At 44.7% G+C, this 135,275-nt stretch overlaps 1 protein-coding gene across 1 annotated transcript; it reads right to left on the reverse strand.

Annotated features, from left to right (window-relative positions):
• Positions 1–8,719: 8,719 nt before the first annotated feature.
• On the reverse strand, positions 8,720–94,429 carry LOC136587568 (cadherin-like protein 26). Its single transcript, XM_066586236.1, has 19 exons — positions 94,399–94,429; positions 71,889–71,969; positions 63,793–63,900; positions 49,375–49,524; positions 47,500–47,644; positions 41,068–41,234; positions 40,242–40,373; positions 39,666–39,851; positions 39,029–39,339; positions 33,716–33,858; positions 32,082–32,312; positions 28,734–28,955; positions 27,774–27,886; positions 24,333–24,380; positions 20,745–20,801; positions 20,576–20,647; positions 20,392–20,451; positions 17,169–17,240; positions 8,720–9,314 (listed from the first exon to the last, which is right to left on the reverse strand). Exons 1-19 carry the CDS (start codon positions 94,426–94,428, stop codon positions 9,093–9,095), a joined length of 2,550 nt encoding a protein of 849 aa, XP_066442333.1. The 5' UTR covers position 94,429; the 3' UTR covers positions 8,720–9,092.
• Positions 94,430–135,275: the final 40,846 nt, after the last annotated feature.

Here is a 135,275-nt window from a genome sequence, read left to right on the forward strand (position 1 = left end):
ACAGTGGCCTCTGCAGGAGCAATGTGGCATTACACTTCCCTATATTTCACATCATTAACCGCCCGTGTGATACATGGACCGTCACACAGTGCGGAATTATCCCACAAGATACAGCTAGGGCCTCGTTCCCACGAGCGTGGTTTTAGCGCAGTATAGGTGGATGCCTATAGTCCTGCTCACTCCTCCCATGCTTTCAGGGAAGCCTTGTAACCCCGCCCCTCTCTCTCTCCCTGCTGTAGGAAAATCCCATGGGGAGAGAGGTGGAGGGAGTCCCCTACTACCCCCCCACTGCTGTGGCTGGAGGAATACCCTGCTGCTTAAAAATATAAGCCCTTCCCTGAAAAGCATTCTGAAATGTGTAAAAATAAAAAAAAAATGTATACTCACCTTTTCCCTGCAGCCGGAGTTCAGCTGCGTCTGGCCGGCAGTTCTCCTGAACTGCTCTGTGTACTATTCAGCAGGCGCGGATTTAAAATCCCCGCCTGTTGAATGGGCTGCCTCTGATTGGTCACAGCCTGACCAATCAGAGGCAGGTTTCACTCACCCATTCATGAATTCATGAACATCGAACATCGTTCTCCTCTGCCACAGCTGTGGCAGAGGATAGCAGGCAGTGCAGGGTGGTTTCACTGAAAATGCTGCTAGGTGCAGCTTTTTCAGCGAATCGTCGGCCCGGTCACGCGATTTGCGGATGCGCATCCGTTATGCGATCCGTAAATCGCGGGAAAAAACGCCCGTGTGACCAAGGCCTAAGACTTTCTTTACAATTCCGCAGCATTTAACATAGATTTCTAAAATTGCCTTCCAATGAGGTGGAACATTTCCGCAACGGATCTGCGTTATTGAAAAACCCTACGGATTCTAAATATACAGCATGTCTATTTATTGTACTGACTTCATTGCTTGAAATAGCCCTGACACCAGGAAGAGAGTGCGGGGGACTCAGATGCCGCAGGACAGGTGAGTGTAAGACCCCCCTTGAAAATAAAACACTGTGCCTCTTTTGTGGCAAACGTTAATATAAGACAGTGTCTTATTTTGGGGGAAATACGGTATTTATAAATATATCAGGGGTCAGTACAGAGATCTCTTCCATCATCTATTTATACCCCGGACTGTAACAAGGGGGCGCTCTAATAACTATGTATAATATATCAGGGGTTAATACGGAGATCTCTCCCATCATCTATTTATACCCTGGACTGTAACAAGGGGGCGCTCTAATAACTATGTATATTATATCATGGGTCAGTACAGAGATCTCTCCCATCATCTATTTATACCTGGACTGTAACAAGGGGGCGCTCTAATAACAATGTATATTATATCATGGGTCAGTACAGAGATCTCTCCCATCATCTATTTCTACCCAGGACTGTAACAAGGGGACGCCCTCTACATCTAGAGGAAAGAAGGTTTTTGCACCGACATTGATGGGTGTTCTTTACTGTAAGAGCAGTGAAACTGTGGAACTCTCTGCCTGAGGATGTGGTGATGTGAAATTTGCTTAAAGAGTGTAAGAGGAGCCTGGACGTCTATCTTGGGTGTAATAATATTACATGTTATATCACTGATTACTTCAGGAGGGCCGGTGATCTAATTTTTAACCTTAAATGGGGAAAATTGGCTTCTACCTCATTGGGGAGTTTTACCTTCCTCTGGTTTTACAATGGAGGGTAATAGACTGGTCACCCTAACATACTATGTCACTATCAGTGAAATACTTGATAAGATATGGTTGCTGCCAGAGATTCAGGATGGGGAGGGCACAAAGAAGATGCCCCATTACTACAAGAGCCAATATTACTATTGAGACCACTACTGGGGGTCGCTATTACTATTGGGGCCACTACTGGGGGCATTATTACTATTGTGGTCACTATTGGGGTCACCATTACCACTGGGGACTTTGTTATTATTGAAGCCCTTAGGGGACATGATGACTATTGGAGCCACTACTGGTGGCATTATTACTATTTGGGTTACTATTACTAGTGGGGATGTTGCTACTATTGGGGCCACTACGGGGGGCACTATTACTATTAAGGCCACTATGAGAACCACTGTTACTATGGGGGCCACTACTGGGGTCACTATTGCTATTGGGGCCCAATTACCACTGGGGACTTTGTTATTATTGAAGCCCTTAGGGGACACGATTACTATTGGAGCCACTACTGGTGGCACTATTATTATTTGGGTTACTATTACTACTGGGGATGTTGCTACTATTGGGGCCACTACTGGGGTCACTTTTGCTATTGGGGCCAAATTACCACTGGAGGCACTTTTACTATTGGGACTACTACAGGTGGGCACTATTATTATTGAGGCCACTATTACAATTGGGGCTACTACTGGGGACACTATTATCATTGGGACCTATTACTACTGGGGGTACTATTACTATTGGAGCTACTACTGGGGACACTATTATCATTGGGACCTATTACTACTGGGGGTACTATTACTATTGGAGCTACTACTGGGGACACTACGTGGGACACTATTACTGTTGGGGTCCTATCACTACTGGGAGCAGTATTATTTTTGGGGCTAATACCGGGGACACTATTACTTTTAGGGCCATCATTGGGGTTACCATTACTGCTGGGAGCATTGTTACTATTGGGGGGCACTATTACTATTGGGAGTGCTGTTACTATTGCGGGCAGTGCTGAGGGCACTGTTACTACTGGGGCACTATTACTAGTTGCAGCCACTAGAATAGCAGAGATAAAGACATACCTTGTTATAAGCCACGCCCCTAACCACACCTTCTTTTACCTTGGTGGCAACCCTATGTTCGATTAACGCTGTACATTAGCGTACATTTGCATGTCCTGTTTCTCCTCTGTGATGCAAGACATGTGATGAGTTCTTTCATGTGGACCATCCGTCTGCATGAAAAAACATCAATGCGCTTGTCCTCATGGGCCACAATTGGGCCATGTGCGATCTGCAGATTAAAGCGGACAGCAAATGGCCCAAATACACTAGTGAGAAGGGTGGGGGGTTAGAAAGTTGTTCTGCGCCCTGCGGTAATATTCTGCTCGTGTGAAAGCACTCTTACGTCTCCAGTAGACGTTACTTTGCTCTCGACTGACCCAACATAATCAGCTCTGCTACACAATCCAGAATAGCTGCTTACACAGCTCATTGCCTCCATCTGCTGGCCATTCATGGGATTACCGCGTTCTCAGAAATCGCTTTTCTCTTTGCCCCTATACTTCAGCTCTCTGGTCATGTTCACCTCTCTGCTATCCAGTTGCTATAACTCGCTGTGACTGTTTAAGCCTGAAAATGAAAATCTCCCCGTGCTGAAACCTGTTTACAATGTAATTACTGTCAGATCAGAGCTGCTGCGGCGAGCGCATCCCCACGACGGTCACCGCGACTCTAGCAAGTCCCTCTCAGAAGTCTTAAGTAGAATCTCAAGCCAAGCCGGTGACATTACTGCCTCTTTGTGGTGCGGCGGGAGGCTGCTGGCGGCCCCTTATCTCCCATCCTAGGTGCGTCAACATTTAGACGTATCCCAGCCTAATCAGCCGACACTTTGATTACGACATTCCTAAGGATACGGATCAGAAAAGTGGCAGGAGCCGCGGGCCGGTCGCTGGGAGATTGGCTTCACCTGCTTCCAGATCCTCTGACACGCCGGCTTTATCTCTCAAACACGAACATTTATGGAACATTCAGATAATATTAGCGCTTTGTTCCGGGATGGAAAAGACGGATAACAGAAAGCGACAGCGAGTCAAAGGCTCCTCGTCTGCTTCCAGGTCTGGAGCGGTCGGAGATGAGCTCCAAAAAGAACAGTGTTTTCTCAGCCACCTAACCCAGAAGCCTTCCAGCTCGCGAGGCGGTCGGACGGCGACCCATTACCAATAGCGCTGTATTCACAATGGCCATTTTCCAAGTTCTGTCCGAGATGGATGGAAGTCGAGCGGGAGAAGAACCCATTCATTTGAGTAGGTTCATGCACACAAGCGATTTTGCTCTCAGACCGATAGTCCAGTTTGAAAGTTTGCTGCTGGTCCTATTTCTTGTTCAAGAGTTGCGCATTATTTTCTATGGGAGTGTAAAAAAAAAAAACGTATCGCATGCCGTGCGATTTGCATGCGAGAGCGACGCTTTTTAGTGCCTATTGCTATGGGGATGACATGAAAAAAAATCAGGAGGTGCAGCGCAGTGAAACCGCGCAGGAAAAACGGATGGAAAAGAGCGGCAAATGCATAAATACAGGAAAATCAAACAGAAAAAAAGTCAGTTTTTCGATGATCAAAATTGCACTTGTTCATGCGAATTCAGGCTGAGGCCTTGTCACACGAGCGTATGCGCATATGCACCGCGTCTCTGCACTTCGGGGGTTACGCTTTAAACGCACAACTGCATTTTTCGCAGTCCTTTTTGAGTGCGCAAAACATGTATTACATGCAAAAAAATATTTTTAAAAGTCCCAATAGAACCCATTGAAATTTTCCTCACATTGAGCGTGTTTACGCTCACATTTCCGCCGGGCGAAATTATATGTGACATCCTCTATTTTTCTGTGCATTTACACACCCAAGGCTCCATAGGAGTCTAAGCGGGTGCACAAAGGCACACCCCATCTGCACAAAATTGCGCGCATAACGCTCAATTTCACGGTAATAATTGCTAACCCCGGGCACTAATTAGGCCCCTTGGCACCGATAAGAACGGGCACAGCGGCGCAAAAATGTACAGTAAAATGCGTGGGTGTGTGATCACGCTCCATTCAGAGCATAAGCACGTCATCATCTTGCGAGTGTATCTCCGCATACGCTCGTGTGCAGGAGCCCTTGTATTGAAATGGCTAATTAGTCTAATTAGTTAAGTATGTTCTATTTCCCTGTGCAAATGCGCAAGAGAATAGAGCAGGCTGCATACTTTTTGCGCAACGCAATTGTGCGTGCTAAGTACACTTATTTGCATGAACCCATTGAAATCACTATTCACTGTGTATCGTGTAAATACGCCCCTGTGTCACGGGACGAGGGCTCATTTACACGGCCAGGTGCGTGTTTCCATCATGTGAATCCACTGCATATTTCTCTGGCCGAAAATCGCACCAGCCCGTGTATTTTAGGCCTTCCTGCGATTTTACGCAGATCAGCCCTTTTTTTTACTCAAGTTTCCGGTATATTCACCGGGTATTGGCGCTGTTCATTTAATTCTATGTCCTATATCCTCGTGTAATACGTGCCAATATAGGACATGCTGCGACCGAAAGTCAATGGGTGCATTTACACGGGCGATTTTTCTCATGTAGCATCTCTGCGAGACGTAAAAATCGCAGCATCTCCTATTTAAGCGCACGAGAATAAAACATGCAGATGCACGGTCTCCGGCACGCGGACGGGGTGTCGGTCTGCTGTGCTATGCGAGCCATGCCCAAGAATATCAGGCGTGACTCACTGTGGCTTCTGTGAATACACCCTGACACCTACGACATCAATATGAATGCCCGGTTGTCAGAACCCCGCCTCATTGTCAATTAGGCTGTGGCTACACGGCACCATGTGACACATAGGGAGTGTCCCTATGCAGACTTCCCCTATGCGGTCAGTGTTCACAGTGTCACAATGTATAGCTTACCCCAAATGGTCACACCCAGGTGTCAATTAATTCCAACATTTCCAGGAGAAATAAGAGAAGAACGGCACAATGTAAGAATAGTTTTATTTCACGGTGATGACTCGAAGCGCTGTGTCAGGAGGGCTGACAGATCCTCGTTACATGAAGTGAACTCTTACATGTGTCCAAGAAATTATCATAAACTTTAAAATTATACTTAAAAAAAAGCGATCCTTGTGACCGGCGATGGCGGGAGGTGACATTATATGTGACTGTCTTCAATGTTCTACTTCGGAGAGGAGCTAATATTTCAAAAATGACCTTTTTATGATAAAGTCGCATTTCATTAACGACTAATTTAGCAACAATTTGACAAAATATCACAAAGTGTCTTTCAAAAATGACTTCATGCTTAACCTATAAATCCGCCCACTGACGTTAAAAGAAAAGTGCAGCAGAGACAAAAAGTTTCTTTGAGCCGTTGGTGGAGCTCGGCTGCCATCTTTTCATGCCTGGTGGCCACAATCCCGAGCCAGGAAGCGTGTGTTTCTGCATTTGTCGCAGCCATGGCTTCCGTGGACCCTCACATTTGATTTACTTGTTGGAAGTGCTGACTTTTTCTTGCATCGGTAGAGGAGTCGCTGCCTTCACTTTTGTTCTATTCATCCATCTTTCCCAGGTGCTTCAGTGAGAGCTTATGACCGGGTATCCAGCTTTTCCATGGATTTGGAGGCCTTTGGTCCAAAGAGAGGTGTCATTTAGAGTTAGGATCCCATCCGATAAGGTTTGCCTGGTCATGGCGGATGGGCTCACATGTTTTGATCAAAATATGCACTAAGACCCTTGCACTTACTGTTGGTATAAACAATAGTTGCACAATTTGATTCAGATATTAGATGCGAACGAGTGCTGAAACATGTGTTACTGTCCTCGTCGCAGACTCGCAGCCATGGCTTCCGCGCACTTTCACATTTCCTTTATTTGTTGGAAGTGCTGATTTTGTTTATTTGTTACAGAACCAGAAATGTTCTTCACTTATGAACCAGCGCCGTGTTATGCAGAAGGTGTGGAACCGTTTTTAGCACTGAGCAAAAATAAAATCAGGACCCTAAATGTGAAAATATTCTATTAACAGTACAGTCACATTCAATCAATTCAGAAGGCGGTACGATGGGACTTGCGATGATGATTATTAGCACTTCCAGGGGTGCTGATTGTGTTTTAGATCAGCTGCACAAGTGCCAAGGTATATGGGCCAACACACACAAAAAATGAGTCAGCTACATGTATAATTATAAAATAATACCGCTATACTAGGACCAAATATTACCGCCACACCGTGATTAACTATTAGCTCCAGACTGAGCGTAATTCATTGTACAAAGGCCAATATTACCAATGATACTATACCAACTCAAATAATACTTCCACACCAGGACCACTACCGTTACCACTACAAAGTGACTTGTTAGTATTACCTTACTAATAGGCGAGTTTTACGCGAATGTATTAGGAGTGCATGTATGCTCCCATAATACCAGCAAGTGCCCTGGCCTGGGTCTACTTACCTGAACTCAGAGCATCCTTGATCCCTAAGATGCTGTGAGTTCGGGCCAGAGGACCTACGGTTGGGCCAGAAGACTCGTACGATTACAGGCACATAAATGCGCACGTGATATTCTTGGATGAAACTGGCCCTGGTTCAGATGTGGTGGACTTATTGCAGCAGGGGCCCTATCGGAGATGGTGGCCCTGGGCAATTGCCCAGTTTGCTCCCACTAAGACGGTGAGGACTCACTGAGTCACTGGCTGATTTGAGTTAGGGCTACTCCCGAGCTCCAAGAGGTCCCCAGTCTTTACCCTTTCACTCCTTTTAGAGGGATTTGGTCTTAAGTGTGTCTACCTCTTAGACATTGCCTCAAGAGTAATCTTAGTACAGTAACAGCTGAACCAGGTAGGTGAAAACGTACTGCAGCTTGGTACTGAGGGATAAGGCAAGGAGGTCATACAACAAGCCAAGGTTGAGACAGGCAGAGTTTGTGCTAAGAAAGCTTTGGCCTTCTTCTCCGCTAACAGATGAAGACTGGACCTGTTCCTGCTACATTGCAGGGGCAGGAGCTTTACTCCCTCGCCGTATTTTTACCATAAGCTGGGATTAAAGCCCAGGACTAAGCACCGTAAATTTACAGCGCTTGGTCCTTATTGGGTTAAGTAACTCTTAAAGAGCTAGGATAGGCTGGGGACAGGAAAGCTGGGTGCACATGCTGGCTCTTTAAAGAGCAGGTTGAACACGCATGCCCTTCAGGTCCAGGCAGTGGCAAGAGGAATGATGCTACTCTGCACACACAGCAAATAGGAAGGCTGAGAACGCTGGCAACGAGCGGCAGAGGGGGTCAGAGAAGGCAACACTGGTCGTTATTATACACCTCTTCCACAGAACATAACTCATCTGGATCTCAAGAGCATGGAGATCTCAAGGTGTCACCCTCCGGTGGCTTTCTCTATTACTTAGGGTGGCCTGAATTTCTTGGGAGCCAAACAAAGTGCTACACATTTGTAATAAGAACTTTAATTGGCGTCAATGGAGAAACCCAAGAAGAACGTTAACCTCCATATGTCTGGGCTAATTAGTTACCTGGACTTTGGGATTTGTCCTGCATTGGATAAATGGATTGCAGTCATTTCCTTCTGCCCAGAAAGTGCTAGTTTCACACAATGCTAGAATTGCAGGTATTTTTTGTCACACTGCCTCTCTTGAATATAAAGTGATCAAAAACTTGCATTCATCTCATAATGACACCAATAAAAATTCAGCCTGCTGCACAAAAAACAACCCCTCACATAGTCCATGTATGGAAAAATAAAAAAAGTTATTGGGGTCAGAATGTGGCGACAAAAAACAACTTTTTTAACAATTTTTTTTGCAAGGTAGTGAAGCCTATAAAGTTGTATAAATTTGGTATCGCTATAATCACACTGACCCACAGAAAAACATTAACAAGTCACTTTTACTGCACCATGAACACTGTACAATCTAAACCCAAAGAATTATGCCCAAATGCGTTTTTTCTCTATTTCACCCAATTTAAAACTTTTTAAAAGTTTTTCAATTTGTGCATGTTTAATAGTAGATCTGTCCCAATGAGTCCAAAGTAAACCAATCACCATTTACTGTTCCCAGAGAAAAGAAGTCCTATGAAAAATTTCAAAGATCTCCAATGAGACGATAAAAAAAACAAAAAAACAATATGTCAGTACATCCAGGCATCCCAGCTTGACCCAATGGAGAAGATAGTCTTTAGAGGTTGACCAATATCTCCTTTGCATAAGCAGAATAAGTTATGAAGACTCCATCCAGTGCATGCAACCAGCACATCAAGAAGATAAGGCCAGCCTCTCAGAAGGGGTGTGTGGCCCTGGCTGTTTCTTTTTAGATCATCTTCCATTAACCACAATATGTTATTGTTCTTGGTTTCTCGCAGTTCACGAGCTATCTAAGTTGGTTTTTCAACAGTTGTGGAAACTGTCATCCTGTGGTCTTCACAAATGTGCTCTAGAACGTTGAACTTGGACCCAAAGGTCTGAAGACTTGACAAGTTGACGCTACTGCCCAAGATACTGATGGCTTCCAGAGAAGAAGTGTGAGAAAGTTCTCCTTCTTCGGCATACACTCGAGGCTTGTACAAGTCTTCTGCAGTCCTCTGGGCATTTAGGTTCTGTAGACAAAAGCATTGCTTAGAGTAAATCCCATGAATGTGGTGTACAAATGTGTTACGTCAGATGCCATAAACAACAACTACAACATCTCAGAAGGGTAGTTATAGGGGGTGTATAGGTTGTAGTTGTACCCAAGTTCTAGTGTTTGGGTTGGCCCAAAGGCCTCTGCAACAAAAGAAGACATCAGTATTATAAATGACACATGATAGCCAGTTGGACAATTCTCTATAGAACTGGAAGTCTTGGATGTCATAGTAACATAGTATGTTAGGCTGAATGAAGACAATGTCCATCTAGTTCAGCCTGTTTCAACCTCCTTGTTGATCCAGAGGAAGGCAAAAAACCTCAATGAGGCAGAATCCAATTAGCCTTTTCGGGGAAAAAAAAATTCCTTCCCGACTCCATTATGGCAGTCAGACTAATCCCTGGATCAACCCCTAATAGTTCCTACCTGACTGTAAGACCTGGAACAACAACCCGTTGGTCACCTACTGTCTATATCCTGTAATATCATAGCGCTCTAGAAAGATATCTGGTACCCTCTTAAACTCCTCTATGGATTTTACCACCACCACGTCCTCAGGCAGAGAGTTCCACAGTCTCACTGCTCTTACAGTAAAGAACCCCCTTCTGTGTTGGTGATGAAACCTGCTTTTACCAACACCAAGGTTTCATCATCAACATATCATGAGCTTTAGGTCTAGGTTCAAGTCTCCATCCACATTCCACTTGGACTGTACTAGCCTTAATTTTTTTAATGTGTTCATGCGATATCTGAGCGTCAGCGATACTTTTTCCTGGAAAATAATCTCGCATCACATCGCTGCCGCTTGTGATTCTCTCGAGCGATAGAGGACAATAGGAGTTTCTAATGTTAAAAACGCATTGCATTGCACAAACATCGCAAGTTTGTGCATTACAATGTGATAAATCAGAGGCTCCATAGGGAAACATAAGCGAGGGGGGAAAAAAACGCAAATCGCAGAAAGATAGGACATGCTGCAATTTCCAAATCTCACAATAGCGCACGATAGAAAACATCGTAGATGTGAATGAAGCCATTGAAAAGCACGGGTTTCATAATTCTGCATTTTCTCACACTCACATCATTCAAAAATCGTTCGGTTTCTCGCTAGTGTGAAGGCAGCCTTAGGGCGCCCACCCACTGGCGATTTTTTTTTTCTTTGCGTTTTGCGTTTTTTCTCAAGAGTAATTAGAATTGAATGTACTCCTGTCCACTGGCGTTTTTTTTTGCGTTGCGTTGCGTTTTTTAACATAGGAACTGTCAGTTGCATATGTGTCCTTATTTTTCTCCTAATGCACCCATGAAAGTCAATGGAAATTAATGGAAAAGCCGCGAAAACGCGGGAAAAACGCCGCGAAAATGCTGCGTTTTTCACGCACGAAAATCGCAAACGCCAGTGGGTGGGCGCCCTTAGGTGTATGATTAACCAGTTATACCATACAGGTGTTAGTGATCATCAGTGTCATAAGTAGTATAAAACACAAGCATTGAGAAACAGCCGTGCAGGAGGCTTAAAACTAGGTGAGGAACAGTCAAAGTCTGCTATGAAGATGAGGCTGTGGAAGACAGTTTCATGTCACAGGTCATAACCATGACAAGACTGAGCACACAATATCCGCAAAATAGTTTTCATGGAAGAATTACAGCCAAAAAGCCATAGCTTTGACATGGAAATAAGGCCAAGCCACTCAACAATGCACAAGAACATAGGAACTTGGGTGTGGAAAAATGGCAGCAGGCGCTCTGCACTGACTAGTCAAAATGTGAAATATTTGGCTGTAACAGAAGGCAGTTTGTTCAGCGAAGGGCTGGAGAGCGCTACAATAATGAGTGTCTGCAGGCAGCAGTGAAGCATGGTGGAGAGCGGTACAGTAATGAGTGTCTGCAGGCAGCAGTGAAGCATGATGGACAGCGGTATAATAATGAGTGTCTGCAGGCAGCAGTGAAGCATGGGGAGAGCGGTACAATAATGAGTGTCTGCAGGCAGCACTGAAGCATGGTAGAGAATGGTACAATAATGAGTGCCTGCAGGCAGCAGTGAAGCATGGTGGAGAGCAGTACAGTAATGGGTGTCTGCAGGCAGCAGTGATGCATGGTGGAGAGCGGTACAATAATGTGTCTGCAGGCAGCAGTGAAGAATGGTGGAGAGCAGTACAATAATGAGTGTCTGTAGGCAGCAGTGAAGCATGGTGGAGAGCAGTACAATAATGAGTGTCTGCAGGCAGCAGTGAAGCATGGTGGAGAGTGGTACAATAATGAGTGTCTGCATGCAGCAGTGAAGCAGGGTGGAGAGTGGAACAATAATGAGTGTCTGCAGGCAGCAGTGAAGCATGGTGGAGAGCGGTACAATAATGAGTGCCTGCAGGCAGCACTGAAGCATGGTGGAGAGCGGTACAATAATGAGTGTCTGCAGGCAGCACTGAAGCATGGTGGAGAGTACAATAATGAGTGTCTGCAGGCAGCACTGAAGCATTGTGGAGGTTCTTTGCAAGTTTGGGGCAGCAGTTTAGCAAATAAAGTTGGGGGTTTGTTTTGGATTATTGGTGACCTCAATGCCGAGAAATACAGGCAGATACTTATCCATCATGGAAGCATCTGATTGGCTCCAAATTATTTCTGTAGCAGGACGACAATCTCAAACATCCACCCAATGTCATTAACTATCAGCATAAAGAAGAACAAGGAGTTCTGGAAGTGAGGATATGGTCCCCACAGAGCCCTGATCTCACATTATCCAGTCTGTCTGAGAATACAGAAGGATTGGAGTGCGCCAGCATCCACAGAAGATCTGTTCTTAGTTCTCCAAGATGTCTGGAGCAACCTCCCTGCCGAGCACGTTCAAAAACTGTGTGCAAGTGTACCTAGAAGAATAGATGCTATTTTGAAGCTAAAGGGTGCTCATGACGAATACTGATGGGATTTTCATTTTTCTTTTGGTATCTCACTTCGCATTTTGTTAATTAACATAAATAAACTATTAATACTTCTATTTCTGAAAACATTCTCACTTTGCAGCCCTTTTTCTGCCTGCCTAAAACTTTTGCACAGTACTGTACATATATACATATATACATCTATACTGATTGCATTTCATTATGTAATACCTTGCCGTTCCCGGGGCATCGATGGCTCCCATTCTGTCTTGATTGTTTTTTTTCCATCTTTTTATCTATAGCAATTTTTGATATTTGCTAGATAATTATAGATTTAACCTCGTATACCGCGGCCCGGAGACATCACACTTAAGAAAAGCATTTCCCAGTATAAAGACAGTAATTTGTTAGTGCAGAATCATTATTTTTTCTGTTTGCTGATTTGTGTTTTTAGAGATCTGAGAGCGATCATTAAATGCCCAGAATAGAATACAGCCGCTCTCATCCGGCTTATAGTTTTAACTCTCATATCTCTGTGCGGCAGAATAAAGAATCCATTCATTATTAGGTGTTAGAGATGACGGGGAATGAAATAAGAGGATCATTTCATGGTTTGAATGGTCTATGTCACCCGGCGTGACATTTAAAGGTAAATCCAACCTAATATCATACTGGCTTGTCAAATGATAATGTTAGACGAAGGTCTGGGAGATGGAACAATTGCTCATTCATCCAGTTCATAGGACAAGGGACGTAGGAGAGGGCTCGAGACGCTTCGGGGCCACTCACAGATTTCCATAACCTGGGATCTCCAAAACCATTCTGTGCCAGAGGATTTGAATGCATGAGCTAAGAGGCCCTTAATCATGTATTACAAAGGAAGACAAAATAACCGTGTGAAGAAATAGGATAAAGATGTGCACTAATTCTATCTAAACAAGGGCATCTATAGCAATTGTAGGGCAGCTCAAGAGGGCACTCTTGGACACCCTGTCACTTAGAGACAGTGGGACATGTGATTTTGTACTTATTTCTGTAGAAGCAATAAAGGGACTCTAATGGGGTCTAGAGTGACCCCAAGTAAGAGAATGAGGCATGCTACAAGTCAGAAGCTTTACTGGCTGCACTAGTTGGTAAGGCAAGTCAACAAACAGCTGCTGCTTCTGAAGCTGGAATTCTCATGCTTGGGACCATATGTTGGTTACACAACCCCGTGTTAGTAAGGGGACCTGATTCTATAGCACCGACTTCCAATAATAAGTGAAACAAAACAATATATATATATTCTCCAAAGTGTGTAAAGAGAGTTTGCACTCCTTGGAATCTCCAAAAACCCTCAAAATAGCACTGTTTTTGCAATCGCTGCGCCACAGAACTTAAATGCATCAGAGAGGCGGACACATTAATATATAATAAGGTAAGCTATTAAGAGGTGGAAGTAAAACACATTGAAATCTGAATAAAAACAATGTTACATGCTACCTTGTACTTAATTCTGTCTATATGTAGAAGCAGCAAAGGGACTGTAATGGGGGCTACAGTGACCCCATCTAAGGAAATGAGTGCAGATTACAAGTCAGGAGCCTTGTCTGGCTAAATTAATTAACCAGGTGAATCACTAAGCAGTTGCTATTTCTTAAGGCCCTATTACATGCAAAGATAATCTTTCAAGCGACTGAAAGATTGAAAGATTTAGTGATTCATTTACCTAAAGTGTTAATGGTCATTAACATGTTATCAACTTCATTTGCATGTAAAAGGACCTCCAGGAGCTGTTTGCAGAGCCCAGAATGTGTTTAAAAACACACCCAGCTGTGCTGCATTGTTCTCCTTGCTGCTGTTGGCAGATTACATTGTTCTCTCCTGGATAGTGTAAGCATGTCATGGAGAACAGCATGCGGTCTATTGAGAGATAAATGTGTTTGCTTTATCTCTCAAGAGCTGAACGATGGATTTTAAGTTAACCTTAAAATCATCGTTCAAACGAAAAGCGCAAGATGCCCCTGTTTACATGTAACGATTATCATTAATTTTAGGCTGTTTTAATGATTTTTAAGTGATTCCTGCAAGCCGCCCCTGCTGTCTGTGTCCACATTGCTGTCACTGTAGACATAGAACATAGGGATATTATACCTTCATTAACGCGCTCTCCAGTGTCCTAGAAGACTTTCTTTGCAAAGATGACGCACGATAACTGCCATTTGCCTGCAGAACAATAAGACAAAACTGTTACTAAGCACTGCACATGATGTAACCAATTACTACTCTGCTGTATCTCTTCAAGGGGATCTGCTATCTTGGACCTAATTCTTACCAACAGGGAGGGAATGGTTGAGGAAGTGCAGATGACTGGGACCTCAGGAGGCAATGATCATGATATTTTTGAATTTTGGATAAAAAGGGGAAGAAGACCTGAGAAGACTCAGACCTCAAGGTTGGATTTCAGAAAGGCAGATTTTAATGGACTCAGAAAGAGGGGAGGAAGAATCCAATGGCTGGATGTTCTTAAGGACAGAAATGTCCAAGAAGGATGGGGACCCTGGGAATTAACCCTTTCCAATCCAATTTGTATCCTGGTTTTCCCAGGGGGCTTACTCTTTTTCTGCTATTATACAACGGCGCTATCTGCTGGCTAAAGCCAGTACTGCATGAGGTGATGCGTTGGATAGACTCCGACAGCAGAGAGGCTGGCAATATATAGTAAGAGAACACCGACGGACGTCTTCCAACATCAGAGCTGTACAGCCTTAAATCATAATGTCTTCAGAGGTCAGACAGTGGATTGCAAAGGGTTAAAGAGAAAGCCACCTGAGGGTGACACATTGAGATCTCCATGTTCTTGAGATCCAGATGCGTAATGTTCAGTGGAAGAGGTGTATAATCATGACAAGTATTGCCTCCTCTGATGCCCTCTGACGCTCATTGCCAGCGTCCTCAGTCTTTCTATTTGCTGTGCTTCCACAGGGGCATCATTCCTCTTGCCACTGCCTGAACCTGAACGGCATAAGTGTTCAACCTGCTCTTTCAAGAGCCAGCATGTCCACCCAGCTTTCCTGTTCCCAGCCTATCCTAGCTCTTTCTGGATTATTTACCCATAGAAGGACCAAGCACTGTAAATCTACGGCACTCGGTCCTGAGTAAAATATGGTGTGGGATAAAAGTTCCTGCTACATTGTTAGTCACAGCCGAGGACCTGGAGCAGAAGGCAGAATCATTTTTTAACTGCTTCTGCCTTCTCTTTTGCAAACTGCATAGCACTCAATGAATGCTAAGTAGTGAATAGGGAAAGCAGAATTGTCACTTCCGCTATTCGACCTGGCGAACACATGACCGCTGGGTGCCCACTGCCAAAGCGGAGCTGCATGGTCCTAGCAGAGTTAGATCAGCTCTGTTAGTGACTGCTGTCACTACAAGGGAATGTTTTCTCCTGTAACTCTTACAGATCAAACTACTAACGATGACCTGTCAATATGTGCATGAGTGAGTGTGTTTGTGAGTGACTTACATGCTCTACCCCTGATCACATGATGGTGATATCATCAAAGGTCCTTCATCCCCTGGTGAGGGAGTTACATGCTCCGCCCCTGATCACATGATGGTGACATTATCACAGGCCCTGTCGCACATGGCTGCTGTCTGGCTAGGTGTTCGTTAGTATTGCATAGCAACTGAGGCCACAAGGGGTTTGTAGTCCACCCGTAATATGCACGAGGATACAGGAGCTTTGATGACATCCCCATCATGTGATCAGGGGCGGCGCATGGCAGTGACATCATCACAGGTCCTTCATCTCCACTGCTGTGCTGCTTCTAATCCCTGTTTTAGGGGATGAACAATGTATGTAACACTACTGTATGTTTGACGTGTATGTAGCAGTGCTGTGTGTACGACGTGTATGTAGCAGTGCTGTGTGTGTGATGTCCATGTAGTAGTGCTGTGTGTGACGTGAATGTAGTAATGCTGTGTGTGACGTGAATGTAGCAGAGCTGTGTGTGTGACATGTATGTAGCAATATTGTGTGTGTGACGTGTATGTAGCAGTGCAGTGTGTGAGACGTGAATGTAGTAGTGCTGTGTGTGCGACATGAATGTAGCAGAGCTGTGTGTGTGACGTGCATGTAGCAGAGCTGTGTGGCGCATTGCATCACCAGAAACACTGGTACTAATAATTACTAGCATATATATTTATAAAAAGAAAACAACCCACTGCCGACACAAGCCTACACCATCACCATATGGACTCTGTAATCCGATATATATACAAATTATATATCAAAACGTCCAAAACAAACTGAGGAACCCATCCATGCACTTTATTTTAGCATAAGCATACTAATTTTAAAAATAAACAAAAATTCATTTTAAAAAATGTTTATTTTGAGCACCTTTTCCCACTGGACAGTGCCTGAGCAATAGGGTCCTAATTAGAGATGAGCGAGTATACTCGCTACGGCACATTACTCGAGCGAGTAGTGCCTTAGCCGAGTATCTCCCCGCTCGTCTCTAAAGATTCGGGAGCTGGCTGGGGGCGGGGGAGAGCAGGGAGGAACGGAGGGGAGATCCCTCTCCCCCCCCCCCCCCCCGGCTCCCCGCCGCAACTCACCTGTCACCGGCCCCTGAATCTTTAGAGACGAGCGGGGAGATACTCGGCTAAGGCACTACTCGCTCGAGTAATGTGCCTTAGCGAGTATACTCGCTCATCTCTAGTCCTAATGTTCCATTGAAATTGGTTATTAATGATACTCGTTTCTTGGTTTGACCCTTTACCTGGATACCTAGCTTTCCCGATTTTGGCCTGTGCCTGTTACTGACTATGTCTTGCCTGCTTTTATTTCCTGCCTGTTGACTACATTACACAACCTCTGCCTGCCTCAACCTTGGCCTGTTGTTTGACACCCCCTGCTGTGTGTGTCCACATTGCTGTCACTGTAGACCTAGAACATAGGGATATTATACCTTCATTAACGCGGTCTCCAGTGTCCTAGAAGACTTTCTTCGCAAAGATAACGCACGATAACTGGCATTTGCCTGCAGAACAATAAGACAAAACTGTTACTAAGCACTGCACATGATGTAACCAATTACTACTCTACTGTATCTCCTGGTATACACTCATGCACCCTTATCTTCATACATGAGGCACAAACCTATACTGTAGAAAAGTCCCTAACACAAATACATGTAGGGACAAATGACACCCAAAAAAGGACCTTGCAACTATCTGCAGAGACTTTGAAGACCTAGTCAGGAAAGTGAAGGAACTAGGAGCACATGTGGTCTTTTCATCGATCCTCTCACTGGATGGCCATGGAATAAAGAGATTGAACAGGATTCTAGAGGTGAACAACTGGCTACGTCAAGGGTGCCGTCAGAAAAGATTTCGATTTCTAGGTCATGGAGTGAATTACCTATATGATTGAATCCTTCCTAGAGACAGGTTGCACCTTACAAAGACAGGTTTATAGTTGGTAGGCGCCTTGCTACACTCATCAGGAGAGCTTTAAACTAGAACAATACGCTAAGGGAAGTGAAAGGCCAGGCAAAAATATACAGCTAATGAGTGTATTTGAGAACCTTGTTATTAGAAGTGAAAAAAAAGAACAAAGACAAAAAATTCATACGGGAAGGAGAGGAGTAAGAGACACCGATCACAAACTAACATGTTTCTACACAAATGCACAGAGCATGGGAAACAAACAAGGAGAATTGGAGCTCCTAACACAAGAAGAGGAATATGATGTCATAGGCATCACGGAAACTTGGTGGAATGATACACATGATTGGAATACAAGGCTTGAAGGATACAACTTATTTATAAGAAACAGACCTAAAGGAGGAGGAGGTATTGTGTTGTATGTTAGGAAAACATTAATCTCTACAGAGATTCAAGCTTCAGAGCATGGGAGTTTTGTAGAAACTGTTTGGGTAAGAATACAAGGAGAGAACAGCAGAAAGGACACCATTGTAGGCATTTACTATAGGCCACCTGGACAAGCGAAGGATATTGATGAACTCTTTCTCCATCAGATGGCCAAGCTCTCAAAAAGGCATGACATGGTGATTATGGGAGATTTTAACTATCCAGACATTTGTTGGGAATCTCTCTCAGGTAAAAGTAATGGATCCAACAAATTCTTATCTGCTCTTGCTGACAGCTTTACCTTTCAAAAGGTAGAAGAGAAAACAAGGGGATCTACTATCTTGGACCTAATTCTTACCAACAGGGAGGGAATGGTTGAGGAAGTAATGGTGGCTGGGACCTTAGGAGGCAGTGATCCTGCTATCCTTGAATTTTGGATAAAAAGAGGAGGAAGACCTGAGAAAACTCAGACCTCAAGGTTGGATTCCAGAAATGCAGATTTCAATGAACTCAGAAAGGAAGAATCCAATGGCCGGATGTTCTTAAGGACAGAAATGCCCACGAAGGTTGGGAAATATTGTGAAATGAGATCATCAAAGCACAATCATTAACAATCCCTAAAAGAAGGAAGAATGGGAAGCATTTAAAGAGACCAGGATAGATAAACACAGAACTTAAACATTTTTCTGTTCCTTTTTAGCATGCATGATCAAATGGAAAGAGGGGGGAATATATAAAGAAGTAGAATATAATGCGGTCTGCAGAAACTGAAGGACAAGTGTCATAAAAGCTAAAGCTAATAATGAATTGAGGCTTGCAAGAGAGGCCAATAACAATAAAAAAAGATTTGGCAGGTATGCCAAAAGTAAACGAAAAATCAAAGATGCCATAGGATGTTTACAGAATAAAAATGGTGAATTGGTTAAAAATGATATTGAGAAGGCCGAACCTTTTCTATTTCATATCAGTCTTCTCTCAGAAAGTAAATGTAACATTGGGGAAATACAGGAATGCAGGCTATCTATAAGCAGAGAGATGGTGAGGGAACACATAGCTAACTTACAGGAATTCAAGTCTCCAGGTCTAGAGTCCTAGGCCCAGTGTTGTTTAACATTTTTATAAATGATCTAGATGAGGGAATTGAAGAGAAACTGATCATATTTACAGACGACACAAAGCTATGAGGGATAGCTAACACTAGAGAAAACAGAGAATGGATACTAAAAAATGTAGACAAGCTTGAACAGTGGTTGACAACTAACAATGGTATTTAACAGAGAGAAATGCAAAGTCCTTCATCTGGGCAAGAAAAATTTTAAAAAGCACATACAGAATGGGAGGAATTGGGCTAAGCAGCAGTACATTTAAAAACACTTGAGTATACTAATAGATCATAGACTGAACATGAGTCAATAATGTGATGCAGCAGCAAAAAGGCAAATACAATTCTGGGATGTATGAAGAGAAGCATAGAGTCTAGATCACGTGAGGTCATTATCCCCCTCTACTCTTCCTTAGTCAGTCCTCACATGGAATACTGTGTACAGTTCTGGGCACCCCAATTTAAAAAAAAACGCAATGACAAAATGGAGGAAGTTCAGGGAAGAGCTGCCAGGATGGTGAGCGGTCTGCAAGCCATGTCCCATGAGGAACGGTTAAAGGATCTGGGAATGTTTAGCTTGCAAAAAAGGAGGCTGAGAGGAGACTTAATAGCGGTCTACAAATATCTGAAGGGCTGTCACAGTGCAGAGGGATCAGCCCTATTCTCATCTGCACAAGGAAAGACTAGAAACTGTAGGATGAAACTGAAAGGGAGGAGACACAGATTAGATGTTAGACAGAGAGAGAGATCAATGAGTGGAACAGGTTACCACAGGAGGTGATGCGGTCTCCTTCAATGGAAATCTTCAAACAAAGGCTGAACAGACATCTATCTGGAATGATTTAGTGAATCCTGCACTGAGCAGGGGGTTGGACCTGATGACCCTGGAGGTCCCTTCCCACTCTACCATTCTATGATTCTAGGATCTTATCTGTTTAACAAAGGACTTGGATTTTTAAGTGTAGCCTTGTAGTAGCTGTTTCTTCTCAGCATATTCTAGATCTCCCTTTAATGCAGATTTTTGTTGTGGTTGAATCCAAACCAATGACCACAATGCCCTAAAGGGCTAACTATTGCCCCATCAATAACGGTACATTGACCGTGCAAATATTGCTTGGCTATGAGTACCTCTGCATAAGCTGAACTCGTACAGTTCATAATTGGCCATGCATTGCATGGTCCAGCCAATGAAACACATTGAGTTTCGAGAAACTTACATGAATTCTCAAGGAGTTGGCTCTTTCAAAGTTCATTTGTCTTCTCCTGCTATGATAGCTCTGAAAAATATTAGACACATTTAGAGGCAGCAACTCCCAACAACTTTCATGAGTGTATAGAAGGCCAACCCCATTCCAGTGATAGCTGTCCTCCGAAAAGACCAGTATGATGTCTTTAGCTTACCGAATGTCGATACCTGTTTGCTCGATCCAAAGTTCCTGCCCGACTTCCTTCTTGGTTTTCCATTGAATGGACCTTTGGTAATCGAAAATTATGAGAGTTTTTGTAGTTTTTTGTAACAACAATTAAAAATAATCTACTGATAACTGGCCCAAACCCTTAGGACACCTACCAGGAAACTGTTGGAGCATTCCACTCCTGTTTTATTATGTAAGACTGTTGCCGGTGCCTAGAAGGAATGAAAAAATTGTTTACTAGTGTGGGAGACAGATATTTGGTAATTAGTAATTGCCAAGCATCTAAGTGCAGCCAACAGCACAGCTATGATAGGGCATCAAAAAATACTCTTTTACATTGGCAGCCTCTACTAGAAGAAAGCCTAGCTACGCCATTGATGTATTGATTCTGCAGTCAACCACATTTTGCTTCTAGTGCCGAGACGCTATGCCTCCACATTGCATGTATGCACCACCGCCTGGACTCTTAAAGGATGTGTGTGCGCTAAGTGTCCCTGACCATAGCCAGTCATCTTCTATTAAAAGTTTTATTATGGTCTTCCTCCTCCACTTGGGCCAAAGGTTCATTTCATGAGTGTGCATTTGTTTCTGCTGTTCAAAATTACAACTCAGTTTGGTGACCTCATTCTCTTAACTGCTGCCTGTCCTTACCTCTGCCCAATTTTCCCCTAGTACTGATTTCCGTTTGACTCAACCCTTCCTCCATCTGACTATGATTACTTCTAAATGAGTTAGAAATGAGATTTGGGAACCCCGCTTGGTCCGTGTATCAGCCACTGCCAATAGAGTCTACTTCAGGGCTGGCAACCTGAAGATAAGGAAGAATAATTCACAATCCTTTAGACTTGGTTTAGTCCTAAACCAAATCCTTTAGTGACCTGCCAGGTTCACATATCCAGACAGCCCTTCGTACAACTGCAAATCCAACATAACTAAAAAAATTAGTGGCGTGAGAGCAGAATCGGAATGGGGCTCTCTCCTGTAGGCTGGTTCATGCAATGCCACAATGATGGTAACAAATGGGCCTGACACTTCTACATGCCCATCTCTTATAGGAGTGATCTACGAACATCTTCCTTCTCATGCTTGGTAAGATGGAGGGAAAGGAAACCCTACACAGGGTCTCACCACTCATAGGGACAAAGAACAGATTTAATCTCAAGGTCAAATACAGTTTTTAATTAACAGATCATAGCAGATAGTCTATTCTAATAAAGTGGCACCCTCCACGGCTGCATGGGGATGAAGTGGTGCCACATATTGATAAGCAGTCTCCTAAACTTCCTTGATACTTACAAATGGTTTTCTGTTCTGTTAAATTGCTCCCTGGATGACCATAACAGCAAGGACATTAAGCGGTGCTACCTACTGGTTACGGGACACGTTGCTATGAAGCTGCCTGAATAAGGCAACTGGGTAAGCTTCCTCAATACATGCACATAGTTCTGTTCTATTCAAGCGACACCCCCGGACCTTGGGTCTCCATAGTAGTGTCACAGCACTGCCTGACTCCGGAACATATACGCGGATCTAGGGTGACATCATGGCGTCGCCGCTGGACCACATTATGTGCCTGCCAGTATATGTGCAGTAGCATTTGATGTTAGAAGTTGAGGGAGGAACATCTTCCTTCTGTTTTAGTGCTGATAGGCTGGCTGAGCTGCCTATTACTCAGCCTATTAGTGTCCATCTTAGAGCATTTATTGTGTCTTCTCTTAATAGAGAACGCAGGTAATACATTTGTATTCATGTCTAACTGAGTGGTTAGGGGTGTTTGCTTTGCACTTCTGAGTTTTTTGTTTGCACCTTCGTTTTAAGAACTTCAGACTTTTTTCTGCATTTTCTTGCTCTCGTATTGTGACTTCATCTTGTTCATTTGTCTTTTTCGTTCAGCTCTATCTTCACATTTTCTCTTTACTGTATTTTATAGCTAGAAACATATATGGAATCCAGTGAGGTTCAAAAAATGGGGTTGCCCTTTTCAGGGCGGTTGCCACTTAATTGGTAGGTTCAGTTGAAGTAGATTAGGGGAAAGATTTTAATTTTCACCTTTTTTTCTATCACCACTAGTCGTATTGTGGTAGTAAAAGTGACTCTATTAGTGTCCTAAGTAATAATAGTAACCCCCATAGTAGCCCCAGTAGTAACAGTGCCCCTGTTATTGGCTAAAGTAGTAATAATGACCATGTTAGTAGCTTAAGTAGTAATAGTGACCCAATAGTGACACACATAGCAATAGTGACCACCATAGTGGCCCAAGTAGTAACAGTGCCCACCATAGTGGCCCCAGTAGTAACAGTGCCCACCATAGTGGCCCCAGTAGTGAGTGGTCCCTTTAGTAATACCGTAGTAGTCTTATTAGTAACCCCCTGTAGTGGACCACCAGCCACCTAACAAGCCTATAACTCACTTGTGGTCCTGGTCCATTGGCAGCAGCGCAGCTGCTGTAATTAGTATGACCTACCCACCAGTGTCTGTGTGCAGGAGAGCAAATAAGAGAGGTCAGGGTTGCACTGATTTCAGCAGTGGCTCTGCTGCTGACAGACCAGGACTACAAGTCAGTCAAATGAGATTGCAGGACAGCGTCCCAAATCCGGGACCATCCCACAGAATCTGGTACAGTTGGGAGACATAAATACATATAAATGATCGGCGGGTCTATTCGAGTGTTAAATCTGGATTTCCAAAGCCACATGGAGATTGAGCAGCTTGCAAAGCAGCCACCTGAACTTTTTCAAATGCTGCCTGTCAAGCTAATTTCTTGGTGAACATTTTTAGAAGTTAGTTTTTTTTGTTTTGTTTTTTTTTTCACACCTTCACAATGACAGAGTAAACAGATCAATTTTCTACTTTATACTCAACATTACTATAAACTACTCTCCCCCCTCCCCCAACAGGCTTATAAACCCTCAAGAAGTCTCTGGGGTATCCGATTACAGTGGCGCTCGCCGCTCTGTTGAAAATAAAAATAAGACTGTTTTTTCATTCTAATTAGTCGGCTTTTACCGGTGTCTATTTCTACCTTTTACCTCTAAATATGTAAATTTATTCCTGAAGCCTTTGCGGCAGACCTCAGAATAATTCACAAGTTTGCTGATTTGAGAGTTTTAGTGAAAATTGAGAAATTGCTTACATCCTGAAGTGAAGCACTGCACAGCATCACCTCGCCTCCTTAAAGGAGATGTCCCGAGGCAGCAAGTGGGGTTATACACTTCTGTATGGCCATAATAATGCACTTTGTAATATACATTGTGCATTAATTATGAGCCATACAGAAGTTATAAAAAGTTTTATACTTACCTGCTCCGTTGCTAGCGTCCTCGTCTCCATGGTGCCGACTAATTTTCGGCCTCCGATGGCCAAATTAGCCGCGCTTGCGCAGTCCGGGTCTTCTGTAGTCTTCTATGGAGCCGCTCGTGCCAGAGAGCGGCTCCGTGTAGCTCCGCCCCGTCACGTGCCGATTCCAGCCAATCAGGAGGCTGGAATCGGCAGTGGACCGCACAGAAGAGCTGCGGTCCACGAAGGCAGAGGATCCCGGCGGCCATCTTCAGCAGGTGAGTATGAAGACGCCGGACCGCCGGGATTCAGGTAAGCGCTGTGCGGGTGGGTTTTTTAACCCCTGCATCGGGGTTGTCTCGCGCCGAACGGGGGGGGGGTTTAAAAAAAAAAAAACCCGTTTCGGCGCGGGACATCTCCTTTAATCCCCCAACTTCAATATACAAAAAGTTTATACTTCTACTTACCGAGCACCTTCCGGGACTGAATCTGTGGAACGCTGAGTCAATCTTCTCCTATTCAAGAGATAAAACATGTTCACAATATCTGCGCTCAGAAAATAACTTAAAGGGGTTTTCTTGCACTAAACTATCCTCAGGATATGTCATCAATAGCTGATTGGCTGGGGTCTGCCACTCAGGATCCCAACTGATGAGCTGATTGAAGTGACAACAGCCTTTGGGTGAGAGCTGTGCTCACTACAGTCCATACGAGGAGCAGCACTGTACATTATATAGTGGCTGTGCCTGGTATTGCAGCTCAGTCCCTTTCACTTGTATAAGACTGAGCTACTCTTATAGTAACATAGTAACATAGTTCGTAAGGCCGAATGAAAACAATGTCCATCTAGTCCAGCCTGTCTATCCTCCTGTGTTGTTGATCCAGAAGAAGGCAAAAAACCCCAAGAGCAGAAGCCAATTAGCCCTTTTGGGGAACAAATTCCTTCCCGACTCCCTAATGGCAATCAGACTAATCCCTGGATCAACCCCTAATAGTTCCTACCTGCCTGTAAACCCAGATTAACAATTAACCTAAGATTTATAACCTGTAATATCCTTCCGCTCCAGAAAGACATTAAGTCCCCTTTTAAACTCCTCTATGGATTTTGCCATCACCACATTCTCAGGCAGAGAGTTCCACAGTTTCACTGCTCTTACAGTAAAGAACCCCTTTCTATGTTGGTGATGAAACCTGCTTTCCTCTAAACGTAGCGGATGCCCTATTGTTACCGTTGCAGTCCTGGGTATAAACAGATCATGGGAGAGATACCTCATCTAGTTCCTGCTCACTATCTGTACTCAGACTAGCGACAGAGGAAGAAGTCTCCAAATTGCTCTTCTCTGCTCGCCCCACCACCTGCGCTAGCGACCCCCTCCCCTCACACCTCCTCCGTTCCTTCTCCCCAGTGGTCATCTCCCATCTCACCACTATATTCAACCTCTCTCTGACCTCTGGCATCTTTCCCTCTTCTTTCGAACACGCCATCATATCCCCACTGCTAAAGAAGCCGACTCTGGACGCGACTGATGCTGCCAACTACCGACCCATCTCAAACCTCCCCTTCATCTTCAAACTACTAGAACGCCTGGTTTACTCCCGCCTTGTAAGCTATTTATCAGAGAACTCTCTCCTAGACCCCCTACAGTCTGGCTTTCGACCTCAACACTCAACAGAAACTGCCCTTACAAGGGTATCCAATGACCTACTGACAGCCAATCGAGGGGCGATTACTCCCTACTGATCCTCCTCGACCTTTCTGCAGCATTTGACACTGTTGATCACAAACTCCTCCTCAGTATGCTCTGCTCCATTGGCCTGAAGGACACTGCTCTCTCCTGGTTCTCCTCCTACCTATTTGACCGCTCTTTTAGTGTCTCCTTTGCTGGCTCTACCTCCCCTCCTCTTCCCCTTGCTGTTGGGGTTCCCCAGGGCTCAGTCCTCGGTCACCTCCTTTTCTCTATCTACACAGCCCCTATTGGAAAAACCATCAGGAGATTTGGCCTCCAATACCACCTGTATGCTGACGACCCCCAGCTACACACCTCTTCCCGTGACATCTCCGCACCTTTACTCCAAAACATCACCGACTGTCTGTCCGCTGTCTCTAACACCATGTCCTCTCTCTACCTAAAACTAAACCTCTCTAAGACTGACCTGCTGGTATTTTCACCCTCCACTAACCGACCTCCTCCTGACATCTCCATCTCAGTGTGTGGCGCCACCATAACTCCTAGACCACATGCCCGCTGCCTTGGGGTCATATTCGATTCTGATCTCTCTTTTACCCCCTACATCCAATCTCTGGCCCGAACATGTCAGCTGCACCTCAAGAACATCGCAAGAATCCGCTCTTTTCTCACTGTGGACACGTTAAAAACGCTTATTGTTGCCCTCATCCACTCCCGGCTCGATTATTACAACTCGTTGCTGATCGGCCTCCCCTGCACCAGACTCTACCGTCTCCAATCCATCCTGAATGCGGCAGCCAGGCTCATCTTCCTGTCCAGCCGCTACTCGGACGCCTCTGCCCTGTGCCGGTCACTGCACTGGCTGGCTGTTAAATACAGAATTCAATTTAAACTCGCCACCTTCATCCACAAAGCCCTCCACAGTGCAGCGCCCCCCTACATCGCCTCCCTCATCTCAATCCATCACCCCGCCCGGGCTCTCCGCTCTGCTAACGACACCAGACTGAGCGCCCCGTTAATTAAAACTTCTCATTCCCACCTCCAAGACTTCTCCAGAGCAGCACCGGTCCTCTGGAACGCACTACCAAAGGCTACCCGAGCAATCCAGGACTCGCAGAACTTCAGGCGTGCTCTAAAAACGCACCTCTTCAGGGAGGCATACCGCATACCCTAAACAAACCCCTCTGTACTCCGCCTGATAACATGCTCCCTGACCTACTGACTGCAATCCCTGCTAGCCATCATAAACCGCTCCTGCAGTCATACTGTTTCTGCCGTCACACGGCTAAATGTCTGACCATTGTCTGTGTATATCACCCCTTACTCTCCACCTCGCAATACCAGGCACATCTCCAGCCCTTTACCTTCTGTATCCCCCCATTACTTGTAGTATGTAAGCTCGTTGGAGCCGGACCCTAACCCCTATTGTTTCCATCAACTGATTACTATATAACCGTGGTTCTGTAATTTTTGTATTTTTTGTCTTTCTGTATCCCCCGTCTATGTAAGCGCTGCAGAATATGTTGGCGCTATACAAAAAAAGATTATTATTATTTCTTGGTCATTAGTTGTGATATCAGCCATGTCTCCCACTCCATTCAATGCATTTGTAGCCTAAAGTGGAAAAAATGTAATGAGATAGATAGATAGATAGATAGATAGATATGAGATAGATAGATAGAGAGATATGAGATAGATAGATAGATAGATAGATAGATAGATAGATAGATAGATAGATAGAGAGATATGAGATAGATAGATAGATAGATAGATAGATAGATATGGGATAGATAGATAGATAGATAGATAGATAGATAGATAGATAGATAGATAGATAGATAGATAGATAGATATGGGATAGATAGATAGATATGAGATAGATAGATAGATATGAGATAGATAGATGATAGATAGATAGATATGAGATAGATAGATATGAGATAGATAGATAGATAGATAGATAGATAGATAGATAGATAGATAGATAGATAGATATATAGATAGATAGATAGATAGATAGATAGATAGATAGAAGATAGATAGATAGATAGATAGATATGAGATAGATAGATAGATATGAGATAGATAGATAGATAGATAGATATGAGATAGATAGATAGATAGATAGAAGATAGATAGATAGATAGATAGATAGATAGATAGATAGATAGATAGATAGATAGATAGATAGATAGATTTACTACAAACATGACTTTATACCAGACACTCCTTCTCCGACTCCTCATTGTATACAATCAGCGAGTTCACAGTTTCGGCTTCCACGGGGACCATGACCGTCCTGGTTTCTATCTTGCACAGCAGAAGACATAGTACTGTTTGCATGAGAAACGTAAATCCAGGTGAGTGCTTGCAGGAGACACAGTAGCAGGGGGCACTCTAACAAGAGACCAGACTGGTAAAGTAAGTCTTAAAGCGACCAACCGGTCCAGAAACAAAGATGGCTGTCAGCTTCTATGGCTGCCTGATGCACATGGGGTATTAGTATGCATCACTTGTCTAAGACATTACACACCTGCTTTGATTGACCAGGTGAGCAGCCATTGACATCAGCATGAAGTGTCTTAGACTAATGATGCATACTAATACAGTGTGCACCAGGAAGTCAGAGAAATGGTTCGGCCATCTTTGTTTCTCCAGGACCGGAGTGTCGCTTTAAGAAAAGACAAGTGAGAAGTAAAGCCCCCCTCCCCCGCCTTCTACATTATATAATGAAGACACAGCTGTATCAGCACAGTCTGCAAAATGCAACACTGCCCCCTAGTGCATAAATCTTGATACAGCACCACATCAAGGTTAGGACATTGTAGCGATTATGTTCAATCTGTTATTTGCGTCAAATTCAAAATGCAAGAAAGAAATTTTACAGCTTGCCAATATCAGCATCAAACTTAAGAAATGCTTAACATTTGTCAAACTACAACTCCCAGGATGTCCAGCGCATGTTGGCAAATCTAGATTCACAAAAGCTGGACATCTTGTCATCTTAAAGGGATTTCCACTTTTCAGAAATTCCTTAATCTATACAATTGTAGTTCCTGTACTACAATGCTGATGTGTATTTTTCCTGCAGCACCCCTATAGGAGAAAAAGGGTATAGCAGTCTAGAGTTCAAAAGCAATAGAATTCTATAGAAATTGAGTGCATAATAAAACTACTTACAGATGAAGAATACTGGAAGCAGCAGTAGTAGAGCGATGGCGCCTCCGCCCAGAGTTGGTGGTTTCACCATTTTTCCTATACAGACCTCATCCACCAAGCAGTCACACACATACACAGTGATGTTCTCCAATGACATAACTCCTTGGAGATCATAAATCTCCAGATGTAGGGTGTGGTTTCCTTGATAAGCATCTTTCTCCTTCTTAACCTTAAGGATATCGTCTAAAAGAGGGACATCATTATTTTCTTGCAGTCACAGATCTCCGTGAATTTAGTTGTCAAAAAGTTTTTCCCGGACTCTTTCTTTAAAATCAAGCCCAATTATTTTTTATTGTGCAGTGTAGATCAGCCAGACTATATCTGCTGCATGGAAGCCATCAACACACTGCTGTTGACTGATCCATAGTTGCATTATGTTTTTTACTATAAGCTCCAGTCGTGGGCAAAATTTAGAAACTGATATAAATTTTGCTTTTCACAGTTTGCTGCTTCAGTGTTTAGATCTTTTAGTCAGATGTTTCTATGGTTACTGAAGCACAATTATAAGCATTTCACAAGTTGTTAAACTTTTTTTCTCAAATATAGCAAATTTAGGCAAAGACTCAATATTTACGGTGTTGACCTTTATTTTTCAAGATTTTTGCCATTCGCCCTGGCATGCTGCATATTAGCTTCTGAGACAAATCCTGACTGATGATAACCCATTCTTTCTAATCCGTGCTTGCAGTTTTTTACAAATTCTGTGTTTTTGTTTGTCCATCTGCTTTTTGAGGCTTGACCACAGGTTTTCAATGGGATGGAGATCTGGGGAGTTTCCTGGGCATGGACCCAAAATTTCAATGTTTTGTTCACCAAGCCACTTTTGCCTTGTGACATGGTACTCCATCATGCTGGAAAAAAACATTGCTCCTCCCAAATTGCTCCTAGATGGTTGGGAGAGGTTGCGCCTGAATTGCTGGGAGAAGTTGCGCCTGAATAGTCGGGAAAAGTTGCGCTTCGATGGTCGGGAGAAGTTGCTCCTGGACAGTTGGTAGAGGTTGCGCCTGGATGGTCGGGAGAAGTTGCGCCTGGATGGTCAAGAGAAGTTGCGCCTGGATGGTCAAGAGAAGTTGCGCCTGGATGGTCAAGAGAAGTTGCGCCTGGATGGTCGGGAGAAGTTGCACCTGAATGGTCGGGAGAAGTTGCGCCTGGATGGTCGGGAGAAGTTGCCCCTGGACGGTTGGGGGAAGTTGCCCCTGGACGGTTGGGGGAAGTTGCCCCTGGACGGTTGGGGGAAGTTGCCCCTGGACGGTTGGGGGAAGTTGCCCCTGGAGGGTAGTTTGGGTAGTTAGATCTCATTCTTTATTCATGGTAAGCTGTGAATCAGTCCACACCCTTGGATGAAAAGCAGTCCCATACATGAATGGTTTCCAGATGCTTTACTGTTGACATGACACAGGACTCACCTTTTCTTCTCCAGACAATCATTTTCCTAGATGTCCCAAACAGTCTGAAGGGGGCTTCATCAGTCCTCTGCAGTCCAATCCCTGTACGATATTTTCTCTGATGAAGCCCCCTTTAGACTGTTTGGGACATCTGGAAGAATGATTTTCGGAGAAGAAAAGGTGAGCTGCGGTAGCCGGTACTGCAGAAGAAACCCAACATTATACATAGAAGTAGTGAGGACAAAAAATATCTGCGCTCATAACGTACGTAATAAAAAAAAATAGTGCTTACTGGGATGAAGGAGGGGGATCTACAACTAGAAAGCCCCCTTCTTAGAAGTTCTTTATTATTCTGCTGCTCTCCAACCTTGGATGCCTATGTGCTTAAGAGACGTATCCCTCGCAGACCAGGACTCTAGGTGTGGGGACAGACCTTTTCACCCCTTTTCACGGATTTGTCATCCCCACGAGGTGAGTCCTTATTTATTTGTTTCACTTGTCCATAATTGCTGCTGTTTGCATAAGGCGCTATCCCATTGTCCTTTCTCATTACCCATCATTATACGGCAGCCATGGACAAGTTGAGTGCCAGAACCAGCAATCCCCACCACCACCACCACCACCACCACCACCACCACCTTCTCCATTCTATCTCATGGAATGAGCTTCTGAATGACAAGAAGCTTGTAGGTGTGTTTCCTTCTTCCTATAACCAGCATGTCAGGTTTGTCGGCGACTGTCAGTCCATATTCACGAGAAGAAGACTTCTGCTGTAGCAAAAACACTTTATTCCATCTCTTACAATTCCAGTTTTGAGCTATCTAATACTTCAAAGACAAAAGCATCTCTTGTGTGAGCACTGCAGCATCTTCCAGACAAAGTCCTCCTTCTCAACATGTCAGCATTAATGGGCTCACATCATGTTAAATATTTAATAAGATTCTGACATTTGGATCAGTCAACAGCCGTTTGCTGATAATTTCCAGGTAGCAAAATACATGATGAGGGGACTGTTGATGAGTTATGACTTATGACTCATTCACATGGATGTATGGATGTGTATGTACGTGTTACATGTTTTTGTTACGTATGTGCAGTTTATTACATCTCTGTTGCATCCATGCGTTATCCGTTTTTCATGTGTGCAAAAAATCACAAGAAAACGCCCAAGTTACCTGCGTTTTGTCACAATCCACAGAAAGCGGTCAGCAAAAAAATACTGCAATGCACATTGATGCTAATGCATGTTTGCTGTGTTTTTCTGAGCACCCATGCAGTTTAAACTTTGCCTTTAAAACTGCTCAAAAGTATTTAAATACATTCCTGGGTCACCTAAGATTGTTATACGGGACTTTTTTGGCTCCTAGACAGTATTATATACACCAGTTTTAGGCCTACTGGTGAAGTTCAGTTTTGGTTTGAACTAACTTGGACAGAAGCAAACGTTTTGTCAAAATTTGGTTACCCAACCAAACTGAACTTTTCAAAAGTTCATTGATCCCTAATCCTAGTCCACAAGTATCCAGGAGACTGGATTTCACCATCAGCACCAATAAAGTCCAAGAAAAAAGCATCTTGGGTGTCCATTGGTTGAGTCTACTGCTGTTGAAAGGTGGGAGTTCTCTACTGCCCGTTGGATAAATGGATGGAGCCAAACTTTTTTGGGAAGCCCTCACCTGTAACAGTCACATGGATTATGTCTATGGCACATTTATACTTACAAGTAAAGGAAGATTTGTTTGGTATACTTACTATGCCAGGAATTAGTCATTTTGCCCTCAAATCATGTAAGTCTACCATGTGATCCCCTCAATGAACAGCAGCCAAAAGCCTATTTTAGGGGTCTCTCAGCCAATAGAAGGGGAAGGTCTATTATAGGGGCCCCAGGGGGCATACATATACAGTGGTGTATTCTGTGTCTTACCATTACAGTCTATCAGTTTGATGGGTATCTTCTCAGGGTCTTTGTTTAAGACCTGGATGTAGAAGGGTCCAGAGTAGGGTCTGAGGTCTTTGTCGATGATGGGGGTGCTGAGAAGAGCCTCCTTGTCATTCTCACAAGTGGTTATGTAGGGATTGAGCAGTTTTGGAACATTGTCATTAATGTCTTTCACAGTAATGATTAAGTTGGCTGTACCAGTCATTGGGGGCTTACCTTAAAAAAAAAATCAATACATTTATATTAGAAGCCTCCATTAATGATGATGTCATAGTGATGCAATGTGCAGAATCTGTCTTCTCCATTGGAAAAACCTGTCTGCTATTTTACAGAAACAATACCACTCTTGTCCATAGGCTGAATTTGGTACTGCAGGTCATCTCCCCCTCCACTCACATGAGCTGCAATATCTGACACAGCCAGTGGAGGAACCTCTTCTGGAAGACAGCAGCCAAGTTTTTCTAATTTGATACAACCCCTTTTTAAAAATTCTGGTCAACTTTTCCCATGATTCCCATAGCAACCATGTTGTTTCCTGCAAGGGACTGACTTTTTTCAATACACGTCTTGCTTCAGTTTCTCCATGTTAATACTTAGTGGGGCTCCTTTGGTCCTAATGACATCGGATGCTCTCTGTGGCATTTTTTCTACTAACGTCTAATACATCTCAGCTGGTATTTCCCTCCATTCATCCTGCAAACATCTGGAGAGTTCTTTCAAAAAGATGGATGCTGTTCATAGTTCCTCACCTGACATTCTAGTTCATCCTAAAGATGTTCAGTAGGGTTCAGGTCGGACTCTGTGCAACCGGTCCAATCATAAAAATCTATATCCTCAAACAAACACAGTGTTGGATTTGTGACAAGGCGCGTTGTCTTGTTGGCAGTATGGCTGACCATTCCCAGAGTATTGCCATATTGCCGGCAGCACATTATTGTCTAGAATGTCAGGGTTCACCTCCGTGGTCATGGTTCTTGTAACTACAACCAAGACCAAGAGCATCCCCAGACAATAACAGGTCCTCCACTGAACTTTACTGTTGGTACAACACATTCAAGCAAAAGACTTTCCCCAGGTGTCCTCCACTCAGCGGTACGTCCATCTGGTTTGAAGATGGAGTAGCATGATTTGTCACTCCATAGAACGTTCTCCCATTGCCCATCTGTCCCATGACGATGCTCCTTGCACTACTGTAGACGGGCTGATGCATTGCCCTTCGTGATGAATGGCTTGTGTTAAGCGGCATAACCTGTATATCCACATCATAAACTTTGGCTGACACCTCCAAGGGTCCGCGTCTTACATAGCATGGTTTAGGACATATGACATAATAAGACGTGATCCGTTCTATTATAGGGGCGTACATATACTTTTGGTAGGATATTGTATTCTAAGGATAGGTCATCAATATTAAAGACCCGAAAACCCTCTTAAATGATATAGGTCATATGGTGGATCACTTGATATAGGGGCAATGCCACCTGAAATCCCACCCAGTCAGCTAATGGTTGTCCTGCACAGGACACATCTATGGATCATTTCATTTCATGTTGGAGCACAATTGCCATATTTCTATATCCATATCTTTAGACAGCAAATTTGGCTCCAGCTGCACTCACCATCATCCACCGCCAGAACCGTCACGATATACTGGCTGTTCGTCACATGATGCGACTCTCTATCCAGCTGGTCCTTGGTGGTGATGACTCCAGTGTCTTCATTTATGGATAACCAGTTGGCCGTGTCATTCTCCAAAAAATACCTGAAAAAATAACACAATAACTTCCCTGATGAAGAATTTGGCCCCTAGTCTTCTCAGAACTTTGCTAGCCTTCATCACATTGGCCGTGATTACATGTCTACTTCATGGACTTGTCCAGGATTAGAAAAAACATGGCTGCTTGCCTCCAAAAACAGCGCCACTCCTGGCCACAGGATGTACATATGTGGTATTGCATCTCTGTCCCATTTACGTCAATAGAGCTGAACTGCAGTGCCAGACACAAACCATGGACAAGTGTGGCGCTGTTTTTGGAAGAAAGCAGCCATGTTGTTCTAATCCTTGACAACCCCCTTTTTTTCATTTTTGGGTTTTTCTCCCCACTTTCCAAAAATCATAGCTCTTATTTATTCATCCACGTAGCTGTCTGGGGGCTGGTTGTTCGCGGGATGAGTTGTATTTTTCAATGGTACTATTTAATGTACCATATAATGTACCGAAAAACTTTTATTACGTGGAGTGAAATGAAAAAAAAACAAATTCTGACATTTTAGGAGGGTCCTGTTTTTATGGCGTACACATTGCGGCAAAAACGACATGATAACTTTATTCTGTGGGTCCGTATGATTGCTACGATGCCAGATTTAGATTGTTGGTTTTTTTTTGCTGTACTACTTTCAAAAAATTCAATATCTTTGGAAAAATATAAAATTATTTTCTGTTGCCGTCTTCTGATTGCCATAACTTTTTTAATTTTTCCGTGGACAGAGTTGTGCGAGGGCTCGTTTTTTTTGGACACAGTAATGCAAATGTTTATTTTTTAACTTTGATTTTTTTTTATTACAAATTTGGGGAAAAGGTATTTTCGAAAACTTTTAAGCCTTTTATTTTTTTCTTAAAATTAATAAAAGTTTTTAAAAATTATTTTAACTTCTTTTTTTTTTTAGTCCCTACACTGGACAAGAACTTGCGATGGTTCGATCGCTCCTGCAGTATGATGTAATACCACAGTATCACATTGTACCAGGATCTGACAGGCATTCTATAAATCCACAGCACAGGCATGGCTTCATAGGCAATCAGCTATGGATGTGCTGGGGGCCTTCAGAAGGCCTCATGCTGGCACGGCAACTGAACAGCAGCATTTTTAGGGTTAGCAGCCCTGATCAGTGTTAGCGCTGATCGCGGCTGTTGCCGACGGGTGTCAGCTGTGAGAAAACAGCTGGCACCCGCATTGTATGGAGTGGGATAGGCTCCCGATCACCTTACGTACAAACCCCAAACACGCAGGACGTAACTGTACACCTGTGTCGTTAAGGGCTTAAAGGGAGAGTATAATTAGAAAATTAGCTATTGTATGAATGAAGTTTTTATCTGAAACATTTTTGAAAATTTTTTAATGATTTGTTTTTTCACGTTCCATGTCTTAATCTAAATTTTTTAAAAATCTTCAAATCCTGCAGTTCTCACACCGACCACTAAGCCTAATAATAGTCTGACGTTTCCTGTTCTGTATAGAAAACGTTTCAGCAGTTATCCCATTATCATCACAGGCAGGATATAGATAATACAGGATCTACCATTCATAACGGGTGATGATCATGGCTCACCTCCTCCCCCTTCATTGCCTACCTCCTCTCCCTCCCTGCACAGGTCATAGAACATGCCCATAAAACTCTCAATGGGCTTTCCCCCAGTCTACTGTGCCTATAGCCCATAAGGCTGCTGAAAAGAATATCTCTAAATGCAGCTCAGGCAAAATGGCCGCCCTAATAGTCATAAACATAAAAAAGAATTTAAAAATCTACTATCAGGAAATAAAAAAGAAATGTAGAAAAATTTAGAATGTTTCGCTCTATGGTTTAATTAGGATTCTCTGTGGTGTTCTCCAATCCCTGTGTCTTGCTCCACACTAAGCCATACACATTAATCAAGAGTGTCAAACTGATGGCCCTTGGGCCAAATATAATGTCTTTTCTTTCAGAAGTGCATGGTACGACTGCTCCTTGAGTCATGAACAGAGGCTATTGCTATAATATAGACTCTATAAGCTCTGTCCGTGACTCAAGGAGCAGTCGTACCATGCACAGGTGGAAGAAAAGACTTGATATTCACTTGAATTTGACACATGCACTAGATAGAAGTAGGGTAGAGTGATGGTTGAATGATCATTTTGCGGATGCAGCTATACACATTTTGGTCCATACTGGCCATTAAAACTGTTCAAACTGGCCACACTGCACATGTTCAATGACCCTGCGTGACGGACTATCAATTTTTCTGGGAAACCGCTTTCAAAGAAAAATCGTTTGTGGACAGCAGATCTTTCGCCCATCTATTGAATGAAAATCTCAAAAATGTTTTCATTTTAGGCTAAAGTGGCTGCCACTAAGGGTTTCCCTTCCAGCTCCTCTGTCAATTGTTAGGTATTGAGCTTCTGTAGTCTGGGGCGTTTTCTTAGCTGTGGGGAGGAGCTATCTTGACAGGCTGCTCCTGTGCACTCACAAGCTGACAGATCTTTAGACACTGTGTAAACAATCTCCACATTCTGTTTCTCCTCCTGTTATAGCATGTGTTTGCACATTTCCTTGGGTCTACTAATTACTTGACTAGAATGTCTCTGAATTCCCAACGACTATGTCCTGAGAGAGCAGAGGGGCAGGCATTTGGATACTGCCTCCCTGCTGATTAGACCAGAGATACAGCAATGCCGCTTGAAAGTGAGAGAAAGGAAGTACAGGACAGTGAACTACTGGCAGAATGCTAGGCTTGTGACATGCTCCCTGCCTGAAAGTAGATTGAAACAGCATGGCAGCAGAAAAATATGGAAGACCCACGGAAATCAGAACTTACAGATATGATATGGTGCAAAGCAACAGCAAATGAGAAAGTACAAAAAACCTGGAATATTTTATAAAACTTGTTAAAAACTCAGATACGCTGTGAGGATGACACAATGTATCAATTTCTTCCAGGATTTTGCAACTTTAATATGTAATTCTGCTTTTAGCAACATTTCACCATCCGCTCTCAGATATGTTACCTAACAATTGAGCCCTAACGGTGTCACTGTCATTTGAGCTCCCACAATGCACTGCTCTTGCATTCCAAGTAATCAGCAGAATTCTGAATTTAGCTTTAGGCATGACTGGAGAACAAAACCTCACGTAACTCAGGATTAGCACAAGATGAGTAAAACAGAACTTACAAAGTTACTCATCATGCTATAAATATTCTACAAGGATTGTGCCAAGACAGAAAGTTATCATCTACATACAGGATTGGGGATAACTTTCTGATCAGTAGAGGTCCAGCTGCTGCCAAGGAAGGGGTCCCTAAGGTCTCTGCAAGAACAGAGCGGCAATTGTCCATACATGGTGGTACTCCAATAATTTCAATGAGAGCACTGGAGATAATCAAGTCCAATCCGATCAGAAAATGATTCCCTGTCCCATGGATAGGGGATAATTTGTAACTTGGCAAAACCCTCTTTAACCCTTTCAGAACCAATAGTGATCAATGCTCCTGTCACCGGGTCACATTCTGCAGTTTTGGTATTCCCACTTTTAAAAAATCATAACTTTTTCCATTTTTCCAGCAATAGGGCTGTGTCAGGAATCGTTTTTTGCGGGGTGACCTGTAGTTTTTATTGGTACCATTTTGGGGTTCATATGATCTTTTTAACCGCTTTTTATTAAAATTTTTGTCTTGTAGACGGGGTGATCAGAAAAGCGCAATTCTGGCATTGCATATTTTTTCTGACGGCGTTCTTTGTAAGGAAATAACAATGTGATATTCTAGTAAATCAGACCTTTAGGGAAGCAGCGATACCAAGTTTTACATGTTTTTAAAATAGTTTACATTTTTGAATGTGACAAGTAGGAAAGTTTGTTTTTTTCATTTATTTTAATATTTTTTGCAATAATTAAAGTGTTTAATTTATTTATTTTTACTTTTTTTTGTCCCTATAGGTGACTTGAACTTGTGAACGCTTGATCGCTCATGCAGTGGTATTACATTATAATGTATTACAGGCTACTTATTAAAGGAAATGTCCCGCGCCGAAACAGGTTTTTTTTTTTTTAAACCCCCCCCCCCGTTCGGCGCGAGACAACCCCGATGCAGGGGTTAAAAAAACCACCCGCACAGCGCTTACCTGAATCCCGGCGGTCCGGCGTCTTCATACTCACCTGCTGAAGATGGCCGCCGGGATCCTCTGTCTTCATGGACCGCAGGGCTTCTGTGCGGTCCATTGCCGATTCCAGCCTCCTGATTGGCTGGAATCGGCACGTGACGGGGTGGAGCTACACGGAGCTACACGGAGCCCCATAGAGAAGAGGAGAAGACCCGGACTGCGCAAGCGCGGCTAATTTGGCCATCGGAGGGCGAAAATTAGTCGGCACCATGGAGACGAGGACGCCAGCAACGGAGCAGGTAAGTATAAAACTTTTTATAACTTCTGCATGGCTCATAATTAATGCACAATGTACATTACAAAGTGCATTATTATGGCCATGCAGAAGTGTATAGACCCACTTGCTGCCTCGGGACAACCCCTTTAAAGACATGCTACCAGCATGTTTTAATAGGCAAACAATCATGACAGCCCTGGAGGCCTTCGAAAGGCCCTAGGCTGCCATGACACCTGAACAACAACCTCAAGATCTTACTGCTGCAGGGCAGTGGATACCCACTGTGTATGGAGGGGGCTCGCTTCCCAAGCCCACTGTATAGACGGCATATGGTGTGGACATGTATATACATCCTAACTGCATGGACTATGCACAGTTAGTAAGTATATAGCCACATGTCTACCTGCAAGGGGTTAATGTTGGAATTGTTCAGAACTGGGATTTCCTTGAATGTAAAGATATATCATAAAAGTGAATTCATGGTTGCATCTTTACTTCTCTGGCCACCCATAGATGCTGTAATAATTGTATATCTATCATTGAAGGCATTCTTTGCTTTGGAAATTCCTACGTTTTAGAAGGGTCCCTTGACAATAAACTGAGCATAATGGGTAAAGCTGGTATTCAATCTCCCTGTAGCGCTCCCAATGGTTAAATGAAGTATTACACCGTTCCCATTCATATCAATGAATACTGGACAAGACAATCCTCCAGAGTAAGAGGCATTGTCTATACCCATTTGAGATGAGGATCCAGAATAGAGGACCCCCCTACTAGTAGCTCAGAATGACAATACCTACTTGATTTTATTAGGTGCAACTATATCGTGGTCTTTGGCCTCGATGGTCGTCAGCACAGTTCCTGGTTGAACTGAATGTTCCTCCAAAGTGATGAGGATGTTCTGTGGTTTAAATACCGGAGCATCATTTCGATCTAGGACATTTATGATGATCTCTGTCTTCTCTTTGGCCTGCCGTCCTTGAACTCTGGATGACTCTACAACCCATAATCCTATTAAACTCTTCTGTAGGATTTTGCAAGTATACATTGGTTCTTCATTTTCAACGGTAATGACAAGATTGCTCTGCGTGCGTTCTTCATAATCCAAGGCCTGTAGATACAACACAGGAATGTAGACTAGAAAGATTGCCTTAACACGAAGTCCTTAGAATGTAATCAAATTATGGAAGTCAGAGAATGATTGCCTCCATGATTGGGTTATCTCATTTGACTTCCAGCTGGGCCACCAGTGCTGGTTTATAATGACCCTACGGCCTGCCATCACTTAGGGTATGAGGAGCCTTTACCAGTTCAAATTTGTGAATGTTATCAATCAATTGGAAGAGGTTCAAACTAAAATGAAGACGAGCTCTACTAGTTGTGATCCAGCTGTATAGCCACCACCAGTCTATCCACCATTCTATAAGGTAAACTTACATTGACCACCATAAGAACTCCTTCATTTGTCTTTGGATCTGTTGAAAGTGTATAGTGTTGATCTTCATCTCCATTTACGATAGATAATTTGGCTCTCCATCCTGGGGTGAATGGAGTATCATCATCACTTATTCCAAATCGCAAGATGGTTACATTACAGTCTTGCTCGGGTACCTCAGCATGCAGCTGTGCAGAAAAGAAGACATTAGATCTCTAGCTGTTGTAGAACTACAACTCCTTCGACTTGCTGGGAGTTGTATTTTTCCAACAGCTAGAGCCTCAGGCTGGAAATCACTGTGCTAGATATAATCAGCCTCAATAATGGGACTCTCCGAGAATTCTACTGTTGATGGTCTAATACAGGATAGTTCATCAGTAATTGATTGCTGGGCTGCTGTCAGTGTGGACACCTCTTATTCAATAGTGGCCAAGCCATCAGCTGGGTTCTCAAGTGGCGAACCCCCAGGAAACCAGGGCTGATGACTTAGCTTGTGGGTAAGTTTTCAATAGTAAAAGTCCCAGAAACCCCCTTCAATTTAGTGAAGACTAAATTCTGCATTGTTTTTAGGTACCTACCACTGGCTGTGACAGTACAGGAGGATAGGTGTTCCTATCTAGCACCGTCACATGGACTTCACAGGTGCTACTTTGTTGTATTTCCACACCATTGTCTTGTGCTTCAATCACCAACTTGTAATTCTTATTAGTCTGTAGAAATAGTTAAATGTAATCCTTTTATTAGGACATATGATACTGACTTTGTTCCAATAACATATACTGGAGGGTCCAGAGCACAAAATAGAGTTACACTTAAATACCATAAAGTACTGCATTGTAAAGTCATTAACAAGGTTTGCTATTTTTTCCTGAAACTGTTACTCCTCTAATCACAAGTTCAAGTTCCCTGTGGAGGCTGAAAAATGTAAAATTTAGTAAAAAAAAAAAAAATGTTAAATTATTTAAAAAAAAAGAAAAGGTAATAAAAGTTATAAATCTCTCACCTTTACCTCTATTTACAATAAAAAATGTAAAAAAAAAACAAAGATATATTTGGTATTGCCTGTAAAAGTCTGATCTATCAAACTAACGCACAAAAACACTGCAAAAAAAAGAATTAATCTGGTATCATAGTAATCATGCTGACCTATAGAATAAAGTTTTCAGGTCATTTTTGCTACAGTGTGTATGCGATAAAAACAAGACTCGCCCCACCAAGATGGTGGAATTGCATTTTCTGCCATTTCACTCCACCTAGAAATTTTAACATGTTTTTCAGTACCTTATATGGTAAATAAAATAGTACCGTTGAAAACTACAACTCGTCCCGCAAAAAACAACCCTCAGACATCTACGTGGATGGATAAATAAGAGAGTTAAGAATTTTTATAACGTGGTTGTCTACCTCATACTTTAGGCATCCCTTGAAGGAGATGAAACCTTTGTCTTTGTCAATGGTGAACTCCACATTGGGATCGGTGGGCATTTGAGACCTCAGGTAGTAGTTGACTATGGAGTTGGGTCTGTTTTCTTCATCCTTGTCATACGCCAGCATTGTGTAAATTGTATAACCTGAAATACAGATTCCATCTTTCGTTATGAATGGAACTAAACAAGTTCTCAGACCCCAACAGCAACAAACATACAAGGTCCATGGTGTCAGCCTTATCAATATCATATTACCAGCTCCGCTCTAATATCCAGTTGTGAAATACCTCATTCACTTCAAAAAAGAAGACCATCAGATTGCTCCTCACACCAATACTCCATTGTATTGTATGTGCATTGCTGCATCCGAGTGATGGATGCAGGGCAGCGCTCACACAGAGCAGCAAAAACACAAACGATAAAGCTGAGAAACACAATAGAAGATAGAGAAACTTGCCCCTTACTAGTCAGGAAGATGGGGAACAGCTGCCTAAATGCGGAGTTAGCGTCCTGGTAAGGACGGCCCCATGGTCTTCATCTAGGAGCTGACTATCCCTGAGAAGGAACCTGGAGGGATGCACTAAACACCGCAAAGCAACTGTGTAAACACTAACACAGCGGAAGGAAAGAAAACCAGCACTTTATCTGAATGCAAATAGCTTTCACCCAGGATAGAGGCTCCAACCAGCTCCAACCACTACCTCCAACGTGAACTGAATAAACAGCAATGGACAAGGGGAGGGGGGATATAAAGTCCTCCACACCTGCTCAGAGTACAGAGAATAAAACACATTCCAAACCCTCTCACAGGTAGGACTCTCAGATAGAATACCAGCATGCAGCATACAGGTACTGATAGCAGCCAGCAGCCCACCCACAAAACGCGTGTTAAGCAGTGACCTGCATAGTGGCAGAGTGATTGGTCTGTACCTGCATCATGGCCAACATGCCACGACGCCGTTGTGACCGAGAAGCCACGACATGTATCTTTTACAACAAGTTACAGCACCATTTTATTTTACAAAAGTTTCACAAAAAGCATTTACATTGTGATATCCATCGTTACATTATTCTAATTATAAAGCATTAATAGAGAAAAAAATGGCTTATTATGTATTTCATATTTCCCATTAAAAAAAAATCCAACGAAGATGAATCATTTCAGGTTTTTTTCCACCTTCAGCGTGACCCATTATCTGTAAAATTCCATTGGAAGACAAACTGAAATCACTTTGGGTGGAAGAATAAAAATAACAAAACTAAAATAATGTCGTTCTATAAGTGGGAACACCCTGTTATATGTGCTATATATATATGGGGACGTGGTTGTGTTCAGAATTAGTCAGACCCTCTTATATGTGTTATATACATGGGGACGTGATTGTGTTCAGAATTAGTCAAACGTTCTTATATGGGTTATATATATATGGATGTGGTTGTGTTCAGAATTAGTCAAACATTCTTATATGGGTTATATATATATGGATGTGGTTGTGTTCAGAATTAGTCAAACATTCTTATATGGGTTATATATATATGGGGACGTGGTTGTGTTCAGAATTAGTCAAACCCTCTTATATGTTTTATATATATATGGATGTGGTTGTGTTCAGAATTAGTCAAACCCTCTTATATGTTTTATATATATATATGGATGTGGTTGTGTTCAGAATTAGTCAAACCCTCTTATATGTGTTATATATATGGGGTTGTGGTTGTGTTCAGAATTAGTCAAACCCTCTTATATGTGCTATATATATGGGGACGTGATTGTGTTCAGAATTAGTCAAACGTTCTTATATGGGTTATATATATATATGGGGACGTGGTTGTGTTCAGAATTAGTCAAACCCTCTTATATGTGTTATATATATGGGGACGTGGTTGTGTTCAGAATTAGTCAAACCCTCTTATATGTGTTATATACATGGGGATGTGATTGTGTTCAGAATTAGTAAAACCCTCTTATATATGTTATATATATGGGGATGTGGTTGTGTTCAGAAATAATCAAACCCTCTTATATGTGTTATATACATGGGGACGTGGTTGTGTTCAGAATTAGTCAAACCCTCTTATATGTGTTATATATATGGGTATGTGCTTGTGTTCAGAATAAGTCAATAACATTTAAACGCATATTTAAAAGTAGTCAGCACTCCGCTGCCATTATATGAGGGAAATCAGAATCCCTATAAATAAAGTTCAGCTTTTCTAGGAGGATTTTCCTGATATTTTCTTAGTTGCATTTTTCAGCAAAAGCCATAAAAAGCTTACAACACGGATTGTTAAAAGGTATTAGTTAGGAGAAGGGGACCAAAATTTTTCGAAGTATTTCATATACCATGGAACACATAAACAGTGGCATTACCAAGAACTGAATGTCCCCCAAAAATTGATGAAAAGATCAAAAGAAAATTGGTCCAGGAGGCTGCCAAGAGGCCTACAGCAACATTAAAGGAGCTGCAGGAATTCCTGGCAAGTGCTAATTGTATTGTTCATGTGACAACCATCTACCGTATTCTTCATATGTCTGGGCTGTGGAGAAGGATGGCAAGACGGAGGCCTTTATTAATAGAGATGAGCGAGCATACTCACTAAGGTAAATTGTTCGATCGAGCATTGTCCTTAGCGAGTATCTCCCCGCTCGGCAGAGAAAGTTCGGGTGTCGGCGTGGGTGACAGGTGAGTTGCCGCAGTGAGCAGGAGGGAGTGGGGGGGAGAGAGATCTACCCTCCGTTACTCCCCGCTCTCCTCCGCCGCTCCCTGCCCGCCGCCGGCAGCCGAACCTTTTGTCTCGAGCGGGCAGGTAGTCTCTAAGGGCAATGCTCGCTCGAGCAATTGCCCTTAGCGAGTATGCTCGCTCATCACTATTTATTAACAAAGAAAAACATCCAAGCCAGGCCATGTTTTGCCAAAACCTACATCAAATCTGCCAAATGTATTTGGAATGGCCCAGCCAGAGTCCAGATCTGATTCCCATTGAAAATCTGTGGGTTAACCTGAAGAGGGCTCTACACTCAAGATGCCCTTGCAATCCATCAGATTTGAAGCGCTTTTACAAGGAAGAATGAATCATAGAACAGTAGAGTTCTAAGGGACCTCCAGGGTCATCGGGTCCAACCCCTTGCTCAGTGTAGAATCATTAAATTATCCCAGACAGATATTTGTCTAGCCTTTGGTTGAACACTTCCATTGAAGGAGAACTCACCACCTCCCGTGGTAACCTGTTCCACTCATTGATCACCCTCACTGTCAGAAATTTTTTTATAATATCTAATCTGTGTCTCCTCCCTCTCAGTTTCATCCCATTGCTTCTAGTCTTCCTTTGTGCAAATGAGAATAGGGCTGATCCCTCTGCACTGTGATAGCCCTTCAGATATTTGTAGACAGTTATTAAGCCTCCTCTCAGCTTCTTTTTTGCAAGCGAAACATTCCCAGATCCTTTAACCATTCCTCATGGGACATGATTTGCAGAACGCTCACCATTCTGCCATTGTGGTAGCTTTTCTCTGAACTTGCTTCAGTTTATCAATGTCTTTATTCAATTGGTGTACCCAGAACTGGACACAGTATTCCAGTTGAGGTCTGACCAAGGAAGAGTAAAGAGGGTTAATTACCTCATGTGATCTAGACTTGATACTTCTCTTAATACATCCCAGAATTGTGTTTGCCTTTTTTGCTGTTGCATCACATTGTTGACTCATGTTCAGTCTAAGATCTATTACTGTACCCAAGTTTTTTACACATTTGCTGCTTAGCCCAATTTCTCCAATTCTGTTTGTGGCTTTCTCTATTTTCCTTGTCCAGATGTAGGACTTTGCATTTCTCCATGTTAAATATGATTCTGTTAGTTGCCGCCTGCTGTTGAAGCTTGTCTAGAGCTTTTTGAATCCTCTCTTCTCTAGTCTTGGTTATCTCTCCTAGCTTTTTGTTGTCAACAAGTTTGATCAGTTTGCCCCTCAATTCCCTCATCTAGATCATTTATAAAAATGTTGAACAACATTGAGCCCTGGACAGAGCCTTGTGGTCCCCCACTGGTCACATTCTTGGATGTGCAGCCATTTATGACCACACTTTGACTACAATTACTCATCCAGTTGTGAATCCACCAAACAGTTGTCTTGTCAATCCCATATTTGTTCATTTTTTCAATAAGAATGGTTAGAGATATTTTGTCAAATGCCTTACTATAGTCAATATATACTATTTCTATCGCATTTAATGAATGGCTTTGATTGGTTCATCGAGCGCTGGCTCTGATTGGCTCTCATGCACCGCGACTCAGCCAATCAGAGGCAGCGCTTCCTGGAGCCGGGGATTTTCAAATCCCTGACCAGAAAGAGATGCCTGAAAACAAGTGCCGAGGACTGTAGAGAAGACGCAGTGGAGCTGACAGTGCTTCTTAGGTGATGTATTTGTTTTTTTGTTTGCAGCTAGGGCTTATTTTCAGGGTAGGGCTTATATTTCAAGCCCCTCCAAAAAATCCAGCAAAAGAGCGCTACAAAGTCACGCAACTTTGTAGTGACACAAAATCGCGATATCACTGCTAGAAACTGCAGCCATATCACATAGACCACCAATGCGATATTGCTGCGATTTTCTTGTGGCGATATCGCGTCGCCCATGTGAAACAGGCCTAAGAGAGAGAGGGTGGAGGAAGGGATGAAAGAAAGAGAGGATAGGAATAGATGAAAGAGAGGAGGGAAGATGAAAGGAGAGAGTGCTGTTTTTGGAAGAAAGCAGCCAGGTTTTTCCAACCTTTAAAGGCTATGCAGACTCTTCCAGGCAATAAGAAAAATAAGTCCACTTTCTTCTAGAAACAGCACCCCCACCCTCCCTCGTCTATTGGTTCTCTCTGGTATCACTGCTACATCATCACAGACAACCTGTGGATGGAATTGGCTAAAATGCATCCAAATTGAATAACGAAGTAAGTTATTATTAAAGATTTCCTACGCATTTGTGTATGCAGCTCCTATGCAGATCTATGCATGTCCATGGTGACAGAAAACAAACTCTGTGTAGCCCGATCCCACAACACTCCAATCTGCCTCCTGGTAGGTTAGCAAGAAGGAGAAGGCATGTAAAATAGTGCATGACTACAGGATAAAAAAGATTTTGTAGTGGCCTGGAAACAGGCAGTACATAGCACTGCTTAGTTATGGGGACCGGCAATATAATAACTGGCCCTAGGGGTTTAATCTGAGTCAGTTTACACAAGGGGTGCAGGTAACCTAGCAACCAGATAGGTTATGATTGGCTGCAGACAAACTGGTCAGGTGACAGACGATAAATAGCCAGACAACGGTCACAGGAGCGAGAGAGTGAGACGCACCAGGCAAAGCAAGTGCCAGAGAGTAGAGACAGAGAGCGCCAGAAAAAAAGAAGCGCCCAACAGGAGAAAAGAAAGTGCCAGGCAGGAGAGAGAAGTGAAAAGAGACAGAGATCACCCGTGAGAGAAACAAGGGAGAAATCTGAGAAACCATGAGTAACTGAGAAGGAGAGACAGCTTTGACAGTGAACAGAGGGAAAATAAAAGAGATGTAATTATGAAGAGAGAGAGAGAGATAAAGAAATGAAGAGATATAAATACAAAGAAGGATAGAGAGAAGAAATCCAGAGTAAGCTCCCAGCGTATAAATGAGTTAGACACAGGTGTCTACATTGTTGCAATTTGTGTATCAGTTATTATGCACTGAAAGTGGTGAAGAAAACCTCATCTCACTGCCTTATTTAATATATCATGGTTACAGCAATTTAAGCTAAATATCCGGCTCTGTGTATTATTCCACACCTCACCACTCACAACTACAAATTGTGCCCAAGGGCATTTGGCGTCCGAACAAAACAAATCACAATTAATTGCCAGCCACAAATAATAATAATAAAATTAGCGCTCACCATATTGCTTTATGGCGTCACCATAGTGCTTTGTGGCGGCACGCAATTTGTTGTCTGTTACCATGGAGATGCAAAGATCTGCATAGGTGCTGTATAAAGCCAAAACTGCCTTATATTTCCTAAGGAATGTGTGAATATTTGGCAGTGTGATATCAGACTATGAGCTCTTCATATGACGCTGTACAGGTGTACACTATACACTTACATATGGAATACCTTTGGCCCCATACTATGTACAAGACTCAGAATCAAATCCAACAGATTGCAGCTCAGTATAAGACGGAGTAAGACATTTATCTAGTGACTGATATTAAGAAAATAAGATAAAAAATGTTTGTAATCAGCAGGTAGGCGGCAGCCTGGCCCTGACAGGCACCGTTTATTATCCTTACATCACATAGCAATTTGTGCCTAGCTGTGCAATTAGTAACAAGCAGAATGGAGCAAACAAGCTGACCCGACAGCAGCAAGCAGATGGTGCAGAGACTTGTCTCGCCATACCGTACCTTGCACAGCGCTTTCATTAACCGATACGTAATAAGTCTTGTTTTTGAACTCCGGGGCATTATCATTGATGTCCAGGATCTTCAGATGAATCCCGAGTCTTGTATCCACTTTCATGGAACTTTTGTTGATTGCATTGAATTTCCACTGCACAAACAAAAAGGCAACAAAGTTGCAGAGAACTTTAGCAGTTGGTGAGGTATAATACAGCAGCTGCCGGCAGCTACCGAGCATATGGTCCATGGAAAGTTCTGGGCAATTATCTATGGGAAGGGTGATCGTTTTTAATTGGGGTGCTAAATTGATTTAAATCTACACATAAAAACTAAAAAGATGCTGTAGACAGACAGACAGAGACAGACATACAGAGAAATACACAGACAGACAGACATGAGATGAATATATGATTTTGTGAGAGTATAAATTATCCATTGCATAAGGAAAACATATATAACATTCTAATATACTGTCTATATCAGTCATTGGTTTACCCTTTGTCCTGACCCACTCCTATTCATACAGGTGTAGGATTAGAAGGAAGAGATCGGATACACTGTGCACCGCAGTATGGGCACTGCCATCTCTGGATGGGCTTTCAGCCTCAGAATGTAACTGCAACTGGAGATCTGGGAGGATTCTGGATATGTGCTTATTACACAATTATTAAAAAGTTCCTGTACTTTCACTTCGGAGCGCTCCTGCTTCCTCGCTCATTTTAGACTCCTTCCAACAGCTGAAGATGCAGTGCTGGAACTCTTTAAGCTCTATTTACATAAAAACAGGTGAGAGAGGAAATGGGATGAGGAAGAAAGAGAGGAGAAACAGGAGAGAGAAGAGAGAGGAAAAAAGGAGAGAGAATTAATGGGAAGATGGAGAGAAAGAAGATGAAAGAGGAGAGAGGATGAGTGAGAGAAACAGAGAGTGGGAAGAGGATGAGGGCAAAAGAGAGAGGGAGAGAGGGGCTAAAGGAAGAGAGATGAAAGAGAGTTGAGAGAGAATGAGGAGAAGGGGAGTAATGATGAAAGAGGAGAGATAGAGAATAAAAAAGAGGCTATAGAGAGAATGAGAGGGAGGAGGGAGAGATTAAAAGAGAGGGTAAAGGATAAGAGAGAGGAGGGAGGATAAAAAGGAGAGAAAATAAGGGGAAAGAAGATTAGACAGAAGAGAGAGGAGAGAGGAAAAAGGATTAGGATGAAAGAGAGGAGAGGAAAAATGTGAATAAGGAGAGAAAGATCATGAAAGGGGAGAGAGGATGAGAGTTGATAGAGAAATGAGTGGTAGATTAAAGAGAAAAAAAGAGATGGAGAAAAGCAGAGAAAGCAGTGAGCATGAAAGGAGAGAGAGGATAAAAGAGCAGAGAAAGAACGAGAGATGGAGGATGAAAGAAAGATAGGAAAGAGGATGAGAGAAGAGAAAAAGGATAAGAGAGAGGATAAAGCATGAATAGTGGATGAGAGAGGGACAGGGAGAGAGAGAGAATGGATGAGGAGAGTGGGGATGAGATAGAGAGAGGGGGTAGGAGAGAGAAGGGAAGGGAGGGGACAAGAGAGAGAATGGGGTAATGAGAGACAGATGGTAGTTGACAGCCATAGAATAAAAGGGGTTAAAAGAGAGATGGTAAGAGAGGTTGGATTAGAGAAAGAGAATGAAAGAGAGAGAGAAGGGTGATAAGCAAGAGAGGATGAGAGGTCACAGCAAGGGGGTGCAGCTCCCAAATGTGGGTACATAAGCAGAATGTCAGTGAAGTCATGGCAATGGCATTTAGCAGGACTGTGGTGATGCCCAGCCATGGAGGATAGATAGATTAAATTAGGCTAGACTGGATGGATGTGGACGGACAGATCATTCTTACAGTCCCTGATAACTGTCACACTTACTTTGAATAATCGGGTGGTTTCAAAGTCTACTTCCCGATGCACATAAATTGATCCAGTGTCTCCATTTATATGGAAAAGTCCTTTGGGATCTTCGTCCACCCCTTTCCCCTGCAGCTTATATACAAGCTGAAATCCTTCTTCCAGTTTCACCTACCAGATAGCAGTCACAAGATTCAAAGAAAGACAAAAATAAAACACCGTCATTAATCTATTCTTGCCAAGTATGCCCACAAGGCATGTGACACTGCAGTACACCCTCCGGGCAACAAAACCCATTAACCAAAATCCATGTGGTGTGTGTATTCATTGTGTCATCATTCATAAATGTGCCAAACCAAAACGGAAAGAGGTTTTTTTTCTATTTCATTCCTAACTAAATCAGCAGCATGAGAAAAATAGTATGGAACACTAAGCCGGTCTTCCAGGGCATGCTGGGAGTTGTAGTTTTGCAACAGATGGAGAGAGGTAATGAGGAGACTGCTCTAGAGTAATATGCATATACATACCTCCCAATTTTCAAACAACAAGAAGAGAGATAAGTCCTTCAGTGTGTAGAGCTCCAAAGCATTATTTTAGTAACAATAGGCCACACCCTTTATGTTTTAAGGATTAAGCCGTGCCCTTTGTGTCCTCTTGGAGTAATGATGTAGTCAAACACAGTGATAATGATTACTCTATAGTTACCTCATGAGATTACAGCTGACATATTCTGTATTTGTCCCCTCCGTTTTCGTTTTTCTCCTCTATCTGGGCCCAGACCACCATCAACACTCCTCCCAGCCACAATTTGTCTCCGCACAATCTCCCCATCTTATTGCTTACCCGAATGAACCTCTTTGTGCCCCCTACAGTACTAATGCTCCCTTTGTGCCCCCACTTAGGCTCAGTGCCAACTTGCAGACAGTGCCTCCTCTGTTCCCCCATTTGAATCCAGTGACATTCTGTGTCCCTCTTGCAGTCAGTGTCTCCTATGCTATACAGAGCACAGCGCCTGGCACTGCTGAGAGTGAGTGAAGAACAGCATTTTCATTGCTAGTAATAGACAAGAGGCCCAGTGTTGGGAATGGGAATCAGTACATGTCTCTTGCTTCTTGAGATGACAGGATAACACCCAAACTCTGGGACAGTCACACAGGACCTAGCATGATTGGGAATATAGTCACAATGTAGAAACCTTGTCCCTGGCCGAAAATATTACTTTTAAACAAAATGATTGCCGAAAGTCACAAAGGTAAATGTTGCAGGATGGTGCAGAGGCAATACAAAGCCAAGTGGTTCCAACCATGGCAAAATGACAACCTGACAGTTTTTGGAGCACTACTGTTTAGTAAATCTTATTGGATGTCAAATGACATCACCCCAAATGAAAGGTACTCATGGATGTGGATCTCAAACTAGAGCTCCCTCCCTGCCTCTTTGTCATCCTATATGCCCTGTATGATTATAGAATATATAGATACTGTTCACACATGGAACATCCAACTGTGACTGGGGAGGACACACATGTTTAGGACTAGTCCTGAAAACGTTAGAACAAGGTAGCATAAAATATTGCCTGTTTCAGCTATTTTTGACCTTTTTTTTACTATGAGATCAAGTCAATCTACGTGAAAGAGAATTTATAACAAGCAGCAAGTAATCTATGCAAAGCTGTAGGCTGTTTCAAGGTGTGCCATTCAATGTATAGAATATAAGGATGCAGCTTGCCATCCGTTACCTATAGGACATTTTCCATCCTCATTAGTTAAGATGCCAAGTTCCACGCTGCATATGGGAGAGATATGGCACTGTGACTAAGGCACTTCAGCCCTGGAGCCAAAAATATTGGTACTTGTCATTGTGCCCATCTAGTGGTGAAGTCAGACCTACAGGTATAAGTAGATCATGGCAGCATCAATTGAAAGTCTACAAAAATATAGTTTTATTTCATTCCAAAATGTATAAAAGCTACGTTTCGGTCCAAGAACAGGGACCTTTTTCAATCATAAAAGGCAATCTACATGTTAGGTGCACTGTTCAGGCACAATCTTCTGCTTCTGTGTCTGGAAAATATGAGCGTCGTCCCATTCTCTCTGTTCCCTGATCTTATATTCACTCTCTTCCAGCACTCCTAGGGTTAATAGCTTCAGGCCTTCTCTTCAGATGAGGCACCTTTTCCAATCACCGCCCTATATAGCTGCCCTGGGCCTTTCAGACCTTGCTGCAGTGTTGTTGAGAGTTTGTTCCCTTCACTTCATGTCCAGCTGCTGCTTTGGCAGTTACCTTGCATTCTGCTTGTGCTCTGTGTTCTTTGTTCATGTACTCTGTGGTCTGTTTTTCCTGTCGTCTTCTTCTCTGTTTATCCTTGTTAGCTCGTTCCTTCTTTGTTTCTGTACTCCCCATTGTTGTTCTATCTTTGTCCTATAGGTGTTCTGGCCCGCCAGGTTAAGTCAGTGCCTAGAGGAAGACCATGGGGTCGTCCTTATCGGGAAGAGTGCTCCGCTTATAGGCAGGGGTTTCCCTCTCCTAGTCATCAGTTCAGGGCAAGGTACCTTCCCTAGTTTCCATCTGTATATGGGGCTGTTCATCTGGTATCTTACCTCCCACGCTGGGGTTGGCTGTGAGCCATGCTGGATTGGATCTTCACCTACCTGGTAGGTTGACACAGTGGTTCCAGATCCACAGTTCTTACAATACAAAGACCCCATATTTGCAATGAGATTCAAGTAACAATCAACCAATCATATAGTACCAGCAACACTCACCACAATAATTAAATATCAACAACAATCACCTATGGGAATAGAAAAAATGTTGTGCATACCAAAACAGCATGTGAAATAGAAGAGCGCATCCTATTCCCACAGGTGATTCTTGTTGATATCTAATTATTATGGTGGATGGTACTATGTTATTGGTTGATTGGGTCTTTGTATATTGCCTTTTATGCTCAAAAGAGGTCACAGAATGGTAGAGTTGGAAGGGACCTCCAGGGTCATTGGGTCCAACCCCCTGCTCAGTGCAGGATTTACTAATTCATCCAAGACAGATATTTGTCCAGCCTTTGTTTGAACACTTCCATTGAAGGAGAACTCACCACCTTCCATGGTAACCTGTTCCACTCATTGATCACCCTCACTGTCAGAAAGTTTTTTCTAATATTCAATTTGTGTCTCCTCCCTTTCAGTTTCATCCCATTGCTTCTAGTTTTCCCTTTTTCAAATGAGAATAGGGCTGATCCCTCTGCACTGTGACAGCCCTTCAGATACTTATAGACCGCTACTAAGTTTCCTCTCAGACTTCTTTTTTGCAAGCTAAACATTCTCAGATCCTTTAACCGTACCTCCTAGGACATGATTTGCAGACAGCTCACCATCTTGGTAACTCTTCTCTGAACTTGCTGCGGTTTGTCTATATATTTTTTGGAAGTGGGGTGCCCAGAACTGGACACATTATTCCAGATGAGGTCTGACTAAGGAAGAGTAGAGGGGGATAATTACCTCACATTATCTAGAGTCTATGCTTCTCTTAATACATCCCAGAATTGTGTTTGCCTTTTTGGCTGCTGCATCACACTGTTGGCTCATGTTCAGTCTATGATCTATTAGTATACCCAGGTCTTTTTCACATGTGCTGCTGCTTAGCTCAATTCCTCCCATTCTGTATGTGCTATCTTCATTTTTCTTGCCCAGATGCAGGACTTTACATTTCTCCTTGCTAAATACCATTCTGTTAGTCACCGCCCACTGTGCAAGCTTTTCTAAATCTTTTTGAATGCTTCTCTTCCCTAGTGTTAGCTATCCCTCCTAGCTTTATGTAACCAGCAAATTTGATCAGTTTCCCATTAATTCCCTTCTCCAGATCATTTATAAAAATGTTGAACAACACCGGGCCCAGGACAGAGCCTTGTGGTACCCCACTTAATACATTCTTACACTTGGATGTGCAGCCATTTATGACCACTCTTTGAGTACCATCACTCAGCCAGTTGTGAATCCACTTAACAGTTGCCTTGTCAATCCCATATTTGTCCTTTTTTTTCAATAACTATAGTATGGGATACTTTGTCAAATGCTTTACTAAGGTCAAGAAAAACTATATCCACCGCATTTCCTTGATCAACCCAGTCAGTGATACTATCATAGAAGTAAATTAGATTAATCTGACATGACTTCTTTGTTACAAACCCATGCTGGCTCTGGTTAATTATTCAATTTTCATCCAAGTACTATCATACATGCTGTTTAATATTTTGCTCAAACATCTTTCCCGGTATAGAAGTCAGGCTCACAGGCCTGTAGTTTCCTGGATCCACCTTCTTCCCTTTTTTGAAGATAGGTACAACATTTGACCTCCTCCAATCTTATGGGACTTCTTCTGTTCTCCAGGAATTTTCAAAGATTATGGCGAGTGGTTCAGCAATTACCTCCGCTGCTTCCTTCAGTATCCTAGGATGTAATTTATCTGGACCTTGAAACTTGAATTAATTTAAGTTAGCTAAGTGTTCCCTCACCATCTCTCTGCTTACAGATAGCCAGCATTCTTTTATTCCCCCAATAGCACAGGGAAGATCAGCTGACGTTCCATCTACTTTCTGAGAGAAAACAGATACAAAATAGGAATTTAAAAGTTCGGCCTTCTGAACACCATTTTTAACCATTTCACCATTTTCATCTTGTAAGCATCTAATAGCATCTTTGACTTTTCTTTTGCTTTTGACATACCCCCCCAAATCCTTTTTTATTGCTTTTGGCCTCTGTTGCAAGCCTCAATTCATTATTAGCTTTAGCTTTTCTGACACTTGCCCTACAGTTTCTGCAGACCGCATTATATTCTTCTTTAGATATTTCCACCTCTTTCCATTTGATAAACATATTTTTCTTTCTTTTTAACATGTGTGCAAGTTCTGTGTTCATCCATTCTGGTCTCTTTAAATGCTTCCCATTCTTCCTTCTTTTAGGGATTGTTAACAATTGTGCTTTAACAATCTAATTTCGCAATATTTCCCAACCTTCTTGGGCATTTCTGTCCTTAAGAACATCCAGCCATTGGATTCTTCCTATCCTCTTTCTGAGTTCATTGAAATATGCATTTCTGAAATCCAACCTTAAAGGGGTTGTCTCGCGAAAGCAAGTGGGGTTAAGCACTTCTGTATGGCCATATTAATGCACTTTGTAATATACATCGTGCATTAAATATGAGCCCTACAGAAGTTATTCACTTACCTTCCCTGCGCTGGCGTCCCTGTCTCCATGGCTCCGTCTAACTTCAGCGTCTAATCGCCCGATTAGACGCGCTTGCGCAGAAGGGTCTTCTGCCTTCGGCTCGGTCTGGCACGAGCGGTGTTCTGGCCCCGCCCCCTTCTACGCGGCATCGCGTTGCTCCGCCCCATCATGTGTGCCGATTCCAGCCAATCAGGAGGCTGGAATCGGCACACGTGATGGGGCGGGGCTATGCGATGACGCGTAGAAGGGGGTGGAGCCAGAACGCCGCTGCTGCCGGACAGACCCGAAGGCAGAAGACCCTACTGCGCAAGCGCATCTAATCGGGCGATTAGACGCTGAAGTTAGACGGAGCCATGGAGACGGGGACGCCAGCGCAGGGAAGGTAAGTGAATAACTTCTGTATGGCTCATATTTAGTGCACGATGTATATTACAAAGTGCATTAATATGGCCATACAGAAGTGCTTAACCCCACTTGCTTTTGCGAGACAACCCCTTTAAGGTCTGAGTTTCCTCAAGTCTTCCTCCCCTTTTTATCCAAAATTCAAGGATATCATGATCACTGCCTACTGAGGTCCCAGCCACCCTTACTCCCTCAATCATTTCCTCCCTGTTGGTAAGAATTAGGTCTAAGACAGCAGATCCCCTTGTTTTCCTTTAAACCTTTTGGAAGATAAAGTTGTCAGCAAGAGCCGATAAGAATTTGTTGGATCCATTACTTTTACCTGAGAGATTCCCAACAAATGTCTGGATAGGTAAAATCTCCCATGATCACTATGTTGGGCTTTTTTAAGAGCTTGTCCATCTGATGTAGAAAGAGTTCCTCCATGTCTTCTGCTTGTCCAGGCGGCCTATAGTAAATGCCTACAATGGTGTCCTTTCTGTTGTCCTTGTATTCTTACCCAAACAGTTTCTACAGAACTCCCATGCCCTGAAGCTTGAATCTCTGTGGAGATGAATGTTTTCCTAACATACAACGCAATACCTCCTCCCCTTTTTTTAGGTCTTTTTGTTATAAATAAGTTGTATCCTTCAAGCCATGTATTCCAATCATACCTATCATTCCACCAAGTTTCCGTGATGCCTATGACATCATATTCCTCTTCATGTGTTAGGAGCTCCAATTCTCCTTGTTTGTTCCCCATGCTCTGGGCATTTGTATAAAAACATTTTAGTTTGTGATGGGTGTCTCTTGCTCCTCTACTTGCCTTCTGAGTATTTTTCCTTTTAGCATGTATGTAAGTTCTGTGTTCTTCCATCCTGGTCTCTTTAAATGCTTGCCATTCTTCCTTCTTTCAGGGATTGTTAATTGTACTTTGAGAATCTTATTTCAGATTATTTCCCAACCCTCTTGGTCATTTCTCTCCTTAAAAACATCCAGCCACTGGATCCTTCCTACCCTCTTTCTGAGTCCATTGAAATCTGCCTTTCTGAAATGAAATCTTACCAATATTAATCTTCATAGCTTACATTGTGAGGCAGTTATTTGTAGCGCCCCCTATCTATGTGCACTGTGTATTATCTTTCATGCCTATACCAGGAACATCCTCCCAACCCCCAGCCAAAAGAAACTGACTAGATTACATTAGATTTGCAGGTCCGTGTAATTATATGAAAACAGAGACAATTGTATCTCAGGTAGTAGATGATTGCAGAACATAATTACTTGAGCAGTTCAACCAGCTTATTAAGAAGTAAGAACAGCAAAATGTCAGAATAATTAGGAGTAGGCGAGTATGTGGTAAGTATAACAAAAGACTCCTGCAAGAGCATTCTTGCAAAGTTAAAGGGACAGTAACCTTCTGTAAGTGATGTGCCTGCTTATATAAAGGCAGTAAATGGGTGCAATAGAATGTGGCTGTAAGAGGGCAAACTTCAGGAACTGCTGTGTGTTGCACATAAATCACTTCCCGAAAAACATGTAGTGCTTCCTCCTCCTAAAACGTGATGTTCTCCTTTGCATTGCAATCCTTGATTACTAAATACATTATACAGCATAGTATATGTGTTAGGCCTCTTTCACACAGGCTACAAAATCGTTGCTACAAAATGCATGAATGTGAAGCCAATGGTTTCTAAGGGCTCCCACCCACTGGCGTTTTTTTTCTCCACTGCGATGCGATTCTAAAGTTAAAGTCTCGCATCGCAGTGTGAGAAAAACGCCGGCAGATATCCCAAAAATCGGTGGGATATCGCTGCGACATCGCCAGTCTTTTCAATGGGGCCAGCGGCAGCAGCGCTAGCCCCATTGAAAAGATATGGAGAATGCCGCGGACTTCTGCCACAGCTGTGACAGCTGTCACAGCTGTGGCAGAAGTCCGCGGCATGCTATCCCAGTGCTTTCAATGGGATCGGCACTGCTGCCGATCCCATTGAAAGCAGTGGTTTGTGACAAGCCCCGCAGAATGATTATCGGAGAAGGGCTTGAAATATAAGCCCTTCGCCGATAATCATCAAAAAGTGGTTAAAAAAATAATTAAAAAGTTACTCACCTCTCCTGCTGTCAGCCGCGTCCTCCGGCTGGCTCCCCGGCACTGCTGTCCAGCACTTTCAGCAGACAGGGATTTAAAAATCCCCGCTTACTGAAAGCGCTGTGCAGATTGGCTGAGGGCTCAGCCAATAGCAACTACTGCTTAGCTATTGGCTGAGCGCTCAGCCAATGACAGATAGCTCTTAGCTATTTATTCATGAATAGCTAAGATATTGCTATTCATGAATGAATAGCTAAGAGCTATCTGCCATTGGCTGAGCGCTCAGCCAATAGCTAAGCACTAGCTGCTATTGGCTGAGCCCTCAGCCAATCCACACAGCCCTTTCAGGAGGCGGGGATTTTTAAATCCCCGTCTGCTGAAAGAGCTCAGTAGCAGTGTCGGGGTGAGTAACTTTTTAATTATTTTTTTAACCACTTTTTGATGATTATCAGTGAAGGGCTTATATTTCAAGCCCTTCTCCGATAATCATTCTGCAGGGCTTGTCAGAAACCACTGCTTTCAATGGGATCGGCAGCAGTGCCGATCCCATTGAAAGCAATGGGATAGCATGCCGCGGAGTTCTGCCACAGCTTTGACAGCTGTGACAGAGGATCCCTTCATCCCCATGGTCCCCCGCGGTCACAGCTGTGGCAGAAGTCTGCGGCATTCTCCATATCTTTTCAATGGGGTTAGCGCTGCTGCCACTGGCCCCATTGTAAAGACTGGCAATGTCGGAGTGATATCCCAGCGATTTTCTCGCACTGCTCTGCGAGAGTTTTCACTTACTCTCGCAGCGCAGTGGAGAAAAAGACGCCAGTGGGTGGGAGCCCTAATGGGTTCTTTCAGGCTACAAAACATCTCTCATGTGAAAGAACCCATTGGAAACCATAAGCTTCACATACATGCTGTTGCATATATCAACAAGCAAAATCTCAATGAATATGAATGGTCTGGTCAATCTGTTGTGTCCTGATATGATCTGCAATGTACACCAACACAAAAATAAGTACAACCGTGTGTAACACAACCAAAAGCACAACTGTGCAATGTAAACACAAAATGAAACTAAGAGAAATTCTAAACCTGAGAACCCCTATCCCAGGAGAGACCCCTGCCTAATAGGCAGGCTGATCACTCTGATAAGTGCGGACTCACACATGTACCTTGGCCACTAATATATCCCTACAAGGGAACCCTGAATATAAAAGAAACAGTACAAGGAAACCAACTGTGGTACTTAGCTGTAGCAGAAGTCTGCAGCAAGGAAAAGAAGCTCCAGAGGCAGGCTGTGCTCCTCAGCAAACTCAGAAGGAAACTGAATTGACCAGCACAGAAGTCAAATCTAATTCAGCCAATATAATAATAATAATAATCTTTATTTGTATAGCGCCAACATATTCCGCAGCGCTTACATAGAGAGGGGGGAATACAGAAAGACAAAATACAAACATTACAGAACCACGGTTACATATAGTAATCAGTTGATGGAAACAATAGGGGTGAGGGTCCTGCTCCAACGAGCTTACATACTACAAGTAATGGGGTGATACAGAGGGTAAAGGGGCTGGAGATGTGCACAGTATGGCGAGGTGGAGAGTGAGCGATGCTATACACATAGACAATGGTCAGACATTTAGCCGTGTGACGGCAGAAACGGTGTGACTGCAGGAGCGGTTTATGATGGCTAGCAGGGATTGCAGTCAGTAGGTCAGGGAGCATGTTATCAGGCGGAGTACAGAGAGGTTTGTTTAGGGAATGCGGTATGCCTCCCTGAAGAGGTGCGTTTTTAGAGCACGCCTGAAATTCTGCGAGTCCTGGATTGCTCGGGTAGCTTTTGGTAGTGCGTTCCAGAGGATCGGTGCTGCTCTGGAGAAGTCTTGGAGGCGGGAATGAGAAGTTCGAATGAAAGGGGCACTCAGTCTGGTTTCATTAGCAGAGCGGAGAGCCCGGGCTGGTTGATGGATTGAGAAGAGGGAGGCGATATAGGGTGGCGCTGTACTGTGGAGGGCTTTGTGGATGAAGGTAGCGAGTTTGAATTGAATTCTGTATTTAACGGGCAGCCAGTGCAGTGACCGGCACAGGACAGAGGCGTCCGAGTAGCGGCTGGACAGGAAGATGAGCCTGGCTGCCGCATTCAGGATGGACTGGAGAGGGTAGAGTCTGGTGCAGGGGAGGCCGATCAGCAACAAGTTGCAATAATCGAGCCGGGAGTGGATGAGGGCGACAATAAGCGTTTTTAACGTCTCCACAGTGAGAAAAGAGCGGATTCTTGCGATGTTCTTGAGGTGCAGCTGACATGTTCGGGCCAGAGATTGGATGTAGGGGGCAAAAGAGAGATCAGAGTCAAATATGACCCCAAGGCAGCGGGCGTGTTGTCTAGGAGTTATGGTGGCGCCACACACTGAGATGGAGATGTCAGGATGAGGTCGGTTAGTGGAGGGTGGAAATACCAGTAAGTCAGTTTTAGAGAGGTTTAGTTTTAGGTAGAGAGAGGACATAGTGTTAGAGACAGCGGACAGACAGTTAGTGATGTTTTGGAGGAAGGGTGCAGAGATGTCACGGGCAGAGGTGTATAGCTGGGTGTCATCAGCGTACAGGTGGTATTTGAGGCCAAAACTCCTGATGGTTTGTCCAATAGGGGCTGTGTAGATAGAGAAGAGAAGGGGGCCAAGGACCGAGCCCTGGGGGACCCCAACAGCAAGGGGAAGAGGAGGGGAGGTAGAGCCAGCAAAGGAGACACTGAAAGAGCGGTCAGATAGGTAAGAGGAGAACCAGGAGAGGGCAGTGTCCTTTAGGCCAATGGAGCGTAGCATACTGAGGAGGAGTTTGTGGTCAACAGTGTCAAACGCTGCAGAAAGGTCGAGGAGGATCAGTAGGGAGTAATCGCCCCTCGATTTGGCTGTCAGTAGGTCATTGGATACCCTAGTAAGGGCAGTTTCTGTCGAGTGTTGAGGTCGGAAGCCAGACTGTAGGGGGTCTAGGAGAGAGTTCTCTGATAAATAGCTTACGAGGCGGGAGTAAACTAGGCGTTCTAGTAGTTTGGAGATGAAGGGGAGGTTTGAGATGGGTCTGTAGTTGGCAGCATCAGTCGCGTCCAGAGTCGGTTTCTTTAGCAGTGGGGATATGATGGCGTGTTTGAAAGAAGAGGGAAAGATGCCAGAGGTCAGAGAGAGGTTGAATATAGTGGTGAGATGGGAGATGACCACTGGGGAGAAGGAACGGAGGAGGTGTGAGGGGAGAGGGTCGCTAGCGCAGGTGGTGGGGCGAGCAGAGAGGAGCAATTTGGAGACTTCTTCCTCTGTCGCTGGTCTGAGTACAGACAGTGAGCAGGAGCTAGATGCAGTGCTGACAGGACTAGGGTCAGGGCTAGTCTGGGATTGGGAAGTTATTTCCTGACGGATGTCGTCTATTTTCTTTTTGAAGTAAGCAGCCAACTCTTCAGCACTGAGATCCGTCACTGGGGGCTGCGGTTTTGGGCTGAGAAGGGAGTGAAAAGTATCAAAGAGCCGTTTAGGGTTGTGCGATAATGAGGAGACTAGAGAGGTGAAGTAGACTTGTTTGGCATGGTGGAGGGCGAGGTTGTAGGTTCTGAGCATGAATTTGTAGTGGAGGAAGTCTGGTGCCGTTTGCGATTTCCTCCACAGCCGTTCAGCACTTCTAGAGCACCGCCGGATGAAGCGTGTATGAGGTGTGAGCCAGGGTTGCCGTGTTCTACATCGAATGGCTCGGGTTCTGGGGGGCGCTGCTTCATCCAGGGCATGTTTGAGAGCGGTGTTGTAGTGAGCGGCAGCCAGGTTGGGGCAGGAGAGGAGAGAGATGGGGGACAGAGAGGACTGTAGGGATTCAGCAAAGTCCTGGGTGTGAATGACCTTAAGGTTCCTGTAGGTACTGTAGGTAGGTGGGTCTGGAGAGATGGTAGGGAGCGTGACAGAGAAAGAGAGGAAGTTATGATCCGAGAGCGGGAGAGGGGAGTTAGTGAAGTTGGAAACAGAGCAGAGACGGAAGAAGACCAGATCAAGAGTGTTGCCATCCCTGTGAGTGGGAGAGGCTGTGAGTTGAGAGAGACCAAGGGAGGAGGTGAGCGAAAGAAGCTTAGAGGCAGATGGGGAGGTAGGGTCATTAGTGGGGATGTTAAAATCACCTAAGATGAGGGTTGGAATTGCACAGGATAGGAAGTGGGGGAGCCAGGCAGCAAAGTGGTCCAAAACCAGGCGAGGAGCACCTGGGGGGCGATAGATAACTGCTACTCGCATGGACAGCGGGCGGAAAAGCCGTAGCATATGTACCTCAAATGATGGAAAAGTGAGTGAGGGTACAGGGGGGATGACCTGGTAGGTGCATTTCGGGGAAAGAAGAGCACCTACTCCTCCGCCACGCCTGTCATCTGGTCTCGGGGTATGGGAGAACTGCAGGCCATTGTAAGACAGTGCAGCAGGGGAGGCCGTGTCAGACTGCTGTATCCACGTTTCTGTGAGAGCTAGCAGGTTTAAAGATTTAGCAGTAAAAAAGTCATGGATGGTGGGGAGTTTATTACATGCTGACTGGCAGTTCCAGAGGGCACATTTAAAGGAGTCAGGGGAGGCTATGCATGGGCTATCAGTTGGGCTTGGGGATTTTCTTAGTGAGTCAGGTAGGGGGTGATAGCTAGGAGCAGTGGAGGGTGGGCCAGGATTGGGAGAGATATCCCCAGCAGCTAGTAGCAGCAGGATAGAGAGGGTTAGCAGATGGCTAGGAGATTTATGAGGGCGGCTGTTATTTTTGTTAGTGGCACTAGGGGGTTTGAGGCTAAGCAAGAAGGTAAAGAGTGCATGAGAGCTGTGCATAGGCGAGGACAGGAGAGAGGGGCTAATGTGTATAGAGTGCCCCAGAGGTTGGCACTTGAAAGAAGTTCTGAAACGGAGAGCAAGAATGAGAACAGAGGTGACAGCATTAGCGATAGCTTTGAAGTGTAAAGTATTTAGGCAGAGTTTGTGGCCTACCTGTCTCCTACCATGTCGAACTGCCATGGTCAAACTGTCTCATACTTTCTACAGCATACTTTCTACAGCATACTTTCTACAGCATACTTTCTACAGCATACTTTCTACAGCATACTTTCTACAGCATACTTTCTACAGCATACTTCCTACAGCATTATATTCGCGTGGCAGCCACCCGCGTGGCATGCATGCTTACACTGATATTATAGTAAAAGTTTAAGGTATGACTAGGAAACAGCTGGGAGTGGCTAATCAGGTTCCAATTGACTGGCCAGCTGACTTTAGCATTGCAAACCTAATGACCAAAAGGGGGGGGGGGGTGAAATTTATTGCTCTCCTTAGATAAGGAAAGCATCTCAGCAAGGATGGGTGAAAGATGCCATTTGGGGGAGGTGGATGGCAGAAATGACTAAAAGTAAAGTTTCATTTACCGATGCAAACAGATGAAATGCAAAATACACAATTCACAGCAAGCAAGCAGCACAGAGGATTTAAGCAGAGGGAGATAGCAATATAGGGCAGGGCAACTAGAATCAGGTGAGAACTGACATCACTCACCTGACACCATGCCCCTCAGACCCAGGAAAGGTAGAGACACAGCTAAATCTTAGTCCAGTCTGATAGCAAGGCGAAGATATCAGAACAGCTGCAACACATGCGTTTTGTAACGATGATTTTGTAGACCATGTAAAAGAAGCCTAAGGCTGGATTCAGACGAACGTATATCGGCTGCGTTTTCATGCCCAGCCGATATACGTCGTCTCTCTCTGCAGGGGGGGAGGCTGGAAGAGCCAGGAGCAGTGCTCTGAGCTCCCGACTCCTCTCTGCCTCCTCTCCGTCCCTCTGCACTATTTGCAAAGAGGAGAGGCGGGGCAGGGGTGGGGCTAATTCTCATAATTTAGCCTGTCCCGCCTCCTTTCATTGCAAATAGTGCAGAGGGGCAGAGAGGGGGGGAGCTCAGTTCCTGCTCCTGGCTCTTCCATCTCCCCCCCCTCCTGCAGATGAGGACACCGTATATCGGCTCGGCGTGAAAACCGAGCCGATATACATTCGTCTGTATCCAGCCTAAAGAGGAGATTTAGATTCTATAGAATTGTACTGAAATAACCATTATCAGCATACTGATCCTGAGATACATCTAGTATTATATTCAGAGCTGCACTCACTATTCTGCTGGTGGAGTCATTGTGTACATATATTACTTATCCTGTACTGATCCTGAGATGTCCCATATTATACTCCAGAGCTGCACTCACTATTCTGCTGGTGGAGTCACTGTGTACATACATTGCTTATCCTGTACTGGTCCTGAGTTATATTCTGTATTATACTCCAGAGCTGCACTCACTATTCTGCTGGTGGAGTCCCTGTGTACATACATTACTTATCGTGTACTGACCCTCAGTTACATCCTGTATTATACTCCAGAGCTGCACTCACTATTCTGCTGGTGGAGTCATTGTGTACCTACATTACTTATCCTGCACTGCCCCTGAGATACACCTCTTATTCAGGACCCTCATCTATATGCTAGACCAGAGAGCAGCTACAAAGTGCATCTTTCTCTGAAGGGCCTAAAAAAACTATACAATATATGGGCAGCATATTGATTGCAATGAAAACTGTGCAATGCTTTATTTCCCCTGTGGGGGCGCTGCTGGGAATTGAACATTTTCTACCAGGTTCTACTAGGTTGCAGCTGGTCTAGTTTGACTGTTTAAGTCTTTGTTGCTATCTCCTCACTAGGGAATATTGCAGTGCTTACCGTGCCAACTAGTTTGGGGTAAGGGCCTGGCAACTCTTCTTGAAGGTTGAAGGTGTCAATGATCCAGTCTCTCTTCTGGCGGTTTGGTGCCATCCTGCGCTGCAGCTTCTGTTGGGAGATGAGTGACAGAGTAATATGAAGACATATTTGATATTCCCAGGCAGGCGTGTAATGTTATGATAACTAAGTATAATTACAGAGTGCGTTAATTGGCATCTTTAAGCAACTTCTCAACCTAACTGGCTGCCGGTTACCCTAGGGCTTCACATTGTACAGAGGTAATTGCACCACATCGTATTTTAATTAAAACCAGGCATGAAGAATTCCTATACTTACCACATAGCCTGCGTCTCTAGGTTTTCGGTAGTAATGTGTGTCCTTCAAACAAAGTTTCAGGCAAGAGCAGAAAAAGTATCTAGTACGGGGCTTTGTATTATTAATATTGATGCTTGTGATGGATCCTGCCAATTCGCAGCTTTAGTAACAAGCTTACTTGGAAAACACACATCAAGGAAGGCTATACAGGCAATTACCTTGAGCTGCAAAGTTTAAAACCTTTGTGCATGAAAAATGAACACACAGATATTTTACTTTCCTTGCAGAAAAAAGCGATGCCCTTATCTTTCTTTGCATTGAGTTTTTTTTCTCATGCATTTAGAAAGCAGTAAACTTGGTTTGCATGATCTTCTAGATTCATATTTATGGCTAAGGGGTGTTCCCAGCACTGATCAGCCGGTCTCTCTCATGAAGGTGCACAAGCTCAGCTCTCTCTCCCCTCCTTTCACAGGCTGTGTAGCATAACCACGCCCACTCAATACTGCACAGCTATCTCTCTCTCTAGCTCATCCTCTCGCTGAGTAGCTGCTGGTCATGTTCCCCCTCACTGCTGAAAAGAACAGAAAATTTACCCACAGTGAGTTACAGCCCTCTGTAATAGTAGCTTTATCTACTCTCTGTCCTCCCGATCTCCTCCATCCCCCAGCACTCTCATACATCCCTCTGTAATAGCTCAGTGGAAAGGCAATGAATGCATGTTCACAAAAGGGAAGCTGGCTAGGGGAGGAGCTTAGAAACAATCCGTCAGTTTACTTTGACAGAATTTGCTAAGACTTCAGTCCTCCAGTCTGCAGTGCCTTGGAAAACAATGGGGGCGGTCACTAATTTGAGGCCCCCTCTATTTACCAGAATGGAGTCTTATTAAGAAAGAGGTGCTCTAAGGCTGGTAAACTCAGCCCAGCCATCTATTACATGGTTGCCCAGTACTTTGTGGCAGGTTGGAACTTGCTCCATTGATTTGGTGACCACCAAGGGTTTTGGTCAGTAGATCACTGGAGCACTGTCCAAAAATTTAAAGGCCTTCTCTGACAATAAAGGGGTTATCCCAAGATTTTTTATCACCTATCCATAAGATAAGTGATAAAAGTTTGATTGATGGGAGTCTCACCGCTGAGATGTTCACCAGTCCTCAGAGGGGAGAGTGATTGGAGCAGCGCTCAAGCACGCACGGAGTCGCTCTATTCATTTCAATGGGATAAACGGAAATAGCTGAGCACAAACGCTCAGGTATCTCAAGCACTCTGATTAAGGCCGGTCATACACTATCGGATTTGGATTGCGGATTCCACGCTCACCTTCCACGTTGACAATCCGCGGTAAAACGCGGGAATTGAAAGGCATGTACTTTCGATTTTTCCTTTACACTCGTGGATACGAATTGCACTGCCTGTCTTTAAAGCCTATGCTTGTTCTAAACCTCATCCTGTATTCACTACATGAAGGGTTAAACTATGCCCTTATATTACAGTCTACGCTTGTCAACAAGACTCTAATTAAGTCGTCATGAAACAATAATCCTTCAGCTCTAAATTTGGGACTATTTTTAAGTTTTTAGCACAGCACAAAAAATAAAACCACTTTCTCAAAGCTTTGAAAGGTGAGAAATAAGTCATCCGTTCTTCTTTCACACCTGGGAACATTTTTTGTTTCCATTCCCCCTACACCCTCCTTCCCCAAGGATCATTTAATACTTAGGAGGACTAATTGGTTGTCCACATTATTTCCTGGAACGATGGTACATTCGGCATCAAGATGTGTTGACAGTATGAGATGTTTCCTAGGAGATTAGTCACTGACCCTGCAGACAGCCATCTTAAAAATGTTAAAACAAACACAAGGTAGAACATGGACATGTAAAAAATATCAAAAATAGATAAATTGGCTGCTACAAGCTAATAACTTAGCAGATGGAAGACAGATTAGAGGAGACAGATGGCAAAATGACAAGCTAAATTAGTTTTTTTACAGAGACCCTATAACCTCTCACAAGAAGAAAATTCTCCTAACATTCCCATAGCGGGCGCCAGGTCCCTCCAGATTCCAAACAATTCTGTTAGTAGTTACAAGAAATGTAGATAGTTCTAGAAAATGGGGGATGACCTTATGAGAATCCGCTGAATGATCGCCGCATTAGGAACACAGTCACGGTTTCCAGATGTCAGGGAACAGATTCCACATGGTGGCCAACATACTCCATACTCAACTTGAACCAAGCCCATGGCCATGCATGCGGCAGCAGCTACATCATTTGGTGTACATTTTGCAGACAAGTGGGAGAAGATCTCACAGCCCTTTTGTTCAATAGGGTTACAGTCCGGTGAGTTTGGGGGCCAAGGCAGTGTGAAGAATTTATTGTCATGTCCCTCCAATCACTCCCTAGTGATGCGAGCTCAATGACACAAAGCATTGTCCTTTTGAAAAATGGCACTGTGGTTGGGGAAGACTTTCTGAAGATGTGAATGTAGATGGTCAGCTAACAGGACCCTGTAGTGTTCACTATTGAAGGATCATGGTATGATGATCAATAGTCCTAGGCCTTGCCAAGAAAATATTCCCCAGATCAAAGCACCGCCACCAGTGGCCTGCTGAACCCCAAAGGATCACCCATGGAATGCGGCTTCATGCTGTTTATGCCAGATGTAGACCTGGTCATCTGTACACTTGTCACTCCAGACCACCTTCCCCCATGTGTCCAAGGTGCATTGATGCCTTTCTTGGGCCCATGCGAGGCACTGTTGGCGATGATGTCGAGTCATCAGAGGCACATTTATCGGTCTTTCTCTATTAAACCCCAACCGATGCAAGATATGCTGCATGGTCAATATAGAAATTTGTCTAACTTCTCTGCTGTTGTACTATTGGGTCCACTGTGGCACATCGTTGCTGAGATACCAGACATGCCGCCTGACCCTCGCCACTAGGATCAACCAGACATGGTCTGCCATTGTGTGATCTTCAGTCAGATGTCTGTCCATGGTTCAACCAATCCTAATACTGTCAGGGAGCTGGGGTCCGGGTACTGGAGGTCCCTGAATACTACCCGCAACCCCTGTCCCTACCTACTTGCCACCCTGGTCTAGGCCCCGGGTGACAACTGGGCGACAGTCCCTAGGCTCTCTAGGGATGCGGGGTAGGGAGAACAACTAACAGATAAATGTTGGAGGGGGTCAGACAAACAGACAAGCAGGGATACTTAACAAACACAGAATCAGGTCTGGCAATTCGGGTCGGCAATGGGAGAGTATGCAGTACAAAAGGGTCAAGCGAAATCAGGTTAAGAGCAAGTAAATCATAACAGGGCATCAATTCAAAAGGTATGCGGGTGTAGCTTGAGACCAAACATACACTGGCAATGCTGGAAGGAAACAGAAATGTTTAAATGCTGTCAGAACTCCCGCCCCAGCAGCTGATTGGGGCGGGGAGCCTGACAGCAGCAGGGCCGAATCACGGAGATGCTGGAAAAACTGCCCCAAGCCTTGCTGAACAGATGGAAACCGGGAAAGCACGCCCGGTAGTCATGGTAATGGGGACGCGGCACAGGGCAGCACCCGCTGCGTCCCAAGCAACCTGGCGGCGGCCATTGGAGATCACCCGAGCTGGGGCTCCCCTGTGCCGCACTCCTGCACCCCGGGTGGTAGGTCCAGCAGTGCGGGCACGGAGGCCCCGAGAGCCACCAGTCCAGACAAATACATTCTTGATACTGTGGTTTTGGAGCAGCCAACAAGTGTGACAGAATTCCAAGTACCACACTTCCAGGCACCAACTGTCTGCTCATGGTCAAAGTTACTCAAGTTATTACATTTACTCACTACGACTAAATGTTGCCTTCTGCTGCAAAGAAGAGACGTCAGTACATTATCTGAGGGCAAATGAAGAGTAGAGGTGGTACTTTTTGGCCATACTGTAAGTCATCTGCCGACAGCCTCACCTTCAGAAGGGTTCAACGTCTATTCTATGGGAATATTAAATGCTGGTATGAAGGTGGAGACTTGGGTATGTTCATGACGTCTATGAGAATGGCACTGTTGGGGTTGTGCTGTGCTGAAATCTGTTGCCCTCAGTGTTTCTAGCAGCACAGCTCCACAGGTGGTTGATTTAGTTGGCTGGGTGTGGTTTGCTCAGGTCAACCAATCCCCAGGGTCTGTGCTCATATATATACACTAGCTCCTTTCAGTGTCTGCTGGGTTTCCAGGGTGAGCAGTCATGTTTCCTTGTCTGTATGGCCTTCTGTGTGATTTGAATCTTGTAGCCCTTGCGGTGCAGCTTGCTGTGTGAATTGTGTCTTATTGCCTTTTTGGTATGATTGGTGTCTTGTTGTATCATGTGTGTGCAAGTCTGGCTTTAGTTGTCTTGGTAGTGTAGGGACCCGCAAGACAACGAGGAGCCTTGAAGTGGCTTGCGGGCTTAAATATCTTGGCCAATATATGAACCAATACCTCGTACTTATTATAGCATTTTCATCTGCTTATACGTGCTGGGATGCTTAGTGAGTGTCTGAGTTATTGTCAGTCTCTGTTAGGTCTTTAGTCATTTCCCTTTCAAGAAGATAGGGACAGAAGTTAATTGGTGGTAGTTCCACCTTGTGTTCCCTATCTTTGGTAACATTCGTGTGGGCCCACTGCTCACTTGCCCACACAAACCTAACAGGCACCAACGTGAGCTGCAGGTCTCTTTCTTGACAGGCATCATAGCTGACACTAGGTTTGCCTCTATGGTGTGAACATTCCTCTTTATCATTACTGCTGTTCTGTTCTCACCAGTCAAAGAACAGTTAGTCCTTTCCTGCTTTGGAGTTCATCACTCATTACCTGTTTGCTGTTTTCAATTTAGCTTCTGTGGTATATACCCTGTCTGTTTCTTCAGTTCTTGATTGTTGGTCAATGTCTATGTTGGTTCCTATGTCCTGTTTCCTACTGCTGTTGGTACCTGCTTTGTTCCTGACCCAAGCCACTTTGCCCATTTCTGCTCTGATTCTATGACCTGTTCCTGTGTTCCTGCCTGATTCTAGTTTTGTTCCTGTGTATTATTCCTCTGATGAATGTAAGGTCTGCTACTCATGTCTGCCACCCTCTTGCGGTTCCAGGTAACCGCAAGCATCTTTCTGCTGTTCCTGTGCATTTGGATCCTTTGTCTATCTTCGTCCAGTGCTGAGAGGGTTAACTAGCCTTCTGGCCGTCAGCTTATCTGTGGAGTTAATGAGCAATTACTTTCCTATTTAAGCTGAACTGCTCCACTTCCTGGTTGCCTCAGTATTGGTGTTTCCTCTGGTCCCTCCACTGCTAGGAGTGACCTGTTTCTGGACTTTTAGTCTATTTCACTGTTTGTCTGCTTGTTCCATTTGTACCTTTGCCTTATCTGTATGTGTGTCAATTTCCTTTCTGTTTGTCCCTCTTGCTCATCTCAGTAGTAGTTAGTTCTGTGCAGTGTTTTCGTTTCAGTGTTTCATATTCCATCCCTATTTCTGTTAGGACTAGTCAGGCCCCAGGTTCCAGAGTGAGGCTGCCCCTATCATGGCGATTACTCTGCTTATAGGCAAGGACTGTTCCATCTCCCTGCTTACCTTAGGGCCAGCTACCCTTCTGTGGGTACCCCTGTCAGCTGGGATCAGCTGCTAGTCTCCCGCTCTGGCATAATAACCAGGCTGGTTGGTTAGTCCAGTGGGTTCACTTTCCGTAAAAATCCGTAACAATGATTAACTCTATTTTATCAATAATTCCGCCACATCTGTCATCCTTGGAAGGTTTCATCCTAAAGAGGACCACATACCATTCCAAATATAAGGCTGCCTGAGGGGGAAGGTCAACAAGGATCACTGGTCCTCCATGCATGCCTCGATGACAAGCATATCAAAATTACACCAGATTACAATATTCATGATGACAGGCATCACTTATTGGACTATCCACCATTGCCTACAACTCTCCCTATGACTAGTAATAAACAAGGGGTTTTGTGCCATAGGAGCAGACTACCTTGACAAGTAATGGGGAAAGAATATGGCCAACGAGGAGCATTTCTCCTCCAAGCTTGCCCTCAGCAACGAATTTACTAAAATCACAACTGCCCACATCACTAGTAATCACTGACGACTGTATACATAGCAAAGAGGCAGAACTGGAAGTAGATACTGGCTCCTACATACAATGAGATCTCCATTCTCAGGTTGGTATCTGAGAAGGTGTGAACCTACATGAATCTCTACCTTCCTAAGAGCATTCAGTATTAGCGCAGGATAGAAAAGGAACCCTGTCGAAGATCAGTTTGGTCTTTACTTGAACAAAAGATTGGACGAAGAAATACTTAAAAGAAGTCACCTCCATTCTTCCTCTTCATGAAGAACATGTTCAAATGTTTATTATAAAGCGCAGCTCTGGAGTATAACACAGAATGTAACTCAGGAGCAGTACAGGATAAGTAATGTATGTACACAGTGACTCCACCAGCAAAATAGTGAGTGCAGCTCTGGAGGATAATACAGGATGTAACTCAGGATCAGTACTGGATAAGTAATGTATGTACACAGTGACTCCACTAGCAGAATAGTGAGTGCAGCTCTGGAGGATAATACAGGATGTAACTCAGGATCAGTACTGGATAAGTAATGTATGTACACAGTGACTCCACCAGCAGAATAGTGAGTGCAGCTCTTGAGTATAATACAGGATGTAACTCAGCCTCAGTACAGGATAAGTAATGTATGTACACAGTGACTCCACCAGCAGAATAGTGAGTGCAGCTCTGGAGTATAATACAGGATGTAACTTAGCCTCAGTACAGGATAAGTAATGTATGGACACAGTGACTCCACCAGCAGAATAGTGAGTGCAGCTCTGCAGTATAATACAGGATGTAACATAGTATGTCAGGCTGAAAAAAAAGACATATGTTCATCTAGTTCAGCCATCAATGTTGTTCCAGAGGAAAGCAGAAAACCCCAATCAGGTAGAAGCGAATTTTCCTCATTTTAGGGAAAAAAATTTCTTCCCAACTCCAAGCCTGACAATCGGAGTAATCCCTGGATTGCCTACCCTTCTGAGTAATTAGTGATATAACATGTAATATTGTTACACTCAAGAAAGACATCCAAACCCCTCTTGTACTCTTTTAGTGACTTCACCATCACCACATCCTCAAGCAGAGAGTTCCATAGTCTCACTTCTCTTACAGTAAAGCACCTCCTTCTATGTTGTGTAGAAACCTTCTTTGATCTACATGTAGAGGGCGCCCACTTGTTACAGTCCTGGGTATAAATAGATGATGGGAGAGATCTCTGTATTGTTCCCCAATATATTTATACAGAGTTATTAGGTTTTTTTTCTAAACTAAATAACCCCAATTTTGATAGCCTCTCCAGGTACTGTAGTTCGCCCATTCCATTTATTACTTTATTTGCCCACCTTTGTACCCCCTCAAGCTCCTTCTTGAGTACTAGTGCCCATGTTCCTATTTGCCTTGGCAGCAGCTGCCTGACACTGGTTGCTCCAGTTAAGCTTACAGTTAACTACACTCCCCAAGTCCTTTTCCATGTCAGTGTTCCCCAGTGGTTTGCCATTTAGTGTATAATCGTGACGTGTAAGGTTATTAGTAAGGTTATGCACATGGGAAAGGAAAATATAAAGGGCACATGGGCAGGGGAGGTATAATGCAGGAAAAGTACAGCATAATTAACTTTGTAAATTTTCTTAATTGCTTTTCTACATATAATATATCTACTGTGTATAAAAACTGCTAAATTCATGTCCACTAAAGCTTTTACTCACCTTATTGTTGATGATTATGTTTTCTTTAGGATTAGGAGAAGGTTGACCTTGGGTAACACCTGACAGCACCATAAGAAGAGCCTGAAACAAGATAAAAGTATACCTGTGAGCCCCATGTACAGCATATCACGCCCTCTACAGTTAGATGGATTCTGACCACTGGCTGGTCTACAACCTACCTGTAGCCTTTTTCCAGCTGTTGCAATAGTAAAACTCTTAACAAGCTTAGAGAAGTTGTTTTGCAACATTTGGAAAGCCAAACGGCAACCCTATGCAATACCACATATAGCGCCTTGTTTATGGAAATGGCAAACTAGAAAATAATTCATAGCGACTGATCCTGAGCCTGGGTTTTGTGGAGAGTCTTTTGGGGTTCTCACGACTAGCTCTTGCTAATGGTGGCCACCTATGACCATGGGGTTCATTTAATATGCATATATGCACTGCAAAGTCTGTGTTCTTATTAACTGAAGTATTGCCAAAAGGTACACCCACCCTTCACATGATTATATGAATATTAACAAGCCATATTTTTGACTAACGCTACTATAGCACGACTACAAACATGCACAGGCAAGCTGAACAATGTCATGCCGAAGGATGGAGCTCATGAAAGGGGTTGTCCAGGGTTATAAAAATATGGCTGCTTTCTTTTAAAGACAGCACTGCACCTGTGCACAGGTTATGTGTGGTATTGCAGTTTTGCTCCATTCACTTCAATGGAACTGGGTTGCAATACCAGACACAACCAATGGACAAGTATGATGATGTTCCTGGGAGAAAGCAGACATATTTTCCTGAGCAATCCCTTTAATATCTGTATACACAACAAAGCCAACCCCAGCTAGCCACATTGAAGATGTGTCCCACTGTCTGCATGCCTTTTGTTACGGCACTCTGCCCCCCGAGCGCCAGTTGGGGTGCCCTGATCTCCTGCACCCCACTGTCCCTGCCTACTTGCCTCGGCCCTGGCTAACCCCAGGCGGACAACTGGGCGGCAGTCCCTGCACTGGCTAGGGACCTGGCGACTGCCTAGCTGGAACTACTAACAGGGGACAGAGTGCCGACAGAAGAGGCAGGTGTAACAAACCAACAAAACTTACAAGTACAAGCAGGGCTGGAGATGGAGCTCACAGGCAGATAGACAGGACCCGAATAGCAACTAGTGCTGACTGGGACAGACCAGACTAGGGGCTAACAGGACCAACAGAAACAGGCTGAGAAAGGATAGCAGGGCTGACAGACAACTAGGGACTGGCTGAGGTAAACTGCAGACAGACTGACTAGCTGAAAGCAGAACCAATAACTGGCAGTGAGCTCACATCACTGCCAGTCTCTTAACCACAAGGTTCCGCCCCCGGGCGGAGAGTGGGAGGAGGCAACTCCACCCACTGCTGTATAAGACGAACGGAGGAGTGCGGGCGGCACCCTACGGGTGGACACGCCCATGCCGCCGCCCACCGGCCGTCCCAAGCTGCTGGGATAACCTCGACACAGGGCTCCAGGCTGCTGGAGCCGACGCCGGAGCGACGCGCGCCGACCGCGGGATCCCGTGCCGCGCTGTATGGTAACATTACCCCCCCTCTGACGGGGGACCTCCGGGCCCCCGGAAACTCGACCAGGCTTATCCAGGAGGCGGCTGCGAAAACGCTGTACCAACCCGAGAATGTGACCCACCTGGGCGGTCACCATGGGCTGATCCTCAGGTCCATGACTTCGGTAGTCTGTGGCTGCCCCATTTCCTTCAGGGCCAACCGTTGACATATCGTCATGTTTCAGGTCGTCTTCCGAGTCAATGTCCAACCATTCACCACTGTCTTTTGACCCATCCTCGCTACCAATGACGCTGCCTTCAAAATCTGAGGCATCTCCAACTTTAAAATCACTGTCATCTGAGCTATCATACTCCAAAAAACTCTTCCGGGCCCCCAAATATTGTAAGGTTCCTGTAGCCCGGCGAGAATCCAGGATCTCCTGGGCCTCGTATTCAACTTCATCACGGACCGGGGTGGGCGGCGGGGGACCGGAGGTGGGCATCACCGAAGGGACAACAGGTTTCGACACAGACTTATGGAACCCCCTGCGACCCCTCCTTTTGCGATTTCCAGAGGACCGGTACCCCTTCTGTCCCGCCCTGTACGGCTCAACCACCGACAGACTCTCCTCACAACGCAACTGCATACGAGACCCCACCCCTTTCTTCCGTCCCCCCTGCAGGGCATCGGTGGCGACATCAGCAGCAGGGCAGGCGGACGGGGTGTGAAGGTAAGTGGGACCTCGGGGACTGAGTGCGGTCTCGACTGAGCAGGGAGGATGGGAAGCGCGATGGCTATGGCAGAACGGGCCCCACTGGGTTAGCTCCCCAGTGGCCCAATCGAATTGGGGGTTATGCAACGCCAGCCACGGCATCCCTAGTACCATGTCTACCGACATTTTCTCCATTACCAGGAATGATAGACCTTCCGAATGGCGACCCCCCACAGTGAGTTGTAACACTGGGGTCCTCCATCGTACCAAGCCCGAAGCCAGAGGAGTAGCATCAATGCTAGCAAAACGAATTGGCGTCTTCAGCGCCAAAAATTCCGCCCTCAGGGGCTCAACAAGACGCATGCTTACCAGGTTAGCGGCTGCTCCGGAATCAATAAATGCCTGCCCTAGGCGGGAGAAGTTCCGGAATCTAACCTGGCAGGGTATTAGAAGTCTAGGACGTACCTGTGGTCCTAGGCGACCCTCCCTGCAATCGCCTAGGACTGGGAGTCTTTCTGCCGATTCGGACTGTGGGCGCTGAGGCCTCAGGGGGCAGGTTATCACCCGATGTCCAGCTTTCCCGCAGTAGAGGCAGAGATGATGCAATAACCGAACTCGGCGTCGCTCCTTGGGGTCCAGCGGGTCCAGTTCCATAGGTTCGGGAACAGAGACTGGTACGGAAGAGGAGGGAACCGGACAAACGACCTCCCTGACTCTACTGGTCTGCCTGTCCTGCTTCCCAGCCCTGAGCCTCCTATCTGCCTTCACCGCTAGCTCCATGGCCTCCTTTAAGGACCCGGGAATGGGATGGGAGATCAACAGCTCTTTGACCGCGTCCGAGAGACCCTGCAGAAAAACGTCCTTCAGGGCACTCTCGTTCCATGCAGTGTCGCCCGCATAGCGTCTGAAACTGGAGCAATAATCCTCCACACAAAGCGACCCCTGATGCAGCGCCAGCAACCGTGAAACCGCCAACCCCACTCGGTCCGGCTCATCGAAGATGCCCCCGAGTTCCTGAAAAAAGGAGTCCACCGACTGCAGGGAGGGGGAACCCTCGGGAATAGAAAAGGCCCAAGTCTGGGCAGAGCCCCGCAGCAGGGACATTATAAGCCCGACCCTCTGGGCCTCTGAGCCCGAAGAACGGGGACGCATCCGAAAAAACAGGCGACACGCCTGTTGAAAAACGAAAAACTTGTTCCTCTCCCCAGAGAACACCTCGGGGAGAGGGCACTTGGGTTCGGGACTGGTAAAGGCGTTCTGCCCCTGCGACAACGCCCACTGCTCCTGGGCCACCATGCGAGCTGACAAATCCCGGATCACCGGCACCAGGTCTTGCAGCTGGTTTGCAAGGGCGCTGATCGCCGCCATGAAAAAAAAGGTATTTTAAGGGCCAGTTATTATGTTACGGCACTCTGCCCCCCGAGCGCCAGTTGGGGTGCCCTGATCTCCTGCACCCCACTGTCCCTGCCTACTTGCCTCGGCCCTGGCTAACCCCAGGCGGACAACTGGGCGGCAGTCCCTGCACTGGCTAGGGACCTGGCGACTGCCTAGCTGGAACTACTAACAGGGGACAGAGTGCCGACAGAAGAGGCAGGTGTAACAAACCAACAAAACTTACAAGTACAAGCAGGGCTGGAGATGGAGCTCACAGGCAGATAGACAGGACCCGAATAGCAACTAGTGCTGACTGGGACAGACCAGACTAGGGGCTAACAGGACCAACAGAAACAGGCTGAGAAAGGATAGCAGGGCTGACAGACAACTAGGGACTGGCTGAGGTAAACTGCAGACAGACTGACTAGCTGAAAGCAGAACCAATAACTGGCAGTGAGCTCACATCACTGCCAGTCTCTTAACCACAAGGTTCCGCCCCCGGGCGGAGAGTGGGAGGAGGCAACTCCACCCACTGCTGTATAAGACGAACGGAGGAGTGCGGGCGGCACCCTACGGGTGGACACGCCCATGCCGCCGCCCACCGGCCGTCCCAAGCTGCTGGGATAACCTCGACACAGGGCTCCAGGCTGCTGGAGCCGACGCCGGAGCGACGCGCGCCGACCGCGGGATCCCGTGCCGCGCTGTATGGTAACACCTTTCATGCTGAGTTGGCACTTCGCCTTCAGCCCGTCCCCAAAATGGAAGAAATGGCACTAGCTGGACCCTTTCTTCCCCTATATCACTGGCAAATCCAAAAAAAAGAGTCCAATGTGACCCTTATGCCAACCCCACACCCCTCCATTGTTTATTAACATAGTGGTGCCATAGGACAGGTAAGTCCTGCACAGGGTGACACTGTCAATGAGAGTGTTTCTAACTTGACCTAGGGACATCCCTCATTATAGTCTCTAAAGCAATCTAAGTGCACCAGCTGATTGCCATAGAATTCAGTTACCCCAATAAATATACCACACTACAAGGGTTTGCTACAGTTTTATCCAGCCTAGACAATCCTCTGTGAGCTAAACACATCATCAGCACCAATCTATCTCATATCCTAATAGTTTATTGCAAATTATCAGTGTAGGCAAAATGTATCAGCCGGGAGTTTATAGATTGGCTTTAAGTAAGTTGGTACAAAGTCTTGGCAAAGCCTACAAGATGCCTCCTCTGTTGGACCTAAACCTTCTGCTGATGTTTTTGAAGTCCACCACCAAACAAAACAATGCAAAATAATACTATAGGAAAAAAGCATGATTCTTATTTCTTGATCCGCTGTCTACAATACATTGAATGATTACCGTATAGGAACTGCAGGCATCTTGTGATCAGTAACGAGGTATGACATGATGGCCGCATCACGATCGGCTTTCAACTAAAGTATTGACCTGTCCTCTGCGCAGCACAAGACTACATTTGGCAGTCATAGACAAACGTGGAGACTATGACCATGGGCCAATTGTTGGTGCCCGGAGGTGTGGTCACACTTGTTGGCTGTTCGCAAACCACAGTATCAAGAATGTATTAAGACTGGTTGAATCATGGACAGACATCTGACTGAAGATCACACGGCTGCAGGCCACATGTGGTTGATCCTAGAGGCGAGGGTTGTGTGGCACGTCTGCTATTTCAACAACGACGTGCCACAGTGAATCAACTGACCCCCAGCAGTACAACAGCGGGGAAGTTGGACAAATTTTCACAATGGCCATCTGGCATACCTTGTGTTGAGTGGGGTTCAATAGCCAAAGACCAACAAGGGTGCTCTTGATGACCTCGCATCATCACCAACAATGCCTCATATGGGCCCAGGAAAGACGTCAATGGACCTTGGAGACATGGCAGAAGTTTGTCTGGAGGGACAAGTCCCATTTCAAGCTCAACCATATAAATAGTCAGGTCCACATTTTGCATGAACTGCATGAAACTGTAACCCATGGATGCATGATTGGGGTTCAACAGACTGCTGGTCGAGGTGTCATAGTCTGGGGCGCATTTTCCTGGCATGGCCTAGGACCATTGTCATCATACTACAATCCTTGGATGCTGAACGATAAAGGGACCTGTTAGCTGAGCATCTGCACCCATATCTTCAGGAAGTCTTCCCCGGCCACAATGTCATCTTTCAACATGACAATGCTCTGTATCATCGAGTTATGGTTAATAGACAGTGATTAGAGGGAACATAACAGTGAATTCTCCACACTGCCTTGGCGCCCAAATAATCCCATTGAATATGTTTGGGATATGCTGGAAAGGACTGTGAGATCTCCTCCCACATATACCCAAAATGCGCACCAACTAATGAAGCTGTTGCATTGGACATGGGTTAAGTTTAGTATGAAAGATGTTTAACACCTTGCAAAATCTGTTCCCCAGCATCTTAAGGGTTTCGACAGATGAGCGTGTTACACAATACACTGGCTCCTGCACAATTCTTTGCACTTGAGCCTATTTTTCACTTGTGTCTGCGCAAATACTGAGCACCGCTCATTCACATGGTTGGGGAGTCACCCCGCCCTGATTTAGAAGGCTAATGAGCGTAGGTGCTGGTGATCACAGGTACGTGCTGCATTTAGTGCATACCCGAGCGAACAGCTGCTTGTGTTTGCTCACCTCCAATAGACCTCTATGGGGCTCTTTGGTGCACAAACACGCACAAGACAGAGCAGGTCCTAATTTTTGTGCTAGCGAAAACAAGATGTGAGAATGAACCTATTGAAATCAGTGGGTTCTATTCTCTGCAGTATGCAAACACTAGAATCCCATGGGCATAACGCAGAGAATAGAACCAATAGAACGTAACACGTTTGTCTGTTTAAGCTCTAAAGCCATAATTGCACATAATGGTGGACTCAATAAAGCAAGTTAACCTACAGAACAACCTGAAGACCTCATGGGGTTTGTGAATTGAAGTAGCTCCGATAGTCTTGAAGTGGTTAATATTGTGTGTGTTCATTTTCAAAGTATTTTGGCTGTGACCTTGAATCGATCTTGGAATAAGCCCTGGGCTGTGTGCTGGGCCCGGCATAGCAAGAATAGACGGAGCTTTACATAGAGCTCTAAGTAAGAACGTAAACAGTGTGCAGAGTGCTAAACTGACAGAGCATGAGGAACATTCAAAGGCATTTTCCACGTCTTTCATTTCAATGGGAACTTGGTTTGCAATACTAAGCCTGGCCACTGGAGTAAGAATGGAGCTGTCTGCCTCCTGCAGAAATCAGCTCTGTGCAAGGGTGTGCTAGACCAGCAAACATGTCACATCTCGTATCCAAGGTAGAGGCGGTACAACAGGGTACTAGAACCACCATGCCTGCCCATATCACATCTTGTATCCAAGGTAGAGGCGGTAGAACAATGTACTAGATCCTCCCTTCAAGGGGTCAATTTTCCACAATAAATTATGCTTTTGCTTACACAGAGAAAGTTTCCTTCCAATCCGACAACTCCTTCTAGTGAAGGGATGCTACTGATAATGAGTCTATTTCAGCACTTCTATACTGTGTTGCTAATAATAGCAGCCACAGGCCATGGTAGATCCAGATGCCATTATCTGGTGTCAAGCTACTATGGCAGCCCATCAGCCCTCTGTGATGACATCACAGCAGGCCCAAGACATCACAGAGGGAACACCCTCTCAACATTGATTGTGGCATGTGAGGGGTTAACAATGGGGATCGGTGTGTTGATATTGAATACATGGCAATAAGGTTATTTTTATATACTGCACATCACATTACTTTTAAGTAACAAACACTGCTTGCTTGGATTGAATGTTTGGCAACAAATAATGACCTATGTCATACCTTCCTAGTATACTGTCTACACTCAAATGCCAAAGTAATATGTTCTAACTGCAGCGAGCAGGACTTGGCAGGGATAGCCGAGAGGATATGCAAACTCTGATCTGGTCATGGTGGTGGCTACCCTGTGTAAAACGATAGCTAATACAGTAGGAGGATCTCACAAGGGAATTTAGCAACAACAATTGGTGGTTCGAGTAATGTTTGATGTGGCGCCATTGTCTTTGATTAATTGCGTTCTTACAATGACGAAATAAAAAAAAGAAGTCCACAAGGGTTGTAGTAAACCGAAGGCACACAGTTTACTGAATGCTTGCAAATAAATGACAACGTTCACACTCTTCGCCAATAATTAATAACTTTGCCAACAAAAACTTGTACAAACAACATGAAGAAGGATAGGGGCTGCCAGGCTAAGTTATCTGGCGACTGTGCTGGGAAGTTATTCGTGGAGGAATAGAGGGAGTAATGAAGACGCAAGGACACACTGACTGCTGCATGTACAGGGTCAAGATAAAGTCACAGTTGAATTGGCTGCTTTTTCGTTCCAGATTCTGCGGGGCCTTCCTTGACTTAGACTCCTTCTCAAGCAGGGATGAACATGACTCTGCTTTTTTTTAGTTCTCCCAACCAGCTGACTCCACAACTATGCATTCTGACTGGCTGGCTTCCAGGCCACTGCCTCCAGACTGGCTTAACTCATCTTCATGCTAGCCTAGTCCAGACTCCACACTCCCCAGAAGGACCGACTCCCTCTTCTAAATGACCTCCAGCACTGGAACTTTGATGGAACCCCTCAACCACACCCAGTTCTGTCTTTTATACCTCTCCACCAACCAATCCTGGGCTAGGGTAAAACCTACTACCCAATCCCAGGACTAACTAGGGATGACTGACAGGGAACTCCACGAGTACAGAACCTGGTCCTCACTCTCGTCCAAGGTGAGGTCTCCCATGGCTCCAGGTGTACTTCCTCCTTCCCATCCCGACTACTGCTCTCACGTCCACCTCCTCTCTCGGTCAACTCCAGACTCCAACTCCTCTCTCCCCCACTAAACTCTTCCTCCCAGCACCTGACTCACACCAGATCACATGCACACAGGTTAGGAAGGGCAATACACATAACAGACCAGACAGTTACATGTTCCAGACACCAGACATTAACTCTGAGACAACACACACAATGGAACATGACAATACAAAGGGATTAGTATTACAGATAAGTGACATAGGCTGATTTAACACACAGCACAGATATCAGCGCACATGCAATACATAACTATCATACATCACATAACACTCTCACTCTTGGACACTACACATACAGTATACATACATAGACACTCTACATGAGGTAGCTAAATAAGTGCTGTGGAGGCCCCTAACTCTGGGCCACTACATAATTGTAATATATATCTGTATTGAAGGTATCATGTCTCAAGCCATAGATAGGTGGTTTATTGTTGTAGATCTAGATGCTGGCCCATTGGGAAGTGGAGCTGAAGACACTCCCCAAGGCATGTAAGATGGCTGGAGGTAAGATTGTAAGCTACACACATTGCCCACATTTATGGGCCCATTGGCATACTAGAAGCTTTGTGGGGTTCTCATGCAAGCCAATCAGAAATTGTATTAGAATTGTTGTCGGCACTAACTCTACCCAAACAGGTAGCCATCATCAAAGTCCAGACTCACACTAAAGAGACCGCTCAAAAGGCTGGAGGAAACAGGAGGGCGGATGAAGCTGCTAAGACTTCAGCTCTGTTTAATCAAGGTAATGTCTTCTGCTTGGATTGCCCCAGGGTTTAACAGTGTCGCAACAAGGTTTGTACAAGCTGGCATTGTCTGTGCCTGTCATAGCCCAGGTAAAATGGTGAAGGTACCTGCCCAACACGCTGTATGAGTATCTTACCCTTTAATGCAAGGAGGCCTCCTCCATCTGTGCAAGTTGGCCGATATGAGTGTATATTTGTTTTGATCTCTTTATAGGTTGTGACCACAGCTACAAAAAAGAATATAGCTACAGTTTAAGATGCGACTGTCTGAGGTAGTATTTCAATATGGAGTCCCCTGAGGTAATTAAGCATGATAGGGGACCACATTTACATAGCATAGTAACATAGTATGCTAGGCTGAAGGAAGACAATGTCCATCCAGTTCAGTTTGTTTCCATCCCCTTGTTGATCCAGAGGAAGGCAAAAGCCAATTTAGCCTATTTGAGGGAAAAAAATTCCTTCCCGACTCCATAATGGCAGTCAGAATAATCCCTGGACCATCATTTTAAAAGTTCCTACCTGACTCCAAGACCCGGATCAACAACCCTTCTGGTTATTTAATGTCTATATCCTGTAATATCATAGCACTCTAGAAAGGCATCTAGTCCCTCTTAAACTCCTCTATGGATTTTGCCATCACCACGTCCTCAGGAAGAGAGTTCCACAGTCTCACTGCTCTTACAATAAAGAACCCCCTTCTATGTTGGTGATGGAACCTTCAATGGAGTGCTTGAGAGGATTCAGAATCTATTGATGATTGTAGAAGTGTCTCACAGTTCACATAGTGGCAAGGAAGATGGACTCAATGGGAACCTCAACGTTTAAGATTAGTGCTAAAGAGGAGAAACATAACCCATGGATAATATCTACTCATTACATTATACTCTAATCGGGAAAACACCCAATGGAAAGATGACACTTAATCCTTGGAGATTTGGTTTTCCCCGGTCCGCTAGTATAGAATTGTGGTTCCCATCGCAGACACAAAGCTATGCACAGAAGAATGGTACAAAGCACCTACATCTGATGGTGACTTATAGTCAAAGCCTATAAATTGGGTCAGAGGCATTGAAAGATAATTTTTCTGGAATTATGTATATTAGTTCAGACATTGATAACAGCACCTGCTTAAGGCTGCCTTCACACGAACGTACATACGTAGCTATTTACCCTTTATACATCTGCCGGGCCATATGAATGAATGCAATGGATCTAATGAATTCTTTCTGATGACCGGTGTATATACGCTCGTATGAAGACAGCCAAACAGTGATTGTTAAATGGTTTTTCATGTGTATACTGGAAATATTTACACCTTATTTTGCTTGTCAAAGCAGTTGATTTATCAATGATGCCAGTCTGATACTTACCAGCCCCTCTTCTCTTTGTAAGACGACTCATCTCCGAAATAGAGACACAGCCAAATGTACATCATGTCTTAAGAGGCAGCCTATGTGTCTGATATGGCAATCTTACGGATCAAAGCTTTCTTGTCCAATGGACAACCACTCACCAGAGGATAAGGATCATTAGACCCTTACTAGTCCGAGGGTAGGCAGCTGGAGGAATGGTTGCACAAGAACTGAGGCATTTATCCATACTAATATTATAAATGAGAAAGCAACTCTGTCTGTTTGTTACATTTTCACGGCTAAACCGCTGAAGTGATTTTGATATAATTGGGCAGGGAGATAGCTTGCATCTTGAGGAAGGACATACGCCATGTTTTATCCCGAAAATGTATAGAGTTCTCCAGGGAGCGCGACAAGACAGATTTATTTGGTGATGCTCAGGGGCACCTCCTCTCTGCCGCCAGCGCAGTGTGGCAGAGCAGAGGGGAAGGGGGGCACATCATACGCTATGCCTACACAAACGAGCAGACACGGGAGGGCAGACGCCATTGCCACACAAATGCGATTATTTAGTGGAGAGGAAGGGGGGGCACATCATAAGCTAGACCTCCCCAATCGGGCAGACAAGTGAGGGCAGACGTCGTTACTGCACATATGCAATTATTAAGCTAGCAGGGATACCCGGCGTTGCCCGGGATTAAAGTTTGAATGAAAGACACATTAACATAGATTGAGACTTTAAAGAAAATCTGTGTTGCCCATAGCAACCAATCAAAGCGCAGCTTTTATTTTACCTCAGCAGTGTAACGAATTCCCTCTAGAAATAGCATTTACGATGACGATCAATAGGGCTCAAGGGCAAACACTTAAGGTAGCAGGTGTACATTTAGAAAAAACGTGTTTTCTCATGGGCAGCTCTATGTGGCGACTCACATGTATACAGCCCACAAAACCTTTATATGCTAGCAAAAGATGACAAGACCAAAAACGTACAGAACTGTGCTGGCATAGCAGACTGAAGTTATATTCCATTCACTATTTCAACTTTTTACACTTCAAGATACAGCAAAACACTGATTGGATTAAAAAATACACATTCCACGTGGACGAAGTCGCGGTTGACAAGCTAGTTTGAAATATAAGATGAAAAAACCATGTTAAAATATCTTTGCTTTTATGCTATATTTGTTTCTGAATTCTATCCAATGCTTATGCAAATGTGGTACAAATTATCTAAGTTTTTACTGTGTTGGGTATAGTTCAAGATGTATTGTTGCTATTCTTAGCTGTTCATGCTGCATTTAGAATCTTAATGGTTTATGTACCTATTGTACATTTGCTTACAATGTATAAGAAACAAATCAAGTGAGTTACCGAAGTTGTGCGCCCCCGGGAGCACTCATGTGAGGATGCTCACCCCCTGTCACAACTCATCCTGCAGGACAGCAGGATTACGGTGCCAGTAGATCAAAGCATCCCAAGGATGTGTCCGTATTTCCTCACAATCATATAGACAGGCAACGTTTCGAATACTTCTCTGTAGAGCTCACTACACAACTGCGTTCACACCATTATATAATAAAGTGCACCAATCAAATCGCATGAAGAAACATTAAAACAAGACATAAACCACCGGTGTAAGTCTCTCATTCCTCCTCCAGTATGGATTGCCCATCATTGTGTGTCGGCGTCCAGCAAACTCAGCTGCGCATGCATGGAAGTGTGCAGATTCACAGTATAATATTCACCCGCTATGTCTACCGCGCATGCGCAGGAATATAAAGGCCACCGCGAGATCACCCAATATCATCTGGCAGCATTACTATAGAGATTATGGGCCTCTCCATTTTCTTCTCTATTAGGGCGCCTACCCACTTGCGTTGCCGATTTTCACGCGTGAAAAACGCAGCGTTTTCGCGCGTTTTTTGCAGCCCTCTATTGACAATCAGGGGTGCATTAAGAGAAAAATAAGGAGACATATGCAACTGACAGTTCCTATGTGAAAAAACCCCACGAAATGGAAAAAAAAAGCCAGATGGACAAGAACACATTCTATACTAATTGCTCTTGAGAAAAAACGCAAAACATCACAGGAAAAAAAAAATCGCAAGTGGGTAGGCACCCTTATTCTACTCTTAACCCCCTTTCCCCTTATTACCAGTTTATTGCTGCAGATGGTATTTTATAAGGTATCCATAGTAGATCCTATATGCCAATTAGCATCCATATACAGTAAAGCCATCTTTAGGTTGGCGTGATATGTACACACATTGCCATACACAAGATGGCACAGTATTTCATATTCTAATCGGCGTTTTTTGTAGAGCAAGGCCATTCACAAGATGGCTTGGTATGCGCATGCGCTGTCGGATGCACTGGCCACACAGAAGATGGCACAGGATCACAAGATTCACAAGATGCTTACAAGCAGCATGCCCTCCTATGGAGCAAAGTGTATATCCAGTGAACATGGCAAAAAGTTTCTTCCTTTGGTGCTGTACCTTATTGCCTCCACCTACTTACTGCAATACCATGATAACACCAACCATGAATTAAGTACAGGCTGCTGGAAGGGGAGGCAGATATCTACATACATATAGACTAATCTTTGTATAAGAATGGATTTTAAAGAAAACCTGGAACTTGTTGCCTACTGCAGTACCATAAACTAAGTTATGGTGCTGTTAGTGTCACAGGTGGTGGTGCGACAACAGAATCAGGATGGCGCAACAGCTGACTGATTGAGTGGGAGACCAGATTTAAAATATAACTTTGCTGAACTGGAACTTGATGAATATTTCCGCTCCATCGGAGGACTCGGTACTTGAACGGTAGCTAAGTTTTAACCAGCATTCCACATTAATAAAAGGTCTAAATTCTCAGAACGGCAAGGCAATCTAGTACTGTATACGTCATTTCTGGATGTCCATGGCACACACTGACACTGTGGCCTCAATGCACCGTAGGTGCTGTCTGCACAGAATACAGACTCACTTTCTCTCTTCTTTTCACGTAACTTCAGAGCTTTGCCTATTTGTGGACTGCAATCGCCGTAGGTGCAAGAGGTACATTAAAACAGCAGTACATCACTTCCCTCTGCCGTAACTTCTCTTTGGCACATAGCTCCCCTATAAAGTACCTTGCTATTCCAGTACATGCCCATTATTAACATCCGCATAACATATCAACCTTTTGAGTCAGGTCCATCTGTCAGAATCAGTCCAGCGTCTCTAGTGTATGCACACTTGGCCATATGAGACCGGCCTTACATGTCTGGCATCTTTTCCTTTATTTTAGCTTGGGCCCATGTCCTCTTCCAGGACCAAGTCTTGTGTGGGAAAGGAGCATCTCTTTCCTTACACGTGGTCTGTGTCTTTCTCTGAAGTATGGCTTCTTTCTGTACCCTTTGACCCTAGGGTGATTACCCCAGGGTCAAAAAGTCCTTCCGATGTCCCCAGTATCTGCCCTCTAGTCATCAGGGCTGGTCTACATCTCCCGTGCTGATTGACCAGCATTGGGACAGTGCTCTAGTCACAATTCATAATGGGCACCACCACGTGCTCTGTGGCCCCTTTAAGACCTGCTGCTGGTTTCTTTGCTTTTCTCAGTCTGCTTGGGGCTATGACGCAGCTCCCAGGCTGTTTTATATGCCTACGGGGTGCCAAAAGTTTCACAGGATTAAGGGCTTGGCTTCAGACCCCTGTTATCCCCTATCACGGAGCTGATCTTCTGAATTTGGACGCACTATTTATGTCACCACCCACGTCATCAATGGGGGTGGGACCCCACTCTCAGCCTCATAAGGACCATAACAAAATGGCACTATCCAGCGCTCCTTTGACATGGCATCTTGTGCCCTTCTCTGTCTCCTCACCCCAGCTGTGGCTCTGGCCAGAGGGGGGGAGCTTGTTATATGGCATCTGTTAGTGGTCACAGAGCTATTTCCCCACTCCCATTCCCAGTTGAGTACCGGACCAGAGTCGGCGGGGCGCTCCCAGAAGCTCTGTACATCAGCAGAGCTATTATGTGTAATGGAAGGTGCAGGGCACACCCTTTACATTAGGGGAAGTGACAGGGAGCTTTTTATACTCACCCACTTCCTGGTTCCCGCGGTATTCCCCTCTAAAATCCGGGCGGCACACAAAATTCTAGCTGTTTTTAGAGTTCTGTGCATTCTCCCATAGGAGACCCTGCGAGGACCAGGAAGCGGGTGAGTATAAAAAGGACATCACCCGCCTCCCCATCACCTCCCCTAACAGGACCATAACGTAGCTTATGATGCTGTATGGAGGTGACCGGTTCCCTTTAATTCTGATGGGACGTTGGGTTTAGTGCAGTAAACTGCAAAATATGCTGCCAGACAATTGAGATCTATTGTTCTTAACCCCATTAATCCCAGGTGGCACCTACGATGACACAGAAAGCCATCCATGAAGCATGTAATGAGCTTACGATGGGCACTCTGTCAGCATGGATTATTAGAGGGGAAGACAGCAGCCAAACCGAAGTTGTGTAATTTGCAATTAGAATAAATATTTGATAGCTACATCTGCTTGTTAATCTGCACAGAATGAGCCGCGGTACATGTGCTGTGTGGACGCTCCCTTTAAAGAGGGAATATAAGCAGAAAAATAAACAGAGAAATGCTAATTTGTGCAAATATCCTCACATCTCTGATTATGCGAGCTCTGATCTCTCAGCCAAGCAAAATGATACAGTATCTATTATAGATGCTAATAAAACAGCGCTACTAGTGGCCAAACTGAGGATAGAAATGAGATAGATAGATAGATAGATAGATAGATAGATAGATAGATAGATAGATAGATAGATAGATAGATACTAGAGATGAGCGAACGTACTCGGATAAGCACTACTCGTCCGAGTAATGTGCTTTATCCAAGTATCTCTCCGCTCGTCCTGAAAGATTCGGGGCGCTCCGCTGCTGACAGGTGAGTCGCAGCGGGGAGCGGGGCAGAGCGGGCGGGAGAGAAGGAGAGAAAGATCTCCCCTCCGTTCCTCCCCGCTCTCCCCTGCAGCTCCCCGCTCCGCAGCGCGTCCCGAATCTTTCAGGACAAGCAGAGAGGTACTCGGATAAAGCACATTACTCGGACGAGTAGTGCTTATCCGAGTACGTTCGCTCATCTCTAATAGATACCCACCCAATTTCAAAAAAGTTGGGCAGCTGTGTAAAAAGAATGCAATGATTTGGAGATCTCATCTAACCATATTTTATTCACCATATAACATATCTTAATAGAAAAGTGAGAAATGTTTCATTTCATTTAAACAAACTAAATCATTTAGGAATTTATGGCAGCAACAATCTAAAAAAAGTTGGACCAGAGCCATGTCTACCATTGTGCAGCATCTGCTCTTCTTACAACAGTCTGTAAACACCTGGGAAGTGAGGAGACCGATTGCTGGAGTCTTACGAGAGGAATGATGTCCCATTCTTCCCTGATGTAGGTTTCTAGCTGCTCAGCTGTCTTTTCCCTATTTTTGGACTAAAGCTATTCTGCCTGGCAACAGCTTGCGCTTGATTGGCTGCTTGCCATAGTAATCCCTCATTGGTAGTGGCGGAAGGAGTTGAGTCAAGCCCAGGAAAGTGAGCAGGGCGAGGCAGGATGTGAGGCAGAGAGGAGAAAAAAAGTGCGGGAAAGCGGCAGAAAGTGAAGGAGTAGAAAGGAGGAGTTAGAGAGTCATTGTCAGGAGGTGGATGAGTGAGGAGGTCTATCACAGTGCTGCAAAAATTAATATGCCCCGACTGGAGAGTGGGGTTGCACGAACTGCCAAAACAAGTACAGAGTAGAGGAGAACAGTTCTGGGAACCGTCTACACAGCAGCAAGTTGTACAACCCCCTGTTAAAGCAAGGTCAGTAAAAGTGCCAGCAGCCCTATCATAGTCACTCTATCTTCTACACAATCTTCTGAAAAACAACCCTCAGATAACTAGGACTGGTGTGACTTTTTTCTGCGTAATGTTAAAATAGAGAGAGAAAGCGTTGAAGAGAACTGTTTGTGGTATTCTTAGTACAGGAGCAATGTTAATCTGTAAAATGCAAAGACGTACGCAACACTGTGAATTTTGCTAAGTGTGTTAAGAAGTGCTCAGTAAACTGTGTACCTTCGGTTTACAACAAAGCAACGTGCACTCGTCTAAGTTATTTTGCTACCAACAACTTGAGTTCTCCCCACAAAGGTACTGATGTTAAATGACAAAATCGATAGAGATAGTTACTATCATCATCGTGCCTCTTCAGTTGTGTGCGACCGAGCTAGGCCCTTTTCAACCATTGTTGGGAGAGATTGCAGAGCCACCAATGACATCCATCTTGTTTACCCGTGGGCTCCTCCGCAATGGCTTGCCTTCGCTCAGGCGCCGCACAAGCTGTTGTGATGGGTACAGTATGTGGTTTATCATTGTCTTGCTGAAATATGCAAGGCCTCCCCTGAAAGAGACATTGTCTAGATAAGAGCATATGTTGTTCTTAAACCTCTATAGACTGCTCAGCATTGATAGTGCCTCTCAAGATGTGTAAACTACCCATGTAATAGGCACTAGTGCAACCCCATACCACCAGAGATGCAGGCTTTTGAACGGTGTGCTGATAACAAGCTCAATGGCCCCTCTCCTCCTGAGTGCACTAGACACGGTGTCCATAGTTTCCAGAAAGAAGTTCAAATTTTAATTACTTTGACCACAGAACAGTTTCCCATTTTTCCTCAGTCCATTTTAAATATGCTTTGGCCCAGAGAAGATGACAGCATTTCTGGATTATGTTTATATATGGCTTCTTCTTTGCATGATACAGCCTTAGCTTACATTTGTTGATCACACAGCGAACTGTATTCACAATGATTTCTGGAAGTGTTCCTGAGCCCATGCGGTGATTTTTCATTACAGAATCCTGCCTGTTTTTAATGCAGTGATGCCTGACAGTCTGTAGATCTCTAGCATCGAATATTGACCGTTGTCCCTTGTCCACATGAATTTCTCCAGATTCGCTGAATCTTTTGATGATATTATGTACTGTAGATGGTGGAATATTAAAAGTCTTTGCAAAATTGAGGAACATTTTTCTAAACGGAACAGATTGATGAACCTCTGTCCCTCTTGGCCTCTCAAAGACTCGGCCTCCCTAACATGCTCTTTTTATACACAGTCATGCGACTTAGTAGAAAATTGCCCCTCCGGCTGTTTTCATTAGTACCACTTACTTTTCCAGGCTTTTGTTAACCCTATCAAACTTTTATGATGCCATTAAATTTTAAATAAGTTAATTTTTTAAAATAAAATGAAAAAATGTTTCACTTTGAACTTCTGATGTGTTCTATGTGATCAAATTTGCCGACAACACAAAGCTAATGAGGGATGTATAACACTAGAAAAGAGAGACAGGATTCAAAAAAATCTAGACAAGCTTAAACAGTGGATGATAAATAACATAATGGTATTTAACAGAGTAAAATGCAAAGTCCTACATTTGAGTAAGAAAAATTAAGAAGACCACAAACAGAATGGGAAGAATTGGCTAAGCAGCAGCACATGTGAAAAAGACTTGGGAATACTAATAGATCATAGACTGAACATGAGTCAACAATGTGATGCAGCAGCCAAAAAGACAAATCCTACCACAGAATAGGTAATAAAAGCCTGATCAATAGGGGTCTCAGCAGTGAGACCCCCATCAATCACGTGAAAAAGGGATCACTTTTCCACGCTTAACCCCCATAGTGAGGAAGACATTGAATGCAGTGATGCACACGCACAGTGCGCTCCATTCATCATCAATGGGCACTGCTACAGAAAGCCGAGTACAAGTATTCAGCTTCTGCAAAATGTGACATCACTGCAGATGGGGGAAGCATCCCCGCAGTGACGAGAAAAGGAGAACACGAGTCCCTCGTTCTTGAGAACTGTTTGGGGTTTCAGCAGTGAGACCTCCAACGATTAGACTTATGCTGTGAATAGGTGATAAAAGTCTATTCTGGTACAACCCTTTTACGTTTTTCTTCAAGCACAACCTGGCAGGAGAGTGTGTCCTCACCTGAACTTTTACATAAGTTTTCTTTCACATGGGGCTGGAAGATGTCCAAGCTTGAGTGAGGGCAATGCCAAGCAAAATCTTGCTACGGGGCCAAGCACTCTCAACACGAGTTCTTCTATGTACATTTACACATAGTTGAAAGACCGTTCGCTGGTGGTGGTGTAACACGGGTTCAGGATGGTGTAGTGGCCTGGAATTGGGGTATCTTTAGGGTAGGCGTATGTCTGTCTCACGGAAACTGTTTTGTGAATATATGTCTTATGTGCTAAATAGCCTGTCTTGTCGCCCTTCCCTCCCTCCCCACTTTAACCTGTGAGTTGTCGTTGGTCTCGTGTGGAGGGCATTAGTGGGAAGAGTTGAAGTCTGAGAGATAGAGAGAGGAAGAGATAACCGAGATGTAGTCGGTGGAGGAGGATGTGTCAGCGTGAGGCTAAAGCTGACTTATGCTTCTGCCTCCACAGAGCCATGGGTTTGTCTCACACTCCGTGAGACATACTAGCAGCAGGACTAAAACTTAAAGCAGTGGCTTGTAATAGTGCCTGCTGGGAAATATAACTGAACACCAAGGGAGAGAGACAGGAGTGTTGAGCAGAACGCTGTGTCATGAGAGTATCCCCGGGGATCATCAAATCGGATAACTTGGACTGAGGGCACCTAGTAACGGGAAGGAAAAGTGCCTCTTAGAAGGAAGTGTAAGAGTGTGTGTAATGGAGATGAATCAGAAGTCTGCTAGAAGTGTCGTGTCTGAACTGTCATTGTGCTGTATTCTTGGAAAATCAAAGTTGGATTCTGTGAGTAAAGGAAACCTCTGGTTTTGAAAGTTACCTTTGTGTGTGGGCTCTATTATTTGCCGAAGAGTAACTATCTATAGGAAAAGAGGTACTGGCGTCACGTGACAACACAGTGAAGATTTACTGCCACCATCTACATTTTGCATCTGTGCGCGACTGAGTTAAGCCCATGCCGCCATAAAGCCACCCATAACCATCATCTGAAGAACATCCCCTTGGACTCCTCCGCAACGGCACGCCTCAAGCTTGGACGCCACAGATGGTGCAGCGATGACAAATGGGAGGCAGAGGCGGCACGTTTTTTTTCTACAAAAATAACATTACTGAAAGTTACAGCATAAACAGGTTACACATCACATCAGGTATTGTACACGGTCATATAACATTTCCTACTTAACGCTTACAACGCCATGCGTTCTAGATCATTAAGCTATGGCATCATTTTAACTCTTTACACTAACAGTCCCAAAAGTCCATTTCACCCCCCCCCCCCCACCCCCCTCTGGCCAGAGATTTTCTCTCATATGGTACCTGGGGGGTCGTAGACTCCCTCTCCTCCCAAGCTCTGTGGGGTGCTTCACCCTAATGGTCAGTTCGTTGCTCCATTAGAGCACTTCTTTGCCCCCAGGTTGTCAGGTCCAGTTCTGTGGTGACTTTCTCTTCACTGCTGTTCCCTAGTATAGGGACAGCGCTATTTTGTTGCCCCTATTTACTGCTGCTGCCTCCACCTACTCTGGAACTGCGTTGCCACTCCTGTCCGCTTCTCTGTCTAGACTGGAGCTGTGACGCAGTTCCAACCCTTAACACCGGGTGCTTAGCGCACCAAAAACTCCCGTGCTCAAGAGGGATGAAACGACCTCTCATGGTCCCTAATAGAGGGACCTGTCTTCCCAGTGCTGGCATGCTACCCGCGTCAGCACCAAATCACCAGGGAGCTAGAACTTCCTGCACACAGCCTCTTGGGAGGCTTAACCAAAATGGCAATGTAGAGGGTGCTTCAACATGGTGTCTGTGATATCTGCTTATGCTCCTCTCCCTGGCTTTGGCTCTGGCCGGCAGAGGGGAACAATCAACATTGGCAAACGCCTTTCGTCTCCTCAGCATTTTTCCACACCTGCCTAAAACTTCTGCACAGTACTGTATATAACACTGTGTAGATGGGTATGAGTATAAACGTATCGGCACGTGTGCGGGGGTCTCTCATCCAGTCTACAATACTATGGATAAATGCCTTTCTAGTTAAACCACTGAGGAGCCTCTTGGTGTCGGGGGTCAGTCTAATGTCTAGAGGTCACCCCTTTATCTGGGAGCAACAAGGTCAATAGAAGTAATCTGTGTGCCAGTAGTGTCCTGTAGATGACAAACTGAGCTCTGCTACACCTGTCAGTAGTGCAGTCTATGTTACACACTGCCGGTCTATGATTCATCTTCGGAGATTTATACAAGGATCAGACTTGTAGACTCCTGTCAGGTGGAAGTCACTTAAGTGCAGCAATTGTAGAGTAAGTTCCGTAATTACTACAACTCACTCTAACACATAAATGACATGATACATTTTTTTTGAGGGTCAGTACGATTACGAGGATACCAAAGTTATTAGTATTTTTTTAGGTTTTTGCACAATAAAAACACTTTTTTTTTTTTTAATTATTTTTCTGTACATTGCATTCAAAGCCTCATAACCTTTGTATTTTCCCATGGACAGAGCTTTGTGAGGGCTTGTTTTTGTGGGACAAGCTGCAGTTTTTATCGCTATCATTTTGGGGCACCTGTGGCTTTTCTATCACTTTTAGTGAACAAGAACAAGATAAGTATTTTGCCTCCTTTTTTAGGTTTTTCTTTTTTACATTTTTACAAGTGCAGGATAATTAGTGACTTCAATTTATTGTACAGGTCGTTATGAAAACGATGATACCAAATATGTGGGTTTTAAAAAATATTTTTTTTTTTATAAAAACGTAAATGTGCGCAAAAAGGTTTTTAGCTGTTGTTAATTTTTAACATTTTTTTTTAACACTATATTTTTTTACAGTTTTTTATGTCCCAGCAGGGCACTTGAACCATAAAAGCTCTGATCGCTATGTCAAAATACTTTCTTTATATGGGTTTACATAGGACTGCAGGTAATCCTATAGCGTTACAGATCTAGCATGCGCTAAACTAATGTTTGGCATAGCCATCACAGTTGGGGCTACATAAATAGTGTAGGTGCTCTACCATGACTATAAAACACAACACAAAATTCACGAAGTGCTGCGTCTGTACCCATGTACAAACAATGCAAAGAGTATAATATATATTACAGTTACATCTGTATTATATAACTGCATGTAAACCAAATATACAGCGCAGTCCAAAGAGTTTAATGAAGACATTCAGCTCTGCTACATCTCTCAATGCCAACCTGAAGCGGGTCAAAATGAGACGCGCCGCACGCCAATGATTATAATGATCATCAATGTTGGGTCAGACCATTATCTGCCCTATAGAATGCCATCATCTCTATCGGTGCTTTTACACAGGTGATTTTCCGTACGAGTTTGGGGAGTTGCGAAACGCATAAAACTCGTACGGAAATAGAATGTATTGATTTTAATGGGTCCATTCATATGTACGATTTTTCTGTCGCAGCCACGCTGTGAGATAGAAAAAATCGTAGCATGTGCTATTTTTAGGGCGATCTCGCCCGTTATTTTCCATGGGACCAGAAAAAAAAATTGCATCGCAGTCGCATACACGGGTGATTTTTATGTGCGTGTGATTTTTTTTTTTTTACTTTTTCTATAGAAATAACATGTGAGTTTCTTGCACCAGAAAAACGCGCAAGAAAATCTCATGCACAGCAAAACACATCGGGCTCACATAGAAAAATCACATATATAGTACCGATATTGCGCTTGTCTGTGTAAATACAGCCTAATGGTGTAGACTACAACTCTCAGCATGCTCTGACAGCCCGTCATGCTGAGAGTTCTGAGTTTACTGGAGAGTAATGAAAAGTTTTCACAATGTTTCATACATTCCAAGAACAGATTAGAAGATTAGATCATTTCTTACCACGAGAGCCTTCCCAGCAATCCCTTCCATGGTCAGGTGCAAAAACAGCAACCTCAAGCGCCAAGATCCGCAGTCAGAGTCTTGTGCAACTTCACACCTCAGAGAATATTCCTTTATTCCGCTCCCTGTAGGACTCCCCACCCCACCAAACAAGAAAAGTATCCGGTTATGCAAATTCTAGAACCGTTTTGTAACTTGTAAGTTATTATGTGCTGTGTGTTATACCCCAATCCATCATGATGTTGTATAGGTCTCCCTATCTGACCCGTCGAGGCCCGGATTCCACAAGACCTCTGAAGGTGTCGTGTACTAAGACATCAGCAGCAGATCCTGTAACTACTGTAACCCACCTGCTGCGGCTGCCGGCCTCTGTGAATCGGACTTGGTTATCAGCACATCCCATAGATGCTCCATCAAACTGAGATCTAGGGAAGTTAGTGCCGAGTCTTCACCTCATCTTATCATGTTCTTGCAGTGTGGCCAGACGTATTATCCTTCTGAAACTGGCCACTGTGGGGGGCATGGATGGCAGGTACACCATCAGTGGACATCTCTGGCATGCACACTATTATCAAAGAGATTGTGTTTGACATATTGTTCTGTTGCATCTCAGAGTTGTGGTTATGTTTTTCACCACCCAGGGCAGAGATACAACTTGGTGCCACCCCATGCTTGACCAATTAATGTGTTTTTTTTTCTTTCTACATTGTGGGGTCCAGATTTGGACATCCAATAGTAACGCCCCCTGAGTGGTTTCTGGACAGCCATGATGTAGCTGAAATATGTGATGAACAGTTAGTTGGCATAGTGTGGTGTTTCCAGTGCTAGGTTTGGAGTCGCAGGTATAGTAGCCATGCAGGAACAGAGAGTAGTCAAAGGAGAGCCAGGAGGTCTTAGGTTGAGGTACAAAGGAGGAGGTGGGTATCATGGTTGGGAGGAAAGCAAGAGGTCAGTATCGGTAGTTCTCAAGTTGTGGTACAAAGGAGGAGGCAGGTATCGTGGTCAAGAGGAAACACAGAGGTCTGTATCGGTAGTGCTCAAGCTTCCGTACAAAGGAGGAGGCAAGTATCATGGTCAGGAGGAAAGCCAGACGTCAGTTTCGGTAGTTCGCAGGTTGTAGAGGAGCAGGCAGGAGAGAAGCTTGACTAAGGCTGTGAAGCACAATAATCACGCACTTAAGCAGTGGCAGGGTCAGACTTTTATCGTTAGCCTAATTGGGAACTGGGCGGAGCTAGAACAGGGGAACAGGCCAGGGAACATGTGATCATTGCTATGCTTTAGCAGAGGAGTTGTCCAAGGGCTGGTCGGCTCAACAGGGAGAGCTGCTGGCTAGAGTATAGTAGGTTCCAGGTTCGATCCCTAACACACTGATTATTGTCTATGTTGTGATTTTGTGGGTAAAGCAGATGTTTACTAGCAAAATTGAGCAGCCATTTAAAAATAAATTTGAAACCGCCCCAAACAATATCTTGGCACAGCTCTCAGCTGTACATGCCATTTTGTGGCCTTATTCAAAGCCCATGGGTATAGCTAAAGGCTCACAGACCCTGGTGCAAAAATTCAATTAAGGGCCATCAAAGCTATTTCAGCTACTCCAGCAGTCCTCCTATACATGTGACTGGTCACCCGTTCACCACATCAAAAGTCTTTAGCCCTTAAGGTATCTCTTCCACTGCTTTCCTACAGCAAGCAGATGATTGCTTTATTTTGACTGTAGGCCTGGTGCCTCCCTTCCTCACTGCACCCAGGGCACATGCCCCTCCTGCCCCTACTGGCTACACCCCTGTGCAACTGCAGCATGTGCAATGTTATAGGGAAACCTCAGGCAGCAAACTGTTAGTAGAGTGTCTAAGACAAGTACATTGCTATAGGGAAATATGCTTTCCAAAACTCATCATTTTCAGCTGCACGAGTCTGCGTGCTCTATTACAGATAAAGGGTAGAAAGACCACCTTTCACAGTGAACCCCTCATGTGTGAAGGGGGTAGAGAACACGTACTATATATAAGAATGCTAGGGTGGAAGTAGTAAGGAGAGGACATCTGAGATCAATAGCTATGGTAGAAATTCTGAATACCTGCTCTGGGCACTAAGGAATCTTGTCCAGTGCCATTATGCTGTGCCCATAATCCATATCAGTCACTCCCATCAGGCGCTGCTGCCCATTAGCATCACAAGTTTTCTTTCCCGCAATTACTAAAACAAATGTCATCCTAACAGGGAAGATAGCATTCTTCTAAATGATCATTTATATTCCCAATGATCAAAGTGTACAAGATAACTCACCCCGCAGCTAATGAGTGATGCCAGGCAGCGGGCACAGCCAACGGCTCCTCGATCGGAATTTGTTTCTCCTAAAGTAGAAAGCTGACCTTTCTTCAATTGCATTGCTGCTATACAACACGGGCTTTATGAGGAGTTAACTAGTTAATGGCTGCAGTGTACTCCTCCTGCAGCGGATGGGAATTGTAGTGATGATGAAAGTTAAAGGGGTTTTCCAGGCATGAATACTATTGATGATATATCTTCAGGAAAGGTCATCAATAGTTGATTGGCTGTGTAGTAGCCAGAACTGCAGGCTGAGGTTTCATTGAAATCAATGGGAGTTACATTTGCAATTACAGGGTTTGGCCACTACACAGGGGTCGGAGCAGTTGGTTCCACTCCGACCCCTGTGTATACTGGCGCTGACACCATGCGCCCAATTGGACCCTTGCCAATCAACTATTGATGACCTATCCTGAGTAAGTAAGTGAACTCATGAATTTAATAACTTCTACATCCCTATTTAGCAGCAATCACTTCTATCAAATGTTTCCTGGAGCAGCAAAGTAAACTTTTAATGATGTCTGTGGGCACCGGAGGTTTGGGAGTTGCCTGCCACCCCAAACCTCCTCGGTATCAGTACTATTAGCGGCTCCATTGTGAGATATGAATGCATGTAGAGAGGAAATTATAGGCCTGCGCCCAACTCAAAGTTCCCTCAATTCCCATTGAATACATTGTTCTATGTCATGAAAGGTGAAGTCATTTGTCTGAGGAAATAATAGAAGGATTTTTGCTTGAAGCAGCTTTTGTTTGGAGTCTGAAGTCCCATTAAAAGGATCCCATTGGAGAGATTACATTAACAGCCATGTGCTAATCACCGTATCTGGGCCGGGGGCATCATATGCAAGAACTCTGCTTTCGGAATTGATGGAGAGACATTGGCACCAGGCTGTGTCAACTTCCTCAATTGTTTTCTTATGACCTGAGGGATGGCTTCAAGGGTCAGATGAGACTCTGAAGGACGAGTTTATGTAATATATGGAAGCGGTAATATCTGGAATTATGGATAAGTAACAACATTAACTGTAGTCGTTCCTCTCCATCAATAGAGTTCATCTCTATCACAACAACCCTGCACTATTAACGCATCATAGAATCCTAGAATGGTAGAGTTGGAAGGGACCTCCAGGGTCATCTGGTCCAACCTCATGATCAGTGCAGGATTCAATGGAGGCCCTCCATTCTGGACACCCCTTTGCAAGTTAGACCCAACTCATCAATGTATATATGTACTATATGTTTAATCTGAATGGCAACCATGTAATACCACATTTTCCTTGAATCAGTTGCAGCTTACTGGTTGTGGTAATCTGTTGATGACTCCAACATTAAAGGGTTATGTGTCCAACAGTCGTCCCAAGAAAGTCATCCCTTAGGCAAAAGATTGTGTAGAAGGGCATGCCGACCTCTGGACAACATTACACAATTTAATTAGAGATATAATATGCCCAAAATTTAAGTCACTGTGTGCATTTATTACTTATCCTGTACTGACCCTGAGTTACATCCTGTATTATACTTCAGAGCTGCACTCACTATTCTGCTGGTGGAGTCACTGTGTACAAACATTACTTATCCTGTACTGATCCTGAGTTACATCCTGTATTATACTCCCTAGCTGCACTCACTATTCTGCTGGTGGAGTCCCGGTGTACATACATTACTTATCCTGTACTGATCCTGAGTTACATCATGTATTATACTCCCTAGCTGCACTCACTATTCTGCTGGTGGAGTCACTGTGTACATACATTACTTATCCTGTACTGATCCTGAGTTACATTCTGTATTATACTCCAGAGCTGCACTCACTATTCTGCTGGTGGAGTCACTGTGTACATACATTACTTATCCTGTACTGATCCTGAGTTACATCTTGTATTATACTTCAGAGCTGCACTCACTATTCTGCTAGTGGAGTCACTGTGTACATACATTACTTATCTTGTACTGATCCCGAGTTACATCCTGTATTATATATACCCCAGAGCTGCACTCACTATTCTGCTGGTGGAGTCACTGTGTACATACATTACTTATCCTGTACTGATCCTCAGTTACATCCTGTATTATACTCCAAAGCTGCACTCACTATTCTGCTGGTGGAGTCACTGTGTATATACAGTACTTATCCTGTATTGATCCTGAGTTACATCCAGTATTATACTCCAGAGCTGCACTTACTATTCTGCTGGTGGAGTCACTGTGTATATACAGTACTTATCCTGTATTGATCCTGAGTTACATCCAGTATTATCCTCCAGAGCTGCACTCACTATTCTGCTAGTGGAGTCACTGTGTATATACAGTACTTATCCTGTATTGATCCTGAGTTACATCCAGTATTATACTCCAGAGCTGCACTCACTATTCTGCTGGTGGAGTCACTGTGTATATACAGTACTTATCCTGTATTGATCCTTAGTTACATCCAGTATTATGCTCCAGAGCTGCACTCACTGTTCTGCTGGTGGAGTCACTGTATATATACAGTACTTATCCTGTATTGATCCTGAGTTACATCCCGTATTATAGTCCAGAGCTGCACTCACTATTCTGCTGGTAGAGTCACTATGTACATACATTACTTATCCTGTACTGATCCTGAGTTACATCCTGTATTATACTGCAGAGCTGCGCTCACTATTCTGCTGGTGGAGTCACTGTGTACATACATTACTTATCCTGTACTGATCCTGAGTTACATCCTGTATCATGCTTTAGAGCTGCACTCACTATTCTGCTGGTGGAGTCACTGTGTACATACATTACTTATCCTGTATTGATCCTGAGTTACATCCTGTACTATGCTCCAGAGCTGCACTCACTGTTCTGCTGGTGGAGTCACTGTGTATATACAGTACTTATCCTGTATTGATCCTGAGTTACATCCAGTATTATACTCCAGAACTGCACTCACTGTTCTGCTGGTGGAGTCACTGTGTACATACATTACTTATCCTGTACTGATCCTGAGTTACCTCCTGTATTATCCTCCAGAGCTGCACTCACTATTCTGCTAGTGGAGTCACTATGTACACACATTACTTATCCTGTACTGATCCTTAGTTACATCCTGTATCATGCTTTAGAGCTGCACTCACTATTCTGCTGGTGGAGTCACTGTGTACATACATTACTTATCCTGTACTGATCCTGAGCTACATCCTGTACTATCCTCCAGAGCTGCACTCACTATTCTGCTGGTGGAGTCACTGTGTACATACATTACTTATCCTGTACTGCTCCTGAGCTACATCCTGTATTATCCTCCAGAGCTGCACTCACTATTCTGCGGGTGGAGTCACTGTGTACATGCACTACTTATCCTGTACTGCTCCTGAGCTACATCCAGTATTATACTCCTGAGCTGCACTCACTATTCTGCTGGTGGAGTCACTGTATACATACATTACTTATCCTGTACTGCTCCTGAGTTATATCCTGTATTATACTGCAGAGCTGCACTCACTATTCTGCTGGTGTAGTCACTGTGTACATACATTACTTATCCTGTACTGATCCTGAGTTACAACCTGTATTATACTCCAGAGCTGCACTCACTATTCTGCTGGTGGAGTCACTGTGTACATACATTACTTATCCTGTACTGCTCCTGAGCTACATCCTGTATTATCCTCCAGAGCTGCACTCACTATTCTGCTGGTGGAGTCACTGTGTACATACATTACTTATCCTGTACTGATCCTGAGTTACATCCTGCATTTTACTCCAGAGCTGCACTCACTATTCTGCTGATGCTGTACCATAGTTTTAATGATTCCTCCATGTGCAACCTGTAATTCACAGTTAAAGGGGTTGTCCCGCAGAAGCAAGTGCAGTTATGCTGTTCTGTATGGCCATATTCTCCTCTGGTCGCCGGAACAGTCGCGCTTGCGCAGAGCAGATTCCTCTTCTGGATGGTCCGGGCTCACGAGCTGCGTCCTGGCTCCTCCCTCTTCTCCGCGTCATCACGTAGCTCCGCCTCTGTCACGTGGTGCCGATCAGCCAATGGGGTGGCTGGAATCGGCAGTGGAGCGCAGACTACAGAAGAACATCCATGGTGCACCATGGGAGAAGACCCGCGGTGCACCGTGGGAGAAGACCAGCGGCAGCCATCTTGGACAGAAGATTTTTTAAAGTTGCTGAACGGGGATTCAGGTAAGGGAATTTTTTTTTTAATAACACCTGGCAGCAGTATTCCTTTACAGGTATAGGGGGACTGGGGGGGAAAAATTTTCTCTTTAGGCGCGGGACAACCCCTTTAAGTGTTTTTTTGCCACTCTATGTGCAACACAATTGCATCGTCTGAACACACCCTTACGGCAGCTTCACACGCTGTGTATCTGCTGCAGGCTCTCAGCAGTGGACATTCTGCAGTAAATATGCAGGAGTACTACATTGACCAGATCTGCACCTGAGACTAATTTCACACGGTTGAGCACGATATCAGGTTGTGAAGCTTGGCCCGCTTTCGCGCTCACCAATGTGCGAGGTACCAGCAGGTGTGAGGTGTTCTTGTGTCAAAACGCCTCCCGTCTCTTCTGTACAGTTGCAATCCTCCGGCGTGGCTTTCAGCCACCCCAGAGGATGGCCAAGGGTTTCACATTGTTTTCAATGACAAACCTCGCATCGCACTCGCAAGCACTCACACGCCATGCAATGTGTTTTCCAGCCCCATTGAAAACAATACGCAAGTCGTTCCGAGAGAACGCCCAAAGATAAGACATACCTCCATTTTTTCAGCTTCAATGGAAGCCGTCGGCGCGGAATCCACACAACAATGGAACATGCTGCGATTGATTTCCATTTGTGTGCATGAAGAATTGCTTTTCAATAGCATGCTATGGGTGGGATTTGCTGCAGAATCCGGAGGCGGTCACCCACTGCAAATTCTGCTATTCAAATCCGTCCGTGTGCATGAGGCCTTACACTAGTTTTTGCCCATTATACAACGAACACATTTCCAACAACCCATTGTGCCCCTTCGTGATCAGACAAGAGGCGCGTCGCTCAGAGGTTCGTGTGCTGCAAGCTGCAGACTTAATCAAAGTCACTCATCAATTTCCCCTGACATTAATAAAGTAGCGGATGACGTCTGCGGTTCCTGTTCTATAAACAGTGGTGACTCGCCCGCAGCCTCCAATTACTGGCAAACTACATCTCCCAGCATCAGCCTGTCAGGACCTGTGCGGGGTGTCTCAACAGATGAAGGGCGGCAAACTGTGCACCGCTGCTATACATCATCTACTTCAAAGGGTTGTAGACAAGCACACACATCTATAGGTGTAGGAAGTTATGTGTGCCTATGTGACACAGGGGGCTCCTCCGACACCAAGGAAGGCTGGGACTGACGCGCCCCTCATAGCTACTCTGCATTCGGAAACCCTTTTTTACATTTGTTCGGTTGTGGCCCTATGCAAATTAACCAAAAAAATCAAGTTTGTCCCCATCATTCTACACTCAACACCCCATAATGACAAAGCGACGACAGAAGGTTAGAAATCTTTGTTCATTTTTGAAAAATGAAACACTAACATTGCAGTGCCATAAGTATTCGCACCCCGTACTCGGTAATTAGGTGAAGCACCCTTGGCAGCGATTTCAGCCTCCAGTCTTCTGGGTCACGATGCCACAAGGTATGCACTCCTGAATTTGGGGATTTTCTGCCCTCTGTCAGGTTGGATGGGGGCCGTCTGTGGACAGTCATTTTCAGGTCTCTCCAGAGATGTTCGATTGAGTTAAAGTCAGGAATCTGGCCACTCAAGGACATTCACAGAGTTGTCCCTAAGCCGCTCCACTGTTGTCTTGGCTGTCTGCTTAAGGTCATTGTCTTGTTGGAAGGTGACCCTTCTGCCCGGTCTGAGGTCCATTGTGCTCTGGATCAGGTTTTTATAATCTCTCTACTTTGATTCATTCAGCTTTTCATCAACCCTGACCAGTCTCCCTGCCCCCAGCATGATGCTCCACCACCAGACTTGACTGTAGGGATAGTATTGGGCAGGTGATGAGCGGCGCCTGGTTTCCTCAGCAATTGAGTCCAAAAAAATCCATCCTGGTACCATCAGACCAGAGAATCTTGTTTCTCACGGTCTGAGGGTCTTTTAGGGTCTTTTGGCAAACTCCTGGTGGCTTTCATGCTTCTTTCTGGCCCGTCTGCTATAAAGCCCAGATTGGTAGAGGGCTACAGTGATGGTTGACCTTCTGGAAGTTTCTCCCATCTGCACACAGGATCTTTGGAGCTTAGCCAGAGTGGCCTTTGGGTTCTTAGTCACCTCTCTTATCAAGAGAATAGAACTAAAAACTGGCAGTGGAGAAGGCGCAACACTCCAGGTTAAAGCAGGTAGGAAGTGGCCAAAGGTGTGGAAAACTTCTCCTTATATTTAATAAAGTTCACCTCTCCTGCTCCTGCCCTGGCTGAGCCTCACTATACAGGCAAACAGGATCTCATTATTAACCCTTTTTGGGACCCACAAAATGCTTGTATATTTTAAACACTAGCCAAACTGATGAAGGTGTTATCCCCGAGATGCGTTTTCGTAAGCTGATCACGTACTTTATTAAATAAAAGGAGAAGTTTTCCACACTTTTGGTCACTTCCTACTTGCTATAATCTGGAGTGTTGCGCCTTTTCCACTACCAGTTTTTAATCCTATTCTCTTGCTCTGTCACGCCCACCCAGTTGGTGCGTCATCTGGTCAGGCAGCACCTCCACTATTGAAGATACCACTCTACTATCTTCACCCCGTATGTAGTATCATTGTTCACAACAAACATAACCGTACGGGTTTTGCTTCACCCCTCTCTTTCCTCCTCGTCCACATCCTCTCTTATCAAGGCACATCTGCCCTAATTACTTAGTTTGGTGGGTTGGCAGCTTTAGGAAGAGTCCGGGTTGTACCAAACATCTTGTTACAGCCGTTCTGAGGCCTGCACTTTGCTTGCAGGCCAGACCAGGTTTTGGGTATGCCCTTGCTTCTCCTGGAGCTGAGGGGTGTGGTAGTTGCAGGAGTAACGTCAGTCAGCACCTGGTGCTAAGTAGCTTGGCTCCTACTTAAACAGTGCCAGCATGATCTCCTGTGCTGGTCAATCCTTCAGTTTCCTTTGGACAGCAACGGAGGAACACACCTTGGCTGAAGCTCCTAGCTAAGTTCTTTTATGCTTTGTTTGGTTTTCTGTTTGCTCCTTTCTGTTGTGCTAGGGCTCCCTGACAGGGACTGGTCAGTGGCCCAGGCATGCGTGCGGGCTCGCACTTGTCAGCGCGGTCGGTCCGCCGAGTAGGCAGGGTCCCCTCCCGGGTTAGGGGACGATAGGGAGAGAATTCCCCTTAGCTTTTGTTTCCTTTTGCACAGTTCTGCCTTTTGTTTGTGTTTTTGAGGTTGCATGTCCGGTGGACGCAACACATCTTCCATGTACGAATTATGGGGGCCGCTGTCTCTTGGGAACTTTCAGTGCAGCAGAAATGTTTTTGTGGCCTTCTCCAGATCTGTGCCTCCACACAATCCTGTCTTTGAGCTCTACAGGCAGTTCTTTCCTCCTTATGGCTTGGTTTTAGCTCTGATATGCATTGTGAGCTCTGAGAACTTATATAGACAATTGAATTTCCCACGGGTGACTCCAATCAAGGTGTAGAATCATCTCAATGTTGGTCAAGAGAAACAGGAGCCCTAAGAGCTACATGTCAAGTGTCATACTAAAGGGTGGGAATACTTATGTGAGTGCAAAATATTAGTTTTTAATTTTTTAAAAATGTACAAAGATTTTTAACATTCTGCGATCACTTTGTTATTATGGGGTATTGAGTGCAGAATGATGGGGAACCTGAATTTTCTTTTTTCAATTTGGCCAAGGCCACAACATAATAAAGACATTTTACGCCTGATCTGCACTCACAGTTGGCACTTTAAGGACACTGCTAAATGTTTAATTGGATCAAAGACTGTCAATGATCATGAATAATCTCCTAGTCATGAACTTGCAGTATTGTTGTGGACAACTTTTGCTGTAGCACTTGATTAACACATTATAACTAAAGATGAGCGAGCATGCTCAGTAAGCTCAGTTAATCGAGCGAGCATGGCTCTTCTCGAGTAACTGCCTTCTCGTCCGAGAGCACTCAGGGACATGAGGGCTGCAAATAAGAATTACTCACTTCTCCGGACGCTCCGGATCTTCCCTTCTTCGCAGCCTGATCTTCTCTCCATCGCGGGCAGATCTTTTTTCTTCAGCCCAGCGGATGTGCTCGGTACGTCGGCTGCGTGCCACGTGCATGCGCTGGGCACATCCGCCGGGCCGAAGAAAGAAGATCCGACCGCGAAGAAGGAAGATCAAACCGTGAAGATGGGAAGACCCATACCGTCCGGAGCAGGTGAGTTTAATTCAGGCGCGGGTCTCCTACGGATCCGGACGGCTTCCATAGGCTTCAATAGAAGCCTGCAGGAGCCGTCTCCGTGAGAGACCCGCACGAAAATGGAGCATGTCCGGATTTTTTCCTGCACACGGGACCCGCGCCTGCAGGGAAAAATGACATCCGCAAGTATTTAACTACCCGCCGGTATCTAGTGCATCCCTATGGGGCGCGGATCCGCGTGTGGGAAAAACGCTTCAGATTCTAATTCTTAATTTGCCTGTGGACATGAGGCCTAATAGTGCAGGAACTAAAGAGTTTAATATAACAGATTACATCAATTCTGATTCGATGAATGTTATATATGTAATATCATGCACGAAGTATAATTTACACTATGTCGGCTGTACAGTCAGAAAACTGAGAACTAGGATAGGAGAACACATCCGACACATTAATAATCGCAATACCAATCATTCAGGAGTGGTCGAACATTTTTTGGAACAGCATGCAGGAAAAATTGATAGTTTTGTGTTTTTTTGGCATAGAGAAGATTAAGAATAAAACAGAAGAAAACAAAATGTAGATCGTTTGGTAGTTTTGAAGAGAGAAGGTCACTGGATTGTGACATTAGAAACTAGATTTCCAGAAGGCATGGATATTAAAACCGATCGTCTATATATTGGTGTATTAAATAGATAACTTTTTGATTATTTAATATTTATGGCACATTTTTAAAAAATGAAGGGAAGACAGTAATATTGAATGAGAAATGTTTTAGGGATGGAATTATTTATATGAATACATTGTCAAATAGTATATTTTAGATATAGTAGAGAACAGTATTGTGAAATTTAAAGTAGTTAGAAAAAATGAACTATTGCATGAAAATTAAGTTTAATATCATTAATTGATAACAATTTTTTGTGGATGATACATAAATGATTATAGTAAAGGTATTAGTAGTATATTGAATCCAAAATTTAAGATACGGCATGAAAGCGTTTCTGATGGGAAGGGAATGGTGTACTAACAAAAAAACATAAAATCAATACAAGTATATGCAACGCGTTTCGGTGGAAAAGACCGACTTTCTCGATGCTTGAGAAAGGCGGTCTTTTCCGCCGAAACGCGTTGCATATACTTGTATCGATTTTATGTTTTTTTGTTAGTCGGACCATATTTAGGGTCTGTTTTATTATATTGGTTTTAGCCAATAAAATTGATCCTGTATGGAACACAGCCATTGTTGGAACTTCATTCAAGGTACTTCCATTTGAAGCGCAGTGAAGGGATTTTTTTCTTTACCTGGTTGCTATTTACCTATGCTCTGAGGGATATCGGGTTATCCTATGCTGCTGCTCTCCAAAGTATTGGATCCCGGAAGTATCTTTAAAAGACCCATTATAAGCAAACTGGGATGTTTGGGTGCAGGCGTGTTGCTTAGGTAGCACGCTTTGCATCAGGTGAGTCAACTCGTATTTCCTGATTACACTTTTTGTTTTACGTCAGGCGCTCTCCCTGATTATTGTTTTTGAGACCTGTTGGATCAATTCATGGTGGCATATCTCAACGACATTCTCATATTCTCTGACAGTTTGGAGTAACATCCAAGTTCGGGTGGTCTTGGAACGACTTCAGAATAATAACCTCTACATCAAGTTAGAGAAATGTGAGTTCAAACAGACCCAAATACAATTCTTGGGATACATTATCTCCCCAGAGGGCTTAAGTGTGGATCCCAGCAAAATTGAAGCGTTCCTGGATTGGCCCATTCCTACAAATCTGAAGGAAGTACAGCATCTATTTGGTTTCGCGAATTTCTACAGAAAGTTTATCAAGGACTTCTCAAAAATCATCTCTCCCATCAGCTCCCTCACAAAGAAAGCGCGCACGTTTTTCTGGTTCCCAGAGGCACAAACTGCTTTTGAGAAACTAAAGACTCAGCAACAACACTGATCCAACCAAACCCAGAGTTGCCTTTTGTCATGGAGGTGGACGTTTCCGACTCCGTGGTGGGAGCCATTTTGTCACAGAAAATGGGAGATAAGATGCAGCTACACACTTGCCCATTTCTATCCTACACGTTATCACAACTGAGAAAAACTATGATGCGGGGAACAAGGAGCTTCTGGCCATTAAAGTGTCTTTCACCGAGTGGAGACACCTCTTGGAAGAAGCCCATCATCCAGCAACAGTTCTTACTGACCATAAAAATTTAGATTTCCTCCACACTGCCAAGAGGTTATCTGCGAGACAAGCACAATGGGCCTTGTTCATCTCCAGGTTTAATTTCTTTGTGTCCTACCGCCCCGGTGCCCGAAATGGCACAGAGTTTGAAAAGAGGGCAAATACAAATGACACAATCCTGTCCCCTAAAAATTTTTTTGGGCATCTTACACTCTTAAGACCTCCTAACAAAGCTTAAGGGAGGATACAAAAAGGACCTGTTCTTGAGTCATCCTTCTAAGGATGTGAAGCTTTCCTTTACAGAAGGGCTTTGGAGGCGAGAACATCAACTGTATGTTCCCAAAGCTTCTTGACTCGAAGTCCTTCAACTAGTCCACAATTCCAAGCTGGCTGGTCACCTGGGGCCTGCAAAGACTTCAGAGCTTCTACTTTGTTCCTTCTGGTGGTCTGACTGCAGGAAGGGATGTGAAAAAGTATGTCATTTCTTGCGAGGTATATGCTCGGAACAAGATGCCACAAGCTCACCCTCTAGGGTTGCTGCAGCCCCTTTCAGTCCCATCCAGATCCTGGAGATTTATATCCATGGACTTTATAGTGGTCCTCCCCCCCTTAAAAGGGATGACTGCTGTCCTTGTGGTCATGGATCGACTTACGAAGATGGCCCACTTCATCCCCATAGAAAAGATTCCCACCACCGAGCACACCACAGAGTTAATGATCCAGGAAGTTTTCTGATTACACGGAATTTCGGATGATGTGGTCTCTGACAGAGGGGTGTAGTTTACCTCGAGGTTCTGGAGACATTTCTGCACGGCTCTGGGTGTTACTGTAAATTTCTCCTCTGCCTTTCATCCGCAGGAGAACAATATCTCCTCTGATTTTTCTCCCATCTACAGGATGACTAGGTGGATTATTTTTCAACAGCAGAGTTCACCTATAACAATACTCAACACAGTTCTACCACCCAGAGCCCGTTCTATTCCTAACTACTGTACAAATCCCGTCTTTATTCCTAACCTACCCATCAACACTCCGGTGCAAACAGTTAACCATAGACTGACGGTGTTAGCAGAAACGCAGAAGCAATTAAAAGAAGCCTTACAGGAAGCCCAAAGTACCCACAAGAAGGCGTCCGACCATCATCACTAAGCAGCTCCTATCTTCCAGGTTGGATAAAAGGTGTGGTTAGCCTCCAAGAACGTGAACGTACCCTCTCTCAAACTTGGGCAAAGATTCTTGAGATCTTTCCCAATTGCAGCAAGGGTTAGCCAGGTGGCATTCCAGCTGAGGCTCCCAGGCAATCTGAGGGTTCACCCTGTCTTTCATGTTTCCTTACTAAAACCTTTTCATAAGAATACTTTTGTGGGAAGACATCAACTGCCTCCCCCTCCTGTGAAAGTTCAGGGCCATGATGAGTTTGCGGTAGAGAAGATTCTAGACTCCAGACTTCAGAGAGGTAAAATACAGTACCTTGTGAAGTGGCAAGGGTATAGGCCAAAGGAGAACTCCTGGGAACCAGAAAAGAATGTGCATGCTCCGAAGCTCACAAAGGAGTTTCACAGGAGATACCCAGGGAAGCCGGCACCTGGAATGTCCGGAGACTATCCTCAAAAAGAGGGGCTACTGTCAGGGCTCAAACCCACGACCTCTTGCATGCTAGTCAGGAACCCTCTCTGCTAGGCTATCAGGACTTGGACAGTTCCATTGCTGAAGCCTAACCTTGTTCTGTATTTCCCAAGTTACCTAGTTCCTGCTTCCTGATCTTCACCCTGCCTTTGTTCCTGATTGCACTTCCAATATAAGACTACCACCGCCACTCCTTCATTGAGTGATTTTTGAGCTCCCAGCCTGTAATCAAGCTCCACTGCTACCTCATCCTCTGTATTGCAACTGAGACCACCTGCTAACAACCCGGCTTCCACTTGACTACAATTCCTGCATCATCCTCTGTACTGCGACTGAGGAGACCACCTGCTAACGACCTGGCTTCCAATTGACTACGATTCCTGCCTCATCCTCTGTACTGTGACTGAGACCACCTGCTAACAACCCGGCTTCCACTTGACTACAATTCCTGCATCATCCTCTGTACTGCGACTGAGACCACCTGCTAACGGCGTGGCTTCCACTTGACTATGATTCCTGCCTCATCCTCTGTACTGCAGCTGAGACCACCTGCTAAAGACCTGGCTTCCACTTGACTACTCTCCAGTCTTGCTTGGCTACTACACCTGGGTTCCAATCCAGTGCCGGTAAGACTTTACATTTTATCAAATCTGCTGCTACAGATTGATTGCTTTAGAAAACTTACTTTCATGCACCATAGTAGGGGGTCCTGAGCTAAGGGTGCTCTATTCAGGATTCTAAACTATTGCCTAAAGTGGAAAACAACTATTGGTGAGTGAGATGAAAAATGTTAACTTTATGTAGTCGGGTAAATGCTATAATTGCTGACGTTTATAGCAAAACTACTAAGGTGTGCTGTGCGTGTGTGTGGTCTCTTATGTAACAGTCTCTGTTGTGGCCCCCATAGACAATATGTGCGTCGTCTCAATACCAGTTACGGTGACCATTTTGATGGTTTACATAACCGATCACTGTGCCGGGTGGGGCACATGCATCTTTTAGATGAATGGTAGTTGCCTCAGTGGTGGTGAGAGCAAGCAAGTATGAGACATCTATGCAAGTTTGGGTGCAGCCTGAGTTATAGGCTGTAAGAGAAGCCCAAGAGTCTGCTGAGAAGAGGTCGGGTGCAGCCTGAAGGTTTGAGTTGTAGAGAAGCCCTGGAGCCTCCAGGTCAGAGACAAGAGTGTCCATACCATTGAGCTGATGGAACTTCGGCTGTGACCTACTGTATAGCTCTGAGAGAAGAAGTTGACCAAAAAGAGACCGTGAATGCAAGCCATTGTCAGATTGCTGAGTAATGAAATTGTGTTACCACATTCTGACACTGTGTGCATAGTTAACTCCTTAACGACCGCCCATAGGGGCTTTAGGCCTCTTTCGCATGGGTGACAGCAATATCGCTGCAAGAAAATTGCAGCGATATTGCATCACTGTTCTGTTGCGATATCACTACATTTTCTCATGGCGATATTGCGATTTTGCCTGCATAGACTCATTTAAAACCATCATGAAGCAACAAAGGACTTCTGTTTCTTAGTGCACCTCATAGATACCGTGATACCAGGGCTATGAGATCCATCAGTAGATAGAATAGGTAATGGAACTCAATCACAAGACTCATTAGGCCCAGGAGTAGATAGATAATGGAGCTGAAGTGCAACAAGACCCATTAAGATCCACCAGTAGATAAGTGATGGTGCTCACTCACACTAGGAATAGATAGATGATGGAATCTAACCAGAACAAAAAACATTTAGTCTAGGAGTAGATATCTGATGGAGCTCAGCCACAAGAAGACCCATTAGGTTCGTCAGTATTTATATGATGGAGCTTGGCCACAACAAGACCAATTCGGTCTTGCAGAAGATAGATGATGGAGTGCAGCCACATCAAGACCCATTAGATCCAGCAGTAAATACATGACAAAGGTAAGCCAAGGCATCATTAGGCCCAGCAGTAGATAGATTATAGCGCTCAGCCACAAAACCCATAAGATCAGGGAATATATAGGTGATGACATCCAGTAACAACAAGAACCAGTAGGTCCAGCAATAGATAAATGATAGCACTCAGCTAGAACAAGACCCATTAGGTCAAGGAAAAGATATATGCTGGACAAGACCCATTAAGCTCGGGAGAAGATAGATAATGGAACTCAGCCACATCAAGACCCATTAAGTCCAGCAGTAGATAGATGATGCCACTTAGCCATAAGACCCATTAGGTCAAGGAGTAGATAGATGATGGAGCCAAGCCACAACAAAATCCAGTATGTCCAGCAGTAGATAGATGATGGTACTTGGCCACAACTGGATCCATTAGGTCCAGGAGTAGTTAGAAGATTGAGCTCAACCCCAAGACCCATTAAGTTCAGGGGTAGATAGATGATGGTGCTCAGCCACAACTAGATGCATTAGGTCAAGAAATAAATGAGCCTCGTGTGGTGCAGAGTGTAAGCTCTCGCCTACGACCTGGAGGTTGCAAGTTCGATTCCCACATGAATCAGGTAGCCGGCTCAAGGTTGACTCAGCCTTCCATCCTTCCGAGGTCGGTAAAATGAGAACCCAGCTTGGTGGGGGGTAATAAGTAATAATTACCTGAAAGCGCTGCGGAATAAGTTGGCGCTATACAAATACCATGATTTGATTTGATTTGATTTTTTAAATAGATGACGGAGCTCAGCCACAGCAGAACCTAATAGGTCCAGTGGTAGATAGATGAAGGAGGTTAGCCACAAATAGACCCGTTAGGTCCAGCAATAGATAGAAGTTGGCACTTAGCCACAAGACCCATTAGGTCAAGGAATAGATAGATGACAGAGCTCAGCCACAACAAGACCTAATCGGTCCAGCTGTAAATAGATAATGGATCTAAACCTCACCTAGGCTCATGAAGGCCTGCAGTTTGTAGATGATGGGGCTCAGCCACAATATTGCTTATATGACAGGGAGCAATTTTTTGGCTTATGTTCTGAGCTGTGTTGAATACACTGTTACTTGGTGATCCCTTTTGACAACATGATGTCTCTATTTACAAGTCACTGATAAGAGGCGCCACTTTTCCGTGTGATGGGATAATTACTTCAGCAACATGTGTTATCTACCTGTCACATCACCTTCTCTGACAGCGACGCGCTGCATTAATGTTTTCCTCACTTACCACCCACACGGTCTGCAGAGCGGAAATAATGCATATTTATGTCAACACAGTTAATTAGAAGGAAAGTGATTGATTTAAATTGATGAATTCCCACATAGAAAACAGAACTGAAGGTATAGCACTCAGAAGTTGGACAGAAACCTTAAAGGGAGTCTGTCAGCTTGAACATGCTCTATAAACTGCAGGCATCATGTTATAGAGAAGGAGGAGCTCAGGAGATTGGTATATACAGCTACAACAAGACCCATTTGTTTTAGCAAAGGACACATGTAAAAAAATCCATCACCTAGAAGGAGCTGTTGGAGTCGAATTAACTTTTATACGTGTGATTGTAATGTTGATTTAAGTAAGTGATTATAATATCAGAGATAAGTGTGGTACCTCAGAGTTAGGGTCCCACAGCATGTTGAGTGTATATAGGAATATGTGTATATTTATTTGGTGGGGTTAGCTAGTCTAGCCAGCTCAGAAGAGGCTTAATGATCACGGGGAGGAACATGGTGAACATCCTTATGAAGTCTGCTAAAGAGAGTCTAGCCTAGGGGAGCCTGAGATAGAGCCCGAGGAGTTACAACGAGAACATCTACCAGAGACAGTGTGGTGGGAAGTCAGAACAGCTAAGTGTGAGTACCAAAACCAAATTTATGCTGGTGTGTCAGTAGGAGAGAGACAGAAACAAGTAGTCTTAAGTCAGGAAGCAAGTCACCAATTAAACCTGTACCGTTCGAGTCAGCTAACTGAATCAATAGTGAAAGATGCATGTGAAGTCTGTGATTTACATCTAATATCACCATAAGGAGAATATTGTAACTGCTGTTGAGACAAAGAACTCTCCTAAATAAAGATAGAATTGATTTCATCTAAAGTTTGCTTTCTGAAGTGCTCCTGATCACCTACAACGATTGCACCAAGGTACCACACAACACTTCGGGTACAAGGGCTACTAGCCCTATTTTTGTTTAGTTATCCCATTTTTTATATATTATTATTTTTGTCCAGAATGGGTCCCTTCCCATATGCAGAGTGGTGTCACAACAAACTACCATCTCACCCTACCCGACTCAGCGGGTATCAGACCATAACAGCTGCCTGTTTATTTTATTTTATTTGTTTTTACCACTGTGCATGTGGCTTAGCAGCTTAGACCATGACTTTCCATGTTTTAGGGGAGAGGCAGAGTCAGCGTTGATAACCATCTTCTTCCCCGCTGCTTTTCCTTCACGCTGGTCTGCGCTCGGTCTAGCTCACTGCAAAAGTAGAATTTATTGTGGAAAACTGACCTCTTGAAGGGAGGCTCAAGCACCCTGTTGTACCGCCTCTAGCTTGGATGGAGGATATGATACGGGTGTGCATGGAGGCTCTAGTACCCTGTTGGGCCACCTCTAACTTGGATACAAGATGTCATACAGGCAGGCATAGTGGGGGTACTGGTGTACCTTGACACCACTGGAAGCTAGGGGTTTGATAGAAGGAATGACCCTGTCACGCTCCTAGCTCCCAATTGGCGGATTTCTCGAGGCTCCTAGCAGCAGCGTCAGCATGGATTTTTGCCATTATATGTAAGCCTAACAGGAAAATAAACCCTAACCCTAAGCCTCCAGGGCATGCAAAATTCAATGCAGATGCTGCTGCTACGAGCTGTGTCTCTCCTGCCGCCTCTGTTGTCGGGTCTCCTCCTGCCGCCGAACCAGCAGCTCTTCCCCAGCCGCCAGCGTCTCTCTCATTCTGCCACCGGTGCTGCCAGTGCTCCTGCCGCCACAGCCTCTCCTCATGCCACTGCCGGGGCTGCTTTTTGCAGCCTCCCCGCTGTGCTTCTGCTGTTTCAGAATGACAATGCCCGCTGTTGCCCGCCGCCTCTGCCTCTGGTCCCAGCGTCGGCACTGTGCTACTGCTATCGCCTCTGCTCCCACCGTCGGTGCTGTGCTCCTGCCTCTACCTCTAGCTTCTAGCTCCCAGCGTCGGCACTGTGCTCCTGGGAGATTCAACATGCCCCCAGCCAATCAGCAGCTGGGGGCGTTAGTAGATATTTTTGACAGCTATATTATGTCACCACCCCTTACTTTCGACATAATACACCAGTACCCATGGTGGCTCTAGTACTCTGTTGTACTGCCTCTAGCTTGGATACAAGATGCGATACAGGTGGGCATGGAGACTCTAGTACCGTATATACCGGCGTATAAGACGACTTTTGAACCCCAAAAATCTGCTCTGAAGTCGGGGGTCGTCTTATACGCCGGTAATACAAAAAAAGAAAGTGTCAAAAAAAAAAATCATTACTCACCTCCCCCGGCGTTCTGCGGCGCTGCTGCAGGATGTCGCTCCCTCCTGGTCCCCGGCAGAGCATTGCTTTCTGAATGCGGGGCTTGAAATCCCCGCCTCCAGAAAGCTAATACTGTGATTGGCTAACACACGCCGTCAGCCAATCATTGAATGGCTGTGATTGGCTGAAGGCGCACGTGTGTTAGTCAATCACAGCCATTCAATTATGTCATTAAATGGCTGTGATCGGCTGAAGGCACGTGTGTTTTAGCCAATCACAGCCATTCAATGATGTCATTGAATGGCTGTGATTGGCTGACAGCGTGTGTTAGCTAATCACAGTATTAGCTTTCTGGAGGCGGGGATTTCAAGCCCTGCGTCCAGAAAGCAATGCTCTGCCGGGGACCAGGAGGGAGCAACATCCTGCAGCAGCGCCGCAGAACGCCGGGGGAGGTGAATAATGATTTTTTTTTTTTGCTCCACTGTATTCCCGGCGTATAAGGTGACAGTTGGGGGGTCGTCTTATACGCCCCGTCGCCTTATACACCGGAATATACGGTATGCTGTTGTACTGCCTCTAGCTTGGATACAAGATGTGATACAGTGAGCATGCAGGTTCTAGTACCCTGTTGGACCACCTCTAGCTTGGATACAAGATGTGATACATGCATGCATGGAGGCTCTAGTACCCTGTTGTACCGCCTCTAGCTTGGACATTTGCTGAGCACCATTAACTTCTTATAATACAAATATAAACAATAAACTGTTTAGAGAGTAATTGGCGAACAGGGCTCGGTGACCCAAGACATTCAATCTAGAGCCTTGGAATGTTCTAATCATTGAGGTCCCTTTTTATTCTTCAATACATTTGAGCAAGTCTTGTTAAAGTATAAAACATTGACACAGACTATATCATAGAAAAAGAGGAAGGAGCATATTATGAAACAGTGAAGGGAAAATTGAGTCATATTCATTTCACTAACAATTGTGATACGTGAGGATTCTAGCATGGTAGTCTCATCCTTAGTGAGTCTGGCAGCTGAAAAATGTTTAGTTTGTGCTTTATGCAGGATTTTCATGACTGCATGAGGGAGCATGACAGTAAGGGACCCACAACACCTCTGGTACCTGCGCAAAAACGTGTTGCAAATAGGAGGGGAAAATAATACCATTACAATCTGCAACTGTAAGAACTGTACAAATGGTGGTTAACTGCTGGTTCATTAAGGGACATTAATACTGTTTGGGGTATATTCAACTGCTGCTTATATTGCTGTAAGCATGTCTGCCCCTAATAAGTTGACTGGGCAGGTCTCTGACATCAAAATTTACTCATGTTCCCAGTCATCACCACGACAGCACCAGCTGAGATCGCCTCCTCCTGATAGGATTGGAACACACAGAGGGGTTTAAAGGCTCCCCCCCTCTCCCATATTCCTCAGTGTTTTCCTGTCATGCCAGGAGGCAGGATCACAGAGAGGTGCTGGGGATTTTTACAGCGGGACACTTACTGGGATCAGAGGTCAGGAAGTTGCTCCTCCCTTCCCAAAGATCATCTCCTGGAATGCTGCATCGGGTGGTCAACCCGGGCCAGATTCCTTCCACTGCAATCCATTGGGGATTTTACGTGGGGCCCATGTCCTCCTCTCAGTCTCCCTATACTGCTGGTCCACATGGATGTCGCAGGCCTACATAGCAGCAGGCGTGGCGCTCTAGAACTTCCTTAAGCAGTGGTGCCGGCAGGGGGGTGATGCTTGCGGTGTCATATGACCGTCACAATGACGCCACAGCACCAGGGGTGTATCTGGGGGCGCCGCTAAGCGCAGAGGATGCAAAAAAATTTTTAAATAAAGAGGATTTAAGGAATCCGAGAGAAGACAAACAGTGGATACTTAGGGACCTGCAAGCAGGTTTTCCGTCTATAGGTGGCTGCAGTACTGCAGAAAAATGTGTACTCCAGCACTGGATATTCCCGAACCGGTACTACCATGGGTGGCGTAAGTAGCCTGTTGGGTAGAAAAGGCACTTAAAAATTGTATGTTATGTCTAGCATATTATTTATACATTGCTTGCATTTTTCATGTTGTTCGTTAGGGGACAAGAAAATAGACCCACTAAAAGCGAGACCAAAAAGTGCACGGAGTATGCAAAGAAATTGCCCTCCGCATACAACAAACCACTATACAAACTTTGTATAGCCAAAGTAATTAAAGAAGAGTCAAGCTGATTTATGGAGGATATTAGGCAATTAATCAGGGTAGAGGTGCGCTCTGCCCTGGTATACTAATCCATACAGTCAGCTACACCTTCCATATCAAAGCGCTTAAGGAAGCCCTGTAGCTCAGCTGAGTACTCGGACTTTGAAAGGAGTACCACGTTCTCAGATCTGGAGGAGCAGCCAACTCCAGAGGAATCCTTGGACGAGGATGATTATAAAAAATTCCTGTTCAATCAAGAAGATCTCTTGGAGCTTATTAAGGCAGTCAGAGCTACCCTCAAGATGGAAAAACCCAGACAACTCTGCACTATCCAGGATGAGGCCTTCGGGGGGCCTGGGAGAAAGGCGTAGACACACCTTTCCAATCCATAAGAACATCCAGAAAATGATCAAAAAAGAATGGAGTAAACCCGATACGGGATCCTTTACAAGTAAGAGAATTAAAAGGCGTTACCCATTATCAGAGGAGGTAAGCACGGCTTGGGAGGAGATACCCAAGGTGGACTTCCCCGTGGCTAAAGTGGCCAAGCGAACAACTCTACCTTTCAAACATGCTGCACAGCTGAGGGATCCCATTGATATAAAAGCAGAGGGTCTATTGAGAAAAACCTGAGAGGCAGCAGCCAGTCTACTCAAACCTGGCGTAGCAGCCACCTCTGTGGCCCGAACCCTACGCGTGTGGTTGGAACAGTTAGAAATCCACATATCTAATAAGACCCCGAGAGAGCAAATTCTAGATTCCCTCCCGGTCTTAAAAATGGCCATAAATTTCTTGGCCAACGCATCAGCCGAAATGGTTAAGTTATCTGCTCACACCACAGCACTATCAAACTCTACTAGACGGGTGCTGTGGCTAAAATCTTGGTCAGGCGATTTAACCTCCAAAGATAAATTATGTTCACTCCCCTTTCTCGTGCAAATGTTTATTTGTTCCTGACCTAGACAAAATTCTTGAGAAGGCGGCGGATAGGAAAAAGTTTCATAAGAAAGGCAGCAAAAGAGGAAGACCTTTTTTCGGGCCCCCGCACAACAGTCTGAGCCCTGCAAGGGCAAGGGCAAGATGGGCAGATGGAGCTACTCCAAATGGGGTAGAGGCAGGGGATTTCTCCTTAACCCTCACCAGGGGGATTTCCCCAAATCAAGACCATGATGCCATCCCGGTCAGGGCGAGACTAAAGACATTCGCAGACAGATGGGCCTCTTTCTGCAAAAGCACCTAGATTCCCCAAATTCTACACCAGGGGTACCTAGTAGAATTCATTTCTTGCTCCCAGAAGAAATTTATAACAACAGGAGGCTCAGGCCACCAACTACATCTCCTTCAGCAAGGGATTCAAGACCTACTGAAGTTGAACACAATAGCCCTAGTCTCTCAAATAGAAAGAATTACAGGTCATTATTCCAGACTGTTTCTAATAAAGAAACCATGTGGGAAATCCCGAATGATCATAAATCTAAAACCGCTGAACGCGTACATAAAATATAGAAGGTTCAAGATGGAGTCAGTGAACTCGGCGATAAAACTGATAAAGCAGGGGTACTTTATGGCATCGATAGATTTAAGGGATGCGTACCTCCATGTGCTGATTCATGTGGTTCTCAGGTTCGCGCTCCGCATGGGGGGAAAGAACAAGGCATTTTCAATTCTCCTGCCTCCCTTTCGGGATATCTTCGGCCCCACGCATCTTCACCAAAATCATTGCAGAACTAGCAGCATACCTCAGGCAGAAATCTGTTCCAATAGTGCCATACTTGGACGATATCCTAATCATAGCAGAAACCAAGGAGCTCTTAAAAGAACACCTGGTGACGACCATTCACCTTCTCTAGTACTAAGGGTGGATAATAAACTGGGAAAAGTCGGACGTAGTTCCCAGCCAGAAGAAGCTGTTTCTAGGCATCATGCTAGACTTATGAAATCAGTGCTTGTTTCTCCCCAATTTAAAAATTCAGGGGGTTCAGCACCAGGTCAGCGCTTTTCTGAAGAACAAGACATGCTCGATCAGGGGAGCCATGTCACTACTAGAGAAATTGACTTCCTGCATCCCAGGGGTGGCGTGGGCTCAAGCGCACACCAAGGTCTTACAGTGTGCAGCTCTGCAAGCCTGGGACAAAAGACAGTCCTCACTCAAAAGAAGGATGTGTATAGGAAATTCAGTCAGGATATCCCTGCGTTGGTGGCTGGCAATCCCAAATCTATCAAGAGGAGTCTATTGGATTCAGGACACAGACATATGCATCACAACAGATGAAAGTGCCCACGGTTGTGGGGCCCATATGGGGGACTCGTTTCTTCAGGGAACCTGGGCCCCACAGTTCAGAAACTGGTCCTCAAATTACAAGGAGCTCCGAGTGATCTGGGAAACCCTTTGTCAATTAGGGAACTCTTTGCGAGTCAACATCTGAGAATCCTTTTGGACAATATCACGGCAGGCGCTCACAACAGACACCAAGGGAGAACAAAATTCCCATCCTTGCAGGACCTCTCCCAAAGATTTTCTACTGGACAGAGGAGTGGGCGCTCTCATTATCAGCAACCCACTTGAAGGGCACCCTAAATCACAAAGCGGACTATCTCAGCCAAAACCGCATAGATCCGGGAGAGTGTTCTCTTTCCCAAGAAGCCTTCAAATTCCTAACCAACAAATCGGGAATACTACAGTTAGACATCTTTGCATCGAAGGGAAACCACAAGGTGGAGAAGTTTTTCTCTCTCAGACCAGGGGACCACCCAGAAGCGGTGGATGCTCTGGCCCAGGACTGGGGCGAAGGGCTGTCCTATGCATTCCCCCCATCTCACTAATCCCCAGGGTCCTCCAGAAATTCCACTCCCAGAAGTGTGCTCTCATCCTGGTAGCTCTATACTGGCCAAGAAGGAATTGGTTCGGGCTTTTCAAAAGCCTAAGCCTGCAAGACCCAATCCTCCTTCCTGCTCAGCCGGACCTTCTGACACAGGGTCCTCTGAGACATCCGGACATAGCAGGGCTTCGACTTACAGCATGGATAGTGAAAAATACATGCTGCTAGGAAGAGGCTTTTCCGAGAAGGTAGCAGAAACCTTGCTAGCGAGTAGGAAAGTAATCATCAATAAAATTTATTTAAAGATATGGAAGAAATATCGCTCATGGAGTCAGGGTAAAGGACTTTTGGTCTCCTCACCGGACATCCCAGCAATTCTAGAGTCCCTGCAGGAGGGCCTTGATAAAGGCCTTTCTCCGAATACACTGAGGGTCCAGATATCGGCCCTTAGTGCCTTCTTTGACATCAGACTCTTTGAGGTGAGGTGGATAGATAGATTTTTAAGGCAACAGACAGACTAAAACCAAAAATCACAAGTCTAGTCCCAAATTGGAACCTGAATTGGGTCCTTAAGGCACTGTCTTTAGAACCATTTGAGCCAACAGAGTCCTTCTCTATTAGAGTCCTGACTTTAAAAACAATCTTCCTAGTGGTGATTACCTCAGCCAGGCGGATTAGTGAGCTACAGGCATTATCTATATGCCGGCCCTTCTTCCGGGATACAGGAACTAAAATAATATTCAAACTAGACCCATCCTTCATGCCCACGGTAGTGTCACCTTTCCATAGGGCTCAGGACACAATTATTCCCTCATTTTTTGGCAAACCTAAAAATAGCCAAGAAAGGGAATTCAGTTGCTTGGACGTTAGGAGAGCAGTCCTGCAATACATCAACGCCACGAGGCAGTGGAGACAGGATGACAATTTATTTATTCAGCTTTTTGGCTTCTGTTGAAAGTGTCAAAAGTTGTTATGAACTTGCTCCCAAATTTGAAATTGCCTTATAATATGGTGATTTTCATGTGTTCAATTTTTCTCGCTTTCAGTTTTTGTCCTGTTTTTCTAACATAAAGGACCCCAACAGGACATTTACTGCATAGGATCAGGTACTCCCCCCCCCCCCCCTAAAAAAAAAATTATATATTAGCACTGAGTGAAAACCTTGTAAAAGTTTTGCAAAGAGTCCACTAACTCCCTTCATACCAGAGTTAATCGCTTAACTCTGGTAAAGACATTTTAAATATCCCACTGCTGCCACCAATTTGTCACGTATAGAAAGGGGAGAGAGAGATTGCTCTAACCATTGCGTCCAATTCGTCATGACAGAGTCTGATTGCTCTAGCGGGGATTACGAGTGTAAAATCGCCAGACTACAGGTGAATTTGTCACCAGGTTTCCTGCCACATGCAGACCGAAAGCACAAATCACCTGCTGATCTGGTCTAACGCACTGCAGCACTCCACAATGCTGCTCGCTCACACGCTGCCACCACCAGCTGATTTTCAGGTGAGCTGGACACCAGATTGAATTGCCACCACAATCACTTTGGAGTATAGATCATTTTAAAATGGACAAGGCTCAGCTAATAAATTGCAAAAGTCTAGCAGTGCATATATATATATATATATATATATATATAATGTTACATGGGAGTATAAGTGTATACAGACATACACACACAAACAGTACTAAAAATAAACAGGGATAAAATACCAGAAAGATACCAGACTGGAGATCGGTCCAAGTTCTGGTAGTGCGGAGTCACGGGAATAACGGGCATCCCTTCGCCAAAGCAAATCTCTAAGGTCTAGCAAAGTACAGAGGGAACCCCCCCACACACACACACACACACACACACACTGCTTTAAGGTCTCCTCGAACTACACCTCTGGCCTCCTTTCGACATCAATGAGGGGGGAGTTAAATGTATGCATAGCCAACTTAGATGGAAACCCAATTTAATTTTTCAGCCATATTTCCCCAGGAGGTGCTCCCATGGGAAAATTATGGCTTCCATGCTGCATATCATAACCCCAGTTATCTGTGGGTACCAAACACGATGTAGAGCTGATCAACTAGTATGCATATAGGTCATTCGGTGGGTTCCGAGGGTCGCATAATGACGGAAGTGGATGCGTTAGGTCTGCAGCGCCCTCCCGGTTATGAAAATATAATCGCTGTTGCGCTGGGACCTTTTGGTGATCCATAATCCCCATTATGGATTTTCTCTATGAGCTATCTCTGGTGCCAATTTGTCTGCCTCATGTCTCTTGCTACAAAAGAAAGCCAGGGCCATATACAAATTAGCACATTCTCATCACTGCCCCCTTGTCTGTATGAGAAGGACACTTGCTACTCCAGCCTGGGGACATTAACACTTCCAAGACAATGGAGGGGGAATAAGAAATGTAGGTGATTTCTGTGGAAGCTGGGAATAGCAGTTACAGCTGTCTGGCCACCCAGCTTTCCCTGGAACAGGAACGGTGGTAGACTGGCATGCCAAGATGGGTAATGATTTTCAGTTCGCCCTATATCACAGATGCGTTTTGCACAACTACCCTGTCTGACCGGTCATAATTGGGAAAGCCTGCAAGAGATCTTCTCTTGCAACTCACAGCACAGATCTGTCCTTTTGGAAATATAATGTCTTTCTCAACGGTCTGTTTGACCCACCATAATCTAAGAAATGTTGCCACACTTTATACCACTGGCAGACTGTGTAGGTCTGGAACTCTACACAGAATCCTGGTATTTCCTACAGGAAATGAGCAGTCAGGTATCCCTTTCTCTGGTCTGGCACCACTTTTACCATTAAACACACAAAGAATGTACAAAACAACAGTCCGAATACAATTACCAGTGCAGTTTCACATTTAAGCTTCCATGTAATTTTCAATTCTTTTTCTTTTCTATTCGCAGTCAGGACACTACAGGTTACGAACTGGGGGCTACAAGATAATTACGTATTTTCTGTAAAAACAATCACACTTTTTTGTTTTTTATCACTTAGTCAGTCAGGATATCAGTTCCCAGAAAACATAGAAAACCACATATCAGCACTTACATAAACAGTCACAACATAATTTCACAGACAACATAGAAAATCACACAGTATATCTATTTCATAGTTCTTTGACATCAGCTTATATTTCAAAGTGTTGGCTCTAACGTGTGAAAATACCTTATTCTTTAAAAACAGCAGGCATCAGGCTTACAGATGACGCGGATGGACTGCCGGCATGTCTAGAGCTCCGTATGTTTCTATGCTGGTGAACCTGGTTTCTCCGTTGAAGAGGAGGTGAGCGTTTGTTTTTATGACTACACAATTATAATATTTCAACTCATCATGACATGGGGAGGATCATTCCAAAGAGAAACAGGTGACATAGGTGTAAGAAAAAAGCTTCTTGCTCTGCTGGAGCTCCTTAAAATCTGTTTATCCCTGAATAGAAGTCTTCTCGAGGTCCGAAAAAGGTGAAAACGACATGTTTGTGCTCTTAGATATACTGTGGGTGCCATATTATGTGTGGTTGGTACAGAGAAAATCACTGCAGAAAACAACATGGGATGTTTTACCAAGAGATTCTCTGCTTTATTGTATTAAGACACATCTTTTTATAGATTAAATAGTAGAAACAGAAAGGGGTGTTACAAAACCAAACACAGCTACATCCTTCATTTGGTTAAAACTGGTTTTCCTTTGAAGTATAAAGAATGATCATTTTCTGTTGACTCTCTGCTGGCTGCATTGTTTTAAAGGAAATCCTGTGTATTCTTGTCTTTTGTTGACTCTATCTTTGTCTCAAGGTAAGGACCACTATCACCTGGGTGGGAGTATAGAGGGATCCCAATCATTTGGGGGAAACGGGACAATAATTACTTGGGGGAAGAATACAGAATGGTCTCTATCACCTGGGTGGGGGAACACAAAGACAACTATCACCTGGGTGAAAGAGGAACAACTATCACATAGGGGAAGACCACAGGTGGATGCCTATCATCTGGGAAGAAATGCACAGAGAGGCAACTTTCAACTGAGAGAAACAGAGGGACCGCTATTCACTTGAGGGATGGGTCGACAGAGGGACCACTGTCACTTGGGTTAGAGCACTAAGGGAATCCTATCACTTGGGGGTAAAAAGGGGGCACTATCACCTGGGGGACCACAGAAGGATCCCTATTACCTGAAGGGGATAGCAGTGGAACCACTATCCCCTGATGAGGAGGACATCACTATCACCTATAGAGGGAGAGCACAGAAGTAGCATTATCACCTAAGTAGGGAGAGCACAGGGGAACTACTATTACCTGATTGGGGAGCACAGAGGAACAACTATAACCTGAGTGGGAGCACTGAGAGTCTCTTATCACTTGGGAGATGGCAAGACCTCTTGTGTTCCAGTCGGCAGCTCTCTCCCCTAGGCTATCCAGGACTTGGACAGTTCCTTTGCGGAAACCTAGCCTTGTTCTGTATTTCCCAGTTACCTAGTTCCTGCCTCCTGGTCCTGCCCCTGCCCCTGTTCCTGATTGCACTTCCTATATAATCCTAGCCCTAGCCCTGCCACTCCTTCAGTGCGTGATTATGGTGCTCCACCACCTTGATCAAGTTCCTCTTACTCCTGCTCATCTGCAATTGTATCGATACCTCCTGCTGCTGACCGTTGGCTTACATTTGACTACGCTTCCATCTCATCCCATTGTACTTCATACCAATAACTCCTGCTGCTGACCACTGGCTTCCATTTGACTAGGCTTCCGTCTCATCCCATTGTACTGCATAGAATACCTCCTGCTGCTGACCTCTAGCTTCCATTTGACTATGCTTTCATCTCATCCCATTGTACTGCATACTGTGACTTCCCGATAATGACTCCAGGCTATCTTAACTACTCTCCAGTGGCTGGAGCGGCTACTACACCTGGGCTCCAATCTAGTGCCAGTAAGACTTTACAGAAGAACTACAATCACCTGGGAAGGAAGGGAGCACAGAGGGCCCCCTATCACTTGGGGAGAGAGTACAGGGGGACCTCTATCACCTAGGAAGGATGGTATCACAAAGGGATCACTATCACCAGAGTGGGAGCACCTTGGGAGAGCACAGAGGAACCACTATTACACAAGGGGAGCACAAAGGGAGTACCATCACCTGGGAAGTAGGGGAGCACAGAGGAACCCCTCTCCCTAGGGAAAGGGGAGAGCAGAGAGGGACCTCTATCACATGAGAAGGAAGAGCACAAAGGGCACACTATTCAATTGGGGAGAGAGCATAGAGGGAGCACTTTAATTAGCAGTTGTCGTGACAAAGAGCGCACTATCACATTAATGTAGTGTGCTGTTCTAACTGTATTGCAATAGAACAGCACACTATGTGAATAGCATAGCATGCCGTTGCTGTCATGATACATTTATCAGTACTATATAGACAATATATACTATAAGTAAATGTTTTTGCTCAAGGAATGTATGTATGCGCGTGTAAGGAGGGGGGGGGGCATTCAGAAGTTTGCTATGGGCACAGTGTTATCTACTTATACCCCTGCATCTTCTGGGCCCTGCAGCACTGGAGTGATTGTGTAGTTTTCACAGAGCTGATGTTGAGTGTTTTGCAGCAAGTGGTTAATGATAAGTCGGATTTAAACAAACAACCTGACATTTTAATGGAGGACATTTTTCGAGAAACAATAACCGTTCTCGCTTAATGAGCTCAGGAAAAGGGCAGTAGATCTCTGCAGACCTGATAGAGAAGCTAATAACACCAGAGCAAACAGGTGGCATACATCACCAGGAGCCCCATTCTAAACTCACTTAGACTTCCGAAACTCTGCTCCACTTGGAGAATCCATAGTGTCAGCTCATCCTAAGTCCCAGAGTCCCGGATCTATGAGATTGTCTGTCCTTGGTATTTTGGCAGAATATACCTGATCAAACCTTGGCATTGCATCAACCTGTTACTGACACAAAGCCCAGATAATTGCCTGCATTTAATATAGGACAGGTGATTACCATAAATAATTTCTAGATGAGCTTCATGTGTTTGGGTCTTGGCCAAGGAATCTCCCCGGAGGGAAGACGTCTAGATTTAATAGAGTGCGAGGGGTAATTTTATAACTTCTGTAGAGTTTTCACTTCCTGAAATGCAAAATGACTCCTTATTTTTTGATTTTTTAACCCTGTGGAGTCAAGTCTTCAAATGCAAGGAAAGGACCAAGGTCAACTTCGTCACGTCGATGAAGGTAATGGATTAATACTGCTCTAGGCTCCTATACTTGGTATACCATGACAAGAAGTTCTAGGCTGCCACCACTTATCCTCATGGTATTCAAGATATGGAAGGGGATTCTGGGTCACTTCAGCAGCTAGTCTTAACCACTGAACAAGAAAAAGCCTTACTAGTAATTAAAAGCCTTGGAGAAGACTTTAGTTGTGCCAAAACTAGGTGGGTATCTGTCTTGTTTACATAGAAATGCTCACTTGGTACAGTAGTGGATCCCACCTTTGCATCCATAGTTTATATTTCAGTAAAGTATATGGTTGATACAGTTAGCATTATTGCTGACCAGGACAACCTTAGCATGAAGTTTCCACTTTGCTGTTACCCCACTCCAGTACCACTCTCCTGCCCATGGTCACCTGCTGATCAAGGAGTTACATCAATTCTACACAACAAGTCTGCTCCGATGGCATTTACAGGCAGCAGTTGAATACCATTGCCTGTATATATCACTGGGGACCAGATGATGGCATTGGGGTGATTTTTCTCCAGCACTGGAGGATGGACTGGAGGCTCAGGTCGGCAATAGCACCAGAACGGTGATCTCAGTTTGTAGCAGGACTTGTACAGTGATAGGAGTCATGGTGGGTTTATCAGCATAAATGGGCAATAAGCCTAATAAGCGCTTATGGCCCCATTCGGGCCAGGCCAGATCTGGTTCAGGCCAGTGGCATTCTGCTTAAAAGTAAACCTGGGGCATGTCAACGTATCCAGGGTCTTTTTATATTGCTCAAGAAGGGGGACTTCTGGCTCAACAACTTTAATATTGAAAAACTGCAAACACAATAACTTGAAGGCCGTACGCAAAGTTTGTTCATATAGGAGCAAGGTTGGTTCAGTCTTGGCCCGACTCAGACTTTAGCCTTACAGCTGGACTTTGACTATGCCTTGCTCCTCAGATTAGTTGGCTGGCACTTTAGTTTAACTATTGCCAAACTGATTGTGGTTCAGAAACCCACATCTTCTGTGAGAAGTACCTTCCAGGTTCATGTCAATTTTCTCCAAGTACCCTATTCCATTGATGGTTGTCTTGCTCTGATTAGAAGACAAAGTGAAACTCTGGCACAACTCAGATCAGACATCACACAGACTCCCATTCCAATGCTGCCGGATATCCATGGATCTTGCACATAAAAATGGACAAGAATAGCACATACAGTGATATATCTTTTACACAAACCTACCTGTGCAACCGATATCCTCCTCCCTGAAGGGTCTGTATATTGCTGCTGATGTGACGAATGTATAATCACACATCCGTCTTATCATTTTGTACTACTTTACAAACCAAAGCTGTTGCTATTGGGGACTACTCCAGGGAAATCACCAGAGGAAACCCTTTGGAAAGTCCATCGCCCTGTGAAGGGGGGTTTTAATATCTTAAAGTGAAGATTGAACAATGCCTTTGAGTTTGCCTCTTAGTTTAACCTCGCCCGCACTTTGTCCAAAGGTCTATATAAGACACATACACAATGCCAAAAAATGTATACACCAACGATTCTCAACTCGAGGCCTCAAATATCTCCAAAATGTCAAGATTCGAACACCACAATATGTTCCTGCCACACTCCTTGCCAATTAACCTTATTCTAAACCATTCCTTGTGATTATGTTGTCTCCTGCAGTTCGAAAATTGCCCCAGCCGACCTCAACTGAAAGGGCAGGTCCAGTCCTGCTGCTCTGTGAAGGTCACTACTGGAGACGCTGTCTGATGCTTCACTTGTATTGAATTAGAATATGTTCTGCGGTCAGAGAACCGCTCCATGTGTCTCTACAGAACAAAACCAGACTAAATGTCTTTCTTAACTCTGAGAGGTAATTTTATGTTGCACTTGATTATATCATTCACACATACAACTCCTCCATTATATTAGAATATACATCCGGTCCTGTAATCAGCATGGAGCACATTAAGAAATGTGCACCATTTGTATGTACACTGAACGGCCACTTGATTAGAGACCCCATCTAGTAGAGTATTAGACCTCCTTTGGCCCTCAGTACGGCAGCAATTCCTCCTGCCGTAGAGTCCACCAAGTGTTAAAGTCGTGCAGTAGAATAGGAAGCTTCTTGTAGTTGTTACGTATTAGATGTTGTTACTGACATGTTCTGACCAGCTGACAGGAAGGGGTCCTCGATTCATGCTGCTTGTGCCAAATTCTGACCTCCCATCAGCACGGGGGAACAGAAATCTGGAAACCATCTGACCAGGAGATGTTTTTTTTGCTGCTCAGTGATACAATTTTTGCACTTTTATGCCCGCTGGAGTCTCACCTTCCTGTTTCTCTTAGACACAATGGTGCTGGAACTGGTTAGCTGGTGTTATAGCCCATCCATACTAAGGTACGGCAAGTTGTGGGTTTAGACACGTCAGTTGGAGCTCCAGCATTGTTCATCAGAACCATTCCTGACATCCTCTTGTGATCCCTTTTGTCGATGAGTTGTTATGTCCACAAAATCCCCTTTGCTGGATGTTTTTATGCCAATCTCTGTATACTCTGCACACCGCTGCATGGGGAAACCCCACGCGGTTGGCAGGGAAATCCTGGCCCCTGCTAGTCTAGCACCAATGACCTGGCCTTGTTGCAAGTCACTCAGATTTTCACATCTAATGTGGATTCACCCTGAAACTGATCCACGGAAAACTTGTCACGTGATTTTATGCTGCACTCCGGGGTCACGGGGAGAATTACCATACAGAGAAAGTGCCAATAGTGAGAGCGCCATTCAGTGTATTTTTGCTGTCAACATTGGCACAGATGTAACACGGCCATATACAATATCACTACAAAGGTCATAAAAATTATATATTATACTGTAAATTAGCAATTCAGCAGTTCCATAAGATACATAAATGTATAGTGATAACGTTTATGTATGAACCAGAAATACATGTGAATATATAAAATTTTGTAGTCTGTAAAAAAAAAAAAAATCAAGTTGTTGTTTTGCTGCAAAACCTTACAGTTCCATCTCGGGCAGATCTGTAAATGATGAGTTGTGGTGATTAGATGAACGGTCTTGTCACCGGAGGCCCTTAAAGTGGTTCCCCCCTCGGCCTATAAGAGGCTCTCGGAGGCTCCTTGTGTGTAGTGACCTCTTCTTCCGTTTGTGTAGAGCTTGTTGGCCACTAGACGCCTCTACAACACAGAGGAGATTTCATCCCGTTACCAGAGAGGGGCACATTATTGGGATGTGGAAAGCTGGATGGTCGTATCAATGAATTGTCCCCCACCAGCCGTTTTGTCCAGACTGTTAGGAGGTGTTAGAATCAGTGGATGTGTGAGGGCACACAAGGTGACCAGGCTCAGGACGCCCCTACTGACCACCAGTAGAGAGGAGCGTCTGACCAGACTGTTCGGGGGTGTTGGGACCAGTGGATGTGTGAGGACACACAAGGTGATTGAGAGCAGGACGCCCCCTACAGACCACCAGTAGAGAGAAGCGTCTGACCAGACCTTTAGGAGGTGTTAGAATCAGTGGATATGTGAGGGCACACAGGGTGACCGGGCTCAGGACCCCCGACAGACCACCAGTAGAGAGGAGCGTCTGACCAGAGTGTTAGGGGGTGTCAGGACCAGTGGATGTGTGAGGGCACACAAGGTGACCGGGCTCAGGATGCCCCCTACAGACCACCTGTAGAGAGGACCGTCTGACCAGACTGTTAGGAAGTGTTGGGACCAGTGGATGTGTGAGGGCACACAAGGTGACCACGCTCAGGACCCCCCCCAACAGACCACCAGTGGGGAGGAGCGTATGACCAGACTGTTAGGGGGTGTTGGGACCAGTGGATGTGTGAGGGCACACAAGGTGACCGCGCTCAGGACCCCCCCCAACAGACCACCAGTGGGGAGGAGCGTATGACCAGACTGTTAGGGGGTGTTGGGACCAGTGGATGTGTGAGGGCACATACACAAGCTGATGCCCTCAGGTTTCCACAATAAATGGTCCTTTTGCTCTGATATTGTAACCACTTACTTTACAACAATGTTACAATCACAGACAAAAAGTTTCCATTCACAACTCCTTCTGGGTGTGTGGGGGGGGGGGATTGTTGTGGCAATGACTGTAACATATCATATTAGGCAAAGTGACATTTCTCATCTCTTCTCCATTCCCTGCCTGCAGGTTCTCTGTAAATGTCCACAAACCTCTTTTTTTCTGCCTAGTAGTATACAGTAACTAGAAGAGAGGGAAGGGGGGCATACAACTGCAGTATCTCATATTAGTCTTTTTGCTTTGATCCTTGTATGAGACTTCATGCTGTGAGAGGGGAGGAGGAGCTGCATAGCTCTTACATAACACCAGAGAGATCCTCCAGAAACACTGACAGTGCATTTACAAATGTGTATTTACAAAAAGCAGTAGAGTGAAGGAAAATGATCCACTTTCTGCAGGTTATATAAGATGCAGGTGTGGCATTATAGGTAGCAAACTATGGTATACAGTCTTGCACACTACAACAGGCCTAGCGCCCACAAGGACCATCTCCCATCCAAGCACTTCCAGACTCTCCTTCTCTGCCTTACGGACTCTGCACAGACTAGTCTGTGCCACACCAGTCATCTGGCTTGGTCTGCTGCTGTGTCATCACCTCTAGTTATGGTGGTGGGGAGTAGTCTCCCTCTCCTGTCATACCTTAGTGCTCTTCCCTGTTGGCTCTCACTCATGTGCTTTTGACTACCGGGCCTTTCTTCTTACTTTCACCTGTGCCTTTGCTCAAGGGTCTTCCCAGGGCTTTCACCTCCCAGTCAGCAAGGACATGCTACTTTACTGACCACTTTCTTTGATCTCTTGCTGAGCACATGTAGGGTGCTTGATCCAGACCCCTAGTGGGGAGAGGCTGCTACTCATGCAGCCTGCGCTGTGCACCTCTGCAAACTGGTGGCCAGCAGCACTTCGTAAAGTGGGCTCCCTCTTCTCGTGTGTGTAGCTTGTGACATACAGTCACATCACCAAGGGAGCAACACATCTTTCCCTGCAATGCCCTGGGTCTTCAGGGCCAGTGATGCCCTAATCATATCACTGCCTGCATCACAGAGGGAAGGCCAAAAGCTGAAGGCCAGTGCTTGTTCGAGTGCCTGGAAGGAGTAGAGAGGTCCTTCAACGATGCCTCAGGTTAAGTGATCAATAATTGATCAGCTAGGATCCACCACTTAGGAACCCTGCTGATCGGGTGCCCGCTGACAGCACAACAACACACAGGGCTACAAAGTAAGGGCAGTTAACTCCACAGCTCCAGCCACAATGTAGTGGACAGTGCTAATAATTGCAGGCGCAACGTATCAATGACAGCTGCACCTGTGATTACAGTATCAGTGCCGGCAACTACACACAGGTTGGAGGAAACTGCTGTCACTCTGTATTGTGTTAACAGGCGTCTGATCAGCTGGTCGACCAGGTTCCTGAGTGATGGACACCAGCCGGTCAGCTATTGACGACCCATCCTGAGGGTAAGTCATTGATAGTATTTGCCCAGAAAGCCCTTGTAATGTCTATGCTGGGCTACAGTGACTGATGTAACTACCTTATGAGTGCTGCGCTGCAGAATAGGTTGGCGCTATATAAAGAATATGTTCTAATTAGAGAGCAATTCTAAGAGCAGGCTTGTGATGTTACATAGCGGACGGCCCTTCTGACGTGCAATGTCTCTGCTTCTGGTGGCATCACTCTAATACAGAGGAGCATTGTAAGGATTTTTAAAAGAAATGTGTATAATGTGGACATCTAGTGCCCCCTGTTGGGGATTTTCTATTATGTCTCCTGCAGTGAGATATAGGAACTCAGTAATCAGTGTACAACTCATGGTAGTGAATAGGAGATGATAGACGTCCTGTGTGAACCTTGCCTTAAAGTGTATCTCTCTAGATCAGCGGACGCCAACCTGCAGCTGTCAGGATATGCTGGGAGTTTTAGTTCTGCAATGGCTGAACAGTTGCAGGTCGGAGACCATGTCTGACTGTTTCTGAATATGAAGAAATAGCTTAAAGAGGTTGTCCAGCTAGCAGCTCTTATCTGTGAAGGAACCAGTCAGTAAGTGTGCAATTCCTCTGCAGCACCCCCACAGGGGAAATGTAGTATTACATTGATATTAAAAGGGTATTCCCATTCTCAGACAATTATGGCTGCAATGGAAATACGGAAACAGTATGGCGCAGCTCCAAGCCACCACATTCGGCCAGGCTGGCACCAATAACAGGAGATAGGAGCACAGGATTTCGTCATGATACATGCTGACTCAAGAGTGTGCATTTACATGCATGGCGCAAAAGTCATTTGGGGTGACTCTTTGGGTACTTTTATAGGGGCCGACAAGTGATTTCCAGCAATAATCACCCGTGTAAATGTAGGATCTGAGAGGGTACTTGGCAAGAAATCGCTCGTAAGTTGCTAATTGCTTTGTTTCAGCTCACTGAAATGAAGCAACTAATCAGCGACTTGTTGCTCAATGCAAACAGGCAGTCATTCATCTATGAAGAGATCTCCAGCAAGCTCCACCTCCATTTACTGAGCAACTCGGTGTGAAAGCACAGCAGAAATAGTTGTTGGGACGGCTGTTTGGCCGTCTGATACTTAAGGGCCCGAGAGTTGTCCTGTGTAAATATACCCCAATTCTGTGTTTTTAGACATACATGTGTGTAACGCATGGAACGCACTGGATAGTACTATGGCAGCAGCTTAAGAGCGAAAAGGTCTGGTTACAGGTTCCCTTTAACCCTTCGTGTAATGATTGCTTTTTGTTGCCACTCCTTGATCTATCCGAACATGAGGACCCTTAACCCCCCTCTTACCTCAGAATTCCCTAGTGGGGATCCCAGTTTAGAGATGTCATATTTAAAGATTAGCTGCACTTTAAATGTACAGAATAGCCAATTCTAAGCATTTTTACAGTAGGTTTTATCAGCCTATTCTGTACATTTTTCCCTCAAAAATCCCTCCTCAGCTAAATTAAGACGGTGCTGACAAATCCATCTTCAGCTAGCTACTGGAACTGCATGACTAAGGAGGGTGCTGCGGCTGTGCAGGCACCGTTCTCTCTAGTGCAGGCACAGCTATTTCTACATAACAGTTTATTAATAAATGCTTGTTTTATATTTGTATTTACTTTTAACTAGAGATGAGCGAACGTGTTCTTCCGAGCTTGATATTCGTGCGAATATTAGGGTGTTCGGGATGTTCGTTATCCGTAACGAACACCATGCGGTGTCCGGGTTACTTTAACTTTCTTCCCTGAGACGTTAGCGCTTTTTTTTGGCCAATATAAAGACAGGGAAGGCATTACAACTTCCCCCTGCAACGTTTAAGCCCTATACCACCCCCCTGCAGTGAGTGGCTGGGGAGATAAGGTGTCCGCCTGATATAAAAGTCTGCCCCTCCCGCGGTTCGCTATGGATGCATTCTATATGCGCTCAATGGGGCCAGCGGCAGCAGCGCTGACCCCATTGAGAACATATAGAAGACAAATCCTTCTTCTCTGGCACAGCTGTAACAGCTGTAGCAGAGAAGAACGATGTTTGCCCATTGAATTCAATGGAGCGGCAATACAGCATGTTCCACTGAATGCAATGGGCTGCCAGCGATCGCAGGATGAATGGTCGGAAAGGGGTTAAATATATAACCCCTTTCCTGCAATTCATCCAGAAATGTGTTACACTAAAAATATATACCGGCGTATAAGGCGACCGGGCGTATAAGACGACCCCCCAACTGTCACCTTATACGCCGGGAATACAGAGGAGCAAAGAATAAAAAGCATTACTTACGTTTTTAGATGATCTGCGGCGCTCCTGCAGGCTGTCACTCCCTCCTAATCCACGGCAAAGTATTCCTTTCTCCACGAAAGGCTTTAAATCCCTGCCTCCAGAAAGACACGTGCCTTCAGCCAATCACAGCCAATGACAATGATGTCATTGAATGGCTGTGATTGGCTGTGTTTCTGGAGGCGGGGATTTCAAGGCTTGAAATCCCCGCCTCCAGAAACACAGCCAATCACAGCCATTCAATGACATCATTGTCATTGGCTGTGATTGGCTGAAGGCACGTGTCTTTCTGGAGGCAGGGATTTAAAGCCTTTCATAGAGAAAGCTTGTCTGCCGTGGATTAGGAGGGAGTGACAGCCTGCAGGAGCGCCGCAGATCATCTAAAAACGTAAGTAATGCTTTTTATTCTTTGCTCCACTGTATTACCGGCGTATAAGGTGACAGTTGGGGGGTCGTCTTATACGCCCCGTCGCCTTATACGCCGGTATATATTTTTAGTGTAACACATTTCTGGATGAATTGCAGGAAAGGGGTTATATATTTAACCCCTTTCCGACCATTCATCCTGCGATCGCCGGCAGCCCATTGCATTCAGTGGAACATGCTGTATTGCCGCTCCATTGAATTCAATGGGCAAACATCGTTCTTCTCTGCTACAGCTGTTACAGCTGTGGCAGAGGAGAACGATCTTTATGCTGACAGTGGGGGGGGGGGGGCACTCTTGCCGCTATTGTGGCTTAATAGTGGGACCTGTGAACTTGAGATGCAGCCCACCATGTAGCCCCTCGCCTGCCCTATCCGTCACTGTGTCATTCCCATCACTTTCTTGAATTGCCCAGATTTTCACACATGAAAACCTTAGCGAGCATCGGCGAAATACAAAAATGTTCGGGTCGCCCATTGACTTCAATGGGGTTCGTTATTCGAAACGAACACCCGGACATCGCGGGAAGTTCGTTCCGGATAACGAACACCCGAACATTTTGGTGTTCGCTCATCTCTACTTTTAACCCTAGTTTATCCTTCTGTGTCCACAGATTCTATCCCCCAGTGCTGGTATTATTCCTTTTGAGTCTCGTGGCTCGGTTCCCAGCCCTCTGAAGGAAAAACTATTCTCTGCTGCAGACGGCTTCTCCCCTTCAGACAGCCCATTCCCTGCCGGACCCAATGCCCTGACAGGGTCTCAGTATATCAGGTGTAAAGTATTGTAAGTCACAACCAGACGTACTGAGTCCCTGTCACTGCATCGGGGACGGCAGGGAATCGGCGCTGTGAAGGGGAGAAGCTGTCTGCAGCACAGAACAGCTTCTCCTTCACAGCAGCCGGAGCAGAGCTGCCAAAACAGTAATTACATCAGCGCTGGAGGCAGAATTTGAGGACACAGAAGGATCAAGTGGGGGTAAAAATTAATAAAATAGAAAAAAAAATATTATTAAACAGTTATATAGAAACAGCTGTGCCTGCAACAGAGAGAACGGTGCCGACACAGCTGAAGTGCCCCCTTCAGTTATGCAGTTACAATAGCTAACTGAAGAGGGATATCTCATCACCGTCTTCTCTTAGATGTATAGTTGAAGAGGGGTTTTGTACTAAAAATGTACAGAATAGGCTGATAAAACCCACCGCAAAAATGCATAGAATCGCCTATTGTGTACAATAAAAGTGCAGTTACTCTTTAAGTTATATAGCCCTTAAAACTATCTCAACCAGCTAACTAAAACAAGTGTGAGTACAGATAAACCCTCGTCATATCCTAACACCGGTTCAGGAAGCTGAGCTCTAAAGAGCTGTTTGTTGGAGGTCCTCAAACTGTACAGCTGCTTTAGCAATCTTTGGCTGTGACTTAGAAGGAACAGAGCAAAGAGACGCCAGCAAACAGCTCTGCAAATCTCAGCTTCCTGGTCTTCTTTGAGGGTA

This window comes from Eleutherodactylus coqui, chromosome 13 (assembly GCF_035609145.1).
Source record: "Eleutherodactylus coqui strain aEleCoq1 chromosome 13, aEleCoq1.hap1, whole genome shotgun sequence".
Classification (NCBI taxonomy): domain Eukaryota; kingdom Metazoa; phylum Chordata; class Amphibia; order Anura; family Eleutherodactylidae; genus Eleutherodactylus; species Eleutherodactylus coqui.

Coding starts and splice junctions, on each gene's coding strand:
- LOC136587568 (XM_066586236.1), bottom strand. CDS start 94,428: ATGGAAGGGATTGCTGGGAAGGCTCTCGTG. Junction 33,859..39,028: donor GTTGCACCTAATAAAATCAA/GTAGGTATTGTC, acceptor TTATTTTTTCAG/GTATTTTTTGGAGAATGACA. Junction 27,887..28,733: donor GCTTCCAGTATTCTTCATCT/GTAAGTAGTTTT, acceptor TCATGCAAACAG/TACTATGTCTTCTGCTGTGC.